The sequence below is a fragment of the Scylla paramamosain genome, chromosome 17 (genome assembly GCF_035594125.1).
Source record: "Scylla paramamosain isolate STU-SP2022 chromosome 17, ASM3559412v1, whole genome shotgun sequence".
Lineage (NCBI taxonomy): Eukaryota > Metazoa > Arthropoda > Malacostraca > Decapoda > Portunidae > Scylla > Scylla paramamosain.
Window position 1 is genome coordinate 18,024,075 of NC_087167.1, and position 144,179 is coordinate 18,168,253.

The 144,179-nt window shown below is 39.8% G+C and overlaps 5 protein-coding genes and 3 long non-coding RNA genes across 24 annotated transcripts in view; 4 read left to right on the plus strand and 4 right to left on the minus strand.

Moving 5' to 3' along the window:
* LOC135108548 (ring canal kelch homolog) overlaps positions 1-11,545 on the minus strand; it is a 19,123-nt gene extending 7,578 nt beyond the window's left edge. The window contains exons 1-14 of the mRNA XM_064019665.1: positions 11,267-11,545; positions 8,692-8,841; positions 8,030-8,136; positions 7,577-7,695; positions 6,900-7,075; positions 6,302-6,398; positions 4,993-5,149; positions 4,626-4,735; positions 4,335-4,447; positions 3,720-3,897; positions 2,300-2,440; positions 1,784-1,898; positions 806-946; positions 1-400 (exon numbers count right to left, since the gene is read on the minus strand). The exon at positions 1-400 is cut by the window's left edge and continues 7,578 nt beyond it. Coding sequence (XP_063875735.1) covers positions 225-400; positions 806-946; positions 1,784-1,898; positions 2,300-2,440; positions 3,720-3,897; positions 4,335-4,447; positions 4,626-4,735; positions 4,993-5,149; positions 6,302-6,398; positions 6,900-7,075; positions 7,577-7,695; positions 8,030-8,136; positions 8,692-8,841; positions 11,267-11,304 — 1,818 coding nt within the window. The 5' untranslated portion in view covers positions 11,305-11,545 and the 3' untranslated portion in view covers positions 1-224. The remainder of the gene's footprint in view (positions 401-805; positions 947-1,783; positions 1,899-2,299; positions 2,441-3,719; positions 3,898-4,334; positions 4,448-4,625; positions 4,736-4,992; positions 5,150-6,301; positions 6,399-6,899; positions 7,076-7,576; positions 7,696-8,029; positions 8,137-8,691; positions 8,842-11,266) is intronic.
* Positions 11,546-30,899: 19,354 nt separating this feature from the next.
* Positions 30,900-41,219, plus strand: LOC135108550 (probable cytochrome P450 49a1). Of its 6 annotated transcripts, none has more exons than XM_064019671.1 (11): positions 30,900-31,604; positions 33,189-33,414; positions 33,632-33,872; positions 34,439-34,555; positions 34,669-34,745; positions 34,997-35,198; positions 36,070-36,232; positions 36,340-36,509; positions 36,593-36,671; positions 37,122-37,325; positions 38,227-41,219. In XM_064019671.1, the coding sequence occupies exons 2-11, from the start codon at positions 33,207-33,209 to the stop codon at positions 38,335-38,337; spliced, it is 1,572 nt and encodes a 523-aa protein (XP_063875741.1). In that variant the 5' UTR covers positions 30,900-31,604; positions 33,189-33,206; the 3' UTR covers positions 38,338-41,219. The 6 variants fall into 6 exon arrangements, with proteins under 6 accessions (XP_063875741.1, XP_063875739.1, XP_063875738.1 ...); XM_064019669.1 differs by having other exon boundaries at positions 33,197-33,414; XM_064019670.1 differs by having other exon boundaries at positions 30,901-31,604; positions 33,204-33,414.
* Positions 36,887-43,210, minus strand: LOC135108552 (uncharacterized). Of its 2 annotated transcripts, none has more exons than XR_010272340.1 (3): positions 42,930-43,210; positions 37,603-37,736; positions 36,887-37,316 (listed from the first exon to the last, which is right to left on the minus strand). It is a non-coding gene; the product is annotated as an uncharacterized LOC135108552 (long non-coding RNA). The 2 variants fall into 2 exon arrangements; XR_010272339.1 differs by having other exon boundaries at positions 37,603-37,762; positions 42,930-43,208.
* Positions 43,211-43,790: 580 nt separating this feature from the next.
* LOC135108551 (aminomethyltransferase, mitochondrial-like) lies at positions 43,791-72,825 on the plus strand. 9 transcript variants are annotated; one of them, XR_010272337.1, is made up of 8 exons: positions 44,232-44,265; positions 49,837-50,448; positions 56,482-56,619; positions 59,672-59,869; positions 66,222-66,341; positions 66,631-66,873; positions 69,592-69,745; positions 70,597-72,825. XR_010272337.1 is itself a non-coding variant. In XM_064019678.1 (6 exons), the coding sequence occupies exons 2-6, from the start codon at positions 49,873-49,875 to the stop codon at positions 66,802-66,804; spliced, it is 1,206 nt and encodes a 401-aa protein (XP_063875748.1). In that variant the 5' UTR covers positions 43,791-43,933; positions 49,837-49,872; the 3' UTR covers positions 66,805-67,476. The 9 variants fall into 9 exon arrangements, 6 of the variants coding, with proteins under 6 accessions (XP_063875748.1, XP_063875747.1, XP_063875749.1 ...); XR_010272338.1 differs by lacking the exon at positions 44,232-44,265 and adding an exon at positions 44,098-44,204 and having other exon boundaries at positions 69,592-72,825; XR_010272336.1 differs by having other exon boundaries at positions 69,592-72,825.
* On the minus strand, positions 70,470-114,390 carry LOC135108549 (nuclear pore membrane glycoprotein 210-like). The gene is made up of 36 exons (XM_064019667.1): positions 114,189-114,390; positions 111,049-111,179; positions 110,539-110,670; positions 110,110-110,206; positions 108,747-108,897; positions 107,798-107,962; positions 105,747-105,821; positions 105,179-105,373; positions 104,629-104,742; positions 104,350-104,514; positions 103,811-103,963; positions 102,060-102,246; positions 101,241-101,409; positions 100,723-100,847; positions 100,147-100,316; positions 95,398-95,514; positions 94,830-95,022; positions 94,133-94,323; positions 93,573-93,674; positions 92,114-92,200; positions 91,627-91,790; positions 90,983-91,196; positions 90,246-90,425; positions 89,524-89,736; positions 86,178-86,342; positions 85,936-86,027; positions 85,446-85,632; positions 83,801-83,976; positions 83,270-83,429; positions 82,693-82,911; positions 81,838-82,066; positions 81,321-81,556; positions 80,940-81,104; positions 80,083-80,227; positions 79,501-79,602; positions 70,470-76,555 (listed from the first exon to the last, which is right to left on the minus strand). Exons 1-36 carry the CDS (start codon positions 114,350-114,352, stop codon positions 76,371-76,373), a joined length of 5,715 nt encoding a protein of 1,904 aa, XP_063875737.1. The 5' UTR covers positions 114,353-114,390; the 3' UTR covers positions 70,470-76,370.
* On the plus strand, positions 82,799-85,594 carry LOC135108553 (uncharacterized). Its single transcript, XR_010272341.1, has 3 exons — positions 82,799-82,929; positions 83,256-84,106; positions 85,455-85,594. It is a non-coding gene; the product is annotated as an uncharacterized LOC135108553 (long non-coding RNA).
* A 15,127-nt stretch (positions 114,391-129,517) lies between the features above and the next one.
* Positions 129,518-142,976, plus strand: LOC135108562 (uncharacterized). 2 transcript variants are annotated; one of them, XM_064019693.1, is made up of 3 exons: positions 129,518-129,656; positions 142,020-142,291; positions 142,672-142,976. In XM_064019693.1, exons 1-3 carry the CDS (start codon positions 129,634-129,636, stop codon positions 142,737-142,739), a joined length of 363 nt encoding a protein of 120 aa, XP_063875763.1. In that variant the 5' UTR covers positions 129,518-129,633; the 3' UTR covers positions 142,740-142,976. The 2 variants fall into 2 exon arrangements, with proteins under 2 accessions (XP_063875763.1, XP_063875764.1); XM_064019694.1 differs by lacking the exon at positions 129,518-129,656 and adding an exon at positions 141,775-141,817.
* On the minus strand, positions 135,576-139,765 carry LOC135108554 (uncharacterized). 2 transcript variants are annotated; one of them, XR_010272343.1, is made up of 2 exons: positions 137,689-139,765; positions 135,576-136,874 (listed from the first exon to the last, which is right to left on the minus strand). It is a non-coding gene; the product is annotated as an uncharacterized LOC135108554 (long non-coding RNA). The 2 variants fall into 2 exon arrangements; XR_010272342.1 differs by having other exon boundaries at positions 137,049-139,765.
* Positions 142,977-144,179: the final 1,203 nt, after the last annotated feature.

Sequence of the window (144,179 nt, forward strand, 5' to 3'; positions counted from 1 at the left end):
TTCAAGCAACATACCTCACTAATTTCACCAAGAATGCACACACATAAAAAAATAAAAAATAAAAAAATAAAAAATAAAAAATAAATAAAAAAAATAAAAAAAAATTAATACACACTAAGAGGATGTTGTACACAGAGAGGGGGAGAGATGCAGGACTCCCAGACTAAAGATCACAGACATTAACCTGCACCCTCTTCTTTTTCTCTCTCCCCCTCAGCCTCCTCTCAGAAACCTGGTTTGTCTATGATGGCAACACCGGCGTAGGAGCGGCCGATGCCCATGTGAGCTGGCAGCAACGTCCACACATCTGTCTTGGGGTTGTACACTTCCACAGAAGCAAGATTGGAGGTGCCGTCATCTCCCCCGACCACGTAGAGGAGACTGTTGAGCGCTACGACACCTGTGGAGAGCACCATGGGAGGACATCATTGATAACAAAGTGGAGGATAATTTCTGCCATGGTAGCAAGTAGCTCTCGCTTTGAAAAGGGCCACAAAATAAAAGCAGAAACTCAAAAGATATTCAAACATATAAGCATCAAAATCATAAATCAAAATCAATTCAAGACCAAGATTTTCATCTAATCCATTTATCAATATTTTCAAAGCTATTTCTTTTAGATTTTCTATGCAAATTTAATCCAGTATATCTGAAACAGGACAAAACACAAAATAGTTTTATCTGTAACTACAAATCCATAAATCAACCATTTTTGTTAAAAAATGTCTGTACAAAGAGCACAGTGAAGGAGATACAAAGAGATAAAGATGATAATACTATTGGTAGGGAAAGAGACAAGTCTCACCAGCATTCCTGCGACACAGGTTCATGTCAGCCACAGGACTCCAACAATTGTTGTCTGGGTTGAACACCTCCACACTCTTCCTGACCAATGGCCCATCATGACCTCCAACAGCATAGAGCAGCCCATCAAGCACACCCACACCTGCACCACAACAATACAGCACTCAGCATACCCCAGTCAGGCATCCTGCATCTTATTACCTAAATTATTCTATTATTTAGAAGCAATATGCTTTACTCAACACACTGTGATCTGAACTACTCTATCATTAACATGTGACATACCTAAATGTGCACAACAAGGAGCATTTAGATTTTTTTATTACAACCAATCCCAGGCATGTGAAGTATCAGGTTTCTAGCACTTAGTTGCATTTATTTTACTTTACTTTGAGTAACAGTCTAAAATTTACACGATTCTAATGGGAGACTAATATCTCACTGGCTGTAAATGTTTCTTAAACAGTGTAACATGCAATACAAACAATAAAATGCTTTACTACATTAATAACAATTATATCAATGAATTTAATAAGCCTAACAACAGCACAGTGATGCAATCCTTGAAACATCCCTCTCACAAACTTGGCTTCCTATAAACCTTTCGTCCTTCACTGGTATAAAACCAATTACATTCTTGTGCTCATCTCTCTTTCTCCACATGCACCTGATCAAACTAAGCTGAAAGAAATCTTCCACCAAAAACAACTCCCAAGTATTCTTTACCTTTTCAATCTGATCCTTATTTAGAAAGCAAAGGTTGTTTCTCCTTAGCCAGACCTGTAAAATTTTCACCTAAAACAATCCCTTCTTAAGCATTTTCTGCCTTCTAAATCTGATCCTTATTTAGAAATCAAAAGTTGCCTATCCTTAGCCCAACCTGCAAGATTTTTGCCCAAAACGACCCCTTCTCAGGTATTTTTGCCTTCTAAATCTCATTGTCATTTAGAAAGCAAAAGTCTGTTCTCCTCAGCCTCACCTGCTCCACTTCTGCGTGCTGACATCTCAGCCACTGACGTCCACCCATCTGACTCAGGACTGTAGCATTCCACTGAGGCCAGGCACTGCCGGGATGCTCCATCATACCCTCCAACCTGTCAAGAGGGACAAATATTGCAAAGATATAAGAACAATCCTGCTGCATTTTTTGCTTAGGTATCTTAGTATAACTCACTTCAATCCCTTCTTTGCTGCCTCTTGAAAATGTTCCCTGAGATATCTTAGAATCACTTGCTTCATTCACGCTTTGTTGCCTTTCAGAAATATTCAAAGATCAAATACGGATGAGAGAGAGAGAGAGAGAGAGAGAGAGAGAGAGAGAGAGAGAGAGAGAGAGAGAGAGAGAGAGAGAGAGAGAGAGAGAGAGAGAGAGAGAGAGAGAGAGAGAGAGAGAGAGAGAGAGAGAGAGAGTATTCAGGCTAGTTTATAAAGTGCTATATTATTCCTTTATCAAAACAAACATAAAATACAAGAATTTCAACCAGAATGAACTTACTGCATACAGCAGGCCACTGACAACTCCCACCCCAACAGATGACCTCCGGGTGGACATTGGTGCAATCATTCGCCACTCATGTGCCTTTGAGTCATACATCTCTGCACTGTTCAGCCCTGTGGAGCCATCAAAGCCACCAACCTGGAAATATATCAAGCCACTGGAGCAATACAGGAGTACTGATCTCTTATGGATACCTAATACAAAACAAATTGGCATCACTCTCCCATTAACAAGTGATATTAATTGTATCATTCTTTATAAAACACAGAGAATTCAATATTTTCTCCTAATGCAATATAATCTGTGATTATTCACCACCAATACAAAAGATGAGTTATTATTATCTCATCAACAAGTTAAATTCACAGTCATTTAACTCTAATAAGCACACAAGATTCATAAACAGTGAACCACACTTTAAATTAATACCAGAAAGGCAACTAGAAAATAATAACATGCAAGAGATCCCTATATGTCAGGATCTTAACTTATCAATGAGAAGTCAATGCAGCAAGTTAAATATATGTAGTTGATGAACTTACAGCATAAAGGCTCATTCACACACATCAGTAGAATATCAGTGCCGTGTCAGTTCAGTTAGTGAAATCCATGATGCTTAAGTGACATCTATTCACACACATCCATAGTGATTTTGTGCTGTGTGAAATCATTGATTTCCAAGGTGGCAAAGTTTTCAGACGTGGAACTGGCAATGATTCCCATAATTCTTGATGAAGAGGAAGAGGCTGAGCATAAGCTGAAGAAAAGAAAGTGGGTACATGAAGTGTGGAAAAAAGAGAAAGTGAAGGAAAGTTTGCTACTCTGTACAGGGAGTTCATTGATGATGGAACAAAATTTTTCCAAATATATTATTTGAGGCTGCTCTACATATATTTTGGCTGTGACAAATCATACAGAACAGGATGATTATGAACCAATTCAATAAGTAGTTCATCACTTATTCTTGTGGATAAACTCATAGCACTCATCCGGTGTGTGTGAAAAACTACAAAAAAATATATGTGACAAAGATATTCAACTTCGTGGAATGGAGACGAAACTGATACAGAGAGTTAAAACAGCACTGCACCAGACATGTATGAATACAACAATTGCATTCAAAGTAATGATATTTTTTTCACTGACACTGATGGACTGAGTGGATGCAGCACTGATATGCCAATATGTGTGAATGAACCTTAAAACTGATCACCTATATCTATAAACACAGCTGACCTGTTCCAGAAGAGCTGCAGCCAGAACAAGGTGTCACATGCAAATAATCTTACCATAAAATATTTCTTTATATATCAAACATAGTCATAAATCATGTAAATTTTTTTAACCAAACAGCATAACACAGCATAAACAGCTGTCAAGTAAACCAAATAACACGAGACATAATCAATCAACTTACAGCATAAATACAGTTACTGAGAGTTGCCACACCCAGAGTTGACCTGCGTGCCTCCATGCTGGCACAGGAGGACCAGGAGTCACGTGCTGGGTCATAAACATCCACCGTTCGCACTCGCAGTGAGCCATTGAAGCCACCCACTGCATACACCTTCCCGTTGATCACAGCTATACCACACCTGCAGGAGATGATACCTAGTAATGGGGACAATTCCTTAACAGCTTCAATTTGAGATACTGATGGAAAGAGTTAAAACATGAAAATGAGCAGCCAGGGACCAAAAGAATGACAGGACAGTCAAAGTACAAGATTCTTTGTCAATTAACCCAGTGCCATTTTTTTTCCAAAATGGGTGATATCAGGTTTCTATGCATCCACCAGTATTGTAGAAAACTGCCACATAAAAATAATAAAAATTCAACATAGATTCCAAAACAAACTGAACAAGAAGGAAAGTGCTGATAAAAAAAAATGATACAATAAAAAAGTACCAATACACCAGTTTAAAATTAATTAAATACACAAAAAAATCTATAGATAGCAGAGATTAGTATTTTGAAAGAATTTATAAAATTTTACAGAAATCTCTCTCTTTCTCTCTCTCTATCACAGTACCTGCAGCGTCTGGTTGGCATCTCAGCCACAGGGAACCACCGCTCATCTTTGAAGTCATAACACTCCACACTACGTATTGCCTTGGGAGCTTGACCTCCCACCACCAGCAGCACCTGAAACACATGAACATTATTACTTGGGCTGGATATGACAATTTACTAATATAATTCTATCACCAGTAGTTTTCATATAATCTGTTCTTTTTAGTACATCAGAAACAACTTCTAAGAAGGAAGCACAAAATCACAAAGTAGAAACATAGATGAAATTATTGAACTTCTTGACACTAACCTTAGGAAGCCCCACTGGTTGTCTGGGTTTTGTTCGAGGAGACTTGAAGAGGGCCTTCTGCTCTCCTTTCAATAAATGATATTTCATGGCTTCGATTAAATAATCCTTACCTGCAATAAAAATTCACATCAGAAACTACATACATTCCTAATTAAATTATGTTTCTCATACATCATTAATATGAACATGCTTGCCAAGTATCAAATGATTTCTCAAGCATATACTAGCAAAGTTACAGTCCTTTAATCAAGTATACACCAGATATGAATGCCTTTTTTTTCTTGACAACTTTCTTTTTTGTATGTCCATTATGTGTGAAAGAAAGAGTCAAGTGAAAACTGGTGACAGTATAGAAGAATGAACCTACACTGTGCATCCTGCTTGAGCAATGGTTCCTCCTCCACTCGCTGGATAAGATAGTCTTGCGAGAGCAGCGGCAGCCGTACGTACTCCATCAGCTCAGCCAAATACTGCTCCCGGTTAGCAAGGTCACCATTCACCCAGCTCATCACACACTCAAACACCTGCACCAAATATACTAACTTAATTACCCACTTAATTCAGTGTGTAAGTAAAGGATAAGCAATATCAAGATGGGCAAGCCGCAGTATGGTGGTCCACGAGACCTGTCCCTTTACATTGGGGGCCGACTGGGCTAAGAGTGTGAATAAAGTGTGTTTAAGTATGTGGTCCTTTCTTTGGGCCATCCCATGTCTGATTGCCAGCCTGATAAACAGATAGACTATTCTAAGACTGAAACACTACAACTTATGTAATTTCACATTTAACACACTTTTGCATAATATCATTTGCATTCTCTCATTGGGCAAATCTTGTGTCTGATATTTTTAGGTTGAGACATACAGCAGAAAAAAAGGTAATTACTTGTAGTGTATTCATACTTAAATCTTGTGTTGTGCAGTGCAAATCACACAGACAACTTTATTGATTTCCACTGATATAAGCATTCTACATTCTATATGTATTTCCTCCATCTCAAGAAAAAAAAAAAAAAAAAAAAAAAAAATATATATATATATATATATATATATATATATATATATATATATATATATATATATATATATATATATATATATATATATATATATATAAGCAAAAAGAAAGACTGTAACCATGGTACCCATTTCACACTTCATAAATGCTATAAATTTACATTTGTCTAACCAGTGACAGACCACATATACTTATCCTGCACATCTGAAGCTCAATAGTAAAATATCTTGGATAATTAAATTTCTTCTAACAAGATAAAGATAGGTGCATATTACTACTCCATTGTAAACTAAATGCTACACTAAAGTTTAATATCAAAATAGAAAGTACAAGTGACAGAGAGAGGAGCCTCTTTAAGTGCATGGCAAAAATAAACTAACAGTACATAGGGCAGTTCATTAAGGGGAAGTGGTATCACAGCAATAATGAAAGTTTTATGCTTGGACAGGATATCCAGACAAGTTCTGTCAATAGTATCCTTAGCAGGGACTCCCCGCAGCTAAGCACAGGTTTATGGCTGCTGCTCCTGATGATGATGGTCCAGCCATTTACATGTGAGCATTTCATGAATCACTTTTTCCTCAAATCTGATCCATTCATCTTTCAAAATACACTAGCAAGACTTTAACTAAGTAATACGAAGTGGTGGAAGTGCACACCTTTTCTTCAGAGGGTGTGGTCAGTCTGTCACTGGAGATAAGCTTCGTCACTTGCTGGGATGTTAGTGACAAGAACTCTTCACACTCAACTACCTCACTGGAATGAAAAAAATTTACTCTTATTATCAGTTCACAAAGGATGTCAAGATTCTCCAGCAGCACCAGGAAATAACAAAACTGAACAGATATCACAAAATAATGATTCCTGAAGCTGGTACTACACATCTTCAGGTATTATACTCTTCAGAGAATGTTTCCTTAGATAAATTGTGACTCCTTTAATGTGCCTTACTTCACACACCATTTGCTGGAGAAATCCCTCTTAAAGGAAATCACATATCTTTCCTCATGCCAAAAAATGAATTATTGAAAAGTTTAATTAAGTTTTAAATTTATCAACCAACAAAAGTTTGCATACTGATGTTCTATAAATATGGAAAATAAAAAAAAGGTACAGCTTTCAGATAAGCAAATTAAGTATTGATTACATTCTGAAAGCACAATACAGCAAGGCCTTGATATAAGTAAGCAGGTTTTATGTTTGGATCTGATTACCCATAAATCATACACAAGAGGTGAAGGCATCACTAATACTCACGTGAAGTGCTGCTCCACATAGCTCTCTGCGATGGAAAGCAGCTCCAGACAACCATGAATGTCTGCAAAGGCTCGGATACCAAGACAGTTGGTGGGGTGCAGCTGTGACTGAAGGAAGTCACAGCATGCATCTCTTACATCTGTCAGTTGCAACAGATTAGCAGCTGGCAGCAGAACCTATGAGAAATACAAATGTTATTTTGAAGTTCAGGTTGATTCCTACACGCTACATAAGAAAATAAATTCTCTCAAGACATTTTGTAGGCTTATTGATCTATCCATTTCATCAATAATATTTTGCTGTAATTTTCTTTACATTGTCTATTCTAATCACTGAAGTTCAAATAAAAATCAAGGACTTTTTTTTTAAATAAGCATGGTAAATAAAATAATCTATGTATTACAAGCATGTACAGTTGCTACAAGCAATGGTGTCACAGAGTTTAGTGAATTTCATGTCTACAGATCTAAAAGAAATTTGTCTAGATATTTGAGCAAGACTAAAGGCCAAGAATAACTGGAATTATTAAAGGTGGAGGTAGATGCCTGATTGTTTTTTTCCTTGAAAATTTTGTAGAATATAGCATCACTTCTCTGGGTGACTGTGCCTATCTTGTTACTTTGTTACATAACCAGAGGTGTGCATGAACTGGTCTGTACCTGTGGTGCACAACAAACCTGAACATTCTCCTCAGTCACCAGCACCTCAGCTGTGTACACATAGTCAATGAGGAGCTGCAGTGCACTTCCATCAATGCCCTGCAGCACTATCCTGTCTTGCCGACTCTCCTCAAAACCTAGAACAGCATGAATGAACTTTGTAAGACCTGACGGGATGCAAGGATGTAATGCATTTTTCTTGTACAAAACTTTATTCTTTTCTTGAACTCTCAAGACATTCACTGAATGTGCATTATGTTGCACGACTGAAACTAGGAGAAAACTGGAAGAACATATGTTAGAAGAAAGTTGAATGTATTACTGGTTAGTTAATTCCTTGCTTTAAGTATAATGGCAAAGAGATCATATTCTCCCTAATAATAATGGTCCCAAATATTAACAAGATTGTGCTTCAGGAAAAAACACTCAGGACTATGGTGTCATGACTGTAGAGGGAAGAAAAATACTCACTGGTGAACATGGCATGAAAGTAAGGACTGCAAGAAGCCAGCACCATCTTGTGGGCTGGCACCTCCATACTATCTGCCACAAGGACTACATCACACAGCTGACTCTGCCTGCACAGATCAAATTGAGGCATTAACATCCCATTACACTGTAGTCATTCCCTAGCAGTAGATGAGATGCACTGGTGGCACTAAGCTCTGCCCCTTGTCAGCTGATCATTTCTCTAACCATGACGAGATGTATTTCTTTTCTTGGGTATTCAAAACAATTACACACATTTGGGTAAATTAAAAATGTTAGTCACTGGGTCCCAATGTGTTTGTAAAATAGGATTAAGGTACCTTTCCCCTCCACAGTTACCACCAGCAATCCATGTGATCACTACCATGCACCACCAACTTTTAGGAACATTTCCCATTATTCTCTAACATATGATATACATAAAAAATAAATAAATATAATAAATAAACAAATAAAGTAAATAAATAAATAAATTGATGAATAAATAAAAAAATAATAATAAAAAAATACAAGTACTTACATGATTTCTTTTGTTTCAGTCAATAAAATATCCACATCAGTTGAATTATGCAATGCAAGCATCCTTTTAACAATAACCAGTCCTCATTTGTACTTGAGTGAAGCAGTCTTCAAGAGTGCCTTACCTTCTCATCAAGTTCAGGTTATCAAATGCCCGAGGAAAGTGCTGCGGGTTCCTGTAAGGGAGCTTGTGCTTTGTCTCCGAGCGAGGAATGTGTTTCTGAGAACTCTCATCAAGGGAGTTTTGGCTGGCATGGCGCAGCAAAAGGCGATTGCTGTAGAAAATAAAAAACTCGGGCTTAGATAAGAAATGTATCTAAAGCTAATAAAGCTAGTACTCCATCACTAATAGCCTTGACACTACAAGCAATTCCTTGAATGAAAAGTACTTAAACTATATTGTCATTATATGTATGGTTGACATTTATGTTTTCAGTTTGTCTTCCCTAAGTCTTCTTAGGTACCCAGTTACTGACAGAACTGAAGAAGGGAAAGAAAAAATGAACTGTGTGCTGACTGCCTCAGCCTGGATTCAAACCAGGGCCCACAAATTCATTATCAGGCTTGCTAGCCACTGGACCATGGAGGCACTCTGCTCTATACCAATCAAAATCAATCACTTCACTTTTACAATTTTCAAACACACAAACTTAACCTTTACTTAGCTTCACTTTCAGCTCTTATATTTACACTCTCTATATAATCAGGACTGCATAACCTGCAAACACTGACTATGTGATATCATATACAAAGCTTTGAAAAATAAAAGGGGAACCTGTCAGACAGGTTGACTGAAGCAGTGGCATCATGGAATTGCTTAGACTAGTGATTTGCAAACTGTGAACCATGGCACACTTGTGCACCAAGACTATCACCTAATTTTCCTAGATAGGTATGTTCTTAAGTATGTGCTTTTTAGTAGGCCTGCAGGGTTAATGTGCCATCAAAGTGCATCACTGCAACAAAGTCTGAGAGCCACTAGGTTATACAATGTATAGATGCAATAAATTACAGCTTGGTATTTGTTTATTAGTTCTCTTACTTGGATGAACATGTTTATCCATAATCTCTGAGCTGCCTTTTTTGTCTAAAGCACTGAATTTGGGTAGCTAACCAGGTGAGTGTAGTTTTGTTTACATCAGTCATTGAGATGTTCTTTAAAGCAGTGGTAAGGTGGAAACCTGGTTAAATCTTCAAAATTTGTTACCAGAGCTATGGTTGATTTTTGACAGATGATGCAGGAATTCAAAATATACTAAGCCATAGGATGTAAGACATGGAAATGGCTATACATACATAAGCATTGCACAAGAATGAATATCAATTTCACTAATCAGGACAAGAAAAGTTTTGTTTTCCATAATATGATGGGTAAAACTCAGCATGTGTACATCACCATCCAACACAGAGAATAATGAGATCAAAGCAAAATTACCAAGTAGACTGGTAAGTTTATTCATGGAGAGAGAGAGAGAGAGAGAGAGAGAGAGAGAGAGAGAGAGAGAGAGAGAGAGAGAGAGAGAGAGAGAGAGAGAGAGAGAGAGAGAGAGAGAGAGAGAGAGAGAGAGAGAGAGAGAGAGAGAGAGAGAGAGAGAGAGGAAAAAAAGGGTCAGTTAATATTTATAAGGACACTGTGTTATCAGCTGGTTTGTGGCTTTCTTCTTACACAATGATAAAAAAAAGCATGCTACAATGTAAAGTTATCATAAGTTGAATAAGTTACATCAGTTTAAGTTAGTAAACCAAATTTCTTTGTTATTAGGTGGTTTGTTGCTTTCTTCTTATTCATGAATGAAACACATGATATAACAATACCTACCACAACTAATGGTACTAGATGAAGTTATGAAATTCTAGGTTAGGTTAAGTCATTATAAATTAGGAAGCCAAGTGTCTGTTTTATCGAACTAGTTCGTTAGTGGCTTTCTTCTTGCATAACCATAAAAAAGTGCATGGCAGAATGATAATAACCAGTATAAACAACAAAATGATTGAATTCGAGGTTAGCCTAAGTCCATTTAGGTTAGAAAGCCAAATTTCACTGATTTTTGCTCCCCATCCACAAATCCAAGTCCTTAAGTTTGTTGGGTATTTGTTTATAACTACTTGTGCTTCTTATTTATCTGGTCCCACCCTGCTAAAGCACTCTGCAGGACCACATATCTTATTATCATTATTTGCATAATCATCCAACGTGACAAATCACACCGAATATACATCAATAATAGTTTAGTCATCTTTTTGGCGGAGCACTCACCAAGTGTCTTTGGTGTGTGTGTGTGTGTGTATATATATATATATATATATATATATATATATATATATATATATATATATATATATATATATATATATATATATTGTGTTGCGCTGAAATATTATATTGATCAACTGGTAGTGATCGTCGAGATTAAGCATCTGTTGTTGATAGGAAAAGCGAGAAAGGTTACTGGGAGATGAGTCTATCAAAAAAGTAATATTAACCAAAAAACAAGTACGGGTGTTAATTTAACCACAACCCGACAAAACAACTTTAACAGTTTACATCTCAACACACCAAGAAATATAAATGTCAGTCTCTATCTGCCACAAATTATCCAGAACAGTCATTTAACGTGCAGAGAGGCAATGCTTGTGAATGTTTACTGTGCTGTCACTCAACTCCCCTCTGTCACTCATGCCGCCTCGACCCTCAATTACCTGAACTGCTTATCGAGATTTTCCGGGTCAGAATCCATGGTGGCAGTGCACGGTGGAGTTTTCAGGTCCTCATGTCCCCAGGTGGGTCAGGTCGTGATGTCACCTCGGCTCGCCTGGTCCTGCTCAAGGAAACTCGCTTCCCTGTTCCTGCTAGACGGGGTGTTTTGATGCAGGCCGCCAAGGTCACCGCCAGATGGCCAACCTGCCTTAATCCAAAATCCCAGACTGTGAGTCCAGCAAGAGCTCGTACTACTCGGCTACTGTCACTTGTCAGTCGGTCGTTACTAACACTAAGGGAGGCTGTAAGAAGTCCAAGAAGCCACCAGGCCTACCCTGTATAATAATGTCTGCCTTCCACCTATCATCTCCATAATACCTAGTCTTTCAAAACTCCCTAATTATCCGGTACTGCTGGTTAATTACTGAGTCTATTTCATTCATTTGTAAGACTCATTTATAAATATCACGGGTTCACTACTGTCTACTCATATCTAAAATCCTTTGGACTTTCATGAGGACTATTCTCAAAGACTACGGAGATCAGAGTTACGTTCTCTCTCTTGTCCACTGAGGATACAGAATACTTTCACTATCACCAGAATCATGAAAGCATTATAGAAAACCTTAATAATTTCTATTACAGCCTATTGAAACTAAACTTTTTTGATGATTCATGTGTACCAATTACTAAAGATGAACTGCTTGCTGTAAAAAAAAAAAAAAAAAAAAAAAGGGGCGGGGGGGGAGGCAGTCAACAGCCCCTAGATAAGATGGGCTGACATGATAGATTACTTTGTTGCCATGGAGAAAAGTCCTTTATTGGATTTATTCAACATGTCTTACGAGAAAGGAAAATTACCCATTCAATGGAAGGTTGGCCTCATCCATCCCATCCTCAACAGTAATCAATATTACAGGCCTATAAGACTAACTTCTTGTATGTGTAAAATGATGGAAAGAATTGTGTTGAACAGGTTATTGTATAAACTAGGTGATCTTATGTCTGATAATTTATTTGGTAAAAGCACAACGGATTGCGTTATCAGGTGCCTAAGTAACCCGAGCATAAATTGCAGAGTTTTGTGGACTTAAAGGGTGCCTTCGACAAGGCAAACCAAGATGTTATTCTCGAAGACCTGGCAAATAAAGGAATCAAAGGACGCTTAAGGTAGGCGCACACTTGTTCGCATCGTACGGACGGCACGCATCGTACGCATCGGATTTTAGTATTCTTTACATTATTTCAAATGGGTCTGCGCGCATTTGACCGCGTCGTACGCATCGGACATCGGCAATGCCGACGAGGATCCCCGAAAGAGCATTCAATCCGATGCGTACGAACGATGCGGATGGCCTCTACGGCATTTGCCGGCAAATGTGCGACCCCATCGTCAGTTGCAGCCAGAGCGCCGTCGCGGTCGGATGCGAACCTTCTTCGGTATTTATTTTATTTTTTCTGTTTGCATAGCTATGCTTTGCTTATACATAATATATAATGTTATATTAACTCACTGACTGTTTTTAGATTTTTCTCCAAATTCCAGCCTTTTCCTGTTTATGTTGTGAATCCATGTTTTCCTTTTTTTAACTTTCTGTTCTTCTTCTGCCAGCATACAGCTAACCACTACAATTTCTTCCTCTTCACTATCACTGTTCAACATTTTCACAACTTTATACACTAGAAAAATATGGAGTATGTCCTTCCAGAGAGAGCTCAGCTTCACAACTGCGGGTGGTGAATGGTCCAATGCCGACAATGTGCGCAGAAAATCCGATCCGTCCGATGCGTGCTGTCCGTACGATGCGGACCAATGTGCACTGACCCCAAAAACAATCCGATGAGTACGATGCGTGCCGTCCGTACGATGCGAACAAGTGTGCGCCTACCTTTACTCAGATGGATTGGGGATTATTTGCTCGGACGCAAAGCAAAAGTTTCTTTTTAGGGCAGAGAAAGGTTTTGAGTTTGGCACCCCTCAAGGTGGTGTTTTAAGTCCTATACTTTTCAATATATTAATGGATCGGATAGGGAGACAGTTTTCCACATGGAACTCGTCTTGATTTATGCAGATGAGATCCTGTTACAATGTATTAATGAAAGGGTAGTGACTCAGGCACTTGCTGAACTTGAATCCATGTGTTTATGTATGGGATTGGTGATAAATAGAGGTAAGACCAAATTTCAATCACGAGATGAGACCGAAAGAGTAATTGTTTTAATGGACAAAGACTGGAAAGAGTAACTAATTATAAGTACCTAGGCATGTATATTAGCTTTCACTCAACCCGAGATGCTGTGAATTATGTTAAGAATATTTGTAGGGCAAGGTTGAAACCCTTGAAAGCATTGGCAAAATAATGGGTTTGGGGTAGGTATACCAGTACTACGGACCATGTATATTAGCACTGTTAGGTCAGTCATTGATTATGCTGCTCCTGTCCTTGTGTCTCTTCCACAGAAAAGCTTACAAGCTTTGGAAGTGGTGCAGATTGAGGCAATGAGAACTATATTAGGATGTACAAGAACTACAATAATTGAAATTATGAGAATGGAACTGTATCTTCCTAGTATTCTTAACAGAATTAAAGAGTTGGTTATAGCTGCTGTCATTAGGATGACTAGAAGCGATGATGCATTACTATCCGTGTTAAACACCTGTCAGACTGCCCGTAGCTCTGCTAAAGTAAACAGTTATGGTAAAAACTTGTATGCAACTTTGCTTGAGTATGGTGCACTCCAGTATTGTACAACTTTGAAGAAAACTGAGTATTCCATCCTGGTTTCAGGATAAAATTAAAGTGAATATTCTGCAAATGAATGCCAAGAAAGATTAATTTTGTGCTTTAGAGCTGAAGCAAATCTTTTTATCTAAGATTAATGTTTTACCCAGACATAACGTGGTTCACATGTATTATGATGGTTCAGTGAGTGGTGCCAAAGGTTGGGTGTGGGGCAATAATTAGGGAATATGTTGAAGAGGGCGAACCATGTATTGATGAACACATATCTCCACTTGGCGATTTTTCGTCCACCACAACAGCAGAACTTCAAGCTATATATGAAGGATTATTAGTTGCATCTCTGAAAGACACAAATATTTATGTATTTGTAGATAGGCAGAGTGCTTTGTTTTCTCTTAATGGTGTTGATACTGTAAATGATGCATTGGTGTCCCACTGTAAAGCTACTGTCTTTCAGCTGAAAGATGCTGGGCATATTGTGCAATTTATGTGGATAACATCCCATATTGGTATTTGCCTCAATGAAACTGCAGACAAGCTTACAAAGCAGGTATTAAATAAAAGTTCCATTGATTCTGAGGCCATGATGAATTTCAAAAGAGTCATGGGTGTCTTGACGAGTAAGAGGAGACAATGGGACTATGAAAATATTGTCAAAATCATGGATAGTGAAGTAAAAGTAGGAGACACTATGTGACCGTTTACAACAACACTAATGTATGCTATGGTAAAACATCCACTAGAGTTGACACTATTATTATGCAGGTAAGGTTAGGGTATAAATATTGTTGGCAGTATATAAATGGTGAGGATGGAATACCCTGCAAGCTCTGTAATCAAGAAAATTTTCATACCTTGCAACACTATATTTTTTGTCCAAAAACTGGAGACTTCAGGAACCCTAACATCTGTGACGTCACCGTGCAAGCCTGTCACATGATAAATAACAATGTCGTGCCCAACATCTTCAAAAAAAAAAGTACAAATTCTTTGCCTCAAGAATATGATATATTGTGCAATATATATATATATATATATATATATATATATATATATATATATATATATATATATATATATATATATATATATATATATATATATATATATATATATATATATATATATATACATAACTTTATTTTTCAATGATAGGTATAAATGTCTTCATAAGTTCAAATATTTTTCTCACACTAGGTAAGTATTTTGTAAAGCCTTACGAGTTCAGCTGGTTAGGCATCTCAGCATGCTGACTGCCCTCTTTGATGTATTTTTTACGTCAATAAATCATCTGAATTTTTAATTGAATATGGGGTAACACACATGTTTTAGCAATTTATTTCAGGTGTCCATTTCCTTGTAAATGTTGTATGAATATCCTTGATTATTTCGTAATTTTTTTTTTTTTTTAATAGATATCATACGAACGGAAGAAAATAAGAGAAACTGCAAGAAACCAACATGTGGCACTCCCTGTATCAAATACACCTAATACGGCGCCATACTATGTCCGCATAAATTAAATAAATCAAAAGGCGTCTTCTTTCGGTTCTCCTAAGAACTTATATTTTTAGTTCATCGTAGCTCCGCCAACTCGACTACTGACACAGCGGCAGTAGAGTTGCCTGCTGGCGTGCTGCCCAAGGAAAAAGTGTCCTACAGTTCATTGGCGATTTGTCCCTCACAGAGACCGCATTAGCCTTAACCACCTGCTCCTAGAAGTTTATGCTATTTAAAAGTGAATAGTTTGTCTTCCAGGTCTTGTGATATTGTCAGTTGAATAAAAGTTATCATATAGAGCCGATTTTTTTTTTTTTTCTGATCGAAGGAAAGAAACAGGCACATTGGTTACTCTTTTTGTTGTTACATTTAAAGAACCGGTATATAGCAATATGCCGTAGCCTTGTTAAGACATTCCTGGTCAAAATGATACTTGATGTTGGCCAAATATGACAAGTAAAACTTCTTGAATATGTATACTGCAGTTATGAAATGAAATGTCAAAGCGTCTCTTTGCTGGTATTTTCACATTATTTCCGCGTTTTGGATGAGTTCTATCTCTTAGGTATCCCTATTTATTATTCATTCTTTTGTCTAGACAGACTCAAAGTATTATAATACAACGAAATATGTTCTATTATTAGCGATTATGGAGCAAGGGGAAACTGTGATGCAGGTAGCACGTCTAACAGCTGTCAAGGTCACAGGTCATTCACTGAGGCGAGAGCGAGGTCCCTTGCCCTGTTTCTCAGATTCCGCCATGTTAAGACAACGTTCTATCCTGCGTATCGCTTCTTCAGATCTGTCTTGGAAATAGAAACCACTCTGCCGAGTATTTCAGTGTGAATTGATTCTATCAGTCATGACCTCACACTGCATCATGGCACAGTACCTGAACACAACGATGTGTTGGAAGTCGTGGCCCAAGACAGAAATGCCATTCAGACACCCTTACCTGCCCTGCTAGATTGCCGCACGCCACTCCACTGGGAGGCTTGACTGTTCACGCTCATTGTAAGCAAATGCTACTATTTACTTAATTTGAAACTATCCACGCTACACAGTTTTAATAATGGTTTTCACTCATGACTGACTTGTATGCAGATAATTCTGTATGTAGAAGATTTTATTGAAAACAATACACATACATCGGCTTGTTTTCACCTAACATGTTTGCATCGCTGCTCGGGAGTGGCTGGGTCTTTCGCTCCTCCCTGCTGCCCGCCCATTTCTGCCGTCGATTTTCCCAAGCGACACGTAATTGTAAGGTTCTGAAGCTCCTAGGAAACCTGCGCGAAAGGAGTGCCTCAGAAAATGTTTGTTTCTGAGACGCTTGTGAAGAACTGAAGACGCTTAAATACAACTACCTATTTCCACTATCATTCTTATCCATGAATTTAAGGCGTGTTCTTGGTGGCCCAAAACCTCATAACTAGTTATGCTCCTAAGCTCCGCCCACAAAGGACAGCCAAGAACATGCGGACATTATTGCCAGACGTACAATTATCAAGTTCAGTACATGCACTAGGCACTTGCCTAGTGTTACCATCATCAGCATCAGTCACCGCCGCCTGCTTGCCTGCTCGCCTTCAGCCGCTTTTCCTCTGTCCTGATATAGGTTTAGGTTTATGAGGGAATAGATAGTAGGGGGAGAAAATAAGAAAAGCGGGGGAAGATAATAGTGACGAAGGAAAGTAGAAAGATAAAAGATGGCGAGCAGACTGTCATGCTGTATTTTAATGTGGTTATTTAAGGTATCTATGTTTTTTTTTTTTCCATACTGTGTTAGTAATACATTCTCCTCGCATCCCCTGTCTGTACACCATGGTGCTGCCTTGCAAGGCTGACACCCATCAAGTTCCCTTCGTGATGTGTGGCAGGGACCTGGATCCAGGCAACACCACGACTCAAGGCATAGTAGGAGACGCTCAAACTTGTGATGCTGCATTTTGTCAACCTTTCATGTGATGACGAATGTATGTAATAGTGTAGTGTTTTATTTAGTGTATACTGGATTAGATGTAGCTTGTTCTAGTATTCTGATGGGATTTTTGAGCCAAAAGTGATCATTGGGTTTGTTGGTGATCCAGCACTGAGTTGATATATGTATTGTCTTTGAGGATAGTCTTTAGTTTTTGTTTCACCTTATTTCCCCTATTATATAGTGTAATGTTGATCTGTTCTACTTTTGATAAATAATCTAATTCATGTGTAGTTTTAGTGTATGGGTATTTCTCGCCATGTGCAAAACGGAGTGCTTTATTCTGAATTGGTTGTAATGACAAAATTTGTGAGTTTGAAAGAGCATTTAAAGTGTAGGCTGGGTATGTCAAGATTGGGAGAACAAACGCTTTCTCAAGATATAATTTGATTTTAATGTCAAGTTTTGCAAATCTGTTGATAGTGTCCAGCGCTATTGTGGCTTTTTTTTTGGATATGCCTTTTATGTGTTTTGTATAACCGTACCTACCAAGATTTAGACCAAGTATGTTGGCTTTTTCAACGTAGGGAATCTGTTCTCCTTCAATGATGATTGGAATAGTTTTCCTTAAAACTATGGGGAGGATAGTGAACTTGGTTGTATTGGTTTTAATTTTCCATTTTTTTTTCATAATGATTTATGTTGTTTATTTTATTTTATTTATTTATTATTTATTTATTTATTTATTTTGGTTAGCATGTTTCTAGAATTTCCAGGCTTTATAATCACTTGAGTAATGTCATCAGCGTATAAAATGTTGATTCCATCTCTGCCTGTGGGGGGGGGGTGTGGATGTCGTGAGTGTATATGGTGTAAAGTGTAGGGGAGATGCAGCTACCTTTGTGGGACTCCGCTATACAGATTGAAAGGGGGACCTTCGAAATTCTGTTGTGAGATCGAAGTTGTTCTTTTGTCTAAGAAACTGCAAAGTAACTTTGATAAGATGGGAGGTTATTGAATTTGTTGTAACTTGTATATTAATCCATTCATCCAGACTTCGTCAAAAGCTTAAGAAACGTCGCGTAGAACCAAACAACATTGTTTCTTTTCTGCAGCAGCCTTTAAGATTACTTCTGTCATCGTTGCTAGGGCGGTATCCGTAGAGCGATGTTGGCGAAACCCGTGTTGCCCCTGTGGTAGTATGTTATTTTTTCTATGTTGATTATTTATTTTCGAATATTTTACCCGGTACTTCTAGTAATTATATAGGTGTAAAGTTTAATGGGTCTGTACTTATTTTGTTGGGTTTAGTTATTAGTTTGATTTTTGCGTGCTTAGAGGCGTTGGGAAAGTAGCCCATGGACAGAGAAATATTTAAAAGCTTGGTGTATGTTTCCAGCGTATCCTCAGGTAGGTTTTGAAATTTTGGTATGACCTGGAGTGTTGTTTTTTTTTTTTTTTTTTTTTTTTAATTTCTTAACTATATCTTTTATATTTTGGGGTAGTGATTGTAGAAGTGAAGTACAGGAGGAGGCAGTAGACACCAGCCGAAATGATAATTACTCCCAGTGAGGTCTAATGCACTGTTCAGGGGGTGCTGTGAACTTATCATTAAACCCAGCTGTGACCTCACTGAACGTTTCCCTTTGTGTCTCACAACACAAGGGGGCAGTCACAGCCTGCCCTCTAAAGACAACTCTCTTCTTCCACACAAAACTACAAGCACCTAATAACACACACACACCCTTCACTCAAAAAAATTTAAAATCATCATGGCGACTCCTACACCAGCCTCGGAGTCCCCATCTGGGGAGGGGACCATAAATGTCCCCAGGTCGGACTGCCTTTCTATCGACGACCCTAAGTGTCTTGACACCCCCCTCAACTTTTTTCTTCATTAACTTCTGCAAAATTCGCGGTCTAAGATCTAATTTTTTAATCTGTAGAACACCACCTCTCCTCTTCTAAACCTCATCTTCTTTTCCTCACTGAAACTCAGGTGTCTGAGGCAACTGACAGTAGCCCCTTTTCTGTTCCCTCCTACTTTCTCTATCCTCGTTTTCGATCCAAAGCTGGATGATGCGTTTATGTGCGCAATGACTTAACCTGCTCTCGTGCCCACGCTCTTGAATCTTCCGAGTTTTCCACCATCTGGCTACGACCACAGAGTTACTCTCAAACTAAATTTATCTGTGCTGTATGCCTTTCACCTAACTCCTCTGACTATAAGAAATTCTTTGACTACTTAACTTCCAAAGTGGAGCACATTCTGACCCTCTTCCCTTTTGCAGAGATCTCCATTCTTGGAGACTTCAATGTTCACCACCAGCTTTAGCTTTCCTCTCCCTTCACTGACCATCCTGGTGAACTAGCCTACAACTTTGCTATCTTCCACGACCTAGAGCAATTGGTGCAACACCCTATTCGTATTCCTGACCGTCTTGGAGATACGCCCAACATTCTTGACCTTTTCCTGACCTCTAATCCTGCTTATGCTGTCACCCTTTCTTCTCCGTTGGGCTCCTCCGATCACAATCTCATATCTGTATCTTGTCCTATCGCTCCAATCCCTCCTCAGGATCCCCCTAAGCGAAGGTGCCTCTGGCGTTTTGCCTCTGCTAGTTGGGGGGACCTGAGGAGGTATTTTGTTGATTTTCCTTGGAATGACTACTGTTTCCGTGTCAGAGACCCGTCTTTGTGTGCTGAGCGCATAACAGAGGTGATAATGTCTGGCATGGGGGCGTACATTCCTCACTCTTTTTCTCGTCCTAAACCTTCTAAACCTTGGTTTAACACAGCTTGTTCTCGTGCTATACATGATAGAGAGGTGGCTCATAAAAAGGTACTTAAGCCTTCCATCACCAGAATCTCATGCACTTTATATTTCTGCCCGGAACCATGCCAAGTCTGTTCTCCAACTAGCCAAAAACTCCTTCATTAACAGAAAGTGTCAAAACCTTTCAAGATCTAACTCCCCTCGTGACTTCTGGCATCTAGCCAAAAATATCTCCAATAACTTTGCTTCTTCTTCTTTCCCTCCTCTGTTTCAACCAGATGGCACCACTGCTATCACATCTATTTCTAAAGCTGAACTCTTTGCTCAAACCTTTGCTAAAAACTCTACCTTGGACGATTCTGGGCTTGTTCCTCCCTCTCCTCCACCCTCATGCCACCTATTAAAATTCTTCGGAATGATGTTTTCCATGCCCTCGCTGGCCTAAACCCTCGGAAGGCTTATGCACCTGATGGGGTCCCTCCTATTGTTCTCCGAAACTGTGCCTCCGTACTTGCACCTTGCCTAGTCAAACTCTTTCAGCTCTGTCTGTCAACATCTACCTTTCCTTCTTGCTGGAAGTTTGCCTACATTCAAACTGTTCCTAAAGAGGGTGACCGTTGTAATCCCTCAAACTACCGTCCTATTGCTTTAATTTCCTGCCTATCTAAAGTTTTTTAATCTATCCTCAACAGGAAGATTCTTAAACATCTATCACTTCAAAACCTTATATCTGATCGATAGTACGGGTTCCGTCAAGGCCGCTCTACTGGTGATCTTCTGGCTTTCCTTACTGAGTCTTGGTCATCCTCTTTTAGAGATTTTGGTGAAACTTTTGCTGTTGCCTTGGACATATCAAAAGCTTTTGATAGAGTCTGGCACAAAGCTTTGATTTCCAAACTACCCTCCTACGGTTTACGGTTATGATAATAGGTAAATGATCAGATGGGGTGGTGGATCCTGGCTTTATGAGTATATTATGATAAGACTTGCTGTTGGAAAGTACGATGTCAGGGGTAGATAAAGCATGACGTGATAAATAAGTGGGAAAGTCAGGTCCTAAGTGTTTTAGTTTATTGTTGTTGAATAACATAACAAGAACTTTGCCTGGGTGGTGTGCGTTCAAGTCTCCTATAGTGTATGTTGGAGTGGCCTGTGAAGCTAATGAGTGGAAGTCTGTGAATGGGAAATATGATCTGCGTGGGGAAAGGTAAGTAGTGGCAATATTGATAGGGCCAGTTCTCGTCTCAATGGTAACTTGTGTAATATCTGTGTCATAATTGTCTTTTATCTTATGTTTCAGTTTTTGTCTCACAAGAATGGCTGACCCATTGTGCATCTCCTCGCTGGAATTAATAAGATAAGTATTGTAACTGTAAATTTTAATATTTTCTTCGCGTTTAAGTCCATGGTTATTTATTGAAATGATGTCTGGGTTAAGTTCTTTGTATATATTCGTCAGAGTTTGTTTTTTGTTTCTCCATTTGAGTACATTATGTTGAACTATGTTAATTTCGTCCGTATTGTCCATGTCCGAAAAAGAAGTTTGTGAGTATTGTTGCATTTGCTGAAATACTGCAACTGGGGAGAGGTATTTGTGTTTATTACTTTCGCATTTGGCTCGCGCCTGATTTTCCGCTTTTACCTGGAGGTGGGGTTCTTTTGTTTTGGAAGCCGTTCCTTATTTTCCTGAAAGCTGCGTCTTCTACGGTCATCCAGACATCTGTTAGATCAATATCATTATTTATTAAGTAGTTGTATGCTTCCTCTTCTGAGTAGGAGTTATTAGTGAATATCCACTTATATGTTCCAGATTCAGTCCATTCCCTTAAGTGTCTTAAGTATAGTGTTCCCTTAGGCCACCCAGTCAGTACTATTTTTTGGTGATCATTTTTAGGCCAATGTCTTTATCTCTAATTTTTTTTTTTTCCAAAGGTGGTTCATCAAATGTTTGTTTTGTCTGTAGTGTGTCTTCTTCGGTTTCTTCTATTTCTTCTGCTTGTTCTTCTTGTGTTACGCTGGCTAGATTGGTCTCGGCATCTATAGATTTGGCAAGGATGATAATCTGTTTGTATGGTGTTTGTAGGTAGGGTGACTGATGGTAGGTTATAAAGTTTGAAAACCTTGTTAATTTCATCATTGTATGTCCCTGGTTGTGCCATGTTGCATATGTGTGCATGTATAATGCATGTGAGGACTGTCGCAGCTGTATCTTTGGCAAATAAATCAGGGACCTGCATTGTTTGGATGTTGTTGGTTTTGATGGCTTGGCTGTATGTTGGGTTAGTTTTCTTCTCCTTTCTTTTGTTTTCCTTTATTTCTTTTTCGGCAAGGGCATTTGTTAGCCAGTGTACGGTGCGCACTACCACAAATGAGACACATTTTAGTTTGAGAGGTGCAGTCCTTCCAGGTATGTGCTCAATGCTGTCAAATTCTGAACATACTGTGTTATCTTTGGGATGAGGGTATTTTAGCGTGGCATGGTCTCCTAGCGCATAGCATCTCATACATGTTACAACTGAAATAAACTCATCCACCTTGATGTTGTGAGATGGGATGCTCAGGCGAGGCGAGCAATCCTTTTTCTGTAGCTGCTTTTGCTGTATTTGTCTCATTAAAGCACTTTTATTATTTATTTATTTTTTTTTTTTGGGGGGGGAGAGTTGATTTTAAAAATGTTGTCAGTTCCTTCCTAGATCCAAAGATTTTCGTTGACTAGTTCTTCTTTTATTGCAGATTCTGAGTTTGACAGGATGTATTCGTCAAATTAAATAGAATGATGGTCCTTTTTGTTCTTAATTCCGGCGGTAGGATGGAGACGAAACATTGATCTTTCAGGTCTTGGTGGCATGTAGGCTGAAATATTTTATCGACCTCCTCATCTGACCTGGTGAGTACGATGAACGAGTCTTTGGCCTCAATGATCTTGGTGGCGTATATTAAGTGCTCAGAGAAGGTGGTTTTGCCTCCTGGGTCAGGGTGCCTAATCCTGACTCGTGCCAAAGTACATTGATGAAAAAGATCTTATAAAAGGGCAGAGCCCGACTGGCGACCATAGCTAAAGATAATAAAAAAAGAAGTCTGCCTATGCAGTGCAGTTTGGTATCCCGGCTGCTGACAATCGTCAAAAATAACATGTTCTGCGTTCCTACTCCTATCAGAGTGTTTGCCCGACCTTAACGAAGGGCTTAAGGCAATCCTCTAAGGGGCCTCCCTTCAGACACTGCCCGTGGGGTTCACCTTCACCACTTCGAAGGACGCTAAGGGCGAAAGGGAATACAGTAGGAGGATAAAAGAATTGCAAAAGGGTGGGCTCTCAGCCAAATGGGAAAACCACGTGACATAAGTGCAGTTGACCAGCAGGTGGACAGCTCAATAGTTGAAGTGATTGGCTAGCTGCTGCTGGGAGCTGGGAGTGCTGAAGAAGGTCTAAATGAATTCTGACATCTGGAATAAATATGGAATGGCTTAGGTGTTCTCTGTCCTAGGGACCGCTACAGTACTTTATATAGCGCTGGCCCCTTCGTGATTGGCCGGCGGGCTGCTGTTCTTCGGGCCAATCACAGTGTTTCCCGTCTCCAGTCTCAATCCAAATACCAGCTCACTCCTTACTGAATTCAGCGCGGCTAACGCCCATCTTCACTACTTGCGACACAGTGCTATCAACGTCATCCCCCTGTCGCAACAATAATAACAAACCAATCCTCGGCCTTGACTAGTGTTAATGTTCTTGGCGTTCTTGCCCAGTTATTGCTGTAGACCACTTAAGTGAGACTGTAAAGCGCAACGGAGTTGGAAGCACTCTTGAGAACTTGAAACTACATCGTACAAAATGTTCCAAACTAATTACCCAAGTAATTCCTCCTGCTCTTGAGGAGGACTTATCAAAGATTGAAACAGCTAAATATTTCTCCTTGCTTGTTGATGAGTCTACAGATGTTGCGAGTGACAAAAGTTTATGCATTTGCATAAGATTCTATGATGAGGAAAATGCTGAAATAGGAACATATTTTGGGGGACTTGCAAAATTTGTTGAAACAACAGGTGAAGCATTGTTTGAGGCTGTGAAAAAACTTCTAGAGAAGAAGATTGATATCAAGAAATGCATTGGTTTTTCGAGTGACGGAGCAAGCAACATGACTGGCAATAAGAACTCTTTATGGTCAAGATTAAAAACTGAGTCACCTAGTTGTGTAAAAATGCCATGTACATGCCACAGTTTGGCATTATGTGTGCAAAAAGGCTTCGAAAAACTATCCTCAAACTTAGGATTCATGTTGAAAGAGGTACCGAAGTGGTTCAAGAAAAGTGTTCCGAGAAGGGAAACCTATAGAATGCTCTTTGAAACTATGAATATAAATGAAGAGCGGTCAGGTATTCCTAGTCCATTTATTAAAATGTCAGAAACTCGATGGCTTGTGCGTGGCAAAGTAATTTACAACATATTAGTAAACTGGGAAGAGCTTAAAGCATACTTCAACATTGCCAAGATCGAAGGTAACCAAGATGTTCGCTACAAAGCAAGGCTATTGTGGGACATGTTTAACGATGACCAGAACTACCTGTATTTTGTGTTTGCATCTCCCATAGTGACTGAGTTCGAAAGACTTAATGTACTGTTTCAATCAACAAACGCCAAGCCCTCCACATTGTTTCATGAGTTGGATATTCATTTCACTTCTTTGACTCGTCGAGTGTACGATGAGAAAGACATGCCTCTACCTTTGGAAAAGATTGGTTTTGGAGCAAAGTTCTTATCAGAGTGCCAGCTTCTGCTAAGTAAAGATCAAATGAAAGTAAAGAACTTGCAAAATCGCTGTCAAGAAATGCTGTTTGAACTTATTGAACAGGTGACTGCGGTTATCACAAAGTCGGGACATCTATGATGGGCTCAAAAATTTGTCCCCCAGCATAGTGCTTACACACCTGAATAGGCCGTCTTACAAGGACCTACCGTTTCTCCACTTACAAGGCGAAACGGCGGAGGCTTGTGAAAATCAGTACAGAAGAATTCTCTACCACCCATGGGTAGAGGAAGACTTTTTTGGTGGCAAGATACCTGATGATGCAGTTGTATTCTGGTCGAAAATAAAGAATTACTCAAGCAATGATTCTAAACCATATGAGGAACTGGCATCATATGCATTATCATGCCTAACAACCCCAGTGAGCAATGCGTTTGTTGAAAGAGTTTTCTCACATGCAAATGCAATAAAAACTAAAGTACGAAACAGAATGAAATTACCCATGCTTGAATCAATACTCAGAATACGGACCACGCTGTTAATGACTGGGAAGTGCTGCAAAGATCTGAATATAAGTGACAGAATGTTTGAGACGTCGCAGTCAGCGTTTTGATACCAGATAGCGCCAGAATTTTTAATTCTCGCCGGAAAATAAATACTTTTTGGGGCAAGGTTTTACAAGCTTACAAAGGTGTATCGTTGCACAGTAATGCGTCTGAATTTTAAGTCAATTAATTTTGTGATAACTGACAGCACATGACATTGTTTGAGCCTCTATTCATAATTTCAGATGATATTCTTAAAAGAGCCTATAAGTGTATCAAGACAGGCAATCTGTAATTTTCTACTGACCTCAATGGAAGTATACTAATATATACTTGCATTTTCATGTACTAAACAACAGGCAAATCCATTTAATGTAAAGAAAATATAATTTTGTATCAGAGACTTTATTTTTGCGGTACGATCACTATCCTCGGGTACTTGGGCAGCGAGCAAACCAAAACATAGGACCACGCTTACTCGACTACCCTGCACAATGGATACATCACCGCCACAATCATGGACTACAGCGGAATTAAGAAAATTCCTGAAAGAACGAGCTATACCCTATTCTGGATATAGTAAAGCAGTGCTGGTTGGCATGGTCGAGAAGGCCATCGCTAATCCAGGCATCACGGAAATCACACAGCCTAGTGATGTTGAGGTAGCTGGTATTACAAGAAGAACAGTTTCCGTAAACGGAAATGTAATCTTATTTCCCGATCCACGTGTCATAACCTCATGGGAAAAAGACTTAACATCCCTACCTCACCTGACGTCAGCCAAATGCTTGGTGTATCTCCTTTCTAAGGGAGGGTGGTCCTCAGAACGGGCTATATCATATGAAAAAGAAAGGGGATATCAGCTCTTCATGGAGTCACACATTGATGAAGTAGAACTAAATCAAGAAGACCACATGACATATGAACGGGCTGACATATGAACTGAGAGGCTATTGTTTACACTTTACACTCCTTAACGGCGCGCGGCGCTTTCTTTAACTGAAGAATCATGATCAAGATAAGTACGTCGTACGTCCGCCAGCGGTGCTGCTCTTTTTTTATTTCACTGATTACTTTCATATACAGGACGTGTCAGTGATATCTGATATTTTTCAACATTCCCAGATAAAATGCACAAGCCGAAATCAACATCCTTTTATTTTTACTGTTCATACTTAAAAAAAAAAATCATTACCTATTTTTAGTTTTATCTTATAATTCAATTAACAAAGCCTTATCATACACCAGTAAGTATGAATATTAATATTAAGGGTTATGTTTTTAATTTTAGATACACTTGTGCAGCAATTCATGCTGTACTTTTCCTGCACATCGATTTCAAATTTAGCTAAGACACCCCTTTGCCCCAGGAAATCGGAGACAATTAAAAATGCTGGCGCTGATAGGTATCTACCAGCCTCACTGCGACGTCTCTAAATCAACCAACATGTATATAGCTGCCGAGGAAACAGACGGTGGCTTGGATGCTCTTCTTGACTAACCAAGTAAGTATATACTTTATTTCAACTAAAAAAATACGAAAACATGTTTTATCACTAGTTTGGAATTGAAAAAGTGAATCTGGTATTAAAAATTGAAGTATTTGGTATTAAGTCCCTGAGTAAATCTGGCAACCCTGCTCAGCTGGTCTGTTCTTCAGTGGTCAAGTGGGCGGAGCTCCAATGAGGTGAAATTCTAAGCCCTTGCGAGAACTGAAAAAGATACCGCATGTCTTGTAGTTAATTGCACGAACATATCAGGAAAGAAAAAAAAAACAAGGTGTAAAAGGATGGATTGTATTTCTAAAGAAGAAAACGGCAACTCAGGGAAGACACTGGGAGACACGATGTAAACAGACAAGCTGCAACTCAGGGAAGACACTGGGAGACACGATGTCAACAGACAATCTTCACCTGTCCCACTAAGATTTGGCATCAAAACGTTTTTTTTTTTTCATATGTGCCAGGATTTATATACAGGTATAATAATTGTATAACTTGCATGGTTAAAATAAGATTATAAAGGGAAAAAAAATAGTATTTGTCTAAGGTGATGATACATCCCAAAACCGAGATAATGTGCATAGTATTTTGCTATTTGTTGGTTTGATAACAAATAACTTTTTTTTTTTCCAGAGTAAGAATATTGTCGTGTGCCACGACGATTGTTGACACACTACAGCGCAACAAACTTTATCTAAAACTCACGTATCCCTGTTCATCTCCACTTCGAGCAATAAAGCATTGGCATTTGGTATCCCTGATTTCCAAGAACATTACAGTTGTATTATCACTGTGCTAACATTTAAGAGAAAATTGCAATAGCTATGAGATAAGACGTCGAATTGTTTAGGAATACTTTTTATTGATCTTATCTCAAGTAGCGCAGGTGATTGGTAGCGGCGGAGAGTCAGCTGATTGAAAGCGGCGGGGAGTTAAAAAGGGAAGATGCACGTAATCGTTTTTGTTCTGACCTTTTCACAGCAAGACACTGTTTCCTCACTACTCACTTATTTGTATAATACATTCTTTCAAACAGTGCCGTATCTTGCGCGCTTGCGAAGAATTGAAGACGCCTAAATCCCATCTCAGCAAATAATTTTTTCCTATTTTCTTATATATCTGACAAAAAAGTTAACCATTTAGTACCTATTTGCTTACTATAGTCTTTCAAACTGTTCTATAGCTTGTAAATTACATTATTAACATTCTCTCTCTCTCTCTCTCTCTCTCTCTCTCTCTCTCTCTCTCTCTCTCTCTCTCTCTCTCTCTCTCTCTCTCTCTCTCTCTCTCTCCGAACATTTTTCTTCCTACATCCCTCTATAAGCAAACGAAAGTTAACCATGCAACACTTATTTGTGTACTACTCTCTCGAACAACTTCGTAGCTTAGAAAAGACCATTTTAACACCCCCTCTTTGTATCTCCTCTCAGCGAACATTTTTTCCTACATCCATAGTCTATACATAACCAAAAGGTGACAATACTGCAGTAAAATTATTATAAGAGTAATCCTCGCCACTCATTACCTCATTAAGCAAGCAGGAGTCATATTGAAACGAAACTCCCCCTCCCCACCTCCGTCCCCCCCGCCAAAAAAAAAAAAAAAAAATCCTCCACCTACCCGCTGCAGTCAGCAGTCAAAGGACATAAGTATCACATTCTTTTGCAGGATTCGGAATGTGTGTGTTGGGGAGGTCTTCGTCTGCTGGGAACGGCTGTGGCTCTGACTCACCCAGACACTCAGCCATACACAACAGGGAGAGGAAGACACGCCTTTTCGCATGTCCATATATTACACAAAAGTATACAAGTCACCGTGCAATACAGTCACGACACACAAGCAGGCACAGGGGTGACCAGGCACACGCCAACGCTACTCGCAATGGGTCAACTCTCCTTGCCTTTTTTCTCGCTCAAACGTTTTGTAGTATCGCGGTTTCGGGAATCTCTCTCTCTCTCTCTCTCTCTCTCTCTCTCTCTGTCCCAGGTGTCCCTCAGTGCCACCAAGTGCCTCAAATCTTGCCTCCCATGTCATCACTGCCAGGCGATACGTAGCTAGATCTATTCTAGCTTGCAAGGTATAACTGCGAGTCATACTGATTACTAATACTGCTAACGGTAATTGCTGTTTACACTATCTACACCAAGGAGCTTTAATAAACCGTTATTAAACCTCCTTGATTTACATACACACTCGCAGAACTACAGTTAGTTGGTACCGTATAGCAATTATACCATGGTCAGCTAAAGGCGTCTTCTTTGGTTCTCATAAGGAGGATTTGATGACTCTTCGGAGCTCAGCCCACTTGACCACTGAAGAATAGACAGACCAACGGTGTTGCCTGGCATGCTACCCAAGGAAAAAAAGTGTCTACAGGACATTGGCAATATGTCCCTCACAGAGACCGCAGCGGCCTTAACCACTCGCTCCTTGAAATTTATGCTATTTAGAAGTGAATAGCTGGTCTTCCAGGCCTTATGATGTTGGCAGTAGAATAAAAGTAATCGTATAGGGCCAATTTTTTTTTTTTTTTTTTCTGATGGAAGGAAAGAGCCAGGCAGACACATTCGTTATTTTTGTTTAGTGGTTGTTACATTTGAAGAAGAGACATAGTAATATGCCGTATTCTGGTTAAGACATTCCGGGTCAAAATGATGCCTGATGTTGGCCGAATATGACTAGTAAAACTTGCTGCATGGTATTGTACATACGGCAGTTAAGAAATTATATATCAAAGCGTCTTTTTGCTGATATTTTCACACTATTTCCGCGTTTTGGGTGCATTCCATCTCTTAGGTATACCTATTTATTATATATTCTTTTGTCTAGACGGACCAAGTATTATAATATAACGAAATATGGTCTGTTATTGGCGATTATGGAACAAGGGGAAACTGTGATGTAGGTAGCACGTCTGGCAGCTGTTCAGGTCACAGAGGCGAGAGCGAGGTCCCATACCCTGCTGTTCAGATTCCGCCATATTAAGGGAATGTTCTATCCCGTGTATCTCTTCAGACCTGTCATACTTTATTACCGTGCAAATACAAGCCACTCTGCAGAGTATTCTAGCGTGAATTGGCTGTATTAGTCATGACTTCACACTACATTATGGCAGTGTACCTGAACACAATGATGCATTGGAAGTTGTGACCCAAAACAGGAAGCCCATTCAGACACTTTTAACTGACCTGTCAGAATATCGTACGCTGCTGGAAGACTTGACTGTTACACGTTCATTGTAAGCAAATGTTACTATTCACTTAATTTGAAACAATTCACGCTACACACTTTTAATAATGGTTTTCACTCATGACTGACTTGTATGCAGATAATTTTGTATGTTCGAGATTTTATTGAAAGCAATACACGCACATAGGCTTATTTTCACCTAACATGTTTGCATCCCTGCCCGGGAGTGGCTGCGTCTTTCACTCCGGCCCACAATTCTCGGAAGCGCGTAGAAAGCTTGCGGCCTGGGTAGTAGTACGAGTATGTTTACGAAGTTCACAGGAGACCTGCGCGAAAGGAGTGCGTCAGAAAATGCCTGTTTTCGAGCCTTCGAGGCGCTTACGAGGAACTGAAGAAGACGCCTTTCAACAACACCAGACAATTTCTCTCTCTCTCTCTCTCTCTCTCTCTCTCTCTCTCTCTCTCTCTCTCTCTCTCTCTCTCTCTCTCTCTCTCTCAAATATTTAGGTTTATTAGAAGTGAGTGGAGGTGGAAACAGGCTGTAGTGAGATGAAAAAAAAGTAAGAGGGGAGTGGAATTCTCTCAAGATTCAGCAGCTCTCTCTCTCTCTCTCTCTCTCTCTCTCTCTCTCTCTCTCTCTCTCTCTCTCTCTCCAATAATAATAATTGGTGCTTGAGGTCTCTTGTATAATCACTCGGCGTTAAATGGCTGGAGCTCAAACAAACTCTGTTGCAGGCACGAATCCAGTATTTTCTAATATCCTCGTCTTTTGGAAATCTAAAGTATCTAATTTCAGTGTTTGCAGTCTTCCTTTTATCATTATAACACCAATGCATTGAACAAGAACTTGGCATAATATAGGTCAAGCCTTAAGGACATAATTATGTACACATGAACGGCGCTATATTGACAGCAAGAGCGGGACAAGGTCAAAAAAGGGGGCTGGGCGCAGGTAAGGTCACGATGCTCCTGCCCCCAATGCGTGCTGGTAGACCCGTTTGACCTGGTAATACTACAATGAACTGTACGAAAGGAAAGCGTATGATTTGCGGTGGGGGAGGGGTGATGTCGAGGGGTCCATAGAAGTTCGAAGCCTTGGGGTCCCTGCTATGAGTTAATAAGGCACTGCCTATGAGGCTACTCTACACACAACATGCTGATGTGCTCCTACAGGACTGCTATATATACGCATTCGTAACAATATGTTAAGAGACGTTCTTCCTTTGACACAGCGAAATGGGGTTTAGTAATCTTTTATGTAATGTAATAAGTACAGAGGTTGGTGAACAATGGCACTTTTTACATCCTGATGGGAGCAGAGTGTTGTGAGAGTCATCACTGCATCAGCAGGTATCGCGTAGTGTTACAAGCTATAACTACGCATACAATTACTGGGTGATTAGAGTAATCTGGGGACTCTGGTAAGTATTGTTCATGATCTACTGGATCATAGTATTGTCACAATCTTTCCAGCACGAGGTGTAAATAGGGATCGTAGGTTAAGTTGGCATCTCACGCTCCTTAATAATAAATATAGTCAACGAGTAATCACATCACTTTAATTATCTCATTTGCATTTCGGAACTCACAAATCATCAATATGACAGCTCGACTTAATTCTTAATTCAAACCTGTGTATCTTACCCTAGGGGTGATTAACTGGTATTTATTTGTATTTTTTTTTCCGCGAATGCATTATTTTGGTAACATCTCGATAGGTTATCTGTCTGACGTCGGTGGTAATGCAACAAGATGAATTATTTACGCCCCCAGAAGAGCGAGGTTGAATTTCCTTATCCTGCAATGAGAAATGTGATTCGTGTGTATTTTTATTTATTTATTTATTTTATTTTATTATTTTTGTTAAATATACCCAAATATTTATTTGTGAACAAGATGTGCAAATGCAAACCTTTTCCTGCGTAAATGCTTGCGGTATTGGTCGTTGTTCTCTCTCTCTCTCTCTCTCTCTCTCTCTCTCTCTCTCTCTCTCTTAAAGATTCTACTTACACCTTCGTTATTTTCGCCTCGCCCTTGTTCTGCCCCCCCTCTCTGTTCTGTAAGTGCTTTCCTCCCTATTTTCACCTCACCTCTGTTCTGTCCACCTCCCTCTTCTGTAAGTGACTTCATCTGAGTTCTGGTCATCTCTGTGTTCTATATGTAAAATCTAATGTTAACCAGTATCTTTATCGTCATGCCTTTCAGTGGCAAATTTTCATTGGAACTCCGTTTGTTTTTTTTTGTTTTTTTTTTCTTCTCACTATTTACTGTTTCAAAAGAGGAGTGTTAGAACATCTCAAAAACTAAATTGGTAATTTTCTTTAATGCTGTTTCTTTCTGAGAAGCTTTTTTTTTTTCTGTGCCCTTGGCTAGGCTCCTCAACATGTAAAAAAAATAATAAATGAATAAATAATAAATAAATAAAAAGGAAGAAAAAAAAAAGCTTTATTATGCAAGTGAGTACGTTAGGAAATGCACTGACAAAGAATAAATTCAGAGTATAATTATATATAAGTCTTAGATCTTGTAATCTATGAGGATTTCATTTTATTTAGTCAGCACACCTGTCAGTTCATTGTGTAATGACAGAACAGACAAGGCCAGCCAAGTCTTATTTATCTCTTGAATAGTAAAGATGTTGGACTCTGTTGGTGTCCTTACCGATTTGACTCCCGGCAAAAGCTTGAACAGTAAAGGTCTCTGTTGGTGTCCTTATAGGTTTGATTCCCACTAAAAACATCTCACAGCCTGTTTATCCAAGTGTGCTAACTTGACACTTCTGAACTGCTCTGTACACATATATTTGATTAAGCCTTATTTATCTGCAGGGTTTAAGATCTGTCATAAAGAGACAATTTTTGTGGGATTCTGAACTGAGCTAGATGTGGGTTTTTTGCTGCCCAAACCCAACATTAACAAGCTGTGATAATATTCAGCCTAATTGTCATTATCCTTAAATATATCTCTTTATTTCTTGTAATGTATCATTACATATGATTGACAAGTTTTCAAGATTACAGGCCATGATGTATGTAATGCAGCACACCTGGAGGGCTGCATGCTGCCCAGTGCTCCCCATTTCTTGCTTGGCCGTTGCAAGAATGGGAGCACATCAAATGGCAGAAGCTGTACAGCACAAGAAAACTGTTCCCAAGTCAGTTAAAGAAATTCCAGGCCCTCCCACCTTCCCTGTGATTGGGTGCATACCAAGCTTATTTATCTCAGGAATGTGTGAGTATGAGTTAGATTTGTTTACCTGTTGCTATGAAAACATAAGTAATAGGTCATATTTATGAAAATTTGTAAATACATACTTTTTATTGTGTTCATTATGTGTGTATATATGTACTCAATATTCATGCATGTATAGATATTTTGTATTTATGAATTAATCTATACATGTATTGTGTATGCATATTTATTTGTCATAACTCTTCATTGTCTGAAGCCTATCCTATGAAGTTAATTCACAAGATGTTTGTGGACTTGGCAAAGAAGTATGGACCCATAGTGAGATTAGAGAACCCACAGTACTCACCTATGGTCATGGTGACTGACCCCAGCCACATAGAGGCAATGATCAGAGGAACCATGGACAACCCATTACGATATGGCTTCTTCTCACTCAAGAAAATCAGATATGAAGCAATAGACAACTACTTTGAGGGAAAAGCAGGTCTTCTAATTGAGTGAGCCTATTTATATATGGTTTTGTTACTTATATTGATTGATGAAATATTTTTTTTCAAGCACTTTTATCTTCTTTGAGGTATGATAGTCAAGCTTTGTAGATGTATTTCTTGTGATTCATTCCAAGAGCCTAACTTTTCATATACAGTATAATGGTTGACAGATTGTACCATCTTAACTGTTATTCCTAGTCCACATGGTCCTCATCATTGTTCCTATTATTCATTAAATAATTATTTGTGTCTGTGTTTAACATAAATGTACCTATTTATGCTTTAGTTGTATATAGGACCTAAGCTTGGCTCATGTGGTCATTGGTATTTATTAAGTTCTTGCCGTAACTGAGGCCTACTTTGCTTTTCATCATTTCATCCTTTAATACATTTCATATTTCTTTACCTTGCATGGGGAAAGCTATATTTGTTTGTGTTAGTCACGCATCTTCCTTTCCTCTGTTTTTCTTGTGTCTCTCCAGACATCCAAGTTTTCCTCTCCTCTTCTCTTATGTGTGTACCTATGTGTAATTTCAGTGTGAGTCAAATGTTTTTCATCCTCTATGGCACAGGAATGGGGAGGAGTGGTGGCGTGTGCGAAGTCGGGTCCAGACTCCTATGATGAGGCCTAAGAATGTGAGTTCTTATTTGCCTGAGGTGGATCAAGTCACCCTTACCTTTGTGGAAAGGTAAAAAAAATGAGATGTGTGGTTCAGCAATCTTCAGAAAAGTACTGGTGTAAATTGAGAATCAGTCTTTTGATATGTTGGACATATGAAGTAAGTCGTTATTTGTCTTTCAGGATGGCCTCACTTCAGAAGCAGCACGGTGAGATGCCCAAAGACTTTCAGACTGAGTTGTACAAGTGGGCTCTAGAGTGTAAGTTTTCTTAAAAGCCCTCAGAAATTGAAAAGGGTGGTGGCTTTCTATTCTGTTGAAGTAATTAATTATAAACACACAATATTATTTGTTATTATATATTAACACATGTTAATATGAATATTATTATGTATTAATATATGAATATTTTAATTTTAACATGAAGAAAACCTTGGTGTGAAAATTGCCTGAACAGACATTTCAACAGCTTCATTGCTGGCCATAACTCTAAACTTTTCCTGTGCCCTCAGGTGTGGGGCTGGTGGCTCTCAACCGTCGCCTTGGATGCCTGGTGTCTGATTTACAGGAAGACTCTGAACCCATGAAACTCATCAACCTGGTAAATGATCTCTTCAGTTGCTTGCATCTGAATGAGTTTGGTTTACACTTATGGCGCTTCTTTCCCACCAAAACCTACAGAACGCTGAGAGAAAAGCACAATGAGTTTTTAAGGTAAAGTGATAAAGTGTTTTCTCTTCTGAAATCATGTCAGACAAATCTCTACATTACATTGTCATACAGTTACAATATCTTTTTCCTCTTAGTTTCTCTGCCCCATTCCAAACACATCACATAATATCCTCATATCCATTTCTATTTTTTGGTAATATTTATTTTAATTTCCCATGTATCTATCAGCACTTCTCCTTTTGTAACTTCAGAGAGATCCTGTGTGATATCTTATTATGAAAATCTTTCTCTGGCCATTCTTGCATTGGAGCATACACTGAAAATGTAGGTGTAATTTTCCCTTCAGTCATCTTTATCTTCATACAGTCATTCCCTCTTACTGCCTGTGTTTCACTTCACCCATTCCTCCCTCACCAAGACTACCACTTCTACTCTCGTGCAATTTCTGTCACTCAATCAGAATTTGTACTTGTCTTCTCCATCTCACCTTCTCGATCTTCATACAGTCTTTCCATCTTACATTCCACCTAGGCTCCCACTCCTACTTTCCTTTCAGTTCTGCCACTCAATCAGAATTTATACTTCTCTTCTCCACCTCCATAAATCCTTGTACTGTGTACTGTACTTGCATTTAACCTACTGTACTGTACACATATCCTCTCTTCTTTCAAGCATCATTATAACCTCTGCTGTGTGCAGCTGTAAAGCTCATGTTCACTGTGGCTAACCTCTGTTCTTCTCCTTTAAACTCAGAGCGTCTTAGCATTCCTAACTACTAAAAGAATGATGGAGGTTGGGGCCATTTGATACTGATTGCCATGACTAATTTTTCATTTCTTTGGAAGAAAATACTATTAAGTAAACATACATAAGCACACACTGATACTGAAATTGTTCCATTGTTCTGTATTAGACTTGCAGACAGCAACATTCGTGAGACTGAAGCATTGCTGTTGGCTATGGGTACGGAGGATCAAGAAATCACCTTACTGGAGAGGTTGCTTATGGTGCCTGGTCTCACTCGCAAGGATGTTGTAACCTTCATCCTTGACATGCTATTTGCTGGCATAGACACAGTAAGGCTGAATCATATATTATTGCCATAAAATATAAGGGTTGAATGTAAAATAAAATACGACTGAGCTTTGAAAGTACATTTTTTTAAAACATGTATTCTTTGCAGACTTCCCACACCATGGCATTCACTTTGTACCTTCTGGCACGCAATCCTGAGGTGCAGGCAAAGCTGCAGCAGGAAGTGGACAGTGTGGTGGGTGAGCACAATGGGCCACTCACTGTGCACCATCTGGCTCAATTTTCTTATATGAAGGCAGTCATCAAGGAAGCATTCAGGTATGTGCATGAACAATATCCAGATTTACATATAGTATTTATTGGTGTATGTCTACTATTTATTGATTTCTCCTCATTTTCAGGGTCTTCCCTCTTGTGATTGGCACCACCCGCAGTCTAGACAAAGACCTAATCCTTGGTGATTACTTGATTCCTAAAGGTGTAAGTATATTGTTTTGTAGTCCATTCAGGTTCATAAAGGTTTATGAAATTAGATCTTTGAATTGCCTGCTTGTTTGTAAGAAAAATATTATATAGATTGTTCAGTAGATGAAGGTCAGATACCACATGACAGATTGCAGACCAAATTCAGCAGCTGGTAGTTTAAATCTTACCAATTTTGTTAAGTGAAATGGAAATCAAATGAAAAAAAAATGTTTTCTCATTCATGTTTTATTTTTTTTCAATAAGATTATAAACTTGTTAAAATATTGAAGAGGAACATCATTGTCACTCGTGGTTTTACAGAACACTGTATAGGATAGTTATGTAATTAATTTGACTTAGAATCAGTCATGTACTCGTATATACAAGTATTCAAGAGAGTGAAAAACAGAAATTTATGGTTGCATTGTTGTCTTACTTTCATGACTTGTGATGGGGACGGTACAGTGGGCTGTGTTTGGCATCAACATGTTGACAGGATGGGATGAAGCATACTTCCCAAGGGCTAAGGAATTTGTGCCTGAACGCTGGTTGAGACATAAGCCTCTAGGTCCCATTCACCCCTATGCTGTCCTGCCCTTCGGAGCTGGTACAAGAATGTGCATTGGCAGGCGCTTAGCTGAGCAGGAGATGCATGTCTTCCTTGCAAGGGTAAGGCACATTAAGCCAAAGTTGATATATGAAAAAAGAAGAAAACAGGATATTACAGTGAGCTAAGAGCATCTAGGAGGACCCTTAACTCTTCCACACTTATTTTTATACTAAACTACCTATGTAAAATATTCTTGTGGACTAGACAATACAAAATTTATTTTTTATTCTCCCTTTATTGTATATTTCCATGCAAACTACATTTTAATACTACTCTGAATGTTACCAAAATACAGCTATAGTAGTAAAAACCTTAAAAAAAACTGATTAACCATACCACTGATATGAGGGTGGTCATGGGATGGTAGAGGTGGCACTGACCATCAGACTGTCCCCAGGATGAACCTTTGGAAAGTTCTGTGTATGGGTTGATTCATGCACTCTTTATCCCCCTGGAGTTAAGAACCACACCTAGAAGTGATGTTTGTCAGATGAAACTGACAAATACCAAATGATCACCAGATGAGATGACTGGATATTGAATTCAAGAGATTTTTTTTTTTTTTATAATGGCAAAGGAAGTGGTTATAGTGTCAAGTAGAATTCTACATTTGACAAGCTGTAGACAAAAATATTAAACTTGTGGATGCATTGTGCAGATGAGAATTCACTTAGATCTTTATTTACTTTGTGTATGTTTGTCAGAATATCTGAAAATAAATGAAATCCCCATCTCTCTCTCTCTCTCTCTCTCTCTCTCTCTCTCTCTCTCTCTCTCTCTCTCTCTCTCTCTCTCTCTCTCTCTCTCTCTCTCTCTCTCTCTCTCTCTCTCTCTCTCTCTCTCTCTCTCTCTAATAATAATAACAATAATAATATCAAAAGCAATAGCTAGAGTTTAAAAGACAGACAAAAACCAAGATCACTAGTAGGCCATATCATTATGATATCTTTCTTTTCTCAGGTGATGCAGCGGTTCACTGTTGATTACAAGTATGAGGACATAGAAGGTCACACCAGCATGGTATTTGTTCCATCACAACCACTAAGATTCAATCTCACTGAGCGGTCCTGATCAGCTTATGTGTGGTATCAAGAGAGGACTGGGAGCTTTGATAAAACAAAATAAAGTTGATGTTGAGGACCAAAGAGTGGCCTGTGCAGGGTCACTATAATGCTTGAAACCTTAGAATCACAAAGGAGTGGAAGCAAGGAAGTAAGGAAAGGCAACACTACTGTCAGAAATATTATTCCAACAGGGAATTCAATAGTGATGAGTATTAGTTCAGTTCAAATGTAAAAATCCACCCTAATGAGTGGATGAACCAATAAGATCTGGATTGAGCAGATTCACATTCCTGGAGCAAACCATTATCAATCTGCCTGGTAAGTGGGGAGTTAGTCGCATTCAAGAAGGAGCTGGATATATATACGCTGCTCTCTCAGTCAAGTTAGACTCAAACTATCATTCAGTGTAGCTCAATGCTTCTCCTCTTCAACTCGGCTCACTACCACTTCTGGCAGACATTCCACACCAAACTCCAGCTGAGTACTCTGTTTAGTCACAGGCTTGTGCACTGATAGGTACTTAGCTTCCTGTGTGCCTGCCTAAACAAAGGTAATACTTTTAAGCTGGCACTGGCCTTTTTATGCCAGTTAGCCACACCAGTCTTTTGTTATAAGTATCCTAACTGACAACTGTTAAGTCATGCCCTCTTTATCTTGATATAATGAACTGCAGCAAGGTTCTGTTTTTACTGTCCTGTTTTCATTATTTTCACTGTTAGCTATGAAATTTATGTATCAGCAGTTAGCTAAAAGCTTAGTGATGACAGTCATAAAAAGGAAAACCAGAAAAATATAATGATAATATGGTAATTACAGTAGTGTGACACATATTTGTCTCTGCATGCATTGAGCCATTTTCTTAAAATCCTATGATTTTTTTTTAGAAAACTGTGAAGAGACACATACTTCCTTCTGTTTTTTCTCTGAATGCTACTTTACCCAGTATCTCAGTGTACTATTGTAAAAGGGATATACTGGGTCACAGCACACACACACACACACACACACACACACACACACACACACACACACACACACACACACACACACACACACACACATACACACACACACACACACACACACACACACACAAATTGAGTAGCATGACAAAAGGACAGAGCTGAAAGTGGTGTCACTGAATTATATCACTCACCTTAGCCACTGAAAATACTTTTTGAGATGGCAGTGATGGTTTGATAGATAACTTTCTATTGTTTACTTGATATTGTTATCATTATCAGAAGTTTAGCAAAAATTTAACTCTTCTACTTATGGTAACAAAGAATGTCATGCCATTAACAACTATCAGAATAACTTAGGGAAAAAAGACCTATCTACTTCAGCAGACTAAACTGAAATGGTGCTTCTTATACATATATATATTTAACTTGCTTGTTTGTGGATGGAGAATGTATTTGTTATGTCTTGCTGAATGATTGTAAAGTCACAGTGCATGTGCCACAATGGTGTCATGGTTATAGAGTCATGTTGACCATCACATTCACTTTTCCATCCCACTGTCATACTGACAATACCTTGCCTCTTGTGAACAACACCAACATTGCTGGTGTTCATTTAACTGCACCTTCCCATGCAGCTGTGTCACTGCATTCCAGCACAATAAATTGTGCAAATTAGCAAGACTCTTTTAAATTTATAGTTAACAATTTGGTGTTTATATACTGCTACTGATTTTTTATATCAACAAGATACAAATAGCTGTTTAGGCTATGTGTATAAGGAAATCTGTGGATGAAATGATTCACACGTACAAGCACAACAGAACTATACTACAAGTAACAGGAATAAACTTTGAGTACCTCTGCATAGCCTCACAGTTTTCCAACACTCCCTTTCATGTGCTGGTCCAAATATCTGGAATTCCATTCTTGAACATGAATTTAAAAAACAGTACAAAACTACATAATTTCTTGTTGAACTTATATTTAATTTTTCCCACTGTTTTCTTCCTTTTTTAGGGTTCAAATTATAAATAAGTTTTGTTAAATTAAAATTAGGCATATTTTATCATTAACTGGTATTTAATGTGTATATAAAATTATATGATTATTAATTACCATATATTTTATATTATGTATTGCTACTAATATATAGTATTTTATTTATTTTATTTATTTATTATTATTATTTTTTTTTTTTTTGCATGATTGCACTAAATGCTGCCCAAAAAGCATTGCTTCAAAATGGGCTACTTATGTTTACCTATACTGTTAAGTACCAAATGTGTTTTCTTTTGTTTTGTATAGGTATAATAAAGTGTTTTAAGTGTTACATTATATGTGATAGACAATGGTTTATAAAGTAGCCACACAAACAGAGGATGCAAGGCATGGGTATGACCATCCAATTATATGTGCCACTGCATTAGTGTGACATGTAATAAAAGAAGCATGGATTTTAGGATGAGGCACTTGCATTAGCTGTCCATTATAAAGTAGCAGTATGTGATTGATGTCAGGACAAGGCAGGCCTCCTGAGTGAGAGAACAGTTTGCTACTCCAGTAGATATATAGCTAGATTTTATTTCTTGACATGCTAGAAGAAAGGTGTAGGTGAAGATCTAAGAAGCCCATATTCTTAGGTTTCCTTAGTAATAATAATAATAATAATGATCTTATTTTTTTCAATTTTGAGGTTGTTGGCCTTGTCAGGGCTGGAATGATATTGATATGGACAAATAGACAGACAGATCTATTTTTCCTAGTTTTATTTGTACTTGGTGAATGTTGTTCTACAGTTCTTAGTTGCTGTTAAGGGTTTGTCTTGTAGTGTGAGGACTTAGTACGAGTATATTATGACTGCTGGTGTGTAGGCAACTGTACTGGATGATTTTAAAAATATTCTCTAATAAAAATCAAAAGAAAATAAGTTGTTTATATTTAACTTGCATCTTATAAGTAAGCTTTTAGGAAGATGATCCAACAGGAAAGTGGAATTATTTAAATCTTGAAATCTAAACAATATTTCAGAAAAGGAAATTGTATAAAACTAATGTTATTTTGTCTTGTAGATAAAATTACACTTTCTAAATTATCTCTACTGGAACAATTAATATTCTTTTAAAAATTCTAGTGTGAGCAATAACTAGCCATAACATGATGTGCCTTCTTGCATTCCTGGCCACATTAACTTAAGATGTCTCATTTGTCAGCCTTTTCCATTATCTCATGTGTCACTGTAAGTTCAAGGTACAGTTATCATTTAGCTGTGAAACAGAAATTGGTCCCTGCTTGCTTGTCACTACCCTTCTTTTCAGCATGAGAGCAGCAGGAGTCTGGATTAATAAAAAAAATTATAAAGATTGTGAATCATCCTTGAGGTATAGAAATTTGCTGGGGTTCAAGTGGGGTTGAAGCCACATTTTGCCTTTATCTTTATATTTCCAGGCAATTATTATCCTCTAGATCAGTGGTTCCCAAACTTTTTCAGGTTGTTTATACATGATCCTTATCCATGGCCCACCACCAAGCATAAACCATGACTTCAATGACTGTCAACAGTCCTACACTCATTAAGTCCATATAAAAACCACTCTAGCAAATCCTGTAATTTTACTAATTCCATTTGCTATTTTTTTCTTTTGTTAAGAATTAATGAAAAATTGTAGTTTGCCTTTGCTGAATTTTATATAATTATTGAAGTGGTACTAAAGAAGTGACATAATGCACATAAAAATATGTCTATACTTAAAGTAATCAATAAATGACATTATTGCAGAAAGCTGTTTCAACAATAAGCAAACAAAAAAATAAAATAAAACAAAATTCCACAGGATTAAAAGTGTATTAATCCCACGCAATATGATCTTATCTTTGAATCTGATAACTTTATAATTCTGAAGTGAAATCCGATCATGGGGAGTCATAATTAACCGCCACAACCATGGCCTTCAGTGGCCACACACCCATTTCCTCCCAGACTATTTGCTTCTGAACATTCATGCCAAGTTCATGTTTCCTTCACTTGTGATTCCATTCCACTCAGTGTGATGAATGATGTTGCAGATTATCAACAAACTTCTTGATTCATGGTTTTATTTCACTTAAAACACACAGTAGGTCATGCATGCTTCACTTCAAGTCTGTTGCAATATTTCATCTTAGTGTGGAGTAGTTGAGAGAATGCAGCCCCACAGGAATAAGTTGATGAAAATGGTAGGAGGTGTCGAAAACCCATTTATCTATGTAGTCTAGCCATTTGTACTGAACCTGTAATTTCCCTCCACTGGCTACCTACCTGCAAAACACCTTTGGTTTAATACATACATATCCTCAGATTATGGCCTGGCTACCTACTTGCAAAACACCTTTGGTTTAATATATACATATCCTCAGATTATGGCCCCCTACATTCTGCTATATGGGCCCCAGTTTGGGAACCACCACTCTAGATACTTTCACTTTGGAGGCATATCCTATACCAACACAAGGAGAAAGGTATGATGATTCACGAGCCATGACTGAAAAAATTATGTGATCAAAAGTAGCGAAAAATCATAAACTTAGCACAAATGAGTGGAAAGAAACCATTTTACACTATTTCACTTAATCCTTATTTTCGTGTATTTGTACTTACATTAAAGCTGCAAGATAAAATTTCACCAGGGAGACGATACTGGGCTCAGATTTTCATTATATAAATTTGTGTTGCCATGAAATTAAATAAAATGAGCTGTGTAAGATTGACTTTGGAGCATGTAGGCAAAGTAAGATGGCAACTTTTATAGGCCCTGAAGTTCACTCTAGTCTAACTTTGTGACTGTGGCTAAAATTTAGAAGTATTTTAGATGATGTTTTTCCTTCATACTCTTTATTTACGAAAAGTTTCCAGCTAGATTCTGAAGCATTTTTAGAAAGGATTTCCTCAATTTCTTCAGCTTCTAAGTACATGCTACATAATTTGTTACTGTTGACCACCAAACATGGGTGATATTGCTGACAGATTTAGGAACATTTGGGTACTGTTGTTTCTTACTATTTTTCTCGATTATTTAGGGGACTACTGACTGAACAGTAAATCATTATTGCTTAAGGTGTCATTATTAACCATATTTAAGAGCATTATTAAGCATTGTTAAGTATTGTTTTCGTGAATTGTTAACCATATTTTAAAAATATTTTAGATACCGTTCATTCCACTTGTCCTCATTTAGACTGCAAGAGGAATGTTCTTAAGGCTAGTGACCGACGTTTGACTGTACAAAAAAGCATTATTAACTTATCTGACATTATTAATCATATCCAAGAGGCTTTTAGGTAGAGTTCATTTCTCTTTTCTTAAATTATTTAAGGTAGGAGAGTAATGCAGTACTCATAACTATTCAACAATGACTGCTTATTATGTGACATTACGGATCAAAACATTTTAAACAGACATTTTTCTTTTCTGCAGTTAATTAAGTCACCGGAGTAATGCGATTTAATTAGGTGACAGAGTGTTGGCAGAACAGCAAATATTTATTAGTGTATCTGACATTACTGATAACAACATTTCATGTACTGTTATTCCCTCTTTCCCTTGGTTATTTAAGGCACGGGAGCAAAGTACCGAGAGACTGCGAGTGTTGGCTGAGCGGGACTGTGAGTGACCTTGTAGCTTGAGCCTCAATCAGCTGACCTCGTGTGTGTGTGTGTGTGTGTGTCTGTGTCTGTGTGTGGCCCTATCTAGCCCATGTTGTGAGTGCCTCCACGTGTCTGCATATACGTAGGGAACACAATACCTCTGAGGTACTCATTCTGAAAGCCCATTCACTCCTTTAACATGGGTGACTATTATTGCTACCTTGGTCTGCTTACTTGACTGGGAGCAAAGCTATTGTCGGTTTTTTCACGCACTGCCATGGTTTCTCAGGTGAATTCCCGTGCATCGTATAACACAGTGTGAAGGAATGGCCCGAAGTGATTGGGAGGAGGTGCTGTGTTGGGTTAGGCAATGCAGAGTACAGTGACCAGGAATGATATCTTGTTACCATGTCTGTGGCACCGTGTTGGGTTAAATTAACACCAAGTTTAACACCGACTAGGGTTCAGGTTTAGGTTGTCTGGCTGTGAAGGAAGAACGCTGTGTAGGAATGGTGTTTAGTGGTCAAATTAATTAGCAGTTTTTGAAGAACACTGAGCAAGAATGGTACAGTGTTACCATGTCCGGGACCGTGCTGGGTTCAGTTAGCACCAAGTAGAGTTCAGATTTAGATCAGCTGGCTGAGAGCATGGAGCACTGATTATGAATGGTGTTGTTCAGTGATCAGGCTAATCAGCTGTTTGTGAGAAACACTGAGCAGGAATAGTGCCTTGTTAGTATGTCTTTGGCGTTGTTGGGCTCCATAAGGGTAATTGTTGAGTCATTTCCCTGTCTTATTACTGATCTGTTCTCTTTCCACTCTATAGATACACCTAAAACATAAATATAAGGTGGGGAAAGAAATGTCCTCGTCCATAAGGAAGGATTGGGGAGGGAAGAATTGCTTAAGTAATGTTATGTTGGGTATTATTACATTAGATTAGTGTCCTTAAGGGAATGATCCGGGGGGCGAAGACCCTTGGTTAGATTAGGTAATGTTAGGTTAGGTTAGTTGCTGTATACTTATATAAAACATTACTTAACCTAACTGGGGCTTTAGCCCCTTTGGACACACCCCCCACCTTTAAGAATACTAACTTAGCATTATCTAACTAACCTAACATTACCTAACCTAATCTAACCAGGGGGCCTTCATCTCCCTGGATCCTCCCTTAGGGATGGGGGCACTTCTCCCACTCCTTATATTTATGTTTTTGGTATATCTAAAGGTATATGTGAAAGAATGAAAGAGAATAGATAAGGCCTGGAAAGGACTCTTGATTACCTGAGTAAGGACTGAATGAGGTTCAGGTTTATGTCAGCTGGTTGTGAGCAGGGAGCACTAAAAGCAGGAATGTTGTTCAGTTATCAGATCAGCAGACTGGCAGAGTACAATAATTAATAATGGTGTCTTGTTACAGTGTCTGAAGCAGAGGAATCAGGTTAGCTGGCTGTTAGTGAGGAACACTGAGCAGGAATGGTGTTTTGTTACCATGTTTGGAGCACTGTGTAGAGATTTAGGCTAACTGTCTGTTAGTGAGGAACACTGAATAAGAATGGTGCTTTTGGGTATTATAGAAATAATCTTAGTGTACTAATTTAGAGACATTGTCTATTTATCACCTTTGAAAAAATGTGATACTTTTTCAGATTATGAATGAATCTACAGTGAAATTAGAGAACAGAATTAATGTAAACTTTTTCACTTAATCTCATAGGTTAGGAGATTAATAATATAGAATGAGTACCTTCATACCATTCTTTATTCTTTATTTGAATCTCTGGCTCTGTTCCACTCTGCAGGGTCTTCAGTCTTGAACATAGAAATAGACATTTAGGTGTATATATATATATATATATATATATATATATATATATATATATATATATATATATATATATATATATATATATATATATATATATATATATATATATATCATAAATTTAAAATCACTAAAACTAGGTAAAAATAACCTTTCCAAATACTCTGCTAATATTATGCAATAATATATTGTGTGAAATTATCAAGTGTACTGATACAATACAATTAAAATAAAGAAAGCTTAGATTGGTTATTATATATATATATATATATATATATATATATATATATATATATATATATATATATATATATATATATATATATATATATATATATATATATATATATATATCCACTGTCACAGTATATACTGCTATATTTAGTAACTTATAGTACTGATATCTTACAAGTAAACACTTGGTCTATATATAATTACAATAAAGCAGACTGGAATTAGTGAAGTAATATTGTTGTATCTACACAAATCCACAAATCACATTTACAAAGCATAGTTCTCAGTGAACATCTTATCTTGGAGATCACAGCTGTTAGAGAACAGGAATGTTTTCAGTTTTGAATATATTAACATTTTCACTATTTTTCACTGATCTTGGTAGTTTATTGTACAATCTTGGTGCATAATTTTGGAATGCCCTAAGACCTATATCAGTATTGTATCTTGGTTTCTTAAGTCTAAACACATTCAAAGTATATCTGATAACAATGCCAGTGCCTAACTGAAATGCTTGAAGCAAATTTCTTAAGTATTCAGGCTTTCCAGTTTTCATGACCAGGTATGTCAAAACAAATTTTATATACAGTCCTAGCTTTTATAGACAGGCAATGCAGTTCATTAAACACAGGTGTAATCCTATCAAAAGGTGACACTTTCTTTATCAGTCTAGTTGCTTTATTCATGACACTGCAATTTTTTAACTTATATCTGAGTATATTGTAGTATATTGAATTACAATAATCTAATCTATTCGTAACACAGCTGTGGACTAGCACTTTAACAGAGTATTCATCAAGATATTTCCTCATTAAAGGAATATTTCTTGGATTATATTCTGATATTCTTATAAACTCATTAATTTGATAATTGAAGTTCATGTGTTTATCAAGAATTATCCCCAGGTCCCAAACCTTTTGAGTTACATTGATAGGTTAACCATTCACATGAAGATTCTGTAATCTGCGTTGTTGCCTTAGGTCACCCTTTTTACCAACAATTAGAAGTTAAGTTTTATCTTCATTCACTTTCTTACATCCATGCCTTCTTTTATATATGCCATTATTCTATTCAAATGATGCTCTGTGTCCAATACATTATTCATTGTCAGATAAAACTATCACTTCATGTTCCCTTAGAAGATGAGAAAGTTCAATAGTGTAAATACAAAACAATATTGGTCCCAGGACACTTCCCTGAGGAACACCCCTTCTTAGTGGATATTGTTCAGAAAAGGAGTTTCCCCAATTGAACACAAAAACTCTTGTTTGTTTAATAGCTCTCTAGGTAATCAAGTGCTCATTGTGTTATACCAATAGCCATCATATCTTTCAACATTTCATTCACTACTGTGTCGAATGCAGCACTTAAATCTAACAGCACTAGTACGCCACATTTTCCCTCATCCATCATTTCAATCAAATTATTGGTAACATTACATAATACTGTTTCAGCTGAATGAAATTTTCTGTATGTAGACTGAGTATCAGGTAAGACATTAATGTTCACTAGATATTCTATTAATTGGTCAAATATTACATTTTTTTAGCACTCTACTTAAGAATGACAAATTGGAAACTGGCCTATATGAGGAAAAGCTTTGATGATTGTGATTATCCTTTAAGATAGGCTTGACAATTGCCAACTTCTCTCTTTGTGGAAATACACATTCAGAAATTCTCAAACTCTCATCATCAACATCTGATATGGGAAGTGGATCATTACAACAGTATGTCTTATATTCTTTACCAGTACCTCAAAATAATCAAAGGTAACTTCTCAAAAGCAAGACAAACCTCCATATGGGATATCAGGCAGATACTTAAGTGAAAATACAGTTTCAGTGCTTTGATAACCAACAACAAATCTTTCAGTTTTCTCATCAAAATATTTCATGAATTCATTCACTAAATCCACACCTGTAAAACAATCAGGAAACCATCTTTTCTTAGTAAGGGAAAAAGCCTCTTATTATTAGAACCTGCATCTGCAAGTTTCTGTCTATAATAGATACACTTTTGTTTCCTAATTAGTCTATTCACAGCATTCCTTGCTGTTACACACTCTTGTCGTGATTCCTGAGTCTTCAACTTCAACTTCACTTTCTCTTCTTACATTTTTTTTTAGTTTAACGGAATTTCTAATCTCATTATTAAACCATGGGGGTGTTATCTTTCTCCATAATTACTTTTTCTACCACAGGACACATCTCATCATACTCTCCTTGAAGTACACTTCTGTATAAGTGACTCTTACAACTCAAGGAATTATCAGATGACCTGCTTGCACCAGCCACATGTGGACAAGTGAACTTTGAATTTCCTGAACAAATTTTTCAATGAACCTGCCTACTAACACTCTAGAATCAAGATTTCCCTTATATCTAAAGTTAATAGTTTTCTTTGGCTTTACTTCCTTCCTTCTGAACATTAACATCAAATGTAATCAGCTTGTGACATGGAGAAATGGAAAAGTCAGGTTCAATCACAAGATGTTGAGCCTTTCCTAATACACTGACATATAAAACTAAATCCAACATATGGCCAGAGCAAGAGGTTACTTGATTCACATTATTATAGAATTGGTGAGAGTTAGTCATGCTAATAAATTCCCTATTATAGCGATTACTATCATCATCTAACCACACATTGAAATTACCACAGATGTGTGTCAGACCATTTACATTGTCTAGGGTTTCTAGATACTCACTGAATTCTTCAAGGAACAAAACATAGCTTGTATTATGGGGTCTATATAGCTTCTGATTACTGTTGATCATGGAACTTACAACTATGAGGTCAAATATGTTAAATTTTGGAGATTCGAGCATTCTAATTAGAGAAAATGTATTCAATATAAATATCCCTACTCCACCCCCAGATTTATTAGTTCTTGGTGTGTGTACAAAAGTGTGAGTTGTAGGTGTACCTTGCTATGTCACCCTCATTTAACCAAGTCTCTGCCTCATCAACTGACTTTTCTACAATAAGTTTACTTATCTCAATAATTTTATTACCAACTGATTGTATATTAATAAAGCTACATTGAATACTATTAATTTTCCTAGTAGCCATGATCAGTCATGTCTCTTATTTTATTAATTTCCTCCTCCAGTAACTTACTTCTCTACTATTAACAGTATGATTAGTGTCAGTTTTTGAGTGCCTCACACATTTTATACATATTTTGCAGGTATTTGAACATTCTTTTGTCTTGTGTTCACCAGCACACTTAACACAGTTTGGGGCACCACCATTTAATTTAAATCTGCAGTTCTTCTTAGCATGTCTGTACTTCTGACAATGAAAGCAATTGAGAACATAGTACCTGTCCCACACATCGTATCTGGCCCACTTCAAACATACAATATTCCCATAATTATGAATTATTTCTCTTGTTTCCAAAGAACACTTAAGAATGTAATGCACTGTGCCCCCAGCCATTGGCTTATCATGCACTAACTTTATCAGATATGTCTTCAACATTCTGTAGGTACTCATTTTTCTGTATCAAATACCTAATTATCTCATCTTTGTTTTCTTCCTTAGACACATTACAAATCATAATTTTTGGAGAGAGCTGCTTTGTAAACTTAAGTTCCTGGTCCTTTATCTCGCTATTTTTGATGCTGCCAACTGCCTTTCTGATTCATGGGCAAAGTTCAAGACAACATTACCAGTTTTTGTGAATTTAGTATCAACCATCTTAATATTTTTCACTACTCCAGCCAGTTCTTCTTTTCTATCAGTCAGACTACATTCCTTATCAGTAGACTATACTACTGTTAATACCATATCACATTACATAACTGATCTTGTGTGTCAGTGTATAGTTCTCCACTTACTAAGTGTGTTTCCATCCAGATTCCTGTCATTGGTCTGCCTACTGGTGAGTGCAAGATGTTGAGACTGGGACTGGCTGTGCGGGGAGCAATCAGGCATGTGGCAGGTGGAGCCTCAGTAAGGCAAGCCAGTACCTCAGGTGACAACCTCCAGCAAACAGTTCTCTACAACTTCCATGTTAATCATGGTGGCAAGATGGTGGGGTTTGCTGGATATGCCATGCCGGTGCAGTATGGATCAGTGGGCATTGGGGTGTCCCACAAGACTGTGCGGAGCAGCTGTGGGCTTTTTGATGTGTCACACATGCTTCAGTGGCGCCTGTGGGGGGCCGACAGGGTGAAGTTCATTGAGAGACTTGTGGTAGCTGATGTGGAAGGGCTGCCTGAGAACACAGGAACCCTCTCTCTGCTGACCAACCCAGAGGGAGGCATAGTGGACGACCTCATTATCTCTCGCACCAGCCAGAGTCACCTGTATGTGGTGAGCAATGCCGGATGCCGGGACAAGGACTTGACACACTTGAGGAACCATCTGGCGCAGTTCAAGGCTGAGGGAGGAGATGTTCACATGGAGATCATTACAGACCATGGACTTATTGCACTCCAGGGACCCTTAGCTGCATCCATCCTTGAGGTAGGCACCAGCCTCATGAGCACACACACACACACACACACACACACACACACACACACACACACACACACACACACACACACACACACACACACACACACACACACACACACACACACACACACACACACACACACACTTAATAGATTTTATGGAAAAATTAACTGGAAAGAGCTATTTGAAGGTAAAGCAGTTCAAGAAAATATGAGATATTTCTGAGCAAGTATAGAGACGGGGTGCAACAGTTTGTAGCAAGTTATAAAATTAAAATTGGGAAACGTGAATGGTATAATGTCAGGTGTGTAGAAGCAAAAAAGAAAAAGGACAGGGCATGAAAAAAAATGATGAGACAACTGAACAGAAATGCTAGAGAAGAATACAGAAAGGCAAGGAATGAATATAGTAAAATAAGAAGAGAAGAAAAAGAAATTTTGAAAATAACATAGTAAGAAAATGCAAGAAAGAGCCCAAACTCTTCTATAGATACGTAAACAGGAAAATGAAACATAAGGATGGCATAAACAAGTTAAAAAAGGGAAAGAAGAATTTAGGAAACCATTGAGGAGATGAGTGAACTAGTGAATGAGAGTTTTCAGTCTGTGTTTACAAAGGAAACCAATTTTGTGGCACAGAAAGTGGTAGCACAGAATGAGGGAATACAGGAGATACAAGTAGAGAAGAAATCAAGAAACTGCTGGAAGAGCTGGATGTTAGAAAAGGTATGGGACCAGATCAAGTACATGGATGAATATTAAAAGAATGCAGAGAAATGGAGGAACCTATATGGGTTATAATCAACAGCTTGTTGAGAGAAGGAAAAATACCAAGGGAATGCAAAAGAGCTAACATAGTGCCGATATACAAAGAGGGAAATGAAATGGAACCATTGTTCCTTTGTTCCATTGTTAGTGTCACTAACAAGTATTGTAAGCAAGGTTTGTGAGATAGTAACTAAAGACAGATTGATGGAATATCTAGAAGATAAAAAGATAATTACAGAAAAGCAATTTTGATTCAGGAAAGGGAGATCCTGTGTCACAAATCTACTGAGCTTCTATATGAGAGTAATAGATGGAGTGCAAGAGAGGGACAGATGGGTTGATGTGGTATGCCTGGATCTCATAAAACCATTTGATAAAGTTCCACACAAAAGTCTTTTGTGAAAGCTTGAGAATGGAGGAGGACTAAAGGGAGCAACATTAAGATGGATGAATGATCATTTACAAGGGAGGGAAATGAGAACAGTAATCAGAGATGGTAATTCAAGTTGGCGCAAAGTGACAAGTGGGGTACCACAAGGATCTGTGTTGGCACCTTTTATGTTTCAAATATATGTAAATTATATGACAGAAAATCTAAACCTGTTTGCTGATGATGCAAAAATAATGAAAATAATAAAGGATGAAAATGACTGCAAGGAGTTACAAAAGGATGTTAAGATACATTCTTGGAGCCAAAGATGGAAACTAGAATTTAACACCAGAAAATGCCACATGTTGGAAATAGGAAAAAGTAAAAAAAGACCGTTGTGGAAGTACAAAATGGGAGGAGAAATAATAATGAAAAGTAATGAAGAAAAAGATTTGGGAGTAATGATTCAGGACACACTATCACCTGAAAGACACTTAGATGTGATATTAAATTTTGGCTCTATATACAGCTTAACAAATATTAATGTGGTGTTTAACTATTTAGATAAAGAAATGATGAAGAAAATCATAACAAACTTGATATTTCCTAAACTGGAATATGCAGCAGTAGTTTGGGCTCCACATAGAAAAAAAGATACACAGAAATTTGAAAGAATACAGAGGATAGCAATGAAGATAGTACCAGAATTGAAAGACTTAAGCTATGAAGAAAGACTTGAAGAGATGGTTTTACCAACACTACAAGAGAGAAGAGAAAGAGGAGACCTGATAACAATGTACAAATTAGTGAATAATATAGAAAATAGACAGAAATGACTTAGTATTATGGATGGAGGAGGTAGAGAGACAGACAAGGGGGCATGGGAAGAAAATAAAGAAGAGTGGATGTTCAAGTGACATCAAGAAATATAGCTTCCTGTATAGAACTAATGAAATCTGGAATGATTTGAAGGAAGAGGTGGTTGCAGCAAACAGTGTACACATATTTAAAGAGAAACCGGATAAATATGATTATGGAGACAGGACAAAGTGAGCTTTGGGTTGTGTCCTGTACTATACAACTAGGTAAATACACACACACACACACACACACACACACACACACACACACACACACACACACACACACACACACACACACACACACACACACACACACACACACACCCATGTAATGTAGTGGTTAGCATGCTCAGCTTACAACCGAGAAGGCCTGGGTTCAAGTCCTGAGTGCAGCGAGGCAAAATGGGGAAGCCTCAATGTGTAGCCCTTGTTTACTTAGTAATAAATAGTTACAGGATGTAACCTGAGGGGTTGTGGCCTCACTGTTCCAGTCTGTGATGTGTGAGTGATATCAGTCCTACCTAAAGGTCAGTCAGTACGAGCTCTGAGCTCTTTCTGTAGGGGAACGGTTGGCTGGGTGACCAGTAGATGACAGTAGGTGAATGACACAAAAAGTGTTAATAATTATTGTTACATGAGTTCAAGATCTGGCTGACTACTGAAACTCACCAAGGTGGTGTGCTTAAGAAATGAGGTGAAATGTTCTCATTAACAGTTCCATGTGTCGGTTATAGCTATTGTCCTTTATGGGATATATATATATATATATATATATATATATATATATATATATATATATATATATATATATATATATATATATATATATATATATATATCCATAAAGCACCATAGCCCCTTTTCTGTTCCCTCCTACTTTCTCTGTCCTCATTTTCAGTCCAAAGTTGGATGTTGCGTTTATGTGCGCAACGACTTAACCTGCTCCTGGTACCACACTCTCGAATCTTCCAAGTTTTCCACCATCTGGCTATGACTACAGAGTCACTCTCTAACTGAATTTATTTGTGCTGTATTACCACTTACCTAACTCCTCTGACTATAAGAAATTCTTTGACTACTTAACTTCCAAAGTAGAGCACATTCTGGCTCTTCCCTTTTGCAGGGATCTCCATTCTTGGAGACTTCAGTGTTCACCACAGCTTTGGCTTTCCTCTCCCTTCACTGACCATCCTGGTGAACTAGCCTTCAACTTTGCTATCCTTCACAACCTAGAGCAATTGGTGCAACACCCTACTCATATTCCTGATCGTTTTGGAGATACGCCCAACATTCTTGACCTTTTCCTGACCTATAATCCTTCTACTTATGTTGTCACCCTCTCTTCTCCATTGGGCTCCTCTGATCACAATCTCATATCTGTGTCTTGTCCTATCACTCCAATCCCTCCTCAGGATCCCCCTAAGTGAAGGTGCCTCTGGCGTTTTGCCTCTGCTAGTTGGAGGGATCGGAGGAGGTATTTTGCTGATTTTCCCTGGAATGACTACTGCTTCCGTGTCAGAGACCTGTCTTTGTGTGCTGAGCGCATAACAGAGGTGATACTGTCTGGCATGGAGGCGTACATTCCTCACCTCTTTTCTTGACCTAAACCTTCCAAACCTTGGTTTAACACAACTTATTCTTGTGCTATACATGATAGAGAGGTGGCCCATAAAAGGTACTTAAGCCTTACATCACCAGAATGTCATGCACTTTATATTTTTGCCTGGAACCATGCCAAGTCTGTTCTCCAACTAGCCAAAAACTCCTTCATTAATAGAAAGTGTCAAAATCTTTCAAGATCTAACTCCCTTCTTGACTTCTGGCATCTAGCCAAGAATATCTCCAATAACTGCTTCTTCTTTCCCTCCTTTATTTCAATCTTTGCTGAAAACTCTATCTTGGACGATTCAGGGCTTGTTCCTCCCTCTCCTCCACCCTCTGACTACTTCATGATACCTGTTAAAATTCTTCACAATGATGTTTTCCATGCCCATGCTGGCCTAAACCCTTGGAAGGGTTATGGACCTGATGGGGTCCCTCCCATAATTTTCTGAAACTGTGCCTCTGTGCTTGCACCTTGCCTAGTCAAACTCTTTCAACTCTGTCTGTCAACATCTACCTTTCCTTCTTGCTGGAAGTTTACCTACATTCAGCCTGTTCCTAAAATGGGCGACCGTTCTAATCCCTCAAACTACTGCCCTATTGCTTTAATTTCCTGCCTATCTAAAGTTTTTTAATCTTTCCTCAACAGGAAGATTCTAAAACATGTATCACTTCACAACCTTCTATCTGTTTGCCAGTATGGGTTCTGTTAAGGCTGCTCTACTGGTGATCTTCTGGCTTTCCTTACTGAGTCTTGGTCATCCTCTTTTAGAGATTTTGGTGAAACTTTTGCTTTTGCCTTGGATATATCTAAAGTTTTTGATGGAGTCTGGCACAAAGCTTTGATTTCCAAACTACCCTCCTACAGCTTGTATCCTTCTCTCTGTAACTTCATTTCAAGTTTCCTTTCTGACCATTCTATTGCTGCTGTGGTAGATGGTCACTGTTCTCCTAAATCTATTAACAGTGGTGTTCCTCCGGGTTCTGTCCTGTCACCCGCTCTCTTCCTATCATTCATTAATGACCTTCTAAACCAAACTTCTTGTCCTATCCACTCCTATGTTGATGATACCACCCTGCACTTTTCCACGTCTTTTCATAGACATCCAACCTTTCAGGAAATAAACATTTCACCCAGGGAAGCCACAGAACAGCTGACTTCTGATCCTTCTAAAATTTCTGATTGGGGCAGAGCAAACTTGGTATTGTTCAATGCTTTAAAAACTCAATTCCTCCATCTGTCAACTTGACACAACCTTCCAGACAACTATCCCTTCTTCTTCAATGACACTCAACTGTCCCCCTCTTCAACACTGAACATTCTCGGTCTGTCCTTTACTTTAATCTGAACTGGAAAGTTCACCTCATCTCTAGCTAAGACAGCTTTTATGAAATTAGGCATTCTGAGATGTCTCTGCCAGTTTTTCTCACCCCCCCACCCCCCTGCTAACTCTGTACAAGGTCCTTATCCGTCCATGTATGGAGTATGCTTCACATGTCTGGGGGCGGGGGTTCCACTCATACCATTCTAGACAGGGTGGAATCAAAAGCTTTTCATCTCATCAACTCCTCTCCTCTAACTGACTGTCTTCAGCCTCTTTCTCATCGCCACAGTGTTGCATATCTAGCTGTCTTCTACTGCTATTTTCATGCTAACTGCTTTTCTGATTTTGCTAACTGCATGCCTCCCCTCCTGCCATGGTCTTGCTGCACAAGACTTCTTTCTCTCACCCCCATTTTGTCCTCCTCTCTAATGCAAGAGTTAACCAGTATTCTCAGTCATTCATCCCTTTCTCTGGTAAACTGGAACTCACTGCCTGCTTCTGTATTTCCACCTTCTTATGACTTGAATTCCTTCAAGAGGGAGGTTTCAAGACACTTATCCTTCAATTTTTTTGACTACTGCTTTGGACCCTGTTCTGGGACTGGCATCTCAGTGGGCTTTTTTTTTTTATTGGATTTTTGTTGCCCTTGGCCAGTACATAAAAAAAAAAAAAAAAAAAAAAAAAGATATATATATATATATATATATATATATATATATATATATATATATATATATATATATATATATATATATATATATATATATATATATATATATTTATTTATTTATTTATTTATTTATTTATTTATTTATTTATTTATATCGTATTGTGTTTAGGGTCAATTTTAAAGAATTTATAAACCTTGAGTGTCTTGTTTTGATGTGTGATAGCAAGTCTATGTGCTTTCATACCAAAGGTTAGGATAAGGTTTGGATAAATTTTTAGATAAAGTTTTGGAATACAAGCTGTTGGTATTACACATCAGCAAAACATTGTGGAAACACAAGGGACTTGGAGGAAGTGCAGCATAGCATTATAGCAGTGGACTCTTAGATAGTGAAGGAGTGAGTTTGTCTGAAACCAGATTGTGCTGTGTTCTCCCCATGCAGCCACTGGTGGAGGGCACTGTGGAAGACTTGTACTTCATGCAGACACGCCCCATGATTGTCGCTGGCACCCCATGCAGGGTGACTCGCTGCGGCTACACTGGGGAGGATGGCTTTGAGATATCTGTGCCTTCAGGCAAGGTAAGCACTCTCCCTGAAGTGCACGCTGGGTTCCGGGTTCTTAGATGCTTAGACGCACTATGCCCTTAATATTTTACAGTGCAAACAGTGTGTGACTTTTATTCATTTGTGACCAAAGACATTCACTTTCTAGATTATTAAGAGAGTGCCAGGATGATCATAGGTGAGGGTGACATCAGTTTTTCTATATTTCTATGGTGAACTTATGCATAAATAATATGTCAAATAGAGTATATTTCTGCAAAATATTATATAATTTACATCCATATTTCCAATGTAGTGAACAATATATATATATATATATATATATATATATATATATATATATATATATATATATATATATATATATATATATATATATATATATATATATATATATATATATATATATATAAAATAATAAGCTCTTATAAATTATAGGTAACACTGAACTATATATCTTAACCATCATTCTGTTTAGTTTGAAACGATTGATTTAACCTTTGGTAACAACTTTTATAAAGTTTTCTTTCAGTCCGTCATCTTTTATTTATTATGATTTTTTTTTCATTTCAAATACTGATAGAATCCTTTAAAACTGTGTAAGGAAAATCATAAAAAAAAAAAAAAAATGGAATAACATCTTCCTTTATTTTTTCTATAAACAGTAAAGGATACATTTACACCTAAAAAATGCAAAAAGAAGGACTTAAATACATAAAATAGCAACAGAGATGTGCTTCATTAAAATACAAAAACCATATTTTTCAGGAGAGGAGATTTAAAGTTTAAAAACCAATTGTGCCATTTTTAAAAGCCAACGACATCATAGTCTCTCGCAGAATCTTTCTCCTGCATCTGTTTTCTCTTCCTCCATTCCCTCTCATGTTTTTTGTCGCTTAGTTGGAGAGATGACTGCTGTAATTGTATGAAGGGCTCTTTAAGCAACAGGAAAACAAATCCCTTCTCTTACTCAGTGTTGTAATCCTGGAGGACAGCTTGTGTGACCCTATACTCCATTAAGTTTTTGTTAGTGTTCTTGTACTTCGAGCAGAAGCACCAGATACATGAGTGCAAGTGTTCGTTGGGGTTCTGAGTCTTCCCCAACAAACAAGCAGATAAAATCCTGTCTGATGTTAGCCGCCTCTACTCTCCCAACATTTTCTGCCAGAGTTCAGTTAGTAACACGAACTTCACTTCATTGTGTCGTGGGAGGATGGCGGCACTTTGTTTGCAACTACTCATAAAAAAAAAAAAAATCAGCTGTCACTTCTTTTGGGAAATAAGTGGTGTTGCTGTTTCACATCCGAGGAAGAGCAGTGAAGGAAGGAGGAATAAATATCATTCCTCAATTCTTCAAGCTTCCTAATTTCATGCTCCTCAGCATTCTTCCTCCTATTTATAATTAAAAAAAAATTTTTTTTTTCTATTTATTTTTTTTTATACCCCATCCATGGTTGTAGCTGGAGTAAATGGAGTACAGGTAAGAATCGGCGAATTGTCGAGGCAGGAAGGGAGGAGTCATGAAGAAACATTCCCACTCTCTCAAACATAGGGATGTAATAAGCTTCAAATAATGCCATATGGCACTCCTCTGCAGAGAGATGTCAGAAGCATCCAGGAATGTATTTATATGGCAAGGAAAAAATCGCAGTAAATAAGTTTGGGTTATTACAAGATATATTAGATTATGTATGCATATAGGGGTTGCCAGAGGTTGCCAACATTTTATCTATTTTATTAAAACATATTTAGAAAACATACAAGCATAAGACAACGTAGGAGTGTTGCCACCATAACAGGCATACAGTTGAAATAATAAACTGATTTCTGCCCATGAGTCAGAAATATGACTATCTTGTGGGGTGGGATACCCATAAATTGGTAAGAGGGGCATTTTAGTGATAACTTCTATTAATTACAGGTTACACAGCTTGTTTGCAGATCATTGGGTTAATCTGGGTATCACGTCTGCACTACATATAAGCAAGAAACTTGCATTTCATGGAGAAGGGTTCAGTGACCTTGCAGTAAACGTAAAGAAATGTGTGTGGGGGGGGGGGAGGCACGTGTCTAGCCTAAGTCCAGCGAGCTCTGCACTGGTCAAGAGTAAACATTGAAGTTATTTTTCTTTGTTTATAACTGGGATTTCTGGGTAGCAGCATATTAGGATTTTATGGTATCTATACAGCTGATCCCTCGAATCACACACTGCCACTCGTGAGGCCATTCCTGAGGCCACCAATTACGACTTTCCACAGTAGGTTCAGTTCCATTTTTCATTTGTTTTAGAGACGTGTCAGGCGTTCTGATAGAGGCTCACTGTCATTTGTTAATATGGCTACTCAGTGGAGGGAGGTGAAGCAAACAGTGCCAGTGTTCAGCAGGAAAAGAAGTCACTATGTGAGATATTTAGCAACAGCAATGGTTAAGATGTGATATACAGATGTAAGGAAGAGGCTCCGTGTGTTTATTAAGGAAGCTGCCAAACTGTACCTACCTCCATTGCTCTGATAATCATACCACACTGGTAAGGCATAACGGTATAATTTTTGAGCTCCCTCGTTAGGTTAGGTTAGGTTAGGTTAGATTAGGGTAGGTTATGCTAAGTTAGGTTAACGTCCTAGTGAGGGGGGTGCAGCCCTACTGGCTAGATTAGCTTAACATCCTAGTGAGGGAGGTGTCTAGGGTAGGTTAGAGATAGGTTAGGGCTAGGATAGGTTAGGGAATTTCAAAATATTAAGGTAAATTTCCTTAGTGTTTGAATACTCGTATTTCACTTATTTTTTATCCCCCTCCAAAACCCCTGATTCCCCACAGGCCCTTAAGCTTGTTTGAGGGGTTAGGGGGGAGTTGGGGGGTAAGAAATACCTATCATTGTTATACAAATTGAAACAAACGTGCAGTTTTGTGTTTTCAGAAGCACTTCCACAAATTATATTCTTTCTGCAGTGAACATACTAATATACTATTATAATATAATATACTAATATAGTATATTATATAATTATATAATAGTAATATACTATTATAATAATAATGGTAAATTTGGCTGTGGTTCTTCCTTCAGGCAGAAGAGTTGTGTGAGACCCTGTTGGGAAGTGGTGCTGAGCCAGCTGGCCTGGGGGCACGGGACTCCCTCAGACTGGAGGCTGGTCTCTGCCTGTATGGAAATGACATTGATGACACCACCACCCCAATTGAGGCAGGTCTAGCTTGGACCATCGGCAAACGGAGGAGACAGGTGGCAGACTTCCTTGGTGCTGAGGTGATGCCTATCTCTATGTTGACTTGATTGTCATAGTGTATTTTTTTTCTTTGCCTCTCTGGAGTGAAGAGTGAATAGGGTTGTGAGAACCTTCAGTGTTTGCCATTTAGATGTACTGTGAATTTTCATTTTTTTTTTATATAAGAAGCTCACTGGCCAAGGGGAAAAAAGGGAAAAAATATCCAACTAAGGTGCCATTCCCAAAAGAGATATCAAGAGAATCATTGAAAATTGAACAATAAGTGTCTTGAAACCTCCCTCTTGCAAGTTATAGGAAGGAGGAAATACAGAAACAGGCGGGGAGTTCCAGAGTTTACCAGAGAAAGGGATGAATGATTGAGAATACTGGTTAACTCTTGCATTAGAAAGGTGGACAGAATAGGGATGAGAGAAAGAAGAAAGTCTTGTGCAATGAGGCCATGGGAGGAGGGAAGGCATGCAGTTAGCAAGATTAGAAGAGCAGTTAGCATGAAAATAGCAGTATAAAGTAGCTAGAGATGCAACATTGCAGCATTGAGAAAGAAGCTGAAGACAGTCAGTTAGAGGAGAGCAGTTGATAAGACAAAAAGGTCTTGATTCCATCCTGTCTAAAATAGTGGTATGAGTGGAACCCCCTGTACACGTGAAGCATACTCCATACATGGACGGATAAGGCACCTGTTCAGAGTTAGCAGGGGGGTGGGGGGTGAGAAAAGCTGGTAGGGATGACTCAGAAAACTTCATAGAAGCTGTTTTAGCTAGAGATGAAATGTGAAGTTTCCAGTTTAGATCATAAGTAAAGGACAGACCGAGGACATTCATTGTAGAAGAGGGGGATAGTTGAATGTCACTGAAGAAGAGGGGATAGTTGTCTGGAAGGTTGTGTCGAGTTGATAGATGGGGAATTGAGTTTTTGAGGCATTGAATAGTGCTAAGTTTGCTCTGCCCCAATCAAATTTTAGAGAGAGATCAGAAGTCAGGTATTCTGTGGCTTTCTTGCATGAATTGTTTACTTCCTGAAGGGTTGAACGTCTATGGAAAGATGTGGAAAAATGTAGGGTGGTATCATCAGCATAGGAGTGGATAGGACAAGAAGTCTGGTTTAGAAGATCATTAATGAATAATAGGAAAAAAGTGGGTGACAAAACAGAACCCTGAGGAACACCACTGTTAACAGATTTGGGAGAAGAGGAGGAGGCAGTAGGTACCTGCTGAAACAATAATTACTCCCAGTTAGATCTAAAGCACTGGATCAAGGGGGTGCTGTGAACTTATCATTAAACACAGCTGTGACCCCACTGAACGTTTTGCTTTGTGTCTTACAACACAAGGGGGCAGTCACAGCCTGTCCTCTAAAGACAACTATCTTCCTTCACACAAAACTACAAGCACCTAATTACACACACATACCCTTCACTCAAAATTCAGAATTATCATGGCGATTCCTACATCAGCCTCAGAGTTCCCATCTGGAGAGGGGACCACAAATGTCCCCAGGTTAGACTGCTCTTCTGGTATTGAACCTAAGTGTCTTGACACCCCCTCAACTTCTTCTTCATTAACTTCTGCAACATTTGCAGTCTTAGATCTAATTTTCAATCTGTAGAACATCATCTCTCCTCTACTAAACCTCATCTTTCCCTCACTGAAACACAAGTGTCTGAGGCAACTGACAGTAGCCCCTTTTCTGTTCCCTTCTGCTTTCTCTATCCTCATTTTCAATCCAAAGCTGGATGTTGCATTTATGTGCACAATGACTTAAGCAGCTCTCATGCCCATGCTCTTGAATCTTCTGAGTCTTTGACCATCTGGCTATAACTACAGAATCACTCTTAAACTAAATTTATCTGTGCTGTATACCTCTCACCTAACTCCTCTGACTATAAGAAATTCTTTGACTACTTAACTTCCATAGTGGAGCACATTCTAACTCTCTTCCCTTTTGTGGAGATCTTCATTCTTGGAGACTTTAATGTTCACCACTAGCCTTGGCGCTCCTCTCCTTTCTCTGACGATCCTGGTGAATTAGTCTTCAACTTTGCTATCCTGCATGACCTAGAGCAATTGATGGAACCCTACTTGTATTCTTGACCATCTTGGAGATATGCCCAACATTTTTTACCTTTTCCTAACCTCTAATCCTGCTTATGCTGTTACCCTCTCTTCTCTGTTAGGCTCCTCCGATCACAATCTCATATCTGTATCTTGTCCTATCGCTCCAATCCTTCCTCAGGATCTCCCTAAGCAGAGGTGCCTCTGGCATTTTGCCTCTTGAGGAGATATTTTGCTGATTTTCCTTGGAATGACTACTGCTTCAGTGGCAGAGACCTGTCTCTGTGTGCTGAGTGCATAACAGAGGTGATAGTGTCTGGCGTGTAGGTGTACATTCCTCACTCTTTTTCTCGACCTAAACCTTCCAGACTTTGGTTTAACTCAGCTTGTTCTTGTGCTATACATGATAGAGAGGTGGCCCACAAAAGGTACAGTAAAATCCCTCTCATCCGGCATTCGAGTATCCGGCAGCTTCGAGTATCCGGCACATTTTTCCCCAAGCCTTAAAATCAATAAAAAATCAATGTGTACTCATAAAATTGATTAAAATTCCCACGTGAGGCATACTTTGTCCCCTCGCCACCAGAGCACACTGCTTCGCGCCACCCGTGGCCCACTGCACTGTGTTTACTCAGTGACTCAGTCCCGCGTGTGCACTGTTTATCGCCTGACGCCTTCATCATGCCTAAATTTGTAGAAAAGAGGAAGCGTGTTGTGCTTACACTTAAACAGAAGGTAGACATTTGTCGACGATTAGAGAGAGGTGAAAGCAGACAGCAACCAATGGCGGAATATGGTGTGGGCTCATCAACTATTTATGACATTAAATCCCAAACGAAAAAGTTGCGTGTGAGTGTGAGGTGGCAGCGTTGGTGGCGACGCGCGGCACGGCGATCAGCTGATCTTTGTTATGGTAAGATGCGTGAGTGTAGGGTGGTGATTGTGGACATAATTTCACTTCTATTCAAGTATCCGGCAACTTCTGATATCCGGCACGTCGGCGGCCCCATTGATGCCGGATAAGAGGGATTTTACTGTACTTAAGCCTTCCATCACCAGAATCTCAAACACTATATTTCTGCCCAGAACCATGCCAAGTCTGTTCTCCAAATAGCCAAAAACTCCTTCACTAATAGAAAATGTCAAAATCTTTCAAGATCTAACTCCCCTCGTGACTTTTGGCACCTAGCCAAAAATATCTCCAAGAACTTTGCTTCTTCTTTTTTCCAGATGGCACCACTGCTATCACATCTCTAAGACAACTCTTCGCTCAAACCTTTGCTAAATAACTCTACTTTGGATGATTCAGGGCTTGTTCCTCCCTCTCCTCCAGCGTCTGACTACTTTATGCTACCTATTAAATTCTTTGCAATGATGTTTTCCATGCCCTTGCTGGCCTAAGCCCTCAGAAGGCTTATAGAATTGATGGGATCTCCCCTATTGTTCTTTGAAACTGTGGCTTTGTGCATGCACCTTGCCTAAGGAAACTCTTTCAACTCTGTCAGCATCTACCTTTCCTTCTTGCTGGAAGTTTGCCTACATTTAGCCTGATTCTAAAAAGGGTGACCATTCTAATCCTTCAAACTACTGTCCTATTGCTTTAATTTCCTGCCTATCTAAAGTTTTAAATCTATCCTCAACAGGAAGATTTTTAAACGTCTGTCACTTCACAACCTTCTATCTGATCGCCAGTATCGGTTCTGTCAAGGCCGCTCTGCTGGTGATCTGGCTTTCCTTACTGAGTCTTGGTCATGCTCTTTTAGAGATTTTGGTAAAAATTTTGCTGTTGCCTTAAACATATCAAAAGGTTTTGATAAGAGTTTGGCACAAAACTTTGATTTCCAAACTACTCTCCTGCAGCTTGTATCTTTCTCTCTGTAATTTCATGTCAAGTTTTCTTTCTGAACATTCTGTTGCTGCAGTGGTAGACAGTCACTGTTCTCCCAAATCTATTAATAGTGATGTTCCTCAGGGTTCTGTCTTGTCACCCACTCTCTTCCTGTTATTCATTAATGATCTAAACCAAACTTCTTGTCCTATCCAATCCTACACTGAAGATACCATCCTGCACTTTTCCACGTCTTTTCACAAATGTCCAACACTTCAGAAAGTAAACAGTTCATGCAGGGAAGCCACAGAATGCCTGACTTCTGATCTCTCTAAAATTTCTGACTGGGGCAATGCAAACTTGGTATTGTTCAATGCCTCAAAAACTCAATTCCTCCATCCATCAACTCAAGACAACCTTCCAGACAACTATCCCCTCTTCTTCAGTGACACTCAACTGTCCCCCTCTTCTACAGTGAACATCCCTGGTCTGTCCTTTTCTTAAAATGTAAACTGGAAACTTCACATCTCATCTGTAGCTAAAACAGCTTCTATGAATTTAAGCATTCTGAGACATCTCTGCCAGTTTTTCTCAACCACCCCCACCCCAGCTGCTAACTCTGTACAAGGGTCTTATCTGTCCATGTATGGAGTATGCATCACATATCTGTGGGGGGGTTCCACTCATACCACTCTTTTAGACTGGGTGGAATCAAAAGCTTTTTGTCTCATCAACTCTCCTCTAACAGACTGTCTTAAGCCTCTTTCTCATCACCACAGTGTTGCATCTCTAGCTATCTTCTACTGCAGTTTTCATGCTAACTGCTCTTCTGATCTTGCTAATTGCATGCATCCCCTTCTTCTGTGACCTTGCTGCGCAAGACTTTCTTCTTTCTCTCATCTCTATTCTGTCCACCTCTCTAATGCAAGAGTTAATCAGTATTTTCAAATATTCATCCCTTTCTTGATAACCTCTGGAACTCCCTGCTTGCTTCTTTATTTCCACATTCCTATGACTTGAACTCCTTCAAGAGGGAGGTTTCAAGACACTTATCCTTCAATTTTTGACTACCGCTTTGGACACTTTGGGGACCAGCAACTCGGTAGGCCTTTTTTTTATTGGATTTTTGTTGCCCTTCGCCAGTGCCCCTCTTGCATAAAAAAAAAAAAAAAGCTGCAATAGAACAATCAGAAAGGAAACTTGAGGTGAAGTTACAGAGAGTAGGATAGAAGCTGTAGGAGGGTAGTTTGGAAATCAAAGCTTTGTGCTGTCAGAAACTTTTGATATGCCTAAGGCAACAGTAATAATTTCACCAAAAGTTTTCACTAAAAGAGGATGACCAAGACTCAGTAAGGAAAGCCAGAACACCAGTAGAGGCGCCTTAATGGAACCCATACTGGCAATCAGATAAAACATTGTGAAGTGATAGATGTTTAAGAATCTTCCTGTCTAGGATAGATTAAAAAACTTCAGATAGGCAGGAAATTAAAGCAATAGGATGGTAGTTTGAGGGATAAGAACAGTCACCCTTTTTAGGAACAGGCTGAATGTAGGCAAACTTCCAGCAAGAAGGAAAGGTAGATGTTGACAGACAGAGTTGAAAGAGTTTGACTAGGCAAGATGCAAACATGGAGGCACAATTTTGGAGAACAACAGGGGAGACCACATCAGGTCTATAAGCCTTCTGAGTGTTAAGGCCAGTGAAGGCATGGAAATCATCATTGTGAATGATCTTAATGGGTAGCATGAAGTTGTTGGAGAGTGGAGGAGAGGGAGGAACAAGAGTTTTTAGCAAAGGTTTGAGCAGAGATTTCAGCTTTAGAAATAGATGAGATGGCAGTGGTACCATTAAGTTGAAATAAAGGAGGTATCAAGACACTTGGGATCAATACCAGAAGAGCATTCTGACCTGGGAACATTTGTGGTCCCCTTCCCAGATGGGGACTCCAAGGCTGGTGTAGGAATTGCCATACTGATTTTGAATTTTGAGTGAAGGGTGTGCGTGTAATTAGGTGCATGTAGTTTTGTGTGAAAGAAGAGAGTTGTATTTAGAGGGCAGGCTGTGACTGCCCCCTTGTGTTGGGAGACACAAATGGAAACGTTCAGTAAGGTCACAGCTGGGTATAATGATAAGTTCACAGCACCACCTGATCCAGTGTTTTAGACCTCACTGGGAGTAATTATCGTTTTAGTAGCATCTACTGCCTCCTCCTTTGCAAAGATTATGCTTTTTATGGTTATCTTTTTGTTTTATTTTCTATCAGATGCCTTATCTAAATAAAAAAAATCAGTATTAAAAATAAACCTAAGGAAGTGTTTATGTCCCTTTCATAAATCATTCAAAGATAAGTGAAGACAAGTGTGGCCGATTTAAAAACAGGCTGACATCCTTATAGGTATTACCCAAGTTTTCTAGATGGCAACCACTTTGTGTTTAGTGGGACACCATGTAGATGATTTGCTTTATTTGCTGATGGCATACTTGCCCCACAGATCATCCTACGGCAGCTTAAAGAGAAGCCAGCACGACGGCGTGTGGGCCTGACCTGCTCAGGTCCTCCCCCTCGCACTCACTGCCCTGTTCTAGGTCCTGATGGTTCCAAAGTGGGTGAGGTGAGTGCCTGGAGGATAGGATTGAGTGGAGATAGGAAAAGAAAGGCCTGTTTTCATGAATATTTTCTATTGTCTTGTATGTATCAAGCTACTGATTGAAGAGATTTGTACTCCTTTCCTTTACCAGGTGACTAGAGGAGAGTTTTTTTTATTGTCTAGTGTACATATCAAGCTTGTGGTTGAAGAGATTTGCACACCATTCTTTCCTTTACTGGGTGATTAGTAGTAGGTATTTTCTTATTGCCCAGTAATGATTGAAGAAATATGCATACCTTTTTTGCTTTACCAGGTGACCAGTGGCTGCCCGTCCCCATCTCTTGGTGTGAATGTGGCCATGGCCTACATCCCAGCATCCCTGGCTAAGGTAGGCACTGAGCTGGCTGTGGAGGTGCGGAAGAAGACCATCCCAGCTACTGTCACCAAGATGCCGTTCGTCAAGTGCAATTACTATGTGAAGAAGTAGTGCCTCTGCCTCTGTGTGTGTGTGTGTGGTGGCCAAGGGTGAAGGCTTGTGCTTCCTGGCCAGTAAAAAGTGGGTGAAGTTTCTCTCTTGTTTGCTAGAATGTGTTGGATTAAGGAAATGGGAGATGCATGTTTGTTTGTGTATGTGAATGATTCAATTTCTTTAGAGGGGTAGTGTAGTATTACTGCTGTGATGATGTTCCCTTTGTTTCATGACCCACATAGCGAGTTGCTGTATGCAGTGACAAATAGCCAGTGATCATGACTATGGTGCTACATTGATTATATAATGGCTGTTGAATAATTTGAGTATCAGACAGTAACCAGCAAAGCATCCAAGTAGCAGTAGCTGTCCATCAGTGTGTAGGTGAGGTGACAATGGAAGAATGTGTTTGTGGGATTCAAAGTAGAATGATTCACCATAGCTTTCAAATGCACTGTTCCTGATAATAAAGGTTGTTTGGCATGTGCAAAGTGAGAAACACATTTACATCGAGTTTGGCAGCTGTTAACACTTCATCACAATATTATTTATTTATCATGTAAGAAAAGAGGAAAATCTAAGGCCACAGTACACACCTGAGAGAGAGAGAGAGAGAGAGAGAGAGAGAGAGAGAGAGAGAGAGAGAGAGAGAGAGAGAGAGAGAGAGAGAGAGAGAGAGAGAGAGAGAGAGAGAGAGAGAGATTCTATATACTACAAAAAAGTAAATAAGTTGAAGTTATTCAAAGAAAGTTTGGATAGCTTAGAATCTTGGGCAAATCATCTTTGCTTGGTATCTGTGGTGTTCATTGTTTTCCTATAATTTCATCAGTAAGGTTTAGTTGCAAGACATTGTTTGATATGAATTTGAAATTGTGTGAGGACTTTATATGTGAACAAAGTAATGGGGTACACTGAGAAAGGAAACTGTTAATGCTCATATGGAAAACTGGTGGCTTTGCAGGGATCATTGAAAAAAAAAAAAAAATTGAATTAAGTAAAAAGTAATAAAAGATAATTAGAGATATTGGCTGCCCTTGAATAGTAATATCCATCAATCTCATTAGCATGTTCTTGTTGGCTTAAAAATTGTGCTCAGTTAATTAACCCTCCATATACCCACTGTGTCACTTCCTATTTCAGTGAGATCATTAAAATTTACTCTTAAGAAAAATCTCTCCCACATGGGATGACCCAGACAAAGCATTACACATCATACACACACTCTTAGCCCTTAATAGAATAATACAAGGAAGCTGAGTGAGAAATGTGAGGTTTTCTGAAACTGCTTCATGAAGATAAAGTAACACATTATAAGGATTTTGTAAAGCCTGATTTACAGTGAAATGCATTTTAACATCTAAATAACATCTAGCTATCCTAAAAAGTTAATTTGATCTCTCAGGTGTGGAAACTTTATGTGGCTTCATTTTGATGTTTACATTTTGTTGTGGTTCCCAATTTTCTTTAGCAGACAAGCTCAGTGGTATTTGTATTTTTTCTGCAAAATTTCTCACTTATTGCCTTTGTTGAGTCATGGTAAGGTGAGAAAGTAAATTTAATCTTGCAAATGAGATTGGAAACCTGTAGTGCACTCAGATGGATGTGCATGACCTGCACCTCACTATAATAGTACACATTTCTTATTCACATGATTCCAGCAATGGTGACAATTCATGGTTTTTGTATTGGTAGTGTCATTATAGTAGAAACAGTAGTGAGAGTAATAAACAGGTACATTTACATTGGGATGATATGACACTTAGGTATGGCATCATGTTATGACAAAAGATGGATCAGTGAGCTTTTCAAATAACCTTATCAAAGGATGAACTAGTAAACTCTTATGTTTGCTCATGAAGGTAGTCTCTCAAGGTTGTCTCTCAATCATGCAATCTGTTGAATGATTCCATTTTTGCAATTTGCTCTACCGTTTGTGAATAAACATATAATGGGTGAGTGGCTTGTGTTGAAACTAAAACTAAGTCGAGAAAGATGTCAGTCGGACAACTAAGTTTATTGGGTTGGGTGTAGTTTGTCTCCAGATAATGAGAGGGTGGTGTGTCAAAAGCAAGGCAGAAATGCAAGAATTACAAGGGTGACATACCCCCACTCAGCAAGCTCTCTCAAGGCTGGATGCCTCATTGTCAACTACCACATAAAAGGAATGAATTATGCATTTTTGGAGTGATTTAAGTAGTTCCCTCAGAGATTAAGCAATAATTAATTCATAAGCAGCTCACTGTACATGAGACCATTGTTTGTCTTACTGGGCACCTGTTTAGCACGACTGCAACTCCTATAGCCATGAACCAAGCAGGGATGTAGAACGGCCAGGCCTAGTGCAGCAACTTAAATACTTTTATAATCGTGAGTAAAGGAGGAGAGGAAGAGCTGCACCTTTGCTTGTCACTGTGTTGGAAAATGAAAGAATTGCCCTGAAATACTAAGTAGAAGTTGCACTGTAACATTTAAAAGCTTGTGCTGTGCATATCATATACTGAAATTGTAGTGTAATGTATTGGAGGCTGAAAAGTATGTTTTTGTTTAGTTTAGTTTTTTTTTTTTTTATAGTTTTATTGTTTTTTAGATTCCCTTTACCTAAAGTGATTGTAACTTAGTAATATATTTGATTGAAAATGGAAGTGTCACAGTGTTGTGTTATAAATATTTCCAGTATTTTTAATTGTTAGCAGAGGCATGACTGCCTGAAGATGTCAACTGAATTCAGTGCTGTTTTGTTTTTCCAAAATTTTACTGTTCTTTGTGCCTAAAGCAGCATGAAAGGAGAGTGGGTTTTCCTGTCAGGTGTAAGGGCTGCACTAGTGCTGAAGAGATCCCTGTGTTACTTGAAGAAGGATGGTGTGCACCAAGCAGTCACTTGGCAGTGTGGTGATGCAGTGGCATGGTGTCCACACCACTAGCTGTTTCCTCCATGATACTCCTGCCACCAGGCTCAAAGGTAAATAACTCAAGAGTATTTAGCTATTTTTTTATAATCTCATGTTTGAGGATAGCATTTATTGTCTGCAGTTTCTCCTAGCTGTCAAGTTTCCCTGTAGGCCCAGTTCTCCACCGACTGGATTAGGTAATATTTGATACTGCTTTAAATTAAGTGTAGAAAGATGAGGTTTGTATTGAACCCATCACTTTTTTTGGCTTACAAAACTGTTGATGGCTCAGGGGGAAAAAGGGTATATGATTTTATCTGAAACTAATTCATTGTGTGGACTTGTGGAGGAGTGCTATGTGTGCCATTGATAACATGTAGTACAGTTTGAGTGTGTGAAATCATTTAGATTTCTGGCTCATGGGCAGTCTGACAGTTACAGGTTGAGACACTTTACTCTTTCTCTCCCTCTCTCTTTCCCTCATAACAACCTCAAACTGAGATTTTTACTTTTACCATTTCAAAGTGGTCCTTACTTCTCTCAGGTCTGCTTTTCTTTAATATTATGTCTTGATGCATACACACTTAGTTCATTTGCCAGTTCATTTGCCTTGCATTAAAACTTTGCAAGAGGCAGATAAATTTGTATATTGAACACTACAGGTTTTGAAGTACATATATGGTTGTGATAGCTTGTGAGGCTGTGACAGTGTAGCTATAGTTGTTAATGCTCAATTTATCTCATGGAAATGTAGAAATTTGGCTTACACAAAGGATGCTGAAAGCTAAAGATATGTTCCAGAAGAAACTGAGATGGACCAGTGTTTATTGTCAATAAATTATATTACATCTTAAAACTATGTAATGTGAGAAACAGTCAAGGGACAAAGAACATGTTGCTTCAGTGATTGTTTGTCTTGCAGGCCTGTGAACCTGCCTGGTCAGCTCAGGCACTGAACAATCTATCATATTTCAATTGGCAGCTCATCTCAGACACTTAAGTTATTAGTAAAATCATGATAGTTGAAATCTGAGAGGTTATGTATCATGATCTGTATTGTTCCCTGTAAGAAAGTTGTTAGAAACAAATATTTTATGTTTATATTCTCTAAAGTTGTCAGCTATCTCATGGAATAAGAAAAATATAGATATGATGTCATCAAATTAAAATATAAAATGCAAGTAATTATTCTGTAAAAGCAATAGCAATGATGAAGGAATATTTCAGGTTGCTTGAGTGATAAAAACAAATAGTATGATTAAGAAAACATTTCTGAAATAAAAAAAATAGAAAATAAAAAAATAAATAAATAATATGAATTTGCTCTTTGTAGTATTCAACTCTAGAAACTGGTGGCAGCAGTGGAAGATCAAAGTAAAGGAGAAAGAAAAACTCAGTTAAGCCAAAGTCAATGAGTCTTTAAGGGGAAACCTGATTCCTACAAATTGTTTTTGCTCATCCAATCTTCCAATCTGGGACTCCTTTGTGGTAATCACTGAGGTTAGCAAAGATAATCCTAGGCTTCAGTTAGAGACAGGCCAACTAATTTGGATCCAAAAGTCTGTGTGGGCAATACCTGTGTAATTAATCAACTTTGGTTAGTTTCTTTCTGATTCAAAGTGTAGCACAACACTTTATTATTTTATTCCCTCTCACCCATCTCAAAGAATCCACCAGCACGAGTAGTAGCTTAGTGTATAATATTCTTTTCATTCTTTTTGACGAAACTCCCATGTCCCCATTTTCTTGAAGTTATATGGTGTTCTCTTATAACCATTTCTAGCCACCTAATTGTCTGTGCAAGATGTAAACAGAATCCTTGCTCCATTTTATCTTGTTCTCTCATATTACATGTAGCAGTAGTAGTGCATTATTTCACTCTTACTCATTGTAGACTAACAGTTTTCCTCATCTGTTCTTCCCATGTAATCTAGGGTTGGTCTTGAATCAAACAGAATTCCTTGAAGGAGTTGGCTGAGATGATGTGATAGCTGAAATAGATTATATTTAAATAATTTTGGTAGCAACTTTAAATGTCTAGAAAATAACCCTCTGTGAAACCTTATGGTGCATATGCTGTACCTGTACCTATATCAAGCTCTCAAATTTGAGTTACTGTATGTAGTACATTAAAATTACTTTAAGAAAATGGATTAAGAAGACATGCTTTTTCAGTGCTTGTAGGAGCATTATGACAGCAGAGTTGATTATGATGTGGATTCACTCAAACTACACCTGTACTAGTGAGCCCCAAGAGGAGGTTATCATATCACTGCAGTATGCAAGTGTTCTGGAATGTATCTCACAGTTTTATATTTTTATGAATTATATAAGCAAATCATGAGTATAGCAAGTACTAAATGTCCTGCTTTCTAGTCACTGTTTTGCTTAAAGCTGTCACCAGGCAATGTGGGTTCTTGCAAACTAAATAAAATATTCTTGTTGGTAGAAAATCTTTTTATTACAAAGATATGTAGGTAGTAAAACCAACTTCCATTGATTGAACAAGGAAATATTAATTGCAGTAGGTCAACAATGATGCATTTTCCTTGTACTTTTGTGAGGTCAGGGATGTACACACTGGTACCTATATTTTGTAACCATAAGATCCAAATAAGTGATGGGAAAAAAAATAAAAATAAAATAAAAAAACCCAGCTGTGAAACAAGTATGGTTCTTTGCTTTTGTATAAATATTGAGTAAAGATTTACAAATGCAGGATGAAAAAGTAAACAGAATCACTGAATACATAACAACTTGTAGTGGGATATGGAAAGGTTGGACATTTGGTGCAGGTAGTGGGTGAAGCTGTTGAGAAACCGAGGAAACAACACATTTGCCTGCCAACCTGAAAGAACAATTCTTCTCCCTTTATCTCATAGCTGGGTGACACTTGGCCTCTCCCTTCTGAAGGTCATCATTGGATGGATCTGTTTCTGATGCCCCTAAAGCTCTGTCAATCTCTCCTGATTTGTCCTATCCCTACCTCTCACTTTTATATTTCTCCTCCCTCTGTAACTATCCTATGGCTTGCATGGTAGTGGCAGTAGTGGTGCAGAGAGAGAGAGAGAGAGAGAGAGAGAGAGAGAGAGAGAGAGAGAGAGAGAGAGAGAGAGAGAGAGAGAGAGAGAGAGAGAGAGAGAGAGAGAGAGAGAGAGAGAGAGAGAGAGAGAATATAGAATATTACACACACATGGAGCAACCATGTGATGGCAGCAACACTATCTTTTCACTGAACTGATATTTTAATTCTAGTGTTACCATAGAATATTTTGATGTTTCCAGAATTAAGATTCATGGATCAAGATTTGCAAAACATTGTGTACTGACATATTATGAATTCATATCATGCTGGTCAAATTTTTAGACATTTTGTCCACTCCTGCAATGGTGTATTTCAAACATTTAATTGTCAATATCAAAATACTGCAACCAGGCCTATAAGTAACCCACCTGACAAGTCAGTGAGAAAGTACAAGTACAAATATTTGGCACATTTTTTGAGGACTTTTCTTCAAAACAATCACTTGGTTGTAAAGTAGCAATGTCAGTGACAACTGGCCTATGCATGAGACCTTCAGGATTGAATTGCAATACAAAAATTATTATAGTTATTGTTATGAAAAGAAATCTTTGCAGGGATGCCAGCTGTTATACATCACATAGATCAATAGACCTTTATAATTACAACAGACTGCTGAAGGCATTATTATTACTGCAAATAATAATGATAATGATTGATGATAATAATAATAATAATAATAATAATAATAATAATAATAATAATAATAATAATAATAATAATAATAATGTTAATAATTTAAAATAAATATGGTACATACTAGACGGCTACACTTTTCTTATGAAAATGGCAAATTTTCTGATGCAGTCAAGGTGAGAAATCCAAGGTGAGAAATCCAGTAATGTGCTGCACTCACTTCCAATGTATATATTTGCCTTTTCCTCAATACTATCTCCTTAAAAACAATTGATAAAGCAAATATTTATCATGAAAACAGGAGCAATCCAACTGTTAGCAATGCAAAACAATGTTCAAAAACCATTCCAAAGAAAAAAATTCAGGTAACAACAATGAATCAGAATAGGACAAAGAAAAATCTGGACATGATCTGTTGGAAGTTGCTATCATTTCTCCAGAAGGAAATAATTTGACAGCAATCTTTTTTTGGTACCTGACTTGTTTTTCCCAAGAACTTCCATGGAAACTGCCTTAACAAAGGATGGGGAAAATGCAAAAAAATATACGTACAACATAGTAATAAAGGATGTAGTGAATTTAAAAAGCTTATATAACAAAGTGAATGGAAAGCATAGACAGTCTTATACATTAAAAAATAATGCAGATGTGTAATAGAACTTTGGCATGAATGGAGTAGCAAAAGTTTGCATTGCAAAGTGGCAGAACAGTAGTACAAGCGATGACACTGAATGGGATAAGTATGTGGTGTGCATGAGTGAGATTTGAGAATTAAATAATAATTTCACTCTCAAATCTCATCTCACTCACAGCTGACAAGTATTGGAAAAAGTGAGCTAACTGATGAGACTTTCTATGAGTAAACATTGAGAAAATGTTGAAAGAGGTGAAGTGGAAATTCTTTTGGCCATCCTGTAAGGGAAGTCTCAAGGGACATGCGGCATTGAGACGTACTGTATAGCTCCAGCTATCCGGTATTTAACTGTCTGGAATTCTCAAGCAACCATAATTTTTTTTCAAAGGAAAATAAATAAATAAAATAACAATAAAAAAATCTTGAATATTTTAAATTGGCACCAGGCAAGTAGTGTGAGTAGAATGTTTTGCTCTCTTGCCACTGGAGGTGCAGTGACTACTCTCCACCACTTGCATAAACAAGTTTGTTAACTAGTTGAGTGTTTTTGCCAGATATCCATACAGTTTCTCAATTATCCTCCATGCTGAAGGTCCCAGCCAAACGTAAATGTAAACATCAGTTGTCAGAGCAAACATCTACAATGCCGGTGTCGGAGCCTACCCTGGTTGATAGGCCTATGCTTGTAGAAGAAAATCCTGATAGCCCCCCATCTTCATCTAACTAGTGATACATATGAATAAAACTAGTGTTAAGGAACTAGTTTTACAAGACATATACAATAGTAAATAAGGAACATTAGTGTGTACCCTGAAAATTTATGTAACAGTGGCAGCACAGATGAGTAAGTACAGTCCCTTTATTTTGTTGTTTTTATTTCTCTTTCTTTCATTTGTATGTCATACTTACAAGTACTAGTGTACAGTATTTTACTTTGGTTTTTACTGAAAATAGAATATTTATAAGGGTAACTACTCATCCAACTGGAAAATCCAGCTATCCAAAACACACTATCCCTCATGGATACCGGATAGCTGGGTTATACCGTACATAGATAATGAAGAAATTTCCAAATATCAGATACATAACAACAGACATGCAACCCCTGATGATCTCACTCTTTTCTTGCCAAAACAATAGTGGCAATACTGACTGCATGTACTATGTGAAAATTCTTACTGTATGACAAATGAAATGATGCTGATAATTTACACATGAATTAAACTAAAAATTTTGAAAGTATCAAATGAGCATATAAACTGGATTAAAAACCTTAACTGTAATGTTTGTGGTGCTGAGTACAAGGTAGGTGTATGAATTTTAGTTCTGGATTTTAAAGAATGGCAGTATTCTTAACTGCAAGCAGATGTTTGTTTTGACTTTCAGGATGACTCAATTAGTAATATGGTTATTTGTATAATGATTATGATGATAATGGTGATGGTGGTGGTGATAAAGATTCCTTGAAAGTTAAAACCACTAAACTTTCAAGCCTTAATTACATCAATGAGAAGCAGCACACACTGATGGCAAAATAAGTACAGCAATGCCTGAAGGCCTCACAGCCTGGAAAGACCCACTCTGGGTGGTTTCATCAACTTTTAAAGACATTTTGTTCTGAAACCAGGAGATGTTCATCATCAACCAGTGTGGTCTTTTCTGACTTGATAATGATTGTCTCTGGATCATTACAGCATTCACAGAATGCAAAAATTCTTGAACTGTAATTTTCCCAGGCTTGGTTGCTTCCAAGATGCATTTCATGAGGATCTTTGCCATCATAAGTGTGTTGGTACACACACACACACACACACACACACACACACACACACACACACACACACACACACACACACACACACACACACACACACACACACACTATACCACACCAGTAAAGAGTGTCTGTAAATTAATGCAATCTTAGAGATCATTCAAATTAAAAAAAACAAAAGTTACCAGAATGTAACGTTGAAAATGACCTACAAATACTCCTTTATGAAAGTTGAATTCAATTCTCTGGCAATGCCTCAGCAAGATGAAGTGATAATTCTTATCTACATAACAGAAAATATATTTTCATTATGGAGAATTTATCATAAAATAATAGGAACACTTCATTACCTCACTAAAACTTATGACAACACACAATAAAATAATACAACTAATCAAACACTTCACATGTGTTTCCCTTCTGATGTGATGCCTTGCTGGCCATCTCTGTAAGGGTGAAAATATATAAAAAACTACTTTCACAGCTTTGTGAGAGAAAACAAAGCTTACACACATATACAAAGCTGTAAACACAAACACATTTACAAAAAATAGGTACATAGTACAATATTTAATCCTGATGTAGTCTGGGTGGTGTAGTGGTGTAGGTGGGGGAGCCCTGGTAGGCCCTCCTGCTGTAGGGTGGTGCCCCATACACTGGCTCTGTTGTGTCGCTCCAGAGGGTGTAACCCTGAGGGGAGGAGCGTCCACTGCCCACAGGGGTTGTGATGTTTCCTGTAGGGGAGGAAGAGACCACTGTGGGGTGGTCAGGTCAGTGTCAAACTGTGCTGTTGAGAGCTTTAATATATATATATATATATATATATATATATATATATATATATATATATATATATATATATATATATATATATATATATATATATATAAGGGGGTGCTGTGAACTTATCATTAAACCCAGTTGTGACCTCACTGACCTTTGTGTCTTACAACACAAGGGGGGGCAGTCACAGCCTGCCCTCTAAAGACAACTCTCTTCCTCCACACAAAAATACACACACACCCATCACTCAGAAATTCAAAATTACCATGGTGACTCCTACACCAGAGTCCCCATCTGGGGAGGGGACCATAAATGTTCCCAGGTCAGACTGCTCTTCTGACAACGACCCTGAGTGTCTTAACACCCTTCCTCAACTTTTTCTTCATTAACTTTTGCAACATTCGCAGTCTTAGATCTAATTTTCAATCTGTATAACACCACCTCTCCTCTTCTAAACCTCATCTTCTTTTCCTGACTGAAACAGGTGTTTAAGGCAACTGACAGTAGCCCCTTTTCTGTTCTCTTCTACTTTCTCTATCTTCATTTTCAATCCAAAGCTGGATGTTGCGTTTGTGCGTGCAACGACTTAACGACTTAACCTGCTCTCGTGCCCACACTTTTGAAGCTTCTGGGTTTTCCACCATCCGGCTACAACTATAGTCACTCTCAAACTAAATTTATCTGTGCTTTATACCTCTCACCTAACTCCTCTGACTATAAGAAATTCTTTGACTACTTAACTTCCAAAGTAGAGCACTTTCTGACTCTCTTCCCTTTTGTGGAGATCTCCATTCTTGGAGACTTCAATGTTCACCACCAGCTTTGGCTTTCCTCTCCCTTCACTGACCATCCTGGTGAACTAGCCTTCAACTTTACTATCCTCCATGACCTAGAGCAACTGGTGCAACACCCTACTTGTATTCCTGACTGTCTTGGAGATATGCCCAACATTCTTGACCTTTTCCTAACCTCTAATCCTTCTGCTTATGCTGTCATCCTCTCTTCTCTGTTGGGCTCCTCTGATCACAATCATGTACCTGTATCTTGTCCTATCACTCCAATCCCTCCTAAGGGTGCCCCTAAGCGGAGGTGCCTCTGGCGTTTTGCCTCTGCTAGTTGGGGGGATCTGAGGAGGTATTTTGCTGATTTTCCTTGGAATGACTAATGCTTCTGTATCTTTGTGTACCAAGTGCATAATAGAGGTGATACTGTCTGGCATGGAGGCATACATTCCTCACTCTTTTTCTTGACCTAAACCTTCCAAACCTTGGTTTAACACAGCCTCTTCTCGTGCTATACATAATAGGGAGGTGGCCCACAAAAGGTACTTAAGCCTTCCATTACCAAAATCTCATGCACTTTATATTTTTGCCTGGAACCATGCCAAGTCTGTTCTCCAATCAGCCAAAAACTCCTTCATTAATAGAAAGTCTCAAAATGTTTCAAGATCTAACTCCCCTCATGACTTCTGGCATCCAGCCAAAAATATCTCCAATAATTTCTAATCCCTCAAACTACCGTCCTATTGCTTTAATTTCCTGCCTATCTAAAGTTTTTGAATCTATCCTCAACAGGAAGATTCTTAAACATCTATCACTTCACAACCTTCTATCTGATTGCCAGTATGGATTCTGTCAAGGCTGCTCTACTGGTGATCTGGCTTTCCTTACTGAGTCTTGGTCATCCTCTTTTTTGAGATTTTCGTGAAACTTTTGCTGTTGCCTTGGACATATCAAAAAACTTTTGAGAGTCTGGCACAAAGCTTCAATTTCCAAATTACCCTCCTACAGCTTCTATCCTTCTCTCTGCAACTTCATCTCGTTTCCTTTCTGACTGTTCTTCTGCTGCTGTGGTAGACGGTCACTGTTCTCCTAAATCTATTAACTGGTGTTTCTCAGGGTTCTGTTCTGTTATCCACTCTCATTATTCATCAATGACCTTCTAAACTAAACTTCTTGTCCTATCCACTCTTTTGTTGATACCACCATGCACTTTTCCACATCTTTTTATAGACGTCCAACACTTCAGGACATAAACATTTCTCGCAGGGAAGCCACAGAATGCCTGACTTCTGATCCTCCTAAAATTTCTGATTGGGGCAGAGCAAACTTAGTATTGTTCAATGCCTCTAAAACTCAATTCCTCCATCCATCAACTCGAGACAACCTTCCAGACAACTATCCCCTCTTCTTCAATGACACTCAACTGTCCTCTTCTTCTACACTGAACATCCTTGGTCTGTCCTTTACTCATAATCTGAACTGTAAACTTCACATTTTATCTCTAGCTAAAACAGCTTCTATGAGGTTAGGTGTTCTGAGATGTCTCCGCCAGTTTTTCTCACCCACCCAGCTGCTAACTCTGTACAAGGGCCTTATCTATCAATGTATGGAGTATGCTTCACGTCAATGTATGGAGTATGCTTCACATGTCTGGGGTGGTTCCACTCCTACTGCTCTTCTAGATAGGGTGGAATCAAAAGCTTTTCGTCTCATCAACTCTTCTCTTCTGACTGACTGTCTTCAGCCTCCCTCTCAATGCCACAATACTGCATCTCTAGCTATCTTCAATTCCAGTTAAAGTATGTTGGAGTGATTATATTATTGCCTCATATCACTTCTCTCAAGATCTTTTTATCATCATTATTTGTAAGTTGGTTCAGTCCTCCATCTCCTTCCCCCTTAAATCTTTCATAAAGTTGATTTGTTTCTTTCACCATATAATTTCTCTACTTGTTATCCATTCCCTTTACTTTTAAATACTTCCTCTCAGTTCTCCCTTTTACTTTACATGCCTTTATGTTCACCATGCTCTCTCTTACCTAGGTTCCTGTCAATCCTATTTGCCTCTCCTTTATCTTTTAACCTCACCCCTTACAACCCTTCCCCTCCCTTCTTCTATGGATCTGGCAACTCACCTGGCTGGAAGGATTTCATGGCAGGTGGTGGTGCTGGGGAGTTTGCAAACACCCCATTGTGCTGTGTCTGTCTGTAGCTGGGGGTCAGCAGTGCATGGTAACCTGATGGAAGGCAACCAAGAGACAATTAGGTCACTTCCAGTATCGTGCAATTTGTAATGTAGAATAGACTGGGAAAATGAAACCATATTGTCAGATTAGTTTAAAACACAATAAATGTTTCTATACTAAGCTGAGATATTTCTTTTAAGGTAAGTAGCTGAGACACTATCTTACAGCCAATTCTCTTCTAATACCAGTTCTTCAGATTTCCTCTTTTCTTTCTCACTTCATCTACATGTGTTACTCCACACGTTTCTCAGACACTTTATCTCAAGCATTTCAATGATTCAACAACAGAACCTTTCATTTAATTTCTTCTCTTATCCCATTCCCTATACAATGCAGTCAATACCACTAGTCCCATGTATTTTAGCTTGAAAGAACACAAGACAGGTTTCTGGTACACGCACTTCATAGAAACATTTCTCTTCTACTAAAAAAAAAAAAAAAAAAAAAGTGGTGTACACCATGTATACCTACCCACAAAGAGGCAGGTGCCAGTGAGGGCGAGGCAGGCAAGGCTGAACAGAAGGCGTTCATTTAAGATAAGTGTGAGGAAGCCCATATCCCAGGTGGCTGGAGAGGCACACACACCATCACCCACTGACTCCAGGACAACACGCACCTATGAATGTCAATGCAGTTTTGGCATTAAAAGCTTCAATGATGTTCAGTTGGCCACACACTCTTGCAATGTCCACTTAGCATTGCCAATGCTGGCTGAGATAGTAACTCTGAAACACTAGTAGTGAGCTTCGTTCAACCCATTCATTGGTGGTAGGGAGAGGTAACAAGGGTGGGGGAGGGTGTTGAGGGAGGTAACCTTACTTTGTTACTTTTCTATTACCAATGAATGGGTTGAACATAGCTCATTACTAGTGTTTCAGAGTTACTATCTTTGCCAGCATTGAGTGTGGCCAACCAGATAAAATCGAATATATACCTATGTATGCATGGATGTGATGGGTACTAATGAACAACATCCAAAGAAATGAAAAGAAATTTTTTTTGTAGGACTGGCAAGGAGCAACAAATGCTAGTGAGGAAAAAACCCCATTGAGGGTGACAAACCTTAAGGGAAATGGTGAAAGGCAGAGATCCAAAATTATCTAAATAAATTAAATGTCTTGATAGAAAGTGAGAGAAAGGATTAGAAGATCAGAGCTTCCAAGGACAGGAAGAAATTGATTGTTGCTATGGCCATTCACCAAGAGTAATTCTTACAAAAAGGCATTAACATTACACGTAGATGGATTGTTGTACTACATATGTACCCAAATCAATTAAGTTAGTCAAATATTAAGAGATACAAAAATTAAGCCTGCCCATCAACAAACCTGTATAATGCTAGAGGTGAGAGGTGAGGTCACATTTACTTCTAAAGGAGCATCAGGCAAGGAAGTAGCCCATAGGCTTTCCTTGCTTGCCACAGTGAGGGTGCGCTCCTGACCACGCACTGCTCCAAGCTGGCACTCCAGTCCACCCACACATCCATCCACACCCTGAAGGCACAGCAACAAAGTGAAAACAGAGTAAGAATGGTCTTACTCTTTTTTTTGTCTTCTTTACACTGGTTGACATTGAGGACAGAAAGACAGGGAATTACTCAGTTTTTAAGTGGGGAACTAGATTTTCTATTTACCTGAAAGATAGACAAATGGGAAATAGGACTACTGTGCAAAAACTTATAAATGACCAAATAAATACAAGAAACCCACAGCCATGGCAGCCAGCACATCTGGGTGTCCCCTGAGCAGCAGTGATGCAGTGGGCTGCTGGTTGGTGAGAGTGAGGGTGGGGCTCTCCGGGGCAGGGGCAGGCAGGAAGGGAAGCTGCACCTGGCCAGACCGCAAGCCTCCATCCCCCTCAGCCACAGCCTCCACCACCAGGGCAGCTTCCAGGGTGGCCAGGCCCAATGATGGTCCTGCTAAGCAAGTCACCTCACATCCATATCCTGTGAAAGAGAAACACATTGTAGTCTTGCTCTATAAGTATTATTCATTTTAAGACTTATATACACCTTTGCATCAATTTGTATTCCTATTATAGACAACTGTTGAATGAGATAGCGGAAGGCAGACTTTACTAAACAGTGCTAACAAAGAACGATGGAGTTTATTCAAGATCAATGGAGAAAATGCATCACTTTCCTGCATAAATATACTGCAAAGAGGTGAATTTGAGGAATCCTTATTAGTTTAAGAGACAGCATAAATCTTTTAGTCTCAACTTTACCTTGGTTTGGGACATAAATGGGAGCAGCAGAGAACAGCTCGCCAACATCTGAGCCAGGGAGGGAAGGGAAGAGTGTCACTGAGCAGGAGAAGGGTGGCTGAGAAGGAGGTGGTTCCTGAGGGTAGCAAGGGGGGATGGTGCTGCCCTCGGCCCCAAGCTCCACTCCAGCCACTTGACGTGCTCCCTCCCGCCCATTGGTGAGAGGGTGCTGGGGACTGCTGACTGTTATCTGGATGCAGGAAAATGAGGAATCAATTGAAAAGCAAGAAAATAATCACTACTGTTCCTTACACAAACTAATCTAACAATTACACAGGTGGTGATTTAAATTAATATATCTACTTATCACTGTTGTTCTTTACACAAACTAATCTAAGAATTACATTCTTAGATTTGTTTGGTGGTGGTGGTGTCACTGGATATATTTACACATCATTACTGTTCCTTGCATAAAATAAACTAACAATAACAGAAAAGGTAGTGTCAACGGATATATTATACTTTCCTCAGACAATAAAAAAACTGAAAAATTATGCCTTTCTAGATATTTTTATTACATAAGTGACTTTTCAAATAAAAATCTAGATCAGCTAAATGAATAAAAGCTAACTTTATTCAGGGGGTAAAAATTGCTTGAAATATTTCAGAAACCAGTCAGGAAACATTTATCTGAATATTATCTAAGTAGAAAAATTTAAGATAGGAGGCTGTAGTGTGGTTGGTGTGACAGTTCAAAATATTAATTGAAAAGTGAAGTTACTATAGTGGATCATGGGAAGATATGGAATGAGGTTGGTGAAGTAGGTCAATAACACTTGGGACAAAAGTTGATGTTCCTGGTGGCCTGTGGCTTACCTGAGTGAGGGGCAGCACAGTCAGCTCAGTGGTGGTTGTGAAGGAGGGACTAGCTTGGAATAACACAGTGGCCTGGCCTGGCTGGTGGGAGACTGCTACACCTGAGGCTGGGTCCAGGGAAAGGATGTCCCCCTGTGCAGACCAGTTGCCTGTGGGGGTCCCAGCCTCCCCTGTCACTTGAGAGGAAAAGCAAATGTGCACACCCATGGGAGCAGTGGCCTGGGGAGACAAAAAAAGGTAATATGAAATTTCAGCTGAAGTGTTTCTCTTTCTACATCTTTACTTTCTGTGTTTTGTGTCTGTGTGTCACTCAATATAAAATTCCCTGGCTTTTCTCCTTTCTTATATGTCTATTTAATCTGTCTGTCTGCATGCAAACTACTTGCCTATTCTTATTTCTCTTCACCTAACAATCTGTACTCTTTACAATAACTACAGTAGCATGCATGCAAACTACTTGCCTTATCTCTGACTCTATTCCTTATTTCTCCTCATCTAACTTAACCCGTAGTCTTTACAATACCTACAGTAGTAACTAGAACATCTATTCATCTCTCCCTCAGTCTCTCCCACCCACCCTGTCAGGAGTAATGGCAGGGCCAGCATGGATGCGGAGGTAGTCATTCAGGAGGGGCAGGTTGTGGTCCCAGAGGTGAAGGACAGTCTGCCCACGCCCCACCATCCTCACTACCAGGCTATCATTTGTTGCTCCACGGCTCACTCCCACCAGGTCAAATCTGCAGGATGAAGGAAAATAAGGTTACAAGTGAGAATGATACATGTGTGATTGTGTAGTGCTTTGAGCCATCCCATGTAGGATTGCCACTTTGATATATAGATAGATAAAATGAGATGGGGGAAAAGCACAAAGGAAGATAATGCATGCCTTCTTTCTCTGAATATAATGTCTTTCCCTCTTCCTTTGATCTCAATCATCTTTTCCTACCTCCCTCTTTGTTTTTATGTAAGAGGGCCTCTGAATAAAAATGGGCCCACTTGAAGTTGCTAATCATTGAAGAAGATATTATAATAGCAAGGCCTAAGTTACATTGAGAGTATCTTGAAACCTCTGTGCTATTTACCCTAATCCCACTCTTCCATCTCTCACCTGGAGGGCCTGAAGGCTGGATGAGCATTGGTGGCGTGGAAGATGCGTCCCCTGTTATCGTGGTAGGAAAGATGGAGGTTGAAACTTGCCCCAACTGGCAACCAAGGGAGTGGGGTACTGGTCACAGCACCTACCAAGCCACCCACCTCCCCTTGCAAGTAGCTCACCTTTTTCACCTGCAATGGAAAGGATGAAAGATGCTTACTTGAAGGAAAATGGTGGATAGAAGTAAGAGGCTGGGAAAGGAAAAATACAATAAGGAAAACAAATATTTATCTGAAGAAATAAGGAAGGGTGACATACAAAGTAAGTAGTGAAAGGAACAGATGTATAAAAGTACTAGTTTGGAGAGAGAGAGAGAGAGAGAGAGAGAGAGAGAGAGAGAGAGAGAGAGAGAGAGAGAGAGAGAGAGAAAGTAGCTTTGTTGAATAACACTGAGAACACTGAGTACTAGAATCCATTAGATCCTGGAATGCCTTTTCGGTTGGAGATATCACAACTTCTAGTTCACACTCTCAACCGCCACATGTCCATAGCATCATTCTCCTTGTAGAAAATAAGATACAGACCACTTCAAATCTCTCAACTTATGAATACTTTTCTATATACTTATGGTCACTGTATTTTCTTATTTTTTTCTCTATGTTATATATATATATATATATATATATATATATATATATATATATATATATATATATATATATATATATATATATATATATATATATATATATATATATTCTATCCATATACTATATACACTGTTCAGTACAATAACTGTAAGTCCTTTCCTATGTTTACTTCAGCCATAAATGGATGTTTTCAACTTTTCTTGAATCAGATTTATAGACTGACACAACACACTCAAACACAGTCATCATCCCATGTTTTGTTATTGTTGACGGCCCTCACTCACTGCCTAAAAAATATACAATCGTGAGTCTAACAGCATGACAGGATTCTCCCCAAGAATGCCATTGTTTCATAATGTATGCCATTATTTCATGACACTGACTCAGATATGCATTTTTCTTATGTTATTTGGCTTAAGTATAGTGTGTTGGTGCATGCATTGTCTTTTCGGCAAGAATTGGTGTGTCTAATAGGGCTCTCTATGGGGATTTCTTATATTACCTTTTAAATGTTAGATTATTTACTCAACGAAAATATACTATTAGCATTATTATTACCATATACTCCAAATAATGAAGACTTAATTGAAGTACTGCAACTCAAAAATGAGAAAAAATAAAAATTTATAACTGGTTACTTTTAACACTTTGTCCACATTCCTGAGAGACAACACTATGGACACCTGGCAGCTGAGACCATGAACTATTGAGTTGTGATATCTCCAATTACTACTATTCTACTGGTTGTTCACTGGAAATCTCTCAATGAGGTGACCCCACAGCACAGGTCTTTATTTATTACTGCCCCTTCACTGTGATTCATACATCTTAGTATCTTTACTCAAACTGTCATTTTCATATGCATATTTTCAGACTTACATCTTACATGGCACAAAAAAGAATGAAGAAAAATAAAATTACAATATCATGACAAAGATGACAAGGACATTGATGATGGGATGACTTCAACACTGCCCTTATATTAGCTCATTCCCTCCCCTCTCACTCACCTCCACCAGCACGGACAAACTCTGGGTGACACCATAGGTCTCAGTGACAGTGACAACAACAGTGGCCTGGCCAGTCTGCTCCCCTGCCTTCACCAAGCCATCTGGGCACACCTCCACCACTTGGCTTTCCTTGCCACCCTCACTGCAAGCCCCATCCACCTGGTAAGTCATCTGGCCGTCTCCATCTCTAAGGGAGAAGAATGAAGCCGAGGGAATGGATGATCAACTGAGGATGATTAATATGAAAATTAAGGTTTAAAAGAGACTATAGAGACTATAGGGGGAAAGGAAGGCTTGGTGGCTGCTTAGGTGTGCAGGGAGTGAGAGAAATTGTGGTGTTTGGTCTATAAACACTCCAACACCTCTTTAGAACCCTGTCACTAGACCACAGCAGAAGCATGTCCATGAACTGGAAACAAATGGGGTATTCCTTACTTATATAAATATATAAATAAATATAAATATATATAAAATACACATGCACACAAACCTGTTGGTGACAATCCGTGCCTCAGAATCTGGTGTCATGAGCAGCTGTGAGGAGCCCCCACTGGGATACTTCAGCTTCAGGGACTCAAACACCTGCAGAAAGAAGAAATTATTAAATTAAGGCAAGGTCTGGCATGAGCTTTAAACAGTTACTACAAGCATAAAGCAGTCACACAGCATTACAAACTATAGATCCTGAGTCTGACATGAGGTTTAGTCATACATGAACACACACATGCTCACCTTGATCTCCAGTTTGTCTGTAAGCACTGCATTGCTCAAAGTCTGCTGGTAGGGAGGCAGGGCATTGGTCCCCACCCTCACCTTCAGGCTTATGGTTGTCCTGCCTGGATGTTCTGCCTTTACTCTGACAGCTCCCTGGTTCTCTGTATTCTCCACCACACCGCTCTAGATGAAGGAAGAAGAGGAATGATGTGCATTAAAGAAGGTCAGTCTTGCCAGTACAGTAGAAACATTGTCTTTTCCACATCCTACAAAATACTTTTCCAGGGGCAAGGCATCAACTGTTTAACTGGTAGTGATAAGATAGATGTGTATATAATGTGAAACAAATGCTCCTATGATGCCAAAGTACAGTCATGGTCATGGAAGATGCGACCTGCCCATAGAAATCAACCCATATGGTGGATGCAACTCTTGTGGCCAAAGAAACCCAGAAATTATCTGTATCAGTTGTCTAGTAACGTTTGACACATGAGCCATCTGCTGCTACCCCTCTCATCTCTCCTCTGCCTCAATAGACCTGAGGTAGTCATGTTCATTCTTTTCACAAGGCTCATTATTTTTGTGTTCAGCTGTTCTTCCTGCACATGTGAACTGAGCACTTAACATGGTGCAAAAACCACAAGCAAGGAGGAAAGGGCTAGTATAATCACCTAAGAGAGTAAATGTGCCTATTAAAAAAAATTTCAGGCAAACTGGCTGGCACAAAGCTTCTGTCTTTCACCAGCCATTATACCACCTGTAAAAAACCCCTTCCTAGACCTTCTAAGAAGACAAATGAGAGAACTGATTTGTTGAAGAGGATAAAAAAAAAATCCCTTCATTCTGATCCCAGAATTAATCCAAATGTACTCTCAGTCACTGAAATATGTGAACTGTACGACGAAGGCTGCAGAAAGACTTGGGACTCCTTTCTCACCATGCAGCAGTAAAACCACTTCTATTATCCAGGATGACGAAAAAACAAATTGACCTTGCCAATAAATATGAACACAATAGAAGAAAATTATTGAATGAAGGTGTTATTTAGTGATGAAGGTACCTTTAATGTAGTGAGAGTTAAGGGTGCATCTCAGGAGGCCAGTGGCATCCAACAGGTTTGCCTCACAGAACACAGTGAAAAATGTGGAACACCCTGACTATGAAATGGCCTGGAGTATGTTTAGTGATGCAGAGGGTACAGAGGGGTTGCACATCCCGCCAAAAAAACGTAACCATGTGTGCCAGTAATAGCAACCATTTTTTGTTACTTTTGTTTACAGGTCTCATCTTCCATGACTGTGACTGTATCTTGAAGATCTTACATGATGGAAGTGAGAGATCTAAAGCATACACAATAATCCTGCTGACAAAATTATTTTATTAATTTCATCTTTATATATATATATATATATATATATATATATATATATATATATATATATATATATATATATATATATATATATATATAATTCACTTATCCCTAATCCTATTAACTTCTTTAGGAAGGTCATGGAAGGTTGCAGTCTCAGGGTCAAAATACCCTGAAGAAGTTACATGATGAGAGAGAGTTACATAGAAAAACAGGCCACAACAGACCTTGCAGTCCTCACGAGGTAACCTGACCTAGGACTACTAAGGTGGTAGAAGAAGAAAAGGAAAGGAAAGCAGAAGGCTCTCTCCCCACCCTCTACTTCCTTTGGCATAAGCCATATGGGAAAACAGGTTGGAAAGAAATACCTTACAGGGTTAGAGAAAAAAAACACCTGAAGAAAATTTTATAGATAAGAAAGAAAATAGATGAAATGAGGTGCCCCCATTTCTTGAAGGCAGGGGAATTAATCACTAACAAAACAAATGCTGTTAGCCGTGAATGGATTGCAGACAAGATATTTATCAAGACAGTGTTTAAAAGTCTCAATGGTGTTGCAGTCTATCATGTCTTGAGGAAGCCCATTCCATAGATTTACTACTCAATGGAAAAAACAAATTTTTGATTTGTGAGAGTTGAAGGATTTCCCAACAATTCTGCAACTGTTTCCTTGTGTGTAATTTGAAGAGTCTATCATGAAATATTTACTGCAGTCCATGTCATCAATGCCTTTGATGATTTTAAACACCTGTACTAAGTCACTTCTGAGTCTTCTTTGTGTTAATGGGAATAAATTTAATTCTTTAAGATGCTCTTTGTATGATTTGTTTCTTAGGCTTGGTATCATTTTTGTTACTCTACGTTGAACTCTTTCTAATTTATCAGTCTTTCTGGTAGCAGGGGCACCATGCTTGAAGGCAATATTCCAAGAGGGGGCGGACTACAGAGTTATACAAGGTGAGGATTGTATCCTTTGATTTTTACTCAAAAGATCTGCCGATTAAACCAGTTACTTTATATGCTTTCTTTATGACTTCTGAACGTTGTTGGCTAGGTTCTAAGCTACTCGATATTGTCACTCCTAAATAAATTTTGTTGTCAACACTTTTAAGTTGGGTACCATTTAAAATATACTTTGCTTCCTTGTTTCTGTAGTCTATATGAAACACTTTGCACTTATCTGCATTAAAACTCATTTGCCAGGTTTGCTCCCACTCTGTCAATTTATCTAGATTTTTCTGCATTTCTAATACTTGTTTGTTAGGGACTTTGGAATTCGCTATTTTGGTGTCATCAGTAAACTTTGATATTATACAGGTAACACCTTCATCTATGTTGTTAATATAAACAAGGAAGAGAACAGGTCCTACGACTGATCCCTGTGGTACCCCGCTGGTTATGTTAGTCCACTTGGATGCTTTTCCATTTATTACTAATCTTTGTTTATGGTTGTCTAGCAGTTTTCAACCCACTGCAACATGTCACCTTGGATACTGTGTGATTTTAATTTAATCAGTAAACATTTGTGGGGGACTTTGTCGAAGGCCTTTACAAAATCATGATATATTATATTTACCGTTTTACTCTCATCATACTGGTTCAGAATATCATAGAAGAAGTCTAAGAGGTTTGTCAACCAAGATGGTTTGTTGCAGAAGCCATGTTGAGTATTTTTAAATAAGTTGTTTTCTTCCAAGTGATTAACCTCTCATTAGTATTTCAAGAATTTTGCATATGAACGAAGTTAAGCTAATTGGCTGGTAACTACATGGTAAAAATTTACTGCCTTTTTTGAAAATCGGAGTTATGTTAGCAAGCTTCTATTCATCAGAGAGAGAGAGAGAGAGAGAGAGAGAGAGAGAGAGAGAGAGAGAGAGAGAGAGAGAGAGAGAGAGAGAGAGAGAGAGAGAGAGAGAGAGAGAGAGAGAGAGAGAGAGAGAGAGAGAGAGAGAGAGAGAGAGAGAGAGGGGGGGGGGGGGTTAGCCAAAATACCTTTTGGAAGATCCTGGGGAGGGACGCAACCTGCTTGTTGGATGTGGCCCACTCCAGCAACAGGGGCGGGTTGGCCGAGGCATAGGCTAGGGATGCCTGGTGCTCGTCCAGGCCCAGGGCAAGCAGTGGCATGGTGGTGCCTGTCTCGAGGCGTGTCAGCGGGGCGTGGATGCGAATCTTGGGCAGCGGCACCACGTGTATTGTCAACATGTCCTGGCAGGGGAGAAATGTGCTTGTTTAACCCTTACAAGGCAGTTCCTTTAAAAAATGTGCTAGTTTCATCCTTAAATGACAGCTCCTTTTTTTCATGTGAAAATAAAATTAAGGTGACCTGATTTCCTTACAGTGAAATTAAAACACAACCTTATTAACAGAAGCTGGGCCTATCATTGCACTATCTACTAGTCATGAATTAGCAACAATGAGAATACAACACAGAACACAAATTTGCTCATGTTCAAACACCTTATAGCATCACATAATGTCTTCTTTTCTTGTCTATATACCAAACTGGCAATCCCACACAGGATGATCCCAGACAAAACACCACACACTTATACACACATCATTCATACTTTTAGCTTCATTGGCCCAGGTGAAAAGGGACAGTTTCATGGAACACCCTTATACTCGTATTTAATATTATTGTGTTTATTTTCAGCATTTTGTAGCACGCACTTTCAAAATATACATATGCTCTTCTACTCTCTCTCTCTCCTCACCTGTGAATAAATAGCTCTGCGGCTTGTCTTTTGGCTTACACTGACAGCCCGTGCGGTGAGGGTGGTGGTGCCCAAAGCCAGTGCTGTCACCACCCCGGCATGTGAGGAGTTGGCCACTGTGCCGTTGTCAATGCTGTACTCCACACTGGGGCTTGGGTATGGCCCTCCACGAGTCTCAACCTAAAAGGGAAGCCAGGGAGGATAGAAAGGAGGGATGACAAGAAGGAATGCAAGTAATGATGGATATTGCTTTTATTTTTTATATATAATTTTTTTAATCCTCAATGTTCCAATCTAGAGGAAAGTTAACAGCACCTTTACTTACCATCCGTTCTAATCCCTCACTCACTACTTTCTGATATGGTTTAATCATCTTATGCTTTACCAATTACTGTCCAATGTTGTCTTTCTATTTTTCTTAATCGTTTTCCCATCAGGAATGACTACACATCTGATAAATGGTCCCACAAGAGTGATATTTTATGTGTGAAACTTTATTTAGTGCACTGAACGATATAAAAAGTGAAAGGTGATGGACAAGATGAGTAAAGTAATACATCCTAATAGCTTAAAAATATAGATTTGCCAGTAAGAACCCTAATAGAATCTAACAAAGCAGTATGGGAGTCAGACCCTAATAGAATCTAACAATGCAGTATGGGAGTCAGAGTCCATTGCAGCAAACATAAGGGATGCTTAACACACCCTAACAAGACAGATAGGGGATGACTACACACCTGATACACGGCCCCAACCACAAGAGTGATATTGCGTGGGTGCAGGGTGAGGGCAGGGAACACCTGTATGGGACGGGTAGGGCTCTCCACTCTGGGCCGCCCACCCTCACCTGTTCCCCCAGCAACAGTAGCACTGACTCGCAGGCTGGTGTCTCCCACATGGCGGCCCCTCACCTCATACACTGCATTGCCCTGCTTGTTGATGCCTTGATACCTGTGTGGAGCAAGTGATGAGGTGATGAAGAGCAACTGGGAGAAAGGGGAGGGTGGACAGAGAGAAGGAAGAGTGAGAAGGAATGGTAGCAAGAAAAGGTGATTGTGGAGGAAGGAATAGTGGGAAGCATAAACACAGGAAAAGAGGGAGAAGTAGTTAAAAGTGAACAATAAGTGAGGATGGGAAAATAAGAGAATAAAGAGTGATGCTGAGGACAGAATGTACAAGAAAAATAAACATACATTAAAGCAGGAAATAATTACACCACACGAGGGGAAAATTTTTGTAATAAATATATCCTCCAAAAAAAGAGAAAAAAGTGTTTCTTCATGAATAAGAATCACAACTTTGCTGTCTTCCATTGATTGCATTCAAATTAAGGAATTACAAAGGACAAGAGAAAGGATGTAAGAGATGATGAAGTCCCCACCTAGCAGAAATAACAGTGGACTGAGGGTGAGGCTGCAAGTCCATGAAGGAGTGAGCAGGCAAGGGAGTTCCTGAGGCATCCAGGGCCACCACCTCTGCTTCCAGGGTGCCTCCAAGCTCCACCACCTCCAGCACTGTCAGGTCCAGGGAGGCAACGCTGGCAATCTGGGATGGATGGGGGCAGTGCACAAAACTGTCATCATTGTTTTCTTGTGAACAATGGCAAGTGGCTGGTGCACACAGGTTTGGTAGCAGAAGACGGAAGCAAGAAAGATCTGTGTGTGCATGCATGTATGTGAAATTACAGGGCTGTGATTTAATTTACTTTGTTATTCTCTCAGAAATCTGGTCCAATTCCTTTAAACTTTTTGATAATTCTTCAGCCCTGAGTCCAAGTACTAGAGACAGGACAATGCAAGCTTACTTCAAGTCCTGTAAGCCAAAAGTAAGTCAATACATCAACACTCAGACACACAGCACATAATTACCCTAATGTGGGAAGTGGCAGGGTGTGTTGCTTCCAGACACACATCCATCAGTGCTACCACCAGATCTCCATCTCCCAGTGGGCTGACCTGCAAGAGTAGGAAGGATTACTCATGTCCATCAACTCAGCTCCATATCTCTACCTGTCCTCTAAACTCTTCTTTCTGTTAAGATTCTCATGGGTCATGTAGCCTTCCACAGAAGAGCACCTAGAGTTTAGTGACCTCTACTCATCTCTCTCACTTCTGTTCCACTCCATTCCTGCTACATGCAATGACTCACTGTTTTTTTTTTTTTCCCAACATTTACAGGTGTTAAGTTTAGTTTCCTATTAATAACAAGGCAAAGGTTAAGTAGGCTTTCCTCTTAATCACTAGTACTACTGGCCACTAATCAATAAGATATGTAGGCTTTCCTTTTAACCACTAAAACAACTGACCAGTAATCAAAGGTGTTCTCACTTAAGCACAGCATTTTATCTATTTCTGCATTTTACTGCACATTACTGGACACAAGACTTTATAAAGAATTTCAACCTTGCAAGAGTCATTGCAGAACAGCAAACTTCCAATTTTTCTACCTGTGCTATCTTTCACAGACATTTTTTTTATGCAGGAGGGACACTAAAAAAAAACCACTGAAATGCTGGTCCTTGAATAAGGTCCAAAGCAGTAGTTACAAACTGAAGATAAGTATCTTGAAACCTCCCTCTTGAAGGAGTTCAGGTCACATGAAGGTGGAAATACAGAAGCAGGCAGTTTACCAGTGAAAGGGATGAATGATTGAGAATACTGGTTAACTCTTGCATTAGAGGTGGACAGAATAGGGGTGAAAGAAAGTCTTGTGCAACGAGGCTGTGGAAGGAGGGGAGGCATGCAGTTAGCAAGGTCAGAAGAGCAGTTAGCATGAAAATAGTTAGGGAAGATAGCAAGAGATGCAACATTGCAGCGATGAGAAAGAAGCTGAAGACAGTCAGTTAGAGGAGTTGATAGGACAAAAGCTTTTGATTCCACCCTGTCCAGAAGAGTGGTATGAATGGAACATACAAGTGAAGCATACTCTATACATGGATGGATAAGGCTCCTGTACAGTAAGCAGCTGGAAGGGTGAGAAAAATTGGCGGAGACACCTCAGAATGTCTAACTTCATAGAAGTTGTTTTAGCTAGAGATGAGATGTGAAGTTTCCAATTTGGATTATAAATAAAGGACAGGTCAAGGATGTTCAGTGTAGAAGAGGGGGACAGTTGAGTGTCACTGAAGAAGAGAGGATAGTGATCTGGATGATTTTGTCGAGTTGATAAATGGAGGAATTGAGTTTTTGAGGCACTGAACAATACTAAGTTAGCTCTGCCCCAATCAGAAATTTTAGAATCTACTTTCTAATATGTAACAGAAAAATTATAATTTAAAGAGGTGGTAATGTACAAAGATCTTTAAGAACCTATGCAGAAAATACTTACAGTGATGGTCTTCTTTGCCTCGTGATAGTCGACTGTGGCGATGTCATTGTCAGGAGGCTGTAACTCAAAGAATCCTGAACCTCCCACAACACTGAGATCCAGCTGATGACAGATTAGGAGGAAAAGAAAAAGCAAAACAATGTGATTAATCTTATGAAGTGAAACCTGTTTCTGACTAATAACTCCAAGACACAAAATAAAATGTCAAACCTCCTCAATCTTACTTTACTTTAAATGTTATTTCTTTCATTTTATATCAACATGTTTTGTTTCAACAATGTTGGCAATTCATGGCCATTGATGTTCTACTTGAATCCTGCCATTATGTCATAAAGCAGACAGACTTCTTCATTTCTACAGCTGTACCTTACTATATTCTTATTAAATGATGAATACTGAAATTCAATACATGCTACAAATTAACTTAAGCAGACTTCATTATTTATAAATCTCTATCTTACTACATTTTAATCAAATGAAGAATACTGCAAATCAATTACTGCTCAAGATCAAAAGATGCCACAAATTGAACAGAGATTTCTTCACTCTTCAAGCACTACCTTATTGTGTGTGTGATGGTAGAGAGTGGCTGCAGGTGGGTCAAGAACCACATCATGTACCAGCGCAAGGGGGAGGGAGGCGGAGACAGGTGGGATGTCCAGGATGTCTCCCACATTGCTAGTGTAGCCGACTAAGCGCACTGTCACCACTAGCTCACCTGCCTCGCCAAAGGGGTTCAGGACCTGGTAACCTGAAGAAGGGCAATGTTATGTGGTGGTGGTGGTGGTGGTGGTGGTGGTGTGTTTTTTGCTTGTTCTTCAAAGCCAAAGCAAAATGTCATTAATTTTTACATCCCTTACTAAGGCTAACTTGGTGTGTTTCCTGCTTCCAAGAACAGAAAACAACTGGCTCTCTTAAGTTTTTTAAGTATTTCTGGTTGTTTTTGAATACAAAGTCATCTTATTTTGTTCTATATATCTACCAGTATACCATATTTTTTCTATGAGCAGACAACTTCCCAAGCAAAGATTTTTAAAACTACATCAGATGCTTATGCTTATTTCTTAACATAAGTTTTCTGAATGCTTACAAAATCACACAAAAGCAATCATACTTTAATTATTTCATAAAGCAGCCTATCTAGTTTCCAAATCAAATGGAACTTCCTTAAATGATCAACTCTTATGAATGCTTCTAAACCAATGAAAACCACAACTCATATTTTCTCATTCCAACATAACAAACCAAGGCACTCACTTCTAAGGGCTCCCTGTCCCTGAGTGCTGACACTCTGAGGCAAGGCAGACAGCTGCTGCTTGGGGACTGCTGCCAGGCTGATGTTGGACACTTCCCACTCCAGTGCCAGGGATGAGATGTTGTCAAAGCGTCGTTGTTCAGAGTCTGTCACCACCACCTCCATGTTCAGTGGCTTGTGGCAATGGGTTACAGCCTGGTGGAGGAAGGAGGATTAATGTAGGTGAGGGAACAGGAATATTGAGAAGCTGTGGGTGTGTAAGAGGAACGTGTCGAAAGCAATAAGAGTTTCTGGATTATCTTAAAATCTGTACACATAATCTGGCTCAACTTAAAAAAAATCAATTGTTTCTCTGCCAAAGACCCAAAATCTTCCCCAAATTGTCACTGAAATCAGCACATAACTTTCTGATACATATATCTTGTGGACAAACAAACAGTAGAAAAAGCATTGCATTAGTTACAGATGACTGACAGGTAGTAAAAAGACACCATGGCAAGAAACATTTACAGGAAGCAATAAGAGACATAAAAGTGAGAAACATGCAAGACAAAAAATAGTGGCACACACCCTTCCAAGCTCTGCCATGGCAGGGCAAGATGAGCGGGTCCCTGTTGGTCGCCTGACAAGTGCTATGAGGCTGATGGAATCTGGCAGAGCACAGATGACTGTGACAGTGGCACTGACCTGGGAGAGAAGGGATGAATGCCAAGGGTATGAAAAATCAATGATAAGGTTGTCTTCTATGTTTGTCTAGCTCAATATAAATATTACATACAGAAACTATAAATATGGAAATAAACTGCATATAAAACTACATTTCATATGCAAACACATGCCACATACACTATACTCTGTTCATGATCACTAGAGGCACAAGCCCCTCCCCATGGGTGGAGCATGTCAGAGGATCAACGCTCTGGCCTACTACTGGTTGGCTGTGTTTAATGGAAAGCATGTATTTTACAGTGCTTCATTATTTCTTTACCAACACACAAACTATTTGCTTTGAGCACATGAAAACCATTCCTTCACTGTCTATAGTAAATGTCTTATTACTTGAACACAAAAGCACTTGAGGAGAAGGCACGGAGTGAGAAATATATATAGGCTTGTAAATTTCTGGGTGGCCGAGAGAATATTTGTCATCTTGAGGTGCTGGACTGCAAACATCCAACCCCTCACCTGAGACATAGGAAAGAGAGAGCCTGGACCAGCATTAATGCCCAATGGGACCATAAACCCCAGCCAGCCAGGACTGTGGCTTGCCCTGGGGTGACTGGGGGGGGTGGGTCACTGATGACAGGTCAAGCACGCCTTGCATTGCTGACATGGTGTTTTATCCATTAATTGTAATACCTGACCAACATGTTTTTCTTTCTGTTTTGAAAATATGAAAATAAAATGCAAGAATTAGGATTAAAATGTCTTAAGAATGTTTCCAGTCCAACAATTTTTTTTTTTTTTTTATGTAGGAAGGATACTGGCCAAGGGCAACAAAAATCTAATAAAAAAAAATGCCCACTGAAATGCCAGTCCCTAAAAGGGTCAAAGCAGTGGTCAAAAATTGGTGGATAAGTGTCTTGAAACCTCCCTCTTGAAGGAATTCAAGTCATAGGAAGGTGGAAATACAGAAGCAGGCAAGAAGTTCCAGAGTTTACCAGAGAAAGGGATGAATGATTGAGATTACTGGTTAACTCTTGCGTTAGAGAGGTGGACAGAATAGGAGTGAGAGAAAGAAGAAAGTCTTGTGCAGCGAGGCCGCGGAAGGAGGGGAGGCATGCAGTTAGCAAGATCAAAAGAGCAGTTAGCATGAAAATAGCGGTAGAAGACAGCTAGAGATGCAACATTGAGGCGGTGAGAGAGAGGCTGAAGACAGTCAGTTAGAGGAGAGGAGTTGATGAGACGAAAAGCTTTTGATTCCACCCTGTCTAGAACAGCAGTATGAGTGGAACCCCCCCAGACATGTGAAGCATACTCCATACATGGACGGATAAGGCCCTTGTACAGAGTTAGCAGCTGGGGGGGTGAGAAAAACTGGCGGAGACGTCTCAGAACACCTAACTTCATAGAAGCTGTTTTAGCTAGAGATGAGATGTGAAGTTTCCAGTTCAGATTATAGGTAAAGGACAGACCGAGGATGTTCAGTGTAGAAGAGGGGGACAGTTGAGTGTCATTGAAGAAGAGGGGATAGTTGTCTGGAAGATTGTGTCGAGTTGATAGATGGAGGAATTGAGTTTTTGAGGCATTGAACAATACCAAGTTTGCTCTGCCCCAATCAGAAATTTTAGAAAGATCAGAAGTCAGGCGTTCTGTGGCTTCCCTGCGTGATATGTTTACCTCCTGAAGGGTTGGACGTCTATGAAAAGACGTGGAAAAGTGCAGGGTGGTATCATCAGCATAGGAGTGGATAGGACAAGAAGTTTGGTTTAGAAGATCATTAATGAATAATAAGAAGAGAGTGGGTGACAGGACAGAACCCTGAGGAACACCACTGTTAATAGATTTAGGAGAAGAACAGTGACCGTCTACCACAGCAGCAATAGAACGGTCAGAAAGGAAACTTGAGATGAAGTTACAGAGAGAAGGATAGAAACCGTAGGAGGGTAGTTTGGAAATCAAAGCTTTGTGCCAGACTCTATCAAAGGCTTTTGATATGTCCAAGGCAACAGCAAAAGTTTCACCAAAGTCTCTAAAAGAGGATGACCAAGATTCAGTAAGGAAAGCGAGAAGATCACCAGTAGAGCGGCCTTGACGGAACCCATACTGGCGATCAGATAGAAGGTTGTGAAGTGATAGATGTTTAAGAATCTTCCTGTTGAGGATAGATTCAAAAACTTTAGATAAGCAGGAAATTAAAGCAATAGGACGGTAGTTTGAGGGATTAGAGCGGTCACCCTTTTTAGGAACAGGTTGAATGTAGGCAAACTTCCAGCAAGAAGGAAAGGTAGATGTTGACAGACAGAGCTGAAAGAGTTTGACTAGGCAAGGTGCAAGCACGGAGGCACAGTTTCGGAGAACAATAGGAGGGACCCCATCAGGTCCATAAGCCTTCTGAGGGTTTAGGCCAGCGAGGGCATGGAAAACATCATTACGAAGAATTTTAATACGAGGCATGAAGTAGTCAGAGGGTGGAGGAGAGGGAGGAACAAGCCCAGAATCGTCCAAGGTAGAGTTTTTAGCAAAGGTTTGAGCAAAGAGTTCAGCTTTAGAAATAGATGTGATAGCAGTGGTGCCATCTGGTTGAAGTAGAGGAGGGAAAGAAGAAGAAGCAAAGTTATTGGAGATATTTTTGGCTAGATGCCAGAAATCACGAGGGGAGTTAGATCTTGAAAGTTTTTGACATTTTCTGTTAATGAAGGAGTTTTGGCTAGTTGGAGAACAGACTTGGCATGGTTCCGGGCAGAAATATAAAGTGCATGAGATTCTGGTGAAGGAAGGCTTAAGTACCTTTTGTGGGCCACCTCTCTATCATGTATAGCACGAGAACAAGCTGTGTTAAACCAAGGTTTAGAAGGTTTAGGACGAGAAAAAGAGTGAGGAATGTACGCCTCCATGCCAGACACTATCACCTCTGTTATGCGCTCAGCACACAAAGATGGGTCTCTGACACGGAAGCAGTAGTCATTCCAAGGAAAATCAGCAAAATACTGCCTCAGGTCCCCCCAACTAGCAGAGGCAAAACGCCAGAGGCACCTTCGCTTAGGGGGATCCTGAGGAGGGATTGGAGTGATAGGACAAGATAAAGATATGAGATTGTGATCGGAGGAGCCCAACGGAGAAGAAAGGGTGACAGCATAAGCAGAAGGATTAGAGGTCAGGAAAAGGTCAAGGATGTTGGGCGTATCTCCAAGACGGTCAGGAATACGAGTAGGGTGTTGCACCAATTGCTCTAGGTCATGGAGGATAGCAAAGTTGTAGGCTAGTTCACCAGGATGGTCAGTGAAGGGATAGGAAAGCCAAAGCTGGTGGTGAACATTGAAGTCTCCAAGAATGGAGATCTCTGCAAAAGGGAAGAGGGTCAGAATGTGCTCCACTTTGGAAGTTAAGTAGTCAAAGAATTTCTTATAGTCAGAGGAGTTAGGAGAGAGGTATACAGCACAGATAAATTTAGTATGAGAATGACTCTGTAGTCATAGCCAGATGGTGGAAAACTCGGAAGATTCAAGAGCGTGGGCACGAGAGCAGGTTAAGTCATTGCGCACATAAACGCAGCATCCAGCTTTGGATCGAAAATGAGGATAGAGAAAGTAGGAGGGAACAGAAAAGGGGCTACTGTCAGTTGCCTCAGACACCTGAGTTTCAGTGAGGAAAAGAAGATGAGGTTTAGAAGAGGAGAGGTGGTGTTCTACAGATTGAAAATTAGATCTTAGACCGCGAATGTTGCAGAAGTTAATGAAGAAAAAGTTGAGGGGGGTGTCAAGACACTTAGGGTCGTCGACGGAAAGGCAGTCCGACCTGGGGACATTTATGGTCCCCTCCCCAGATGGGGACTCCGAGGCTGGTGTAGGAGTCGCCATGACAGCCACACTGTCATGGCAGTGTCACTGATTGGGTCACACTGTTCACCTGATACATGGAAAAAGGAGTGACCTCACCTGTGTGAATGCCCTAAATGACCAGAGAGAGAGAGAGAGAAAGAGAGAGAGAGAGAGAGAGAGAGAGAGAGAGAGAGAGAGAGAGAGAGAGAGAGAGAGAGAGAGAGAGAGAGAGAGAGAGAGAGAGAGAGAGAGAGAGAGAGAGAGAGAGAGAGAGAGAGAGAGAGAGAGAGAGAGAGAGAGAGAGTGTTGGCCTGAGTGAGGGACTCCTAGACTCCTGTCTAAGAGAGTGAGGTGTCCGGCAGTGTTTATCGGGTCCCCAAAACTATGGCAAAACCCTCTGCCACACCTTGGGACACCACCACCCCATGGGGACAATATCTAGGGCCCATCAAGCTCTGCTGTGAGGGAGGGGCTTGTGCCTCTAATGATCATGAAAAGTATACATGAAATTGATGGATATATAGAATCTAAAGCAGTTTAGGCAACTGCTTGGTAGATGAAATCCTTGTTTTGGTTATATGATGTAAAATTGCATTTCTTGACTAACAGCTGACTAACTGACTATGGGCTACAAAACTGAACTCAATGAATGTTTACAACACAGGCCCACAAGTGATTAAATAATGAAATAATTATACATATAAAAAAATTTGACACAGCTGTTTTATGTGCCAAATCCCTGACCTAGCAGACTGAATGCTTAAAATTTGGGCATAAAATTCAGTTCAATAACTAAATATAGTTATAAATAAATATTAAGTGACTGACACTAACAAACCTTCTTAGGATGAGGCAGGGAGGCAGAGGGTGTGTTGGCCACGGTGAGGACGAGGGTGGTCTGGCCAAGCTGTCTACACATGGCCTCCACAAGATGTTGGTCTCCTGGCTGCTGCCCACTGCTCTGCTTCACCAGCCGTGCCCCCACCTTGTCACCATCACCCACCGTCACTGAAGGAGAAAACTTAGATTTTGTACCTTTTCCTCTATCTGTGAGGCCAAGATATGCACACCTGACTTTTTAACTCTCACTTGTTATTCTTCACTAACATTTAAAGTATGAGGGAGAAAACTTTGTACTTCTTTCTATCAGTGAGACAGAGATGGAAACACCAGACTTTTCTAACTCTTTCATTGTGTTTGAACTTCATTAATATATAAACCACAGTAAAACATTACTTTCATATGGACACACAAAGAAATGAGAAAACAAGATATAATTTTTTTTTTTGTACAGAACTATACAAGAGGAGGTAATTAAAAAAATGCATCTAAAATGTGATTGTGGGAAAAATTAGTTAAGCAGTGAAAGTTAAGCACTTCCACTTTTATCAATGCTGTCATGTACTTGTCATACCTTTGGTGGTGTGGGATGACAGCTTGAGGGGCCAAGGCAATGGTCCCCCTTCAAACACCACTAGCCTGGAGGACCCCAATGCCAGCACTGTCTCCCCTGAGGATGGGTTGACTGGTCGCAGGGGTCTGTAAGGATCAGGAGGGGAGAAGCAATTGTGTGAGTTTGATAAATTTGTGTTTGTCTCTACATACAAGTAAGACCAAGTCAAAGAATATATCTATCAATCTATTTCTCTGATGCCTCACTCCTAGAGCACAACAGCCTCCACCTCTCCCTACTATCCAAACATTCCCTTCTTGGTTGATAAGTTTTCATTCATTCTTAATCCTTATACCCTTCTATCCCTTCTCTTATCCCATCCATCTCTTCTCTATCCTTTCAGTGTACAAGGATGATATTTTCATATCCTCCACAACTTCAATTCTTAAAATCATACTACCCTTGCATTCCCATTTTTTCCTAATCTTTTTGTATTACCAAACCACCTCACATAATGTTCATCACCACAGATGCCTCACCTGTATGCAGCTACAGTGGTGGAGGCTGTTAGCTGAAATTGCTGGTCCTGGCTCTGATTGTCACTGCCGCTGCTACTGTGGTAACTCACATTGACAAGAGAGAAGCCTGGCTTTCTGGCCACCACCTCCACTACAGCACAGGAACCCTCAACAGTAGGTGGCAGCACTTCTGGAAGGGTTATCAAAGATGTGATGTTGAGCAACTACACTAGGTGTAACCTGCCTAGTTCATAATGCCTCCTAAGAAAGACTTATTACTATTATTATTTTTTTTAAATCATCAAATGGTGAGCCAAACAGCAATAAATGAGCATTAGTTCAACAATTGATAATTGTAATCGCAGCTGAAATGTGTGTATGCAGTAAGTCATTAATGTAAGCAGATTGTTTTCACATGTGGATTTGGTTATTGATAGATTGCAAAAGCACAAAACTGAATGAAGAGTGCAGGGTCATTCAATAAGTACTATTTCCCATAAAGCATAATGCATACCTTAATGCATATCACACACCCCATAACACAAAATCAATGCTTAAAAATGTACCAAACAGTTTCCTTACTAACCTTGTCATATGCTTCCTCTACATCCATAAAGGCTGCATTATCTTTTCACCCTTTCCTGAGTACTACTCTACTGTGTTATCTAATCACTGCATATAATATTTGACTTACTGCTTAATTCCCATCAAGCAGTTGCCAGGTAGGGTCTCTGAATACTCCCCTAAATCCTGACCATGCTCTCCTATCTCAAACCAAGAGTCAGTCACATGTAATGAGGCATCACTACATATGCATGCATAAACTGATGATATACACACCTGGGAGAGCAGAGAAGGATGGCTCCCGAGGCTCCACAGCAAGGGGCAGCTTGTGGCAGGCTGTGAAGGGCAGAGGGATGTCCTGGTACAGTGTGTGGGCAGCCACATGAAGAGGAAGATGGGCCTCCACCTCTACTTCCACCTCACCAAGTAGCAGAGATAGTCCCACTGCCTCCATGATGTGGATCTGGGAAGGAAAGGAAAATGGGAATGTTATCTCTCTCTCTGTGTGTGTGTGTGTGTGTGTGTGTGTGTGTGTGTGTGTGTGTGTGTGGACAGTATAAGGAAGAGGTGATGTTAATGGGACATTTTGGTTTATATATATATATATATATATATATATATATATATATATATATATATATATATATATATATATATATATATATATATATAGTCAGCAACACTTGTGATTAGAACTCTTGCCAACTTGAGCATCACATTGCACAAACTGGCAACTCGCTCCTTGGTCTGAAAAAAATCTGGGAGAAAATACATGGCAACTTGGTTTAGTCCCCCATATGTTTTTGAAAGCAGAAAATAACAGATTCAGTGCGTGATGTATTGACATAAGTAAAAGTTATTTTTTGTGACCGCTCCTTGCTTCAGCTACCAAATGGCTGTGTTTGTATTGAACAAAGTGTTCTACTGAGGTGGTGTGATGCCTGGAGAATATATACACCATGATTATATAGTACAAACGTTAGTTTCACTAGAATGGTGAAAAGAATAGAAAAATAAGCCATATAGCTACTGACAGTGAAAAAGACTGTGAGTGTGTTGGTGAAGAAATGGAATGATGAGAGATGCCAGGATTGTCTCACCACAAACATGGTGGTGGGCTGCCCGAAAATGTTTATTTTTTTTAGCTGTTTTGCTGTAAGCTGAGAATGTACCTTTATCTGTTGTTTGATACTATGAAAGGTGTCAAACATTTTTAAGCATCCCACCATCATGTTTGTGGTGAGGCACATCCTGGCGTCCTTATCGCTCCATTTCTTCACCAACATAGTCTTTTCACTGCTAATAGTTATGCAGTGTACTTTTCAATTTGTTTCACCATTCTAGTGAAACTTTAAAATTTGTACTAGTAATTGTGGGCTGTATATTTTCCAGGCATCACACATCACCTCAGTAGAACACTATCTTTAAAACAAACACAGCTGTTTTGTTAGCCGAAGCAAAGGGCAGTCACAAAAGATAACTTTTTCTTATGTCAATATATCAAACACTGAATCTATTATTCTATGGTTTCAAAAATATATGACTAACCTAAGTTGTCATGTAGTTATTTTCTCCTGGCACATTTTCAAACCAAGGAGGAGCGAGTTACCAGTTTGTGTAATGTGACGCTCATGTTGGTGGGAGTTCTAACCACGAGTGTTGCTTACTGTATATATAGTATACATACATACATACATAATATATATATATATATATATATATATATATATATATATATATATATATATATATATATATATATATATATATATATATATAAAAGGGGAGGCTTCAGTGTGTGTGTGCTTGTGGAGTGAACAGTAGACCACAGGAGTGGAGCTGATGTGGGATAAAGGAGTGGCTAGTCATAATGGGAGATACAGGTATCTGTGTGATGGAAGACAAAAAAGGTGCAGCAAGTACACTAAATCTTTTCTTACACAAAACAAAACTAATGAATGACTAGTGAACTTAATCTCCCCTGACAGACAATCACTTCAAATGTTTACTGTGCCTGCCAACCTTACTTGGGCTGAGTCCTTGTTGTGTGGGTTGGCAGTCATGGCGGCAGTAATGGTGGCTGACCCAAGACCTCGAGTCCTGCAAACACCACCATGGGTCACCACCACCACCTCAGTGTCACTACTGCTCCACCCAATGCTGCCTGATCCTCCCCTTGCCTGAGGGGAAAATCAGTATGTAAATAAGTCCACAAGGTATACAATGAACAGATTAGAATGCTGTTAATGAAACTGTCTGACTATGAAATAAATGCTAAAATTAATTTCTTGTTCCTTATCCCAGTATTTTCTAATCAAATTTAATCAAAATAGGACTGTGGTCAAAATAAAAGCTGCTTAAATTACCTAACAATGAAATAGATACTGAAATATATTTCTGGTCTCTTATCTCCACATTTACTGACAAAATTTAAATAAAGCAAGAAATTCAAAAAAACATTATAAATAAAAAAAGAATGAAAACTCAAATCAACTGAAATGATCACTAATTAAATATGTAGAAATAAAACTTATCAACTTCCTCCTCTTCCTCCTGCACTACTTACTGTAAGGTTGACAGAGTAGAGGGGGCGAGTGACTGGGTCCCAAGGCAGCACAGTGATGGGTGGCACCACCACCACTGGCTCAAAGATCTCAATGTCTTGTGTGGCTGTGAGAGGCGGGCTGATCTCCATCACCTCATCCCCGACCTCCACTGCAGACAGCACAGCCTGAAGGAGAGAGAGGTACAGTGAGAATTGGGAGTTTTCTGGTGACTTTTTTGCCCTTGGTTGCTCTCCCTAATACATAAAACAACTGGCTTTGGTGCTCTCAGTGGGACTTACTGTGACTGTAGTCTTGCCGGTAGCAATGGGAGTACCATGAATGTAGGAACCGTTGCGGGTGGCAAACTCTGTTTGGAAGTACTCTTCAGGAACTGTGGTCTGGATAATTATATTCTGTTGGGGAAAGGGAAGAGAATGCAGAGCCAATGTGAGTAAGGAAGAAAATTATGTTTTGTGGGAGGAAGGAAAGAGAAAGCAGAGCTGACTATAATGAGGAAGAAAACATTCTGCAAGTGAGGAAGACTTGAGTTGATAGTAAATGGGAGGGAGAAAATTACATATGAACTTTGAGAGAATGACAACATAAAAGGAAGAGAATGAGGAAGAAAACAACAGATTATAACCATCTACAAATGGGGAAGGAAAAAATTGATACTGAATAGGTAAAAGGAAATTATATATGAGCCCTCTCTCTCTCTCTCTCACTGACAGTTCATTGTTTCAAGAAAAGTACTCAGTTTAAATAATAGATCTTTCAGTGTAATCTCTCTCTCTCTCTCTCTCTCTCTCTCTCTCTCTCTCTCTCTCTCCCTCCCACAACCACACTCACATCAGGTAGGAAGATCTGGTTGTGTGCCACATCATGGACTGTCACAATAAAGCTGTAGGGGCGGCCAAGGGTGAGGGCCGGGTTGTTGTGGGGCCGGATGGAGATGGCTAAGTGAGAGGGCTCCACCACATGCAAGTTGGCAGCCGGCTGCCTCACCAGTTGTGAGGAGACCAGGTGGCTGCCCCCCAACACCACCTGGAAGGAGAGACAAGTGTGTGATGGAAGGGAATTGTGAGAGAAATGTTTCCTTTATATATATATATATATATATATATATATATATATATATATATATATATATATATATATATATATATATATATATATATATATATATATATATATATATATAAAAGGATGGAACTGTTTCTCAAATAGTGGTAGCTGAATGGATTAGTCTCAGTAATCAGATTGTTGGTGCTAAGTCATTAGGGAACTTTAAAAGATCAGACAAATATTGTGGATGAGGATGATAGTGAAAACTGGTGGGCAAGTTTCATACTGGGACTGCCCCATGTAGATCTAACAGTTTTTTGCAGCTTCCCTGATTTCATCATGTTCTTATTACCTGTGTGGTGCCGAGAGTCTTGGCAAGCACAGTAGTGCCATCCTCCTCCAGCTCTGCTATGCTGGTGTCAGCAACCTGTGAAGTAAAGGTATGGACAAGTGCAGATGAGAATTCTGCATTGCATATTGTTGCCAGGAATTAAAAACATGCCTTAACTTTACAAGTATTCACTAACTGATGGCTTAAAAGTAATGGAATGCAGCAAATTGTGTTTAAATAATAAGAAATGAAAAAAACAAATGCAGATCTGAAACATCAAACATTATTCTGTGACAAACAGTAATATATATATATATATATATATATATATATATATATATATATATATATATATATATATATATATATATATATATATATATATATATATATATATATATATATATATATATATATATATATAAACACACACACACACAACATTATAACAACATAAAAATCACCATAGTATAAGAAATGGATCCTTTCTTCTATCTACCAAGTATCATTACAAAAGATGACTTAAAATGACTTGGTGTGAACAAGCAATGCACTTTATTACAGACGCAATATTATGTCATGACCAGTTTTCAGCCCCTTCACAAAGCTGCCGAACCAAGACTAACTTCCCCTTAGTTGCTGCATACGTGACTGAGTGCAGGGCTTAATATGGGTTACAAGGTCCACTTTGGACTCATGCACCCTTAACAATGGTCATAATGCCAGGTCACACTAATGAGATCACCAGTCTGTTTTACCCACCGACACAAAGGAAATACTCTAACAATAATTAATTCCCACAGTTGTGAAAGGATCAACAACCATGTCCAGGAAGAAACAATTATAACATTCAATAACATATATATGGTTTAGGTATAAAACCCAGCTGGACAACCGCCCTCAGTAACAAATCCTCCCACTGTCCAACAGTGTGTTACAGCCTCAAGTCAAGAAGTGTTGTTTACTACCGCCTATACATGCCTTGTCAGGGCCTGAGGAGGGAGTAAAGTTCACTACACCCCTATTCACTGAAGTCCTCTGTGGCTGATCAGCATCAACCAACATTAGCATTTAACACAAACTCACTAGCAAGAGACACGACCACAAGCGAGTGCACACAAACACACGAGTCACAGAACACTCCCCGTACAAGAGCTTGGCCCGCACACACACGCAGCTGAGGAGTCATTTCTCTGTGTAGAGAGTGTGTTATATACAACTACCCTCTCTGGCAGGCTACTAAGGAGACTCCTATACTACGTAAGTAGGCTGGGGCGTACAGCTGGTAATGACTCATTTAACCCCTTAAGGCAACTGACCTGACTAACCTGTATCCCACCTTAATTTCTGCCAGATATTAATGCACGTCTCAATATGTCTGCTCTGTCTAAGCGCTGGATAGTGACTGACTATGGGAAAGTGTGCCACACTCTCTCCCACTCTGCTACAAGGGGTTGGGGTTGTACAAGAGAGGAAGGGATGGGGTGGTGACATACATACACACATACATCCACATGCTTGCACGCTGCACTCTCTTCTCCCCACATTGTCTTACATGAACAAAACACTTTACTTCTGAAAATTCTAATGATCTAACTAGGGAGGCTAAATGAATACTGATTATTTGTCGAGAGCAACTCCTTTACTAAATAATGGGTGAGAATCATATTAAATGGATAAGGGGAAGTAAAGAAATTTATGTGGGGAATATGAGTGACTGTGGGGATAAATAATATAGTAGAAGCTTCAGGCTGGGTAGCTATGTGACAAGGACACATCAAAGTCTCGTCCCCAACCTGTCTCTTCTCATCTCTTGTCTCTCTTTCCTCTATTAGTCTTTTCTCATTTGTTCTTAAGTCTTTCTTCATTTTATATTGTGTTATCTTACTGCACAGAACAATTAGAACATAAAAATGGCCATAATATAACAATGGCATATATTTTTAAGCTTGATCTCTTCTGTATGAACAATTGTATATCTAGTGTTTGTTACCCAAATGACCATAATATAAGATGTTAATCCCTCTTCCAAACAATCTATTTTACATCATGTCTATCCACATTGTGCCCACCTGGAGATAGAATGTGGAAGCCCTGAGATCGATGGGAGCAAGGTGTCCCTGCTTGAGTTGGTGCACTGTGTAGTGGATATGAGTGTGGGGCAGCACAAAGGAGTCAGCTGGGTCTAGCAGCAGGTTGGCCACCACCATCAGCTCCACAGAGGCTGGCTCTAGGTGCTGCAAAGTGAGAATGTGAGGAAATCATGAAATACAATATAATAAACACCTTAGAAGAGAAATAAACAAAATGACAAAACAATAATTATTGTATAAGGAGAAGACCTTGTAAGTCTCCAAAAGAAAAGAGTTGCAGCAAAGATTTCTTACTGGTGCTATAGGCCAATAATAATAATAACAAAAATGAATAAAATAAGATAAAATAAAATAAAATAAAATAAATAAATAAATAAATAAATAAATAAATAAATAAATATATATATATATATATATATATATATATATATATATATATATATATATATATATATATATATATATATATAAGAAAAATAAATAAATAAATAAATAAATGAAAATAAAATATAATTAAACAAATAAAAATAAATAAATACAATAAATAACCAAATAACTAACTAAAAATGAAATAAAGATAAATAATTGAATAAAAATAAAAAAATAACACTATATGGGTCAAATAAGAGAAAATGCCCACCAATGGAGAAAAAAGCCTTCCCTAAGAAATAAAAACAAATAAGTAAGTACATAAGTAAATAAATATAAATAAATAAATAAATAAATAAATAAATATATATATATATATATATATATATATATATATATATATATATATATATATATATATATATATATATATATATATATATATATAAATAAATAAATAAATAAATAAATAAATAAATAAATAAATAAATAAATAAATAAATAAATAAATAAATAAATAAAAATAAAAACTGATAACTTATGAACTCCCCTCCCCCACCTTGTACGCTGTGTGGGCCAGACGGACAGACAGCTTGGCCAGGCCTGTCTGCCGGCCCTCCACCAGCACCATGTAGCCTGTCCGCCCAACCTTTTCCAGTGGGGCGATGGCTGCCGGTACCCTGTAGGGCGACTCCTCAAAGGTGATGAACCTGGTGGTAGGGGCAGATGTGGTTTTAGTGATGGTGTTAGTGGTGCTGAGGTGATGAAAGATAACAGTGGTAGTAGTGGTAGCGAGCGGTGGTGGTAGTAATAGTAATAGTAGTGGTGGTAGGGTAGCAGCAGTAATATGGTGGTGGTAACAGTAGTAGTAAGTAGTAAGTAGTAAGTAGTAGTAGTAGTAGTAGTAGTAATAGCAGCAGCAGCAGCAGCAGCAGCAGCAGCAGTAGTAGTAGAAGTAGTAGTAATAATAGTAGGTAGTAGTGGTAGTAGTACTAGTAGTAGTAGTAACAATAGTAGTGGTACTGGTGGTAGTAGTAGTAGTAGTGGTAGTAATAGTAGTAGCGGTGGTGGTACCAGCAGTAGTAGTAGTAGTACTAGCAGTAGTGGTAAACAGTAGTAGTAGTAGTAGTAGTAGTGGTGGTAGTGGTGGTGGTGTAGTGGTGGTGGTGGTAGTGGTGGTGGTGGTAGTAGTAGTAGTAGTAATAATAGTAGTAGTAGTAGTAGTAAAGTATGTAATTGTAGTGGTGTTTGTAGAAGCTGAAATAGAAAACTCATTCTGTCTAGCTCTAGCACATACCAAGATTTAAAAAAAATCTCCACATATCTTTAGAGACAATTCATTATCAAGGTTATCCCTTTTTATAATATGCAAATAAAATAAAATAGGTACATATAAATACACCCTTACCATACTTGTACCATTTATCTTGGTCTTTGCAACAACGAAAAATAATATCTAACTCTTCAAATATTCATATCTGTGAGAAAACTGGACATGGGGACAGTCAACTAAATTTAAAATATATTGCATCAAGGACACTTTTAGTATTGGAACTCTGGCCTCACCCTTCCTTGCTATTTAGCTTATATTTTCCTCCTTTCAGCAGCTCCTGTCAGGGATCACCACAGTGAATCTATCTTCTCCACTGTCCTCAGTCTTGTCTGCCTTCTTCAGTCACACCTATTTCAAGCATATTTTTCACTGCATCCATAAAACCTTCTCTTAGGTCTTCCTCTCTTTCTCTTGCCAGTTAGATCCATCTCCAGCATCTTCCTTCCCACATACTTCTCATCTCTCCTTTTGACAAGCCCAAACTACCTCAGTCTTGCCTCTCTTTGCTGCCAAACTGATGTACATGTGCTGTGCCTCTGAAGGATTCATCCCTTCATCCTAGTACTGACCACCACCCCTGAACACTCACCTCAGTACTGACTGTGGTCCTGCTGATGACTCCAGGCCTGTGAGGGTCTCCAGCTCCCAGATCATCTCCATGCCCTCCAGAGTTGAGAACTGGTTGCCTGGAATATTGAAGATTACCATTGTTCTCACCACTATTAGAGAAACATTTTATACCCATCCTTCTTTCTTTTCTACCTCTTTCATATTCTTTTCTCCTCTTTTATACCCATTCTTTATCTTCCTCCTCTTTTACATCCATTCTCCTCTTTTACAACCATCCTTACCCCCTTCCTCTTAAACATATTCTTATACCTCCTATTATAAAGCCATTTTCTTTTATTTCTATTCCTCCTCTCCCTCTTTATATCATTCTTCTCATTTACAAACATTCTTTCTCTACTCCCTCCTCTGTGTCCTTCCTTTCCCTTCCTCTCCAAAGCTCCCTCCTTACCCTGGCTGTCATAAGCTTGCACCTCGAAGGCCTCGGGCGCCTCCTCCTCATACAATTCTCGTGTGGTAGTGATGATTTCCAGGTGGTGAATGGTGTCCACCAGCACATCACAACGCAACACATCACCACTGCCTGGGGATGTAGAGGTACCAGCTTGGGTGAGTGGAGAATAGAGAGGAAGTGTGAGGAGGGAAGAGTGGTTATGAAAAGTAATGGGAAGAGACGAGTGGAAGAATGAAGCAAGGAAATCAGAGATGGGTGAGTGTTTGGAGTGGGAAGAGAAGGGATGCACATGGGTGAATGGAAAATAATGAGGAAATGTGAGGTGGCAAGGGTGGTTATGAAAGGTGATGGGAAGAGACAAGCTGAAAAATGAAGCAATGAAATCATACACATATGTAGATGGTTAAGAGGATTAAGAAATACTATTTCAAAATAAATGGGTGAGATTACAGAAGTGAGTGGGGAGCAATGGGATGCATGTGGTTGAATGGATGAGCTTTTACACACCTGAATCCTGTGCAAGAATGATGGCTGTCTGGCGAGTGGGTGAGCGGCTGATGGCTGACACCACCACCTCGTTGGCACACCCATCCTCCTCCAAACCCACCAGCAGTGCCACCTCCTGCCGTGAACATTCCCTGGAGATGAAAGGAAGGGGTCAATAATGTGGGAGGGAAGGAGAGGGAGAGAGAGAGAGAGAGAGAGAGAGAGAGAGAGAGAGAGAGAGAGAGAGAGAGAGAGAGAGAGAGAGAGAGAGAGAGAGAGAGAGAATCAAGCTGTTACACCTACAAGTGGTAGTAGAAAAAAATTAACATCTCAAAGAAACTTGTGATGATAAGTCAAATACCAGCAAATTAAGAAATCAGCATGTATGAAATTATTAATTTCAAATGACAGCAAAACTGACATCTTGGAAATTAGTGAAAACTGTGATTTTTTTTTTGTGTGTATCATTTGATTTTAATGGTAAATGTCAAAATGCACATCCCATCCATGTCTCTCTCCCTACCCACAAAAAAGTTAGAGATCTGGTAGGAATCTGGGATCTCTAGGATGTTGGGAAAAAAAAAAAAAAAAAAAAAAAAAAAAAAAAAGTAAAATTTCCCTTCCTAACGTAACCTAACAACCTAGAACTTGAACTTTACAAAACATCATTGGTACTGGTAGTTAACTATTATTGTTTGGTTAATCTAGACATCACGTCCATGTTCCATACAAGCATGAAATTCATGTCACATAGAAGGTTCGGAGACCTTGTCATAAATGTAAAAAAAATTCAGGTCATGTGGCTGTAATGGCACTTGAGAATGTGGAGAAATTTGATATTCTCTAAGTCCAGTGAGTTCTGCACCAGTCAAGAGTAAACATTAAATGATTTTCTTTTCTGGGGGGATTTGTGGGTAGCAGTATATTAGGACTTCATGTTACCTATAGAGCTGATCTCTCCAATCATGCACTGCCACTCGTGAATCCATTCCTGAGCCCGCCAATTATGACTTTCCACGGTAGGTTCAGTTACACTTTTCATTTGTTTTTTGAGACGCATCAGGCGTTCTGATAGAGGCTCACTGCCATTTGTTAATATGGCTACCCAGTGGAGGGAGGTGAAGCAAACAGTGCCAGTGTTTAGCAGGAAAAGAAGTCACTACGTGAGATATTTAGCAATAGCAATGGTTAAGATGCGATATACAGACGTAACGAAGAGATTCCATGTGTTTATTGAGGGAGTCCTGAAAATCTCCATACCAGACCGGTAAGGCATAATGGTATAATCTTTGAGGTCCCTCATTAGGTTAGATTATGCTAGGTTAGGGAAATCCGAGATATTAAGGTAAATTTTTAGATTTTTAATGCCCGTATTTTACTTATTTTTTTCAGGCCCCCAAGCTTGTGTAAGGGGTTTGGGGGAGTTGGGGGAACGAGGGGGGGACCTGGTATTTCTTGATAAGAAGTCTGCCCCTTCATTCCATCCCCAACCCCCCATAACCCCTCAAACAAGCTTTTTGGCCTGTGGGGAATCTTTTTTTTTGGGGGGAATGAAAAAGTAAGTGAAATAAGGGCATTAAAAAATCTAATGAAATTTACCTTAATATTTCAAATTTCTGTAACCTATCCAAGCCCCTTGACCACTCCTGCTTAGATGGGAATCTAACTTAGCATAACCTAACCTAGACAATGGGGCTGCACCCCCCCCCTTGGACACCCCCGTGGCTAGGATGTTAACCTAACTAAATCTAATCTGACTTAGCATAACTTAACTTAATCTAACCTAACCCAACCTAATGAGGGACCTAAAAAATTATACTGTTATATCTTACTGGGGTGGTGTGGAGATTCTCAAGGCAATGAAGGTGGGTACAGTTTAATAGCTTCCTTAATAAATACATGGAGCCTCTTCCTTACGTCTGTATATCACATCTTAACCATTGCTGTTGCTAAATCACATAGTGAGTTCTTTTCCTGCTGAACACTGGCACTGTTTGCTTCACCTCCCTCCACTGGGTAGCCATAAATGACAGTGAGCCTCTATCAGAACGCCTGACACGTCTCTAAAACAAATGAAAAGTGTGACTGAACCTACTGTGGAAAGTCGTAATTGGTGGCCTCAGGAATGGCCTCACGAGTGGCAGCGTGTGACTGGAGAGATCAGCTGTATAGATACCATGAAATCCTAATATGCCACTACCCACAAATCTCAGTTATAAACAAAAGAAAATCATTTCAACTCTTGACTGGTGCAGAGCTCGCTGGTCTTAGAAAATACAGAATTTCTCCACACTTGCGAGTGCTATTACAGCTATACTAGACACGTGCCCCCAATCTTTTTTTACATTTACGGCAAGGTCACCGAACCCTTCTCCATGATGCGTTTCATGCTTGTATGTAACACAGACATGATATTCAGATTAACCAGAAATATCTATTTTTCTGTCATACATTGTAAGTGATTGTGTAAGATGAAAGTCACGGATAACTGATAATATCATACTACCAAATGAACCATGAAGCCAAAACAACACCAGTTTAGGTTTGACTAGAAATACATAAATAAAAATAAATAAATGGCAACACATGAAATACAATGAAGTATCCCACACCAAAAACTTGAAAGAGGGAGAGAAATGTACTAAAGAAGCAAAGAAAAGAGACACAGAACAAGCACCAACACCAGTTAGATTAGCTTGTATGAAAAATCTAAATAATACATTAAATACAAGCAGGTATACATCAAGAATTAAATAAAAAGGATAGTAATAAGTATGGAGAGGAAGATAGCAATAGCACCAACACCAGTTTGATTTGGCTAGATGAGAAAAAGTAGAAGAATAAAATAAAATATAATAATAAATTCAAAACAAAGACAGGACTATATGGAACAAGTAAGGACAGTAAGACAGCAGCAGCAGCTGCACGTGTTGACAAGCGGTGCACGTGCCACGGGGACCACCACCATCACCACCACAACCTTAATGAAACATTGCAAGACACACTACAGACACACGCAAGCATATCACCCACATACACACGTAAACACAGTCCAGGGCACATAGGAAATCTTGTACGATACTGCGAACACAGACAGATGAGATGTAATTATTGTCTCGTCTCCCCCCCTCCCCCGCAAAATTCAAATCTGCCCGGCTCACCACTGGTAACACCCTCCGTTGTACACTTTGAGGGTGAAGTTCGTGGGCGTGTGGTGGTTGTAAGGCAGCAGGACTCTGGGCACGTTGAGCCTGGAGGCGCAGAGAGAAGTCACACACAATACAAGCGCCAAAAAAGGCAGATAATTTGCGCCGGGCAGCGGCATGGCGGCTTGTTTACCTCCCGCACGCTAACTGAGAGACCGCCGGCCTTTCAAACTTGTGATATGTTTTTCTCTACACCATTCTTGGTTTTAATGTGCCTACAATGAAGGAGGAAAATATTAAAATATGAATTCCTTTTAATTCTTCTTCTTTCTGCATACAGACTGACAGACAGCCGAGTAGAAAACTTCTGATATTTTGTCTTCTACACCATCATTGCTTTCAATATATCTGAAAATTATATAATTAAACAATACCAGTAAAAATATGTGTTTGTTTAATTTTGTATTCTTTCACAATCTGAGAGACTACCGAATATGAAAACTTGCTCTACCATTTGCCTTCAGTATACTGAGAAACCATATGATCACGTGCATAGCGTTATAGTATAATTATTCAATTAAAGTGTGAACCCTGCCTAGAGGGGCTTCACCATCCTGGCCAGGAGGTGAAAATTTACCATGCCACCTGGGTGAAGACGTCCCAAATGTCAGAGGAAACCAAGGTCCATATTCTTAATTAAAGATTATTTTCAGAAGCAACATAAATTATTTTGGTTTACGAGGGTATATTTCCCATTGATGATACAGAATCGTTACTGAACCATCACTAAACACCCTTGAAAACACCAATATTCTCCACTTGAGCTGTAAAAACAAGACGAGGTAACACGCCAAAACATGAGAGGCAACTCGATCCCCATGACGCAACCCGCAGTACCATGGCTTGCCGCCCCCCCAGACCGGTTTTACCTCCCCAGTGCCTAACCTGCCAGCAGTGTAACTTTATGCGGCCAAGAGCTAACTTAATCTACTGCCTGAGGGAAATTGCAACATGTATGGTTAGGAATACAATGCTTACCTTCGTTAGTCGGGACTTGGAAGGAAGGGACGTTCGGAGCATTTTGAGCTCACGGGCAGGGCTGACCAATAACTCTATGAACTCACGGCCAAGGTTGAATATTTCTTGGAGACCGACAGGCGCGCTGGTTTTGCATGAAATTACATATGTCAAAGCGAGGCTGCCAGAAAGAGAGGCGTGTTGATATGCTGGCGTGGTGAGGCAAGTGAGGATGTTGCGTGTCGACTTCCACTGCATGAGGGACGTTCTGGCGCGGCGAGGCGGAGAGGCTGCGAGGATTCAAGGTTCTGAGCACTGAATTCATGTATTTTAAGATCAGAGGTTCAATGTAAGTTAACTTATATGGGTACTACCAAGGGGGATACATGTTCCCTGCCTGTGGTTCAGAGCAACGCAACCAAGGATGATACAGGTTCCTTGCTTGACATCCATAGAGAAACCTGAGTTGCTATATAAAGTCTGGTTATTTCAAGATGTTTTAAGACACGATAGATATATGACTTTCAGCTTCCTGTAAATGACATAAACTAAATGTTGCCATTAAGATTCATTTGACAGGGATTTCAGTGTCAGTCAGGAATGAAAAGAGAAGTGAGCATCTTTGCCAATCAATAAGAAGAGCCCGTGTTTGTGCCAATGAGCGTCTTTGCAATGCTTTAATAAGAAGGACCCGTGTTTGTCCTAATGAGTGTCTGCAATACTTAATAAGAAGAGCAAGTGTTTGTCCCAATGAATCCTTTGCAATGCCTCAACAAAAGGAGAGTCCGTGTTTGTGCCAATGAGCGTCTTTGCAATGTTTATCTATTTATTTATTTATTTTAAATTTTTTTATGTAGGAGGGGCACCGGCCAAGATCACCAAAATTATATATGTATATATATATATATATATATATATATATATATATATATATATATATATATATATATATATATATATATATATATATATATATATATATATATATAAAGACCTACTGAGGTGCCGGTCCTCGAACAGAGTCAAAAGTGGTCGTCAAAAATTAAAGGATAAGTAACCTCCCTCTTGAAAAAGATCAAGTCATAGGAAGAAGGAAATACAGAAACTGGAAGCGAATTCCAGAGTTAACTAGAGAAAGGGAAAAACTGGCGGAGACGTCTCAGAACATCTAATTTCATAGAAGCTGTTTTAGCTAGAGATGAGATGTGAAGTTTCCAGTTTAGAGTATAAGAAAAGGACAGACCGAGGATATGTGTAGAAGAGGGGGACAGTTGAGTGTCAATGAAGAAAAGGGAATAGTTGTCTGGAAGGTTGTGTCGAGTTGATAGATGGAGGAATTGAGTTTTTGAGGCATTGGACAATACCAAGTTTGCTCTGCCCCAATCAGAAATTTTAAGGAGATCTACGAAAAGAAATGGGAAAGTTCAGGGTGGTATCATCAGCATAGGAGTGGATAGGACAAGAAGTTTGGTTTAAAAGATCATTGATAAATAATAGGAAAAGAGTGGGTGACAGGACAGAACCCTGAGGAACACCACTGCTAATAGATCTAGGAGAAGAACAGTGACCGTCTATCACAACAACAATAGAACGGTCAGAAAGGAAACTTGAGATGAAGTTACAAAGAGAAGGACTGAAGCCATAGGATGGTAGTTTAGAAATCAAAGCTTTGTGCCAGACTCTATCAAAAGCTTTTGATATGTCTAAGGCAACAGCAAAAGTTTCACCAAAATCTCTAAAATAAGAAGAGTCCGTATTTTTCCTAATGAGTGTCTTTGCAATACTTGATAAGAAGAGCAAGTGTTTGTCCTAGTAAATGTCTTTGCGATGATTATTAAGAAGAGCCAGTGTTTGTCCTATTGGCGAGTGTAATAAGGTCGCACGTCGCTGGCAGATATAATACATCTCTGTGTTACCAATTCATTGAATCAAGAACATAGAGGTGACTTACAAGAGATCTACAGGAATTTACTTGAATATTTCTGTATCTCGTGAAAACCGGCAGTCATAACATGTGGTCAGTTTCTCCTACGCATCGAAACACACACACACACACACACACACACATGGTGACGGTTATTCTTATTCATTCAGGAATTAATTTATATATTTCTTCATTTATTTATTTATTGTGACGGCTGTGAAAGGGGACAGAAGTCGGTGTGTGACACAGATTATGCAGAAGAAATTTAAGAAGCTTGAAAGGTAAGAAAGAACCTTGTATGACCATAAAAAAAAAAACTGAGAAGGACGCGTCTTACTTCGCGCACGTGATAGACACTAATCCGATGGACTTATATATGTTGCTATTTTGATTTTTTTTGATTTTTGACATAATGGCTGCCCTTCACTCTTGAGGGACATTCCTGGTGTGAAATACTTGTAACGCACTCCAAGGAGAAAGTTTTGACTGGCTGACTGGTTGTATTTGGCGCTGAACACAGTATTCATGCCTTTTATGTATGTATGTATGTATGTATGTATGTATGTATATCGTGCTATGCTGCAGTTTTCGTCCACAACTGTGTCTTTGGTCGTTCTGCACGCGTCACGAACTGGTCTTGCTTCAGTGGGCCCGTAGATGCCGATGTCGTGCGAAATCCTTAAACTGCAAGAATACTGGCGAGTTGGCCTCCTGCGCATGCGCATCATCGCGTCAGCACCACCACACACGGCCTGCGAGATTCTTGAGCTCCAAGGTTTCTCTCTCTCTCTCTCTCTCTCTCTCTCTCTCTCTCTCTCTCTCTCTCTCTCTCTCTCTCTTTCACAGCCACTATACCTTGATCATTAAAACTTGTTTTGATTCTTATCAAAAGAAGGTGATTTAAGTCGTTACTGAATAATCTTATAAGCTAAAAAGTTATATTAGCACCTGTATAATTATGTAGGCCCACAAAACACACGGGATGCAAGATGGGGCTCCTAACCTAACCTAACCAAACTATACCTTATCAAATCATACGTAACTAAACCAAACCTAACTTAACCAAACCTAACCAAACCCAACCTAACCAGACCTAAAAACTTCGTTTGTTCTACGTGCGAAATTATTTGCGCCTTGGGATGCGCATGCGCAGAAGACTAATCCGTCATTGCTCTCGCAGCTCAAGGATTTCGCATGATACCGGCCGCAGACTGTCAGTGTGACATGGTTCGGAGGAAATGAGGCTAAATAAGCATTCAGCACATCCGTCATGCCGCTTCCCCCCCATTGCTGCGTACCTGCATCCACACACACACACACACACACACACACACGCATGAAAAACGAGCAATCTGTCCTTGCATGAAATCATCATCCTGAAAATGATTCGAATGCCTTCTTGCTCCTGTCTGTGCGGTGTGTGGGGTACTTTACAGTCTGCACTAAGTCGTCTGCGAGGTATTGAGTTTCCAGATCGTCTTTACCGCGGCACTCAAGCAATATGATTTCAGTGTAGTTCCACAGTGGTGCCTGTGTTCCAAGCAAGCTTAAGACTCTAACTTCCTTGTTGTGTTCTCTGCTATCTGTAGCTGCTGCTTTGCTGAGGAACTGCCACCAATGTTCAAGAAAAGGAAGGCATGCAGCTCTAATTTCAACGTCGTTTTTCTTAGTTCTTTAAGTTGAGAGAGAGAGAGAGAGAGAGAGAGAGAGAGAGAGAGAGAGAGAGAGAGAGAGAGAGAGAGAGAGAGAGCTCGGAGTAGGTAGTGTTTCAAATGCACTTTCTTTTTCTTTATAGTATAAGCTACATGCAACATGCTTCCAGTTGATAAATATATTTCCATTTCGAAACTGACCGTGGTTGGAGGAAGACAAACCAGCTGTTGGGTCTCCCGTCCTCAGTAGGATCCCAAACTTATCCTTGGCTCTAAATCTGGGAACACATTACGACGAAGGTTGTCAGTCATTTTTAGAACGACGAGGTTTGTGGACTTCTTATTTGAGTCTCCCTTCCCTTGTCGTGGTTCCCGTGGTGATGAGCACAGAATGTAAAGTGGTCACCAATGTTTATCGTGGCAATGAACTGGAGCTCAAGGTTTCTCTTTTTGTGTAAGGAAGGCATTGGCCAAGGACAACAAAACTAGAAAAAAAGAGTTCACTGAAGGTGTGTTTCGGGAGAAGACAGTCTGGAAGCAAGTTCAGATTATATTATGAAGTGTCTCTGTTCATAATGTTGAGTTTCTGTCGCATATAAATAGTTTGCTTTTATGTACAGTAGCGGTCCTTCTCACTGTGTTTTGCTCTTACCCATAGTCTTGCGTCTTCTGCTCTTCTGACACCTTCCTTACAAAGCAGACAACTAATAAGGTGCCAGATCACCCGCCATCACAATACCGCTAAATACCTGAAGCTACTAATTATTTTCTATATTGTTTCTTGCTTTGAACCTTAGCAGGTGTAAGTATAATAAGTACCGTCTCTCTCTCTCTCTCTCTCTCTCTAGTGGCTTATTACTCTAGTGGCTTATATAGATTCATTACTCGAACTATTTTTCTTGTATTATGGAAGGAGGACTCTGGCCAAGAGCAATAAAAAACTGATGAAAAAAGGTCCCACTTAAAATGGCGGACCTTAAAGGTGACAATTGGAAGGTAGGTCCAAAAATTTATCTGGAAAAGTGTCTTGAAACCTTCCTTTTGAAAGTCAAAGGAAAGATGAAGTACAGAAGCAAGCAGGAAGTTCCAGAGTATGACAGTAAAAGGATTGAAGAGCTGAGAATACCAGTTAACTCTTGCATTATGGAGGTGGACAAATAAAGTGAAAGTAGAAGGCCTTGTGCAGCGAGGCCGTGTGAGGGGAAGATGCATGCAGTTGGCAAGATGAAAAGAATAGTTAGCATGAAAATAGAGACAGAAGATAGCAAGAGCTGCAACCTTGCGGCTAAGGGAGAGGTTGAAAATAAGAATACAGTAGACATATGGAGAAATTGGGTTTCTAAAGCAATGGACAATACTTAATTTGCTCTACCTCAAATATGAATTTTAGAAAGATCAGATGCCAGGCGTTCCTTGGCTTCCTTGTGTGAATTGTTCAATCCCTGAGTGGTTGGACGTCTAGGAAAAGACGTGAAAAAGGGCAAGAGTGGTGTCATGAGGGTATAAGTGAATAGAACAACCAGTTTAATTATGAAGATCATTGATGAATAAAAGAAAAAAGGAAAGAAGGGGGTGGATGAGAGAACAGAGCCCTAAGAAAAATTTTTGTTATTAAGTTTGGGAAAACAGTAGCCGCCTACCACAGCAGCAATAGAATGGTCAGAAAGGAAACTCGAGATAAGTTACAGAGAGAGAGAGAGAGAGAGAGAGAGAGAGAGAGAGAGAGAGAGAGAGAGAGAGAGAGAGAGAGAGAGAGAGAGAGAGAGAGAGAGAGAGAGAGAGAGAGAGAGAGAGAGAGAGAGAGAGAGAGTTTGGAAAGTAAAGTTTTGTGATAGACTATCAAACGCTTTTGATAAGTTTAGACTCTAGAACAAGTGCGGAAGACTCATCAAAATTCCTTAAGAAGGATAAGCAAGATAGAGTAAGGAAGGTTAGAAGATCCAGCGACCACGACGGGAACCCACACTAGCTGCTGACCAGATATAAGGTTGTGAAGTGATAGATGTTTAAGAATCTTCATGTTGAGGATAGATTCAAATACTGTAGAGGGAAATCAAAGGAATATGACGATAGCTCCAATAATCAGAGAAGTCACACCTTTAAGAAACAGTCAGGTTTTAGGCAAACATCCAGCAGGAAGGAAAGGTAGATGTTCATAGACAGAGCCTTAGGAGTTTGACTAGGTCAGGTGCAAGCACGGAGACACAGGTTCCGAGAACAACAGGAGGGATCCCATCAGGTCCATAAGCCTTCCAAGGGTTAAGGCCAGCGAGGGCGTGGAAAACATCACTGCGAAGGATCTTAATGGGTAGCATGAGGTAGTCAGAGGGTGGAGGAGAGGGAAGAACAAGCCCTGAATCATCCAAGACAGCGTTTTTAGCAAAGATTTGAGCGAAAAGTTCTACTTTAGAAATAGATGAGATGGCAGTGGAGCCATGCTCTATCTTCCTCGCCGCCTCCCGTGGACTGTGTTGTGTTGCCGGGGTCAAGGTCAAGGTCTTCGTGGCGGCAAGATTGAGTTGGACTTAACACAAACACCGGCGAGGTTGTGACATCGAGACACATCGACTGTAACAATGAAGTGTATGGAAAGAAATCTGAATAAAAACGCTAATTATTTCCCTTATAGAGAAGAAAAGTGAGGCGAGTCGGCTGGTCAGCTACTTTTTTCTTATGTATAACTGGCTCCTGCCAAAGAAAAAGGCAAAGAAAAAAAAAAAAGAGGGGGAGAAAGGCCCACTGAAAGTGCAGTCCGTGTGTGTGTGTGTGTGTGTGTGTGTGTGTGTGTGTGTGTGTGTGTGTGTGTGTATGTGTTGTGTGGTGTGGTGTGGTGTGTTGTGTTGTGTTGGTGTGTGTTGTGTTGGTGTGTGTTGTGTTGGTGTGTGTGTGTGTGTGTGTGTATGTGTGTGTGTGTGTGTGTGTGTGTGTGTGTGTGTGTGTGTGTGTGTGTGTGTGTGTGTGTGTGTGTGTGTGTGTATGTGTTGTGTGGTGTGGTGTGGTGTGTTGTGTTGTGTTGGTGTGTGTTGTGTTGGTGTGTGTTGTGTTGGTGTGTGTGTGTGTGTGTGTGTGTATGTGTGTGTGTGTGTGTGTGTGTGTGTGTGTGTGTGTGTGTGTGTGTGTGTGGTGTGGTGTGGTGTGGTGTGGTGTGGTGTGGTGTGGTGTGTGTTGTGTGGTGTGTGTTGTGTGTTGTGCTGTGTTGTGTTGTGTTGTGTGTGTGTGTTTGTGTGTGTGTGTGTGTGTTGTGTTGGTGTGTGTGTGTGTGTGTGTGTGTGTGTGTGTGTGTGTGTGTGTGTGTGTGTGTGTGTGTGTGTTGTGTTGGTGTGTGTGTTGTGTTGAGCTGGTGTGTGTTGGTGTGTTGTGTTGTGTTGTGCTGGTGTGTGATGGTGTGTGTTGGTGTGAGTGTTGTGTTGTGCTGGTGTGTTTGTTGTGTTGTGTTGGTGTGTGTTGTTGATGTGTTGGTATGTGTGTTGTGTTATGCTGGTGTGTGTGTGTGTTGGTGTGTACTGTGGTGTGTTGGTGTGTGTTGTGGTGTGTTGTGTTGGTTTGTGTAAAGCGATGGCGGGCGACGATGATAAATACACGGTGTGTTCCGTGATGACAGGTGCACGATGCGTTCCAGAATGATGGATACACGATGCAAGAGACGATAAATCCCCGTTGTGTTGGTGTCAGTGAAGGTTAAAATTGGTTTCCTTTACTCTTTTTAATTTATCTTAATGATTTGAGTGATTATATCAGCTCTAGATTTTCTGGTCTATCTCTTATTTCAGTACAAGGTATGGGATTCTGTGCCATGGAAATACACTTTGATTTATACTACTTATTATACGCAGATGATTCATTTATTATAGTAAATGATGCAAATCAGTTACATTGTTCTTCGAACGCAGCTGACGAATATTGTAGTAAGTGTAATAAGTGTAGTAAGTGACCGCTTGAGGCAACCACAGCAAAAACTGAACTCCGTCTTCAAAAAGGTGAAGTGAAAAAAAAAAAAATATTAGGACCTTTAAGTTTGGAGATATTGATATCGATGACTATATTTATTTGGAGACGATTTTAATAAAATAGCAGTAAAAAAATATCAAATCACTCACACTACGGGAGTCACTTCCCGGTTATTAAATAAATTCAGCAGATTAGACTTGCTATTTGTTTAGATTTGCATGACAAATAATTGCCATTACTCCACGTTGTATACGGATGTGAAATAAGGAATTTTGAAATAATAATCCATCGTATGTAACCTATAATTCTTTTCTTGAAAAGATTCTTTTGTTCCATAAATCTACACCAACTTGCATGTTATATAGGAAAACAAGACATAGTATCGTCTCAGTACTGACAAAAGGGAAGGCAAGGGGAGCACACTGATCATAGGAACGTACGGGATTTTTTTTTTTTTTATGTAGGAGAGACACTGGCCAAGGGCAACAAAAATCCAATAAATAAAAAAAGCCCACAGAGATGCCAGTCCCATAAAAGGGTCCAAAGGGATAGTCAAAAATTGAAGGATAAGTGTCTTGAAACCTCCCTCTTGAAGGAATTCAAGTCACAGGAAGGTGGAAATACAGAAGCAGGCAGGGAGTTCCAGAGTTTACCAGAGAAAGGGATGAATAATAGAGAATACTGGTTAACTCTTGCATTAGAGAGGTGGACAGAATAGGGGTGAGAGAAAGAAGAAAGTCTTGAGCAGCGAGGCCACGGGAGGAGGGGAGGCATGCAGTTAGCAAGATCAAAAAAGCAGTTAGCATGAAAATAGCGGTAGAAGACAGCTAGAAATGGAACATTGCGGCGATGAGAGAGAGGCTGAAAACAGTCAATTAGAGGAGAGGAGTTGAGACGAAAAGCTTTTGATTCCACCCTGTCTAGAAGAGCGGTATGAGTGGAAACCCTCCAGACATGTGAAGCATACTCCATACATGGACGGATAAGGCCCTTGTACAGAGTTAGCAGCTGGGGAGGGGGGGGAGGTGAGAAAAACTGGCGGAGACATCTCAGAACGCCTAACTTCATAGAAGCTGTTTTAGCTAGAGATGAGATGTGAAGTTTCCAGTTCAGATTATAAGTAAAGGACAGATCGAGGATGTTCAGTGTAGAAGAGGGGGACAGTTGAGTGTCATTGAAGAAGAGGGGATAGTAGTCTGGAAGGTTGTGTCGAGTTGATAGATGGAGGAATTGAGTTTTGAGACATTAAACAATACCAAGTTTGCTCTGTCCCAATCAGAAATTTTAGAAAGATCAGAAGTCAAGCGTTCTGTGGCTTCCCTGCGTGAAATGTTTACTTCCTGAAGGATTGGACGTCTATGAAAAGACGTGGAAAAGTGCAGAGTGGTATCATTAGCGTAGGAGTGGATAGGACAAGAAGTTTGGTTTAGAAAGTCATTGATGAATAATAAGAAGAGAGTGGGTGACAGGACAGAACCCTGAGGAACACCACTGTTAATAGATTTAGGAGAAGAACAATGACCGTCTATCACAGCAGCAATAGAACGGTCAGAAAGGAAACTTTAGATGAAATTAGAAAGAGAGAAGGAGAGAAGCCGTAGGAGGGTAGTTTGGAAATCAAAGCTTTGTGCCAGACTCTATCAAAAGCTATTGATATGTCCAAGGCAACAGCAAAAGTTTCACCAAAATCTCTAAAAGAGGATGACCAAGACTCAGTAGGGAAAGCCAGAAGATCACCAGTAGAGGGGCCTTGACGGAATCCATACTGGCGATCAGACAGAAGGTTGTGAAGCGATAGATGTTTAAGAATCTTCCTGTTGAGGATAGATTCAAATACTTTAGATAGGCAGAAAATTAAAACAATAGGACGGTAGTTTGAGGTATTAGAACGGTCACCCTTTTTAGGAACAGGCTGAATGTAGACAAACTTCCAGCAAGAAGGAAAGGTAGATGTTGACAGACAGAGCTGAAAGAGTTTGACTAGGCAAGGTGCAAGCACGGAGGCACAGTTTCGGAGAACAATAGGAGGGACCCCATCAGGTCCATAAGCCTTCCGAGGGTTTAGGCCAGCAAGGGCATGAAAATATCATTGCGAAGAATTTTAATAGGTAGTATGAGGTAGTCAGAGGGTGGAGGAGAGGGAGGAACAAGCCCAGAATCGTCCAAGGTAGAGTTTTTTAAAGCAATGGTTTGAGCGAAGAGTTCAGCTTTAGAAATAGATGTGATAGCAGTGGTGCCATCTGGTTGAAATAAAGGAGGGAAAGAAGAAGAAGCAAAATTATTGGAGATATTTTTGGCTAGATGCCAGAAGTCACGAGGGGAGTTAGATCTTGAAAGGTTTTGACACTTTCTGTTAATGAAGAAGCTTTTGGCTAATTGGAGAACAGACTTGGCATGGTTCCGGGCAGAAATATGAAGTGCATGAGATTCTGGTGATGGAAGGCTTAAGTACCTTTTGTGGGCTACCTCTCTATCATGTATAGCACGAGAACAAGTTGTGTTGAACCAAGGTTTGGAAGGTTTAGGTTGAGAAAAAGAGTGAGGAATGTACGCCTCCGATGTACACTATCATCTCTGTTATGCGCTCAGCACACAAAGACGGGTCTCTGACACGGAAAGAGTAATCATTCCAAGGAAAATCAGCAAAATACCTCCCCAGGTCCCCCAAGCTAACAGAGGCAAGATGCCAGAGGCACCTTCGCTTAGAGGGATCCTGAGGAAGGATTGGAGCGATAGGACAAGATACAGATATGAGATCGTGATCGGAGGAGCCCAACGGAGAAGAGAGGGTGACAGCATAAGCAGGAGGATTAGAGGTCAGGAAAAGGTCAAGAATGTTGGACGTATCTCCAAGACGGTCAGGAATACGAGTAGGTTGTTGCACCAATTACTCTAGGTCGTGGAGGATAGCAAAATTGAAGGCTAGTTCACCAGGATGCCCAGTGAAGGGAGAGGAAAGGCAAAGCTGGTGGTGAACATTGAAGTCTCCAAGAATGGATATCTCTGCAAAAGGGAAGAAAATCAGAATGTGCTCCACTTTGGAAGTTAAGTAGTCAAAGAATTTCTTATATTCAGAGGAGTTGGGTGAGAGATATACAGCACAGATAAATTTAGTTTTGAGAGTGACTCTGTAGTCGTAGCCAGATGGTGGAAAACTCGGAAGATTCAAGAGCGTGGGCACGAGAGCAGGTTAAGTAATTGTGCACATAAACGCAACATCCAGCTTTGGATCAAAAGTGAGAATAGAGAAAATAGGAGGGAACAGAAAAGGGGCTACTGTCAGTTGCCTCAGACACCTGAGTTTCAGTGAGGAAAAAAAAAAAATGAGGTTTAGAAGAGGAGAGGTGGTGTTCTACAGATTGAAATTTAGATCTTAGACCACGAATGTTGCAGAAGTTAATGAAGAAAAAGTTGAGGGGGGTGTCAAGACACTTAGGGTCGTCGTCAGAAGGGCAGTCCGACCTGGGGACATTTGTGGTCCCCTCCCCAGATGGAGACTCCGAGGCTGGTGTAGGAGTCGCCATGGATTTTGAAATTTTGAGTGAAGGGTGCGTCTTATTAAGTGCCTGTAGGTTTGTGTGGAGGAAGAGAGTTGTCTTTAGAGGGCAGGCTGTGACTGCCCCCTTGTGTTGTGAGACACAAATGGAAACGTTCAGCGAGGTCACAGCTGGGTTTAATGATAAGTTCACAGCACCCCCTGATCCAGTGGAGTGCGTCATGTGGGTGGAGGCTTAAGGTTTAGTTTTGAGCCCGTTTAGTTAATTACAGGAAAACGAGAGCCTTCATCAGATAGAAGGTGACATCGCTTCGGAATGTATGGAGCAGGAGTAGCAGAGCTTTTACTGCCGCCGACTGTACCTCTCAGCAGCAGAGTAGAAGCGTGCTGGGCCCATAACCCAGAGGTCCGTAGATCGAAACTACGCTCTGCTTCTTTCTGGTGTCCTCTCTCTAATGCTGGTGACTAGTGTAGTGAAATCAAACTACCTAGCAGACACCAGAGGATATGTTACTGCATATATTCCTCTGTAGCTCCTCGTTGGTATAGGGGACACAGACCATCAGAAGAATCCGCTACGGGAAAGAAATGGTGCCGGTGGTTCCCAGCGCTTTTTGTTCCCATTCTCATTGGTGTTTTTCCCTTTGATGACACGGAGTCCTCGTTAAACCATCACTAGACTTATGGAGGACTACTTAAAAACCACCAGTAACCTCCACTAAGTAACGCGACGAAAAATTTGAGAACACGTCAAAACTGGAGTCATTAATGACTGTATCCATGATTTTTTCCTTATCAAACTCTCACTGTACTATAAAAAATAACTTCCATCAAAGATGATTAAAGAGAGAGAAAGAAAGCAAGAAGGAAAAAAGAGAGGAAGTTAAGAAGAATTTGAGGACATGCCAACACTAAAACTACTAATGAACGCATCCATGAATTTTCAAGACGATTTTCCTCATTTTTTTTCATTGTAACGGTGTCACATAATAATGTGCATTGTACTTATAATTATTTTCCTAGTTAGCAATGTAAGTGTACGTATACATTTAAGTATGAGTGTAGGTAGTGGGTGTGGGCAGATAAGGGTGTAGATGACATGGTCACGCCATATCCTTCGTCACACATACCATAAAACTTTCCATAGTCCATTTATTGCCATCGATAAAATAATAATCACTGTGAAACACGATTTTTGTCGTTGGGCAACAACTGTTATTTTCTATTTGCTTATGCCCAGAAAACATGGAAAAGCAATGATGTTTATTTCTAACTTTGCTTTTGTGGTCAGGACAATGATATTTATGAAATTTACCTATTACCATTGGGAGAACGTGGCGAATTTGAACTCTCATTTGCACAAAGCAGAAACAAAACGACATGTGATACAAAGGTAGCATTTATTTATTCTTGGATTACACAAGTGAGACAATAAAACAAAAAAATGAGCAGTTTTCCGGGATTTACGCTTATACTGTAAATTACTTTCACGAATCAGCCCCCAAATATAGTCTCCCATCATGTTTTCATTATACGACCCTTGGTAGCGGCGTTCATAGTCCAGGATATCCTGATGGAAGCGCTCGCCTTGCTCCTCGGAGCACGCCCCCATGTTCTTAACTTTATCAAGATGAGCGTCAACGATATGGATTTTGAGGGACATCCTGCAGCTCATCTTGCCGCAGTTTCTCACCAAAGTCTCAACAAGCTCCACAAAGTTTTGAGCTTTGTGATTCCCCAAGAAGCCAAGAACCACTGCGACAAAGCTGTTTCACGCTGCTTTCTTCGTCCCAGTGAGCTTCTTGAGGAACTCCTTGCACTCCATGACCTTTATTTGCGGACTGACGAAGACTTCGGCATCCACTTTTGCCGCAGACAGCTTAGGGAAGAAATCTTGGAGTACTTGAAAGCTGCAGTCTCCTTATCTTATCTGACGAATTGTTTCTTAAGGCCCAATTTTAAGTGCGGTGGAGGAAACCATACCATTCTGAGGTCAAGCAATGGCTCCCACTTGACGTTGTTCTTCCCGACACTCAACTCGGTCCGCTGTGGCCAGTCCCTCCTGTGGTAGTGTGCCACGGTGTCCCTGGTGTTCCAAAGGCAAAGATAACAAGGAAACTTGGTAAAATCGCCTTGGAGACCCATCACGAAGGCCACATTTTGAAGTCTCCGATAACCTCCCAACCGTACTCTTCATATCTGAAGGCATCTAGCAGGATCTTGACCCTGTTGTATTCCTCTCTGAGATGGACAGAGAGAGCGAGGGGAAGAGATGGATACATGTTCCTGTTGTGAAGCAGCACTGCTTTGAGGCTCCTGCACGGGAGAGGCGCCACTCGTTGGGGTTACAGGCGATTCTAATTGCTTCAAACAGACCGGTCAACACTGTGGCAATAACAAAGCTCATCTTGAGTAAAAAAAAACATGAAAAATGCTGGTGACGTTTTCTCTGACCTGATATTTTCACACTGTCATCTAACAAATTCCACTGCTTGAGTCTCGGCGTCAAAAGCTTGGCAGTGGACGTTGTGAGACCAAGATCTCTGATCAGGTCGTTGATGTCATTCTGGTTGGGGAAGTAAGGGTTTCTCTCCTCAGCTGCGCCTCTGAAATCTGGATCAATGACCTCATCTTCTTCTGAACTGTTCTTCCTTTCTCAAAACTGCTGCTCTCTGGAGGAGTGGGTACGGGGAGCTCAACAGCAGTGTGGCACTGGCGCAATGGATGACATAAGGTCTGGATATATGATAGCAGGAGCATTTTTGCCTGTATTTATGCTGCCATCTACGTTGCTAGAATGTTCTAGAAATTCTTGAAACATTTAGAAATTTCTCGAAGCTCTTGAAACTTCTAAAAAGCTCAAAAATTTTTTTTCCTTCACCAAATCAGTACTGAATCTGTCTGGAATGCCAGGGAAAGTAGGTTACTTTCAAAATATCGCTGTCCAGATCAGAAAAATCAAAGGTTAAAAGGAACAATTGTCATTTTCTTTGATTTCTAGATAAAAGCAATTACTGATCAAAGACAAAAATGTTAACATTTTGTTACACGGTGTTATAATCGGTAACATCTACATCACATTATTTAAGTGTTCTTCAAAGCTAATCTCTCAAATTTATTTTGGCATGTATTATTCTTAGTTATAAGTAGTTTTTCCCTTTGCTTTATTTATGTAATTAGAGAGATATGATCAAGAATATATTCATGTACTGTGGGTGCTGTCAACTCGCCAATATCTATGTTGCCAGCACTTTTCGAAGGCACCAAGGGTTCCTCGAGCCGGCTCCGGCAGTGTCTTGCCTGGGTGTAGCGCAGTATCACGTTTCATACTCTTCTCCCAGAACTCTGTACAGTACTTCAATATAACTAGTTTTATACGTTCACCTTTGACATTGAGTTGAAAACTAAAGAAACTCACCACGAATGATTTTACTTACAGCAGAAAGGTAAGAAACTAATTAACAGTGTCCAGGGGTAATTGATACTTCTGCACCTCAAAGGAACAGTTCGACTGTAATCTTTGGCGTCCAGCAGCCCAAGTGGTCCTTTTTAAGATTTTTTTTTACTGTTGTTGTTGCCTTGAGAGAGAACCTTTCATACAGAGCAATAAAAAGCCTTCGCCCAATATTTGTTTTTGCATTCAAATAAGCATTACATTGTGTTTGCTTCACTAGAAACATGGGGTAATATTGAAATAACCTTAGTCTACTAATTTCCAGACACTGAATATTTATTTCTGGACTAAATTACTTTTTCAAATCGTGATCTACGTACATATTGAAAAGATTAGCTGTATAATTAATAGATGATCACCGCTGCGAGCGAGCCGCCGGGTCGCGCCTGAATAGGTGATCACCGCTGATGAGGGATTAATGAACTGAATATCTTATCTAACTTAAACTAAGATAGCAATCAGATGGAAACGCTAATGTTATTTCGATATCATCTGAAACATGGGTGTGTCATTTCCGGGTCTGGGTGACATTGGACACAAGCAGTGTTAGCGTCAGTCAGCGTGACGCCGCTCGCCGGAAGGGAGCTTGACAAGCGATTCTGTCACACGACCGACTGTCTCCCCTAAGGAGGCGGAGACACACTTGATACTGGCACATGCGAACCTGCTTTTATTACCAGGATGTCATTACACCTTCGATAGTTTTCTACCTCACCCTCCAAGCATGCATTTTTCATCCACTTCCTATCGCGCACATCGATGCTTTATCCTCGCCACCTCCCGTGGACTGCGTTGTGTTGCCGGGGTGAAGGCCAAGGTCTTCGTGGCATCGAGACCCATCGACTGTAACAATGAAATGTGTGGATACAAATCTGAAAATAAGACAAATGAATAAAAAAAAAAAACACTTACTTTCCAACAGTTAGCTTAGATTAGAGAGAAGCGGACTGAGTCGTGTCGGGAGAAACGTAGGTAGTCTAGTCAGCTTTTTTTTTTTTGTTTGTGTGTGGGAAAGGCTCTGGCCAAGGAAAAGAAGGAAAGAAAACAAAAAGACGGGAAAAAAAGGTCCACTGAAAGTCCCTGAAAAAGACAGCCCGAAAAACAAGGCAAAAAAATCACTCGGAGAAGTGTCTTGAAACTTTCCTCTTGAAAGAATTTAGGTCACAGGCAGAAGGAAATACAGAATAGGTGGTGAAAAAGTAGAAAGTTTACTGAGACAAAGTATGGTTTATACTGGTACGTGTCAGATATCGAGGCGAGAGCTGTAATTCTAATCCCACATCGTTATTACAAAACAACACTAAAGCATAAAAGTATATTATAATTTCCTCAATATTGTATGTATCTGGCTGCTTACTGGCAAGGGCGTGACGCAGAACATGCAGGGGGAGGGGAAGAGGGTGGGGGTGACGAGGACGTTGTGTTGTTAATAAATTCTGCAGGGGAGGCGGTCTTGGTGCCACATTCTCTATTGAGTCCTGCTCCTGCTGCTGCTGCTGTGCTTCTAGTTAAGTGGACTATGTTTTTAAAGGTTTAGAGGTTATATGTTTAAATGTTTGTTTAGTCGCACAGACCTCGAACAGGGTATAAGAGCATATATAAAGTGTGAAACTATAATGATTACTGTATTAAGGCTTCCCTAAGGTATCATAGCAATGAACATGTTTGGCCACATATATACTTAGTTTTACCTAAAACAATTTGTGATTTCTATTACAGATTTTGCCAAGTTTAAGGCCACTTTATATCTTTTACTTACAAACAGTTCTAATATTTTATATGCGTTATGGAATACATACGGGGTGTAACATGAGTTTCTGTGGATATTGCCAGATGTGAAAGTACAGTTAATCTAAGTCGAAAATGTTCTATGCACATATGCATTTTGAGGTTGAGGCGCATAGGAAGGTGTTAGGCTGGATAAGGTCGTGGTTAGGCGACAGGTGACAGAGATTTGTCGTATAAACGACTTTAAATCTGAGTGGAGACTGTTACAAGCACGGGTAGAAGTTGGCTGACCAGGGGTGTGTTGTACCTTTTCTTGTAGCATAAGGTAGTGAAACGAGTATGAAATAAAACTTACATTGTTAAACTAAATATCCACTACCTGAAGCGGGCATGGCGCGTGCAACTTATCTAGGACGCAGTGATCTCGCTTGGGTTCAAGTAAGTATGTACAGTTAACATAACATATATAAGCTAGTGAGTAATAAAGGAAACCAAAGGTGACGAAACATACACAAGTTAATAAGATAGAGAATTGAGGTAGAGAAGAGAGGAGAAATGACCAGGAGGGAAGACGAACATATGTACGCAAGTGTTATCCCTAAGGACTGGAAGTGGGTGTGAAATTCCCTTGAGAGGTGGAGAAAGGACTGGCTGGCCATGGCACACGTGGCATGAATATATGAAATAGTGAAACGTACATATAGATGATAAAGTAATTGTAGAGACTGATACACAAATACAGTTGGGATGTACTGGTTACCCTTCTTGGTTTTTGTTAAGGGCCCTACAATATCAGTGATTATTTTCTGAAATGGTTCTGAAGGAACTTATGAAGGTTGTAGGGGGTGAGGAGGGATGGTTTGGTTAGGTTTGCCTGCAACTTGACACGCATGACATGAATTAACAAATGAGGCTACGTCCTTCAGTAGAGCTGGCCAGTAAAATATTACTCTATTTTATCACAGGTTTTCGTGATACCTAAGTGTCCAGCAACGTTTTCATGAGCGATCTCTATCACGGGTGTTCTCAAGACTCCTGGCAAGACTATTTGATGGACCTCAGCCCGTGCTGAATCGTTACTAAGTTAAGGTGGTTTATATACTCTCATAAGGATGTCGCCCTGGTAGTAAAGTGTTGGGTAGTGAATGATCTGATCCTTAGGAATGACTTGGGAGTGAAATTTGGTTAATGATTCATCCTCTTTTTGGGTAACAGAGAACTTTAGTAGTGAACAATTGATTTAGGTTCACTTGAGCTGGAGGATTCGGAGGTTTGGGCAAAGACTGAGCAACAACGGGATTGTTCTGGGCGGATTGTGCTCGGGTCACGGCACAAACCGGAAACAAATTAGGTTGTTAAGTTCCCCTGTAGGATTATATGGGAGTAGCGAATCTTTAATAACAAGGGGTGGAAAGACTGCACCACCGGCCAAGTCATTAACCAGTAAAAACTCAGCATTAGGTATGAGCAAAGATTAATCACTACTGACCCCAACAATCACTTCTCCCTTCACTATAGGACTGTCAAGGTGTACTCTGGCTAACAGGAGTGGAAATGGATCATGAAAATCCTTTAAATACACCTTTTCACGAGTGTAGCTTTTTTCAGTCCCAGGGACTGCTGATTTTAGTACAAGTGACTGGCCTCCAGCAGTATCCCTTATGATATTTACTGAATATTTTAAGTTATCACCAAAGGAGACTGATCCTTTGGACATAAATGGGGTAAATAACTTGTTGGAGGGATCTGTTTTCGTGGTATTAAATTAGGCCAATGGTTTAGTAAAAGCACCTTTTGCTACTTTGCACTTGGGATTAGGGGAGTCTCTTGTGAGGTGGCTAGGCTTTTTGCAAAATGAACACACTGGAGAGAGCTTGTTACTACTAACGACCGACTTGCCATTGTTTACAGCACCTACACCGGACTTTACAATTTACTCAATTTACTCTGCAATTTCAGCAGCTTTGATTAAGTCTGTCTTGTCTCTGCTGGTGATGTGCATTACAAATGAACGAGGCAACTTGCGTTTAAATTCCTCTGAGGCAATCAAGTTTACTAGCTGGTCATATGTGGTGACTAAAGCCAACTTAAGCCACTTTTGCAGCGTTTTGTACTTATCTGATGCGAACTCCAAGTAGGTCTGGTGCTGGAGTTTGATTACTAAAATTTTGTCTGTAACCCTCTGTTGTAATAGAATATGCCGCTAGAATACCTTTCTTAACTGAGGCATAATCAGTGTTATTTTCAAGACCCCCCAAAATAGTTAAAGCTTTCTCAGTAAGCTTGGGGTTTAGGAGCCATATCCAATCCTCTTGAGGCAATTCAGCAGAGGATTCGAACTCTCTGAAGAAACTTTCGGGATCTTGACCTGAGAATTGTGGTAAGAGGGACAAATATTTAGTGATCTTAGCCTTATTTGGAGGTCGTTTTTGCAACAGGACTAACTGGTGAGCTTGCTCTTTCTCTACATATTTCTCCTCACGTGCTCTGTCTTTCCTCCTCCTCCTCATATTATCTTTGTCTCCTGATGTTCTCTTTATTCCTTCTCATATTATGTCTCTCCTCATGTTCTCTGTCTCATGTTCTCTCTCTCCACATGTTCTCTGTCTCTCCTTCTCCTCCTCATATTCTATCTGCATTTGCAAGGCTTTCATTTTAACTGTTTCTAAAAGGACATTAGGATCTTTAGTCTGACTCTCTCGAGTCCTTTATTAGGGCTAGATTCTTCTCCAAGATTAGTTAAAATGAGTGTTATAAGATCATCATTTCGGATGTCATGTTGGAATGGAATCTCGAAACAATTAGCAATGTATTTTAGTTGATCCTTGGTTACTTTGGAGGCTTTAAGTTATTCTACAGAAGGATTTCCTACAAATTCTCTATGGTCTAGGAATTTCGCCATTTTGATGTATATCGAGTAGAAAATGAAAAGATTTGATGTCAAACTCTACCACAAGTTATCCCCTAAGTTTCACGGAGTTGAAGCCTTGACATAAGATTCGAGAGGGTTATTAACCGCAAAAACTGGATTTGCTCCCTTGGACACGAGTTAACAACCTTTAAGAGAGGGGCGCGACCCCTGATGAGCCTTTTCTTCAAAGACGTAACTTGCCGTAGGTCAGCGAATGATGTACCTCACTTACAACAAACAGGAGCTGGCCTCAAGTATTCTTTTGAGTTTAGACTGGTCTAGTTGCTCGTGAGGAAATTAAGAATTGGTTTGATTTGGAGCTTCAATGGCCCCGAATGAGTGAGCATGAGTCTCAGCAGTATGTGAGGAAGCGGAATTACACTCCACGGAATAATCCCGATCTGAAACCGATACAATTACCGATGTGAATACACAGTTAGCCCTTCGCTTACTCACCAGGCCTATCGTGAAATATTTAAAGTCAAGGTCATCGTGCACCCACCAACAGACACTCGTGAGATAAACGAAGAGGTGACGAAAACGAGTGTGAATAATGTGGTTATGTATGTATGTCAATGGGTACGTATGTCTGAAAACAAACCTTAAGTCAGAAACTGATTACTTAACTAGCAGTTACGTTAACATACAAATGACATACCAGTTCATAAAATACTTCCCCGGACAGGCTCCCCGGACAGGATCCCAATATATGTTACAAGCACGGATAGAAGTTGGTCGACTAGGGGCGTGTTGTACCCTTTCTTGTAGAATAAGGTAGTGAAACGAGTATGAAGTAAAACTTGCAATCATTATTAAACTAAATATCCACTACCTGAAGCGGGCATCGGGCGTGCAACTTACCTAGGACAGTGATCCCGCTTGGATTCAAGTAAGTATGTACAGTTAACATAACATATACAAGCTGCTATGTATTTCAGCCAGGTTGACCCATCGTTTTTCGCTCATATTTCCTAAAATAATCATTCACATCAGCACGATATATTAGCACGGTCTAATTCACACCCTGCCCTAGTTTTTGACGTCATAGTGCATTCACTGGTGTATTTAATTACGGCGTTTACTCACGAGTTCTAATGTGTCGTAGCCAACACCCGTGAGGCAATTCGAACAGGTGAAGTTGTGACGTCATCAAACTACCTCGTCTACCCCATTCTTCCCCCCTCTCACCCCCTCTCCCTACACAATAATAATTATTGAATATCATGCACCCGGAGAGAGGATTTGATAACAAGTATATACATGTGATGAGTGGGGAAATTATGACAATAAAAACATCCATTTTATTTCATTCCATATCACTGTGGATAAACAGTTCATCCTCGTCATCGCTATCGATGGTGATGATGTTGATGGGTTCCACACCATGTATGTTGTCCGATGACCGTTACTCTTCCTCGAACGATCTGGACCTTCTCACAGCACCCGCCCACACCTCATTGGTTGCGATAAGCTTTGCCTCCTGGAGCCGCGCTTGCAGGTCTGCCCGAGTGAACCGCTGCGACGTTGAACGCACATGTCGCTTCATACAGCCCCACACTTGTTCGATGGCATTTAACTCTGGATGAGCAGGTGGCAACTGGATGACCTCATGATCCCATGATCGGATAATTTCGTCAACCGTGTAGCGTGGCTCGGGCCGGTTCTCCTTGCGGATCAGCAGCAACTCAGGGGGCGCAGCATGTGGTGGGAATGGTAGGCTGCGACACTCCAGCCATTTCACGATCTCCGCTTTTCTTGTATCAGTGGTGGACAACGGGTCTCTTCGGTCAGCTGACTGTGGTAGGGTGCGTTGTCCAGCACCAGCACCGATGACCCAGCGAGCGCCGGCAGAAGCTGTGATGTCACCCAGCGAATGAATAGGGCGCTGTTTATTTCACCATGGTAGTCTCCGGTTTTGTTCTTTGCAGGGTAGCACAGAAATGATTCGTCAATGAATTCATCATCTGTGCCACCTGCTAATATCACAAAGCGCTCACCCTTCCCAGGTTGACGGCTGAAGGTGGTACCGGTGTTGTGTCCACCCACTCTTTACCGTGTGCATCCGGGTAGTCAACCACGCCTCGTCGACGTAAACCACCCGTCTCCCCTCCTTCCGATGATTCCCGAGTGATCGAAGAGCGTTAACGTGACGACACAACATCTAATGTTTCCTTCTTCACGTACATTTTCCTTTGTGATGTCATGTTTCCTTCTTCACGTACATTTGTTATGTCTTATACCTGAACTCCATGATGTGAAGTAATCGCCACACGGTCGTCTGTGAGGTTTCCTCCGGGATGATATCCGCCCTCTAACTCTTCACTCAACATACCAACAGTGACAGGTTGTTTGACAGCAAATTTGCAGTGTTCATGGCGGCGAATGGCACCAACGGCTAAATTGTTAAAGACGGCCGTGGCGGCGATGGACGTCGGTTTTCTAGGCGGTGTTGTCGGGGCAGTGGCTGTCACAGACGGTGTTGGTGATCCAGAACGTGAGCTCGTACTGTACTTCATCATCCGCACAGCATTCACTGTCATCCCCATGGCCGCTGCGACACGATCATAACGCCTGTGTGGTGAAGGCAAACCTTTACATTATATTATTGCATGCTTTACATTATATTAATGCATGCCTATAATATTTCATATATAATCATCAAATTATCGTTTCCAATGCAGACATTACAGGGATGCCATTTAAACTTTCATTGACGACAATAGGAAATAAACGCATGTTTCGTACCTGTCCAAACTTTCTTGGCTGCTTTCTCTCGATTGGAATAGTGTAAAAGTCGCAATGCAATTGCGGTTTTACAACCACACCTGCAACATGGCATGCTGGACATGGCAGCGATGCGCCACTCTCCTCATACAATGAGGGAATTAAACCAATATTGCCTGCTGCCCCTGACTCACCAGGATAACGTAAACCTTACGTGGGGGGCGGAGGGGGAGAAGGAAACGAGTGTGATAGTGGCAGGGAAGGGGAGGAGTATGGAGTAGACGACGTAGTTTGTGATGACGTCACAACTTCACCTGTTCGAATTGCTTCACGGGTGTTGGCTACGACACATTAAGTCGAGAGTAAACACCGTAATTAAATACACCTGTGAATGCACTATAACGTCAAAAACTAGGGCAGGGTGTGAATTAGGCCGTGCTAATATATCATGCTGATGGGAATGATCATTTAGAAAATATGAGCGAAAAACAATGGGTCAAGCCGGCTGAAATACATAGTGTGTAATAAAGGAGACCAAAGGTGACGAAACATACAAGTTAATAAACAACAAAATGTATGTAACATATATGAAATAATTGGCAATAAAGGAAAACAAAAATATACCCAAAATACAACACAAACGTACGTAACTCAAACGTACTAACGAAGAATGCGAGTGTACGTGTTCGTTTTCGTGTTCGTCTCGTCTTCTTACCCAAAGCCAGGCAGCAGGCGGAAGTATGCCTCCGGCCCCGAGAAGCGAGTGAGACTGCCAAAGCGTGGAGATGGAGTCAGTTGTCAGCTTGGTTAGCTCGATCGAGACGTGAGTCGAGACGTGTTTCCAAAGCTTCGTCTTTATGATACCGCCACGGTGTGGTCGAGACGGTATTCGAAGCCGATGGTTAGTTGGAGAGATTAGTGGTTGGCGAGGCGGGTACGAGGGCCGTAATAAGACAAACGATTAGTGGGGTGCCACAGTGATCAGTTTTAGAACCATTGTTGTTTTTAATATATATTAATGACTTAGATAGTGAGGTTACTTGTGGTGATAGTAAATTTGCGGATGACACGAAAACAGGTAGGTTAATTATGTCAGATTCGGATGCCATCGCCTTGCAGGCTGACTGGGATAGGATGAACGAATGGAGAGACAGATGGTAAATGCAGTTTAATATTAACAAATGCAAAGTACTCAGCGTAGGTAGAGGAAACCCACACAGTAGGTACACAATAAACAACGAAGCTCTGGTGATTTCAGGGAAAGAAAAAGATTTAGGAGCTATAGTTAGCTCTGATCTTCGTCAAAGAAAAACAATGTATAGAGGCCAAAAATAAAGCAAATCGGGCATTAGGATTAATTTTTATGAGTGTTAAAAGCAGAAGTCCCGAAATAATATTAAAGTTATATTTGGCGCTAGTCAGACCTCATCTAGACTATGTGGTGCAGTTCTAGTCCGCATATTACAGGAAGGATGAAAGTTTTTTTAGAATCAGTACTAAGGAGAATGATGAGGGGTAATCCTTACGAAACGAGACTGAAGCTATTAAATATACATTCCTTAAAGAGACGTAGGTTAAGAGAGGACCTGACAGAAATCTTTAAGTGTTGTAGGTGTTACAGTAAGGGTGACGTAAGCAAAATTCTCAGGATCAGTAATCAGGATAAAACAAGAAATAATGGGTTCAAGCTTGAAGAATTTAGGTTCAAGAGATAGGAAGGAACTGGTTTTCAAATAGAGTGGTAGATGAATGGAATGGACTCAATAATCAGGTTGTTAATGGTGAGTCATTACGGAGCTTTAAAAGAGGATCAGACAAATTTATGGATGGGGATGATAGGTGGTATGTTTCATCAGGGACTGCCACGTAAAGACCTGGTGAATTCTTGCAGCTTCCCTTATTTTCTTATGTTCTCATGTAACACGCCAGTATAGACGCTACATAACATTACAGCCCTCCTGCACAGTAACCAGAGTACTCTTGGCACTTACACTACACGCACTAATATACCATGCACAAGTAATAACAGCTACATTCCCGCACCACACATCCAAGTCACCCACAGGTGCCAACATAACACTTGCCCGAGCCGCTCCACACTGCTCCAAAACACACCACAACAATACAAACACACATTCAAGACACGCCACCCTTCTCCTGCTGCTCCTCTGTGGTGATACCGGTGCTATCGTTAATCCGAATCCTTATCACCCTAAGTATCCCTGGATAAGCTTTACCAAAGGAGTTAAGTGGGGACAAAGGGCCATCTAGTGTGATATCTGCTGTGACCGGTCCGAGAATGCCGGTTGGTATCATGTCATCTGCATCGGATCGTTTACACAGATATGCAATGGATTCATTAACAATAGTATCGAGTGGATTTGTAGCAGGTGCGGATCTCCTAATATTTCTACATCTTCCTTCTCGATATGTCCTATTTCGTCCTCCAATTCCTTCGACCCACTATGCACACACAACACTCGTATATAACTCGTATGACAATCCTCGTATATAACATTTCCCTCCAACGAATTACCTTCACGCACTCACAACCACCAACACCTTGTCGCACATCCCAACACATACCCAGACATTCAACCCCAACATCACCTAAACTCCTTCGTAACACCAGCCCATCCAACCTCTCGACCGGTGCCATTTCCCATTGCTCTTGGCCTTTCCCGTCCCTCATGACTACCCCCACCTCACCTACACCCCCTTTCAGCTAAACCTTCCCCTCCTTCCTAACCCTCCCAGCAACATCTCCCTGTCCTCCACATCCCCTCTCCCTCCTCTTACCCCCCTTCTCCTCCTCCTCCTCCTCGGCCTAATACTTCTACCCGATCGGCACCTGCTCCCTAACCTCGTCCTCCCCACTCTCTTCTTCTCCCCTGTTCTCAACCTCCTCAACTGCGACTCAAAATACTCCACCACCACATACAAACTCATCATCCCTACGCCTCCTAAATATAAACTTCCGCAGCATCACATCCAAAAAAAGCCAGGATTACCACATCATCTAAACATATGACTCGGACATCACTTTAGGTACCGAGACATGGCATAACAGTCATACGTAGAGGCAGACCGACAGACGCAGGGAGAAGTGGTGGTGTCCTCATCGCCACCAAACCAGACTTAGTTGTGAAGCGTAGGCCGACCTCGACACAAACTGAAATCGCCTGGATCCAATTACAAATTTCTAACTCTACATCACTTCTCCTCGCAGCTTGCTACAGACCTCTATCTTCCAAGGCAGAATACTTATACAATCTTCACACAGCTCTCTCACGCATGACACCAGACGAACACATCTGGATAGCAGGCAATTTCAATATCTTCTACATCGCCTGGAGCACTATGCCCCCTCCGATCCCATTGACACTGACGTCCCCAACCCTATCATTCTCCACATGAGCAGACGCCAGCTACACGGAACATTCATTGACATCATAAATACATTTTCACTCACGCAAACATTACTCAAGCCAACACAAACACAGACTACCACACTCCTCTCTGGCAACGGAAGCCCCCCAACCACAGCCCATACCTTATACCTCTTTCTCACAAACAACATATTCGACATGACAAACAGCTAGTAGTTCCAGAAGTAAGTGACCACAACATTGTTTTAGTTGATGCAGACTTCGACCGACAAGACAAAAATGCAGAAGCGAATCAACCATGCTTTACTTTAGAGCTGACATAGACTCGATCAAAACAAAAAATTGACGCACTAGAGACAAATTTCTATCTTCTGACTCATACTCTAAACTCCTCCAAGAAAACTATTCAGCCTGAAACACGCCATACACACCACCATGAACAACTACATCCCACAGAAAACACCCTCGTGTAGATATACACTCCCCTGGTTCTTCAGGGGCACACGTAAACAACAGCGCATAAAGCAGGGACCCTACAGACGCGCACAGTCATGCAACACACCAGAGAATTGGGCTCCCTTCAGATCTTTCCAAAAGATATATACCAAAAACATAAAGAAAGTGGAATGCGGGCACATTAGTAGATATCTCACCGACAATGTAAAAAACAACACCAAATACTTCTTCAAATACTTCTAGTCGCTCAGACAAGACAACAATAAACACAGTTGCCCTCAAAGACCACAACGACACAAACTGTGTTGGGTAGGTGGTATGAGGGAACCATACAAAGGACTATTCTTCTGTGGCACAATGACCACAGAATGGGCACACAGTCGTGCGAGGAGCCCAGATATGAGTGAGGAGTGTACCATGGCTGGGAGGGTGCCTGCTACAGAAAACAAATGCGTGAAAAAAAAAAAAGTGCGATTGCTACGAGCCTTTACGTCTCATATACGCCAAGCCAGCTGAGCTCTGCAATCCTCCCAGATGTTGAAGTCCCTTAGAATATCTAATTTATACTATAAGTAAACATATGAGTTGAAAACAGCTTTACTATTTGTAAAATATCACTTACAAGCTTATCGAGAAGACTTATGTACACAGACATATGGTACTGTAAGTGTCGCCGGTATTGGTACTCATGACTTGACTTACAAGGGAGAGAAGCTAAGGTTCGTTTCGGGAGATCCTGCAATGCTACGGTGCGTAAAAGTAGACAGCCACCCATCAGGATACGAAAGGACTGGAGATACGGCCCGCGGCTACTAATGGCGTGACGCAGAACATGCAAGGGGGAGAGGGTGGTGGTGACGTAAAAGTTCGATGCTGCTAATATATATTGTAAGGGAGACTGTTTTAGTCCCACACTCCCTGCTGAGTCCTGCTGCTGCTGTCCTAGTGAGTGGATTCTGTGTGTGTGTGTGTGTGTGTGTGTGTGTGTGTGCGTGTGTGTGTGTGTGTGTGTGTGTGTGTGTGTGTGTGTGTGTGTGTGTGTGTGTGTGTGTGTGTGTGTGTATGTGTACAACTTATTTGATAATTGAGTGTGTGTGGTGACAGGCATGATGGTAACTGGTAACTGTATACAAGATGGTGTCAGCAGGTCGGGTCTGTGCACCATGAGGATAACAAGCCTGAGCCGAGGTCTGACCCTGCTGACGCTGATCCTGCTGGCGTTGGTCCTGCTGACGGGAGGAGTTGAGGCCAGACCGGAAAATTCAGAAGGAAGAAATGGAAGAAGTCTATTCGTGAGAGCCTTCAGGTGTTTAATGACAGAAATAAGAGGCAGATTTGTACCCAGGACTCCGAATGATGGTGAAGACGAAGCAGAAGTTGATGCTGAGGAAACTGATATTCCTGCTCCTCCGGAGGAAGGTAAGCCATCTTGTAGAACTTAAGACTGAAGATTTTGAAATATCATTAGATTTTTCATCCGAGGGCTTGGCTAGTTTAGGTTTAGATTAATTAAATTATTTAAATTATGTAATTTCATTGTATAAATTTGAATAAAAAAAAAATCATGTTTCTGACTAGAAATTAATTGTCACCGTCCTGAAATTAGCAGGCTAAGCCATAATCCTTCATAAGACAATGACTCAAACACTTTGTTCTTTCATTATAAATCTAGATGAGCATCAGATGTTGAAATAATTAGCCATGTTTCATACAGGGACTGCTCTGTGTAAGCCCGGTGGATTCTTTCAGCTTACCTTGTTATGTTTCAGTGTTCTCATGTAATGTTCTATGTGTTGCAGGACTGACTAACGAGAGGTTGAGGTTTCCGGAATTCATAGACTGCATGATGAATCCTGAGGAGAAATGAGAGAGTGGTGGTGATGTGATCTAATGTGGGGCACCGCCACGCCACAGCTGCTACACATCCCCGCGCTGCCCTGCGTTACCAAGGACCGTATTCTGTAGCACTTCTGCGCTGCACCTCCACTACTTTCAAAAGACTTTAGTTGAAGGTATACAGGTTTTTGAGGGTGGTTTTACGATTGTAGTGACACATTAGCAAGAATTTTTACCTTATTTAAAGTAGAAATAGTCTTGAAAACCCAGCTAATTATCTCTCTGGCCTTTGAAAATAGTCGTGCTGAGAAAGCAAAGCGTTTTTGAATACGGACCTCAAGTCGCGAGTTCCCTGCTTCATGGAGGCACCTGCTCCCTGCTTTTCCGAGGCCACCAGCGGCTGTTATTCTGAGCCTTGGGGGCACAACGTAGACAATGACTAAGGCAATCTTGCATGCTGGCAACAACCCACCCAACCACACACACACACACACACACACACACACACACTCTCTCTCTCTCTCTCTCTCTCTCTCTCTACTAAGCACTTTTTAATATTTTGGATTGAATTTTCTTTAACATTACGGGAAGGAATGCAAATAATTGGCTGTTGCGCTAGTGTCGCCACGCCTCACCAAGGCGCGAAGTGCTACGCAATGCTGACGTGACGCGCAGTGGTGGTCGCGAGTAGCAGAGAGCAAGTAACCTGCATGTAATTTCTCTCACTGCGTTTAAGGATTCCTCTCACTCCTAAGTTCTCTGGTGAGCTTAGATTATTGCTAAATTATACAGAAGATGGATTCTTTGTACATAAGTGGACCTTAAATAAAGGAAAGATGTAAAACTTTTGACCGTATTCTTAAATACATGGTTCTCTTATCAGGACTATTTTCAAAAGTCACAGAGATGACAAAGCAGAATCTCATGGCTGTTTTTACCATTGATGATGCGAAATCCTTACTGAACTACAACTGGAATCATATAATCACCCTTAAAAACCTTGATACCTCTTCCCCTCACCGATGCCTAGCTATTTCCAGCGATGGAAGGAAAAATGTACACATTAGATAATATATTTGTGACGGGACTATGTATACTAAGGACGCCACCATCGGCATTGTCAGTCACGAAGAAGTAGTGAGTGGCGAGTGGCGAGAGGTGAGTGGTGCCTTCCTCCTCACTCCCTCTTGCATCGTGCGCCGGAGACAAGAACGACGGTCACTCGATCTTCCACATCCATATCTATTTACTTATTAATCTATTTGTTTGTATATTTATTCATTTATTTTCTTGGACAAACGTCAATTACGGTTGTTTAAAAAGGTTCGTTTTTCTATCATGTACTGGTTCGCTTTACTGGCTGTTCTTTCCTCTGTATTGCATATTTCTGCCTCTTATCTCGCCTATACTTAAAATATTAAATTATCACTGTAATCATGGACACATTACTGAAAACCCTTGTAGCTCACAC

Bases quoted from the DNA above. Each gene is read 5' to 3' on its own strand.
- LOC135108562 (XM_064019693.1), top strand. From the start codon at position 129,634: ATGATTTTACTTACAGCAGAAAG. The intron at 129,657-142,019 runs GTAAGAAACTAA...TGGTGTCAGCAG, and splicing joins ATTTTACTTACAGCAGAAAG to GTCGGGTCTGTGCACCATGA. The intron at 142,292-142,671 runs GTAAGCCATCTT...TATGTGTTGCAG, and splicing joins TCCTGCTCCTCCGGAGGAAG to GACTGACTAACGAGAGGTTG.
- LOC135108550 (XM_064019668.1), top strand. From the start codon at position 33,177: ATGATTGACAAGTTTTCAAGATTACAGGCCATGATGTATGTAATGCAG. The intron at 36,233-36,339 runs GTAAGGCTGAAT...TATTCTTTGCAG, and splicing joins TATTTGCTGGCATAGACACA to ACTTCCCACACCATGGCATT. The intron at 36,510-36,592 runs GTATGTGCATGA...CCTCATTTTCAG, and splicing joins GTCATCAAGGAAGCATTCAG to GGTCTTCCCTCTTGTGATTG.
- LOC135108551 (XM_064019674.1), top strand. From the start codon at position 44,242: ATGGCCCGAAGTGATTGGGAGGAG. The intron at 44,266-49,836 runs GTGCTGTGTTGG...GTTTCCATCCAG, and splicing joins CCCGAAGTGATTGGGAGGAG to ATTCCTGTCATTGGTCTGCC. The intron at 59,870-66,221 runs GTGATGCCTATC...CTTGCCCCACAG, and splicing joins CAGACTTCCTTGGTGCTGAG to ATCATCCTACGGCAGCTTAA.
- LOC135108549 (XM_064019667.1), bottom strand. From the start codon at position 114,352: ATGCCGCTGCCCGGCGCAAATTATCTGCCTTTTTTGGCGCTTGTATTG. The intron at 83,430-83,800 runs GTGAGAGATGGA...TTCATCCTGCAG, and splicing joins CCAGCCTTCAGGCCCTCCAG to ATTTGACCTGGTGGGAGTGA. The intron at 82,912-83,269 runs GTGGGTGGGAGA...TTGTCTCCCCAG, and splicing joins CTGCCATTACTCCTGACAGG to GCCACTGCTCCCATGGGTGT.